We start from the raw sequence: 144179 nt of genomic DNA, 5'->3' as shown, positions 1-144179 counted from the left end.
GTGATAAATTTTCCAATGACTCATTAAGAGAGATGATATCTCTCAAATTTCAATACTCTTCTCTATTCCAACCCACTCACTTTAGAACAATGGGAGAAAATTTGCTGAGATAGTAAGTTCTTTAGATCACAGTTCAATTGTGCTCCATTTGATTTTATCAGGATTCAACTGGTAAATTTAAAAGTTGACCTGTTGGAAATCCAAGGCTAAGGAAATACCTTCTACTTATTCAGACTTTTATTTGCTCCTGGCCCTGATTCTTTGAGGGAAAACACAATACATAACTTCAGAGAAGTTCTAATACACAGCCTACAAATTAAATCTGTTCTATTATTGAACTACACATTACAGGGTACTAATATTTACTATTTTTGGACAATACAATTTCAGAGTATTTGCATGCATTAGGATCAGTTCTTGCTCAAATGTATTTCATCTTGCCTTTTAAATTACCGTACACTTCCCATACAATAGCTTGTTTTCCTCACTGATTCTTTGAGATCACTGAATGTTATGTTACCAGATCATGAGTAAAAGTAAAAAAAGAACATTCCACAGCAATTGTGATTTAGATAATAATGTAAAATGGGCATTTTTGAACTGGCTGCCTGTTATACATCCTGCCTAATATTCCCATCCAAGGCATTGAAGGAGAATCAAATGTCATAGTGGACAGTCAATTCAAGATTGATTTTACACTAGTGATAACGAGGTGTAGAGCTGGATGAACGCAGCAGGCCAAGCAGCATCAGAGGAGTAGGAAGGCTGATGTTTCGGGCCTAGAAGGGTCGAGGCTGGAAACGTCAGCCTTCCTGCTGCTCTGTTGCAGTTTGGCCTGCTGTGTTCATTCAGCTCTACACCTTGTTATCTCAGATTCTCCAGCTTCTGCAGTTCCTACTGTCTTTGATTTTACACAGTTGTATAAATTTAAAATGACCACTACTTTTTAAAAAAATCATTCACAAATAATGAATGTGCAGAAGCAGAGATGGGGAACAGAACTGCACAGGAATAAAAAGACACAGATGAAAGCTTCCTGCAGAAAAATATGAATGGGTGTGCATTATCAGCTGCTTGATGCACTGGGCTGCATGTTAGAGAGCCTACACATAATTTAGGATAGTTTCAAAAATATGTTATGGAGCATGCTGAAAACTAAACAAAGGGCAGTCTCTTAGGGCTATGTTGCAGGACAACTGATCCATCCAAGAATTGGGAGCTCTATTTTTGGTTGCCATTCATTCGGTCAGTCCGAACCCTGTTAAAGAGTGGAACCTGGCACACTAGTCTGGTTGGAAAAAGAAAAGTCACACATTGAGGACTAGTGCAGGATATAGGCATCTGACTACTGCCAGGAAAAAGAACCTCAGGTCTGTAGAATATAATTTCTTCCATTGCACATGAACTATCTAATTAGTCTGTATAGATCATTTTTGAGAATGCATAGTCTTGTTCTGTGGAAGTGTGCGGGCACACCTGAAAGATTCTTGCAAACCTATTGAGGAGCGTCCCCTTGCATTAGTGCCTGCAAAAAGGAAAAGTTCAATGTGTTTGCGATGGCAAAGAGTACATTTGTCACCTGCTTATTGCAGGTTGCATGGTATATTAACTTATATTGCTATCTTACCTAGTGTAGATGTGACGACCTTATGGCAGTGAAATTTAGTGTGGCCGTTACATCTTGAGAACCATTTAATTAATTTGTGACTTGTTTGATGCTGCAACAGATGACATATAAAGCTGTAATACCCTCTGTGTGTGAAGGTTAGAGTCATTGTACATACTGCTCTGTTGAGCAGAGGCGTGATGGCTTGAAGTAATGTCTTATTTGTCATGAAATATGGTTGAGGGACTTGAAACTGAACATCAACAAGCATTACTAAAAATACATGTAAATGAGAGACAGTAAGTTAGGGCATATGTGAATCTCTAGAGACCTCCAATCCCATGTGGTCTGATGTCATTATGTGATACCTCCAAAATCACATGTTCATTTGCTATTCTTAATGGAATGGTATAGTTGATCCTTCACTCCACGTCACCCCTCAGGTCTTTATGCTCATTTACTATTTGTACTATTTACACATTTTTCTACACCTCCCCTCATGCAACCCCACCCATCCATCCACGCACACACATATTCAGTGGTGAAAAACAGGAGGCTTTGATTTCTAAAATAAATTTGTCTCTCCTTTCTTTGGGCAGCTGGTGTGTACCCTTTGCAGATTGGAGGTGGTAGCCTGGTGTTTTCCTTACATATATTTTGCAGCCATGACACACTGCATCAACTACAGTCAAAATTGATGTCTGTGACCTCCTCTTTGTTCAATAAGTTCATGAATGGCTTGTGCTCACTTTCATCTTTAACCAATAAGTCTAGGATGTTGTCAGAACATTTTCTGCACACACAAGAGACTGTGAGCACTTCTTCTTCAAAGGTGTCGTATTGTTCTGTGTCATGGAGAGTTGTTGAAGCATAATAGAGCATCCATCTGATCCCATCATTTTGAATGTGGAATAAGATTACTCCAAAACCTGTGGATGGTACATGTACTGCTGTTATGCATATCTTTAATACAGTCAAATAATTGTTGTTATTTTTCACCAGCATCACACTTGATCTTGCCAACAAATCCCCACTAAACTAATCAAAACTCACAATGCCATGGATAAGTAACCCTAACCCAACCCTACTTTCATGTTCAACTTTTTTCATAATAAAGCATTAGTTTTCCTGTTGAAAACTGATGCAAAGTACCTACTCAGGTACCCTTTCTACTTCTCCAACAATCTCCTTCTGCCTCTCTCTTAACTCTTATATATCTAAAAAAAAGATTTTCCAATCTTCTTTTATTTTAATAGCTAGCATACCCTTATATTCCATCTTCTGCCCACTTATTGCCTTATAATTGTCCTCTGCTGATGTTAATGTATTCCCAATCTTCTAGCTTCCCACTAATCTTCACTGCATTGCATGCTTTTTCTTCTGCTTTTATGTGGTCCTTAACTTTCCTGGTCAGCTGTGATTGCCTCATCCCTCCTTTAACTTGTTTCTTCTTGGTTGGGAAGAATTTCTGTTTTGCCTCCTAAATTACCCCCAGAAACTCCTGCCCATTGCTGCTAGGCTCCCCTTGCAATCAGTTCTGGCCAGATCCTTCCTCATGTCTTTGTAGTTACATTTACTCAGTTGATAAATCTGATTCCAGGTTCTCCCTCTCAAATTGCAGGGTGACTTCTATCATATTATGGTCCCTGTCCCCTGGGGGTTCCTTCACCTTAAGCTCCCCAGTCAAGTTTGCCTCATTAAACATCACCAATTCTGAATTGTTCAAAGCTGCTCCAGACATTTAACTAAGTCCTTTTCTTGAGATCAGCTGCCAACCAGATTTTCCAAGCCCATCTGTGTATTGAAGTCCCCATGATTAGTGCTTTTCTTAGATGCTTTTTCTATCCCTTAATTAATTTTCTTCCCCACATCCTGATTACTTATATGAGTCTTGGAACATAGAACATTGAATAGTACAGCACAGGAATGGGCCGTTCGGCCCACAATGTTATGCCAAACATGACACCAAATGAAATTAATCCCCTCTGCCTGCCCTTGGTCCATATCCCTACATTCCTTGCACATTCATGTGATTATTTAAAAGTTCTTTATTGTATCTGCCTCCACCACCGCCAGCACAACAGCAGTGTTATCCAGACCCCTACCACTGTCTGTGTAAGAACCTGTCCCTCATGTCTCCTTTGAACTTATCCCCTCTCACCTTAAATGCACGCTCCCTAGTTTTAGACATTTCACCTCTGGGAACAAAATTCTGTCTATCAACCCAATCTATGCATCCCTTAATTTTATAGACTTCTTTCAAATCTCCTCTTAGCCTTTGATGCTCGAGAGAAAATGACCCGAGTTTTTCTAGCTTCTCCTTTTGGCTCATAGCCTTCAATCCAGGCAACATCCTGGTAAACCTATTCTGCACCCTCTCCAAAGATCCCACATTCTTTTTGTAATGTGGTGACCAGAATTGAACGCAAACTCTGAGCGTGGCCTAACCAATTTGACACCCTGATTCTTGTACTCAATTCCCCGATTAATAAAAGCAAGCATGCCATACACCTTCTCTACCACCTTATCTACTTGCGTGGCCTCTTTCTGGGAGCTATTGACTTGAACCCTAAGATCGTTCGTACATCAATGCTGTTCAGAGTCCTGCCATTAACTGCATATTTTTCCTTATCATTTCATCTCCCAAAGTGCAGCACCTCACAGTTATCCAGATTAAACTCCATCCGCCATTTCTCTGCACATATCTGCAACTGATCCATATTCCACTGTATCCTTTGACAACCTTCTACACTATCCTCAACTCCATCGACCTTTGTATCTTCTGCAAACCTACTAAACTGGTAAACTACATTTTCATCCAAGTCACTTATAGATATCACCAACAGCAGAGGTCCCAGTACGGATCCCTGTGGAACTCTTCTAGCCACTGACCTCCAGCCTGAAAAACACCCTTCCACCACTACCCTCTGTCTTCTATGGGCAAGCCAATTCTGAATCCATACAGCCAAGTCACCCTGGATTCCATGCATCTTAATCTTCTGGGTGAACCTACCATGAGGGACCTCGTCAATGTCTAACTGAAATTTATGTAATCAACATCCACTGCTCTACCCTCTTCGATCACCTTTGTCCTCTCCTTGTAAAATTCAATCAAGTTAGTAAGACATGACCTGTCCTGCACAAAACCATGCTGACTGTCCCTAATTAGGCCATGCTTTTCCAAATGAATATAAATCCTGTCCCAAAGATTTCCCTCCAGTACCTTCCCAACCACCAATGTGAGACTCACCAGCCTATAGATTCTTGGATTATCCCTATTTCCCAAACTCAGCAAGGAACAAAATTATCTACTTGCCATTCCTCCGGGAACTCTCCAATAGCTCATGAGAATACAAAGATCTTGATCAAGGCCCCAGCAACGTCCTCTGTTGCCTCTCTCATAACCTCGGATAGATAACCATCATGCTCTGAGGACCTATCCACTTTGATGCTTTTCAAGAGATCCAACGCCACTTCTTTCTCAATCTCAAAATGTCCTTGCATATTAGCACACTCCATACAAATTTCACTATCGTCCATATGCTTCAGCTGGATGAATACTGATGTAAAGTACTCATTAGGATTTCACCCACATCCTCTGCCTTCAAACCTAAGTTCCCTCCTCTATCCTTGAGTGATCCTACCTTCTTCCTAGTTATCCCCTTGTTTTTAATTAATCTATAGAAAGCTTAAAGATTCTCTTTAACCCAACTTGCCAAGGTCATTTCATGGCCTCTTCTTGCTCTCCTAATTCCCTGCTTGAGTACTTTCCTGCTTTCCTTATATTTTTCACAGGCTCTGTCTGTTTTTAAATTCCTAAACCTTACATATGCTTCATTTTTCCTTTTGACTAAATTCATAACTTCCCTCGTTATCCAAGGGTCCTTTACCTTGCTATCCTTGTCCTTCCTCCTTACTGGAACATTTCAGTCTTGAACTCTCATCACTAGGTTTTTAAACAATTTCCGTGTGTCAAATGTGGACTTGTCTGATAACAGCTCCTCCCAGTTAACACTCACTTGTTCCTGCTTAATACTGAAATAATTTGATTTCCCCCAATTTAGTACCTTTCTGCAAGGTTCTAACTTATCCTTGTTCATAGCTATTTTAAAACTGAAGGAAATGTGATCACTGTTTCCAAGACGCTCTCCCACTGAAAAATGTGTCACCTGGCCAGGTTCATTCGCCAATATCAAGACCAGTATGGCCCCTCTTCTGGTTGGACTATTCACTTATTATATCAAGAAAATCCTGTACATAACTCTCATCAGGCTTTTTTTAAAATCCTCTTTAGTTCATCAACTCTACCCACATAGATTTGATGCCATCCAACTATTTCATTGCAGCTTTCAACTTATGTTAATTCCTTATTTAAACTCCCACCCCCTTGGCCCATTTGGCCATCCTTTTGATAGGGCATGTATCCTTGGATATTTAGTTCCCAGCCCTGATCTCCTTGCAACTACATCTCTGTGATACGTACCACGTCGTACCTATCAATTCCAATCTATGCTAAAAACTTGTTTAACTTATTTCACAGACAGTGTGCATTAATGTAAAGAACCTTCAGTCCTGCATTCACTGTCCCCTTTCTCAGTTGCCTCCTTATCTGCTGTGCCTGAAGTTAGATTTCTTTCCATACTCTGTGCCCTATTCTTTGTTCTGGAAACTTTAATAACCTCCCTATTTTATCTTCTTCCATTACTTTCCAGCAACTGAACCAACACCTACAACCTCCACCCCAAGCTCAAGTGTTTAGTTTAAAGCCCTAAACACAGCCCTTGACTAAAATCTAACAGGATTCTGATTTTAGCTTGAGTCAGGCAGAGCCCATTCGAGCAGAGACAATTTCTCCTCCAGAATTGATGCCAATGTCGAAATAATTCAAATCCATTTCTCCAAAACCAATCTTTCAGCCATGCGCTTGCCTCCTTAATCTTGTTGATCCTGTGCCAATTAGTTTATGGCTCAGATCCTAATCCCGAGATTATTACCTTTATACTTCTGCTTTCTACTTTAGCCCCTAGCTGCTTACCTTCCTCAGCAGAACCTCTTTCCTCCTTCTACCTATGTCGTTGGTACCTACCTGGACCATGACAACTGGCTCTTCACTTCTACGTCATGCATGTACAACACATCTCCTGGCCTTGCATCTCTATTTCATTTACTTAGTTCTTAATTTGATTTTTAAAGAATTCCTACTCATCTTTCAGTTTGCAGTCTTTAAATATTTTGCCTATTTACCTCCAGACTGAAAGTAATCTATAATAAAAATAGTAGGATTCACTAACCAATAAAATTACAGTTTTCCTGTGATGTCACTTTTTTGTGCTGGTATTCACCCCTCCCCCCCCACCACCACCAAACCAATAATAGTAGGCTTCAATTTACTCTATTTAACATAAAACTTTATTAAACTATGAAACGAAAAAGCACGTCTTCCCCTCTGCATCAAATTCCCATGCTGCGCCCAAATTCCCCAAGCTATGTATTCACTCAGACTGTGTCTGACTCCCAAGTGTGATCTTTCCTTCCTGCTGAGTGCAACTCACTCCTTGATGAATTCCAGCAAAGATATCTTGGGACTGAAATCATGAATCCCCAACAAATACAACCATCTTCTTTTATATTAGGTATGTCTCTGACCATTGAAGAGTTTTTCCCCTGAATCTCACTGGCTCCAGTTTTGCTCAACCTCCTTGTTGTTGCATTTGGTCAAATGCCATTTGATACCATAAGCTGCCACTGTTAACCCACCTCTGGAGTTCAGCTCTTTTGTTCAGACAAAGGCTGTAATGAAGTCCCGAGATGAGCAGCCTCTTGAACAATACACTGAACACCAGATTGCTGGTTATTGTTGAGGAAGTGCTGCTTGATTGCACTTTTAACAATCCCTTCCATCACTTGAGTTGAGTTTCTCTTTCAAGGTCGGAAAATCACTTGAGGGAAACAACAGCATTCAAGCAAAAGCTTATTCTGCGCCTGAGATAATGTTGACAGAGTAGAATGTCGGCAAAATCAAAGAGAGAGTCTAAAAATAGATCTTGGGGATATCCAAAATTTGGGGATATAACTGAAGTCATACAGGGACATACACAGTGTATATTTTGTCGATCAAGAATTTGAGCTGAAACAGATACCAGCCTAGAGGAAATGCATAGGTAAAGTCACTCTGTTCCATTTCCACGCACCTTTTAGCTATTGCAGTCAGCAAGGCCAAAGGCCCTTGAACTGGTTATTTGACAGCATTCCTGACTAGAATATGTGCCTTCTGCAGGAGTTTCTGTACAAAGTGGAAAAGTGCAAAGGAACTTTCCAGTACGTGAATGAAATTTATATTTATTGAAACTTAAAACATTTAGCCTAAATGTTATTGAATAGGAATGTATTATGGTTGACAAACCGTCCTCATCCTTGATCTTTAAGTGTGAAATTTGTACACTACATGGACAAACAAAAATGAAAAATGTGTCTTTGCAGAGATAACTGGGGAGCAAACAACATCAGATACTCATAACTTGCTCAGCAGTTGTGGTATTTCTGTTACTATTGACTGAAAACAGTTGTATGAAAAACTATGTACACAAGCTTAATGTATACTGGTAGTGGATATATATGTAGTCTCACCAAAGAGTTCGGTGATCTTGTAGAGCTGTTATTGAAGCTCTTAAGATTTGGTTGTAGTCTTGTACCTCAATCACATTGGTTTTTGCTATGTCATTATCGCAAAGTCTGACAATTTCACGTTAGAAGTTAATTTATCTGAACCAACAACAAAAGTTTTACAAATGTTCTTGTAAAAGCAAACATTAGCTGAATATAGCATTAAGAGATGTGAATTAAAAGCAAAAGTTTTAAATGAAGGACCACTCAACCTACTCTACTGCATTCACCGTTTACAATGTGGTCACCTCTAAGCTAAGGAGACAAAGCACAGAGTGAACGACTGCTTTGCAGAACACCTACGTTCTGTCAGCAAAAATAAGTCTGATTTCCTGTTGCCTGCCATTTCAACACACGACTGTGTTCCTTGCCCAACATCTCTGCCTCAGGCTTGCTGCAGTGCTCCAACTTGAGGATACAGCAGCAAACAGGATTCAGTATGGAGTTCAACAATTTGAGGACATGAACACCTTTTCCCCATGTCCTTTCCCCAACCCCCACACATCAGGTCTTGTCATCACATGGGCTGCAACCACAAATAACCAATTGTCAGTCACGAGTAGTCCCCATTAGCAGCTATTGTTTCTCCTAGACTGACCTTTGGCAGCCCAACTGTTCTCTCTCTGGATTCCATTTCTCTCCATCGTTTACTCTTCCCCTCTCTCCTCAACCCTCCTTCAGGATATATACTAACTTTTTCTTAGCTACTAAATAAAAACCAGGAACAAAAACAAAAGTTCCTGAAATAGCTCAGCAGGTCTGGCAGCAACTATGAAGAGAAATCAGAGTTAATGTCTCAGGCTGATTGAATAAATAAACAGTTCTAAGAAAACTGGACCTGAAATGTTAAGAGATAATGGGAACTGCAGATGCTGGAGATTCCAAGATAATAAAATGTGAGGCTGGATGAACACAGCAGGCCAAGCAGCATCTCAGGAGCACAAAAGCTGACGTTTCGGGCCTAGACCCTTCATCAGAGAGGGGGATGGGGGGAGGGAACTGGAATAAATAGGGAGAGAGGGGGAGGCGGACCGAAGATGGAGAGTAAAGAAGATAGGTGGAGAGGGTGTAGGTGGGGAGGTAGGGAGGGGATAGGTCAGTCCAGGGAAGACGGACAGGTCAAGGAGGTGGGATGAGGTTAGTAGGTAGCTGGGGGTGCGGCTTGGGGTGGGAGGAAGGGATGGGTGAGAGGAAGAACCGGTTAGGGAGGCAGAGACAGGTTGGACTGGTTTTGGGATGCAGTGGGTGGGGGGGAAGAGCTGGGCTGGTTGTGTGGTGCAGTGGGGGGAGGGGATGCACTGGGCTGGTTTAGGGATGCGGTAGGGGAAGGGGAGATTTTGAAACTGGTGAAGTCCACATTGATACCATATGGCTGCAGGGTTCCCAGGCGGAATATGAGTTGCTGTTCCTGCAACCTTCGGGTGGCATCATTGTGGCAGTGCAGGAGGCCCATGATGGACATGTCATCAAGAGAATGGGAGGGGGAGTGGAAATGGTTTGCGACTGGGAGGTGCAGTTGTTTGTTGCGAACTGAGCGGAGGTGTTCTGCAAAGCGGTCCCCAAGCCTCCGCTTGGTTTCCCCAATGTAGAGGAAGCCGCACCGGGTACAGTGGATGCAGTATACCACATTGGCAGATGTGCAGGTGAACCTCTGCTTAATGTGGAATGTCATCTTGGGGCCTGGGATGGGGGTGAGGGAGGAGGTGTGGGGACAAGTGTAGCATTTCCTGCGGTTGCAGGGGAAGGTGCCGGGTGTGGTGGGGTTGGAGGGCAGTGTGGAGCGAACAAGGGAGTCACGGAGAGAGTGGTCTCTCCGGAAAGCAGACAGGGGAGGGGATGGAAAAATGTCTTGGGTGGTGGGGTCGGATTGTAAATGGCGGAAGTGTCGGAGGATAATGCGTTGTATCCGGAGGTTGGTAGGGTGGTGTGTGAGAACGAGGGGGATCCTCTTGGGGCGGTTGTGGCGGGGGCGGGGTGTGAGGGATGTGTCGCGGGAAATGCGGGAGACGCGGTCAAGGGCGTTCTCAATCACCGTGGGGGGAAAGTTGCGGTCCTTAAAGAACTTGGACATCTGGGAGACGTCCAGTCCCTGTACACCTGCATTCCGCATGGAGATGGCCTCAAGGCCCTCCGCTTCTTCCTGTCCCGCAGGCCCGACCAGGCCCCCTCCACCGACACTCTCATCCGCCTAGCTGAACTCGTCCTCACACTCAACAACTTCTCTTTTGACTCCTCCCACTTCCTACAGACTAAGGGGGTGGCCATGGGCACCCGCATGGGCCCCAGCTATGCCTGCCTCTTTGTAGGTTACGTGGAACAGTCCCTCTTCCGCACCTACACAGGCCCCAAACCCCACCTCTTCCTCCGGTACATTGATGACTGTATCGGCGCTGCCTCTTGCTCCCCAGAGGAGCTCGAACAGTTCATCCACTTCACCAACACCTTCCACCCCAACCTTCAGTTCAGCTGGGCCATCTCCAGCACATCCCTCACCTTCCTGGACCTCTCAGTCTCCATCTCAGGCAACCAGCTTGTAACTGATGTCCATTTCAAGCCCACCGACTCCCACAGCTACCTAGAATACACCTCCTCCCACCCACCCTCCTGCAAAAATTCCATCCCCTATTCCCAATTCCTCCGCCTCCGCCGCATCTGCTCCCACGATAAGACATTCCACTCCCGCACATCCCAGATGTCCAAGTTCTTTAAGGACCGCAACTTTCCCCCCACGGTGATTGAGAACGCCCTTGACTGCGTCTCCCGCATTTCCCGCGACACATCCCTCACACCCCGCCCCCGCCACAACCGCCCCAAGAGGATCCCCCTCGTTCTCTCACACCACCCTACCAACCTCCGGATACAACGCATTATCCTCCGACACTTCCGCCATTTACAATCCGACCCCACCACCCAAGACATTTTTCCATCCCCTCCCCTGTCTGCTTTCCGGAGAGACCACTCTCTCCGTGACTCCCTTGTTCGCTCCACACTGCCCTCCAACCCCACCACACCCGGCACCTTCCCCTGCAACCGCAGGAAATGCTACACTTGTCCCCACACCTCCTCCCTCACCCCCATCCCAGGCCCCAAGATGACATTCCACATTAAGCAGAGGTTCACCTGCACATCTGCCAATGTGGTATACTGCATCCACTGTACCCGGTGCGGCTTCCTCTACATTGGGGAAACCAAGCGGAGGCTTGGGGACCGCTTTGCAGAACACCTCCGCTCAGTTCGCAACAAACAACTGCACCTCCCAGTCGCAAACCATTTCCACTCCCCCTCCCATTCTCTTGATGACATGTCCATCATGGGCCTCCTGCACTGCCACAATGATGCCACCCGAAGGTTGCAGGAACAGCAACTCATATTCCGCTTGGGAACCCTGCAGCCATATGGTATCAATGTGGACTTCACCAGTTTCAAAATCTCCCCTTCCCCTACTGCATCCCTAAACCAGCCCAGTGCATCCCCTCCCCCCACTGCACCACACAACCAGCCCAGCTCTTCCCCCCCACCCACTGCATCCCAAAACCAGTCCAACCTGTCTCTGCCTCCCTAACCGGTTCTTCCTCTCACCCATCCCTTCCTCCCACCCCAAGCCGCACCCCCAGCTACCTACTAACCTCATCCCACCTCCTTGACCTGTCCGTCTTCCCTGGACTGACCTATCCCCTCCCTACCTCCCCACCTACACCCTCTCCACCTATCTTCTTTACTCTCCATCTTCGGTCCGCCTCCCCCTCTCTCCCTATTTATTCCAGTTCCCTCCCCCCATCCCCTTCTCTGATGAAGGGTCTAGGCCCGAAACGTCAGCTTTTGTGCTCCTGAGATGCTGCTTGGCCTGCTGTGTTCATCCAGCCTCACATTTTATTATCCTGAAATGTTAACTCTGATTTCTCTTCACAAATGCTGCCAGGCCTGCTGAGCTTTTCCAGCAACTTCTGTTTTTATTATTTTCCTAGCTACAATCCATTCTAAAGAAGGGTCACTAGGCCCAAAATGTGAACTCTGCTTTCTCTCCACAGGTGTTGCCAAATCTGCTGAGCATTTCAATCAATTTCTCTATTTGTTTCTGAATCTCCACTTGTTAGGTAATTTTCCAGCTTGTCTCTAATAAAATAGAGAGAGAAGGTATTGTACCTTTCATTCCTGTTCATCCATCGAGGGTGATTTTAATCAACAGCAGAAAACATAAGTAAAATGTTGTGGAATCAGGAAATCTGAAAAAAAAATAGTAACGGTAGATGCGGAAACACTTGGTTTTATGCATGGAGACTGAAACAGAGTCAAGATTCAGGGTCAATGACCCGACATTAGAACTGGGAGGAAATTGGAGACTTAGCAGATTATGAGCAAGGCAGAAGAAAAGTGAGTAGGAGGGGCTGTTTCTAAATTAGCTAAACTGAACATGTTTCTCCTCAGTTAAGAAACAGTACTTCTTAACTATGTAATAAGACAGGAAGCACTAAGGGGATTCTGAATCACCTGCAACCAAAAAATAAAGCATGACTTTATGAGCACCGGTATCTATTTTCACAGACATTAATCAAATATTGTATATATTGGAAATCGAAAATCTAACCTTGATTTCTCTGATCTGCTCTGATTACTGCCGCAGGTGACTCAAGCAATAACAATTCTGGGTATCCACAGGCAGTCTCTCGGGATTGATTAGTCAGAAAAGTGTTAGACAGGATGAACCCCACTCAAGAACAAACTTTCTGTGTTGGAAATCAATGAGAATGACAGGTCCTCTAGGCAATGCCACCTGAGCCCAGCTGTACAAGTAAGTGCAGAAAAAGGAGAACAATAATGTTAGAAAATTCAATCGACAGGTGTTTCTGCAGCTACAGATGACTGTAACATAGTGTGTTGCCTGACTAGGGCAGGGATAAGGATATCACACAAAGAATGCAGGGCTTACTGAATGGGGTGGTGATCAGTCAGAAATCGTGGTCCACACTGGAACCAATCATACTTCTCAAATTGTACAGTGCAACCTCATAGTTAGAAGGCGTGATGAATTTGAGAAGTTAGGGAGCTGAATAGCAAGGTAATAAGTAGGATCTCAAAGATTGTACTCTCTGGATTACTCCCAATGCCGCGTGCTTAGTGAATATAGGAGTAGATTAATGGAACAGATTCCGTAAAAAAAAATTAGGAGAGCAAAGAGGGGCCATGAGAAAACACTGGTGGGTAACACTGAGGAAAATTCAACAAAATTTTATTAGTATATTAGGTACAAGAAAATAACCAGGAAAAAAGAGTAGGACCCATTATAGATCAAGGCGGTAATCTGAGTGTGGAACCAAAAGACAGAGGTGTGGTTGCAAATGAATACTTTGCATATTCAGTGTCGGGAAGGAAAATGTAGTTACAGAAATCAGTGAGGGAGACTGTGATATAAAGGAATGAATTATCATTGAGAGAGAGGAGGCATTAGTAGTTTAAGTAGGCTTGAAAGTGAATAAAACCCCAGGCACAGACGAGATATACCCTAGGATTCTGTAGGACGCAGTGAAGGAGATTACAAGCGTTCCAACATTAATTTTCAAATCATCCCTGGCAGCAGGAGGGGTGCCAGAGGACTGCGGGACATTTTTCAAGAAGGATTGTGGGGATAAAACAGGAAATAAGAGGCTAGTGAGTCTAACATCTGTAGTAGAAAGCCACTGGAAAACACTTGAGTGAGAAGATTATCTCCACTTGGAGAGGTAAGGGTTAATCAAGGGTAGTCAGCATGGGGGAGATCAAGGTCTAATGAATATGATTGAATTTTTTGAGGACGTAGCTAGGTGTGTGGATGAGTGTCGTATAGTTGGTGTATTCTATATTGACTTCATTAAGGCTTATTACAAGGTCTGGCATGGCAAACTGGTTAAGAAACTAAGAGCTCATGGAGCCTCGGGCAATTTAACAAAATTGGCTCACAGACAAGAAGCAGAGGATGATGGTTAAAGGGTATTTTCTTGTGACTAGAAGCCCTTTTCAATAACATAACACAGGGTTTGGTGTTAGGTCTCTTGCTGTTTGTTGTGTCTGTTAATGATTTAGACCTGAATATAGGAGATATGATCAGTAAGTTTGCAGATAAAACAAAGGTTGATGGTGTGATAAATAACGAGAAAGAAAGCTTTAGATTACAGGGCAATATAGTTGGGCTGGTCAGGTAGGTTGAACAGTGGCAATGTAGTTTAGTCAGGCAAGGTGCGAAGTAATGCATTTTGGGAGAAATAAAGGAAAGAAACACATGTTGAATGTTTACAAAGTACAAAGGATCAGAGAATCTCATGCATGCCCATAGATCCTTGAAAGAAGAAATGACCATACTGTTGTCAACTTGTAGTCTGACTGATCAGCCTAAATACTGCAGAAATGTGGATAATATGCTCCCTAATAATTAGTCAATGGCCAAGATGTGAAATGTCAACTTTTTTACCCAATAGGTATCCTGCCCTTGAGAGTACTATGATAAGTTAATTTTGTTTCTGCGCGGCTGAATGTTTCATAGGCAGAAGCATGAGCTTACATCAATACCAAAGTTTCAGAGAAAACATGACAAGCACCGAGATATTGTATAAGATCATCTGAAATAGAATTTAATTCAGGAGATTGGGTTCAGTATAAAAAATGATGGCTTGAATGAATGGAAAGACCGAGTAAATCAAAAGATTGTGAAGGTAAGCATATTTATTAAGCATGGTAATCAACAGTGAATTTACATCACTCATGATTATTAGAATTGATTATGAAGTCTCAGGCCTTGAGCAGCCGATGGAAATAAATAAGGTACCTTGTATTTTGAATGCTCAACACATTTTGTTACGAAAATCAGAATGTGTTAGGACAACGGCTGGGTAGTGGTAGCAGGAGGAACTATTCCATACATGATAAACTTTCACATCCGCAAACCATTGCCCAAGGTGGGTACTGAGGCAACATAGATCCCAAAGAGATCTAGAGAATGGGGATGATGAAATAATTGTGGGACTGGCAGGAAAGGCATTTGTGCTCAGGTGTAGATTGAATGTTCAGGATTGTGGCCAAGAACTAAAGTCTATGAACTTGCAGAATGGAGTGAAAGAGTACAAGTTAAGACATCACAAAGCAATGCCAGGTCCAGAAGTATCTTTCACATCAGAAAATTATCACATGTAGAACAAAGAAACTCCAATAGTGTAAAAGGGATATCTTTAGTTCGTAGTCCCATAGAAGTTGAACTCGGAAAAATAACTTTAATAGAGTAGACAGAGAAATAAAGAGCACAATCAGTCATAATCACAAAGATTGAGAGACTTCCAACAAACTTGAAGATTAACTAGTAAGAATTGAAACAAAGAAAGATCAGATAATCGGAAAAAAATTAGTTTATTCAGAGATACTAAGTAAGCATCAATCAGCCACATCACAGAACAGACAGATATTGAAAAATAATGGACTTATAAGGCTACAATAAAACTAGTTGCTCAGGTTTGGGGTATGACTAAGTGTCACAGGTGCTAGACAGAAATTTATTGCTTGAAAAATAATCACATAATTCTTCTCAGCTGTTTTGGCCATATACTCATGGGAGTGTAGGCCAATCAACATAAAAACAATATTTCTGCTGGGTAATACATTACCAAGAGAACTGCTTCTGAAATCATCCAAAGGGGCAGCATATGCAGAAAGAAAACTATGCAAACTTGTCAAAAATGTCTATGACCTAACTGAGACTTTCAGCACATGCTATTTCCCAATCAGAGATAATGGGAACAGCAGATGCTGGAGAATCTGAGGTAACAAAGTGTGGAGCTGGATGAACACAGCAGGCCAAGCAGCATCTTAGGAGATGTTGCTTGGCCTGCTGTGTTTATCCAGCTCCACACGTTGTCATCTCTATTTTCCAATCAGATCTTTTTGTTGAAAATAGGTTGTGTTCAAGAGCAGAACTACAATATTCTTTGGTTTAAAGAAAAATTTTGGTATATGTTTGTGATGCATGTCAATAGTCTCTAATGTGGTTTACTGTACAATTTGAGAAGAATGATACTAAACATTTTAGAATAAAACTAATTTGGGAATCAGGCCTCTGGGTATAGCTATTCAGAAAGTTAAGTCTGAAATGATTTTAAATTGGCAATCTCTTTGGAAAGCATTTCTCTATCCCAGTTAATCATACTCGGCCACCTTAAAAAGTTAGTGCTTTACTTAAAGAAGAAACAAAGCAATGGCAAAGATTGATTGGTCAAAGGAACTGTTTGGGCACCCTGGCCACTTCAGATGCCAATTTCTTCTATGGAGGCCTCCAAAGTTCACCAGAGGAAATGGGAGCAGGTGATCACAGAGACCAAATGCTAGAGTCTGGCCTTGAGAATCTGATGGCAATGTCACATTTGTAATGAAATTACAATGCATGGCCAAGAGGCATCTTCAAATGACATCTCCTGCCATCTACACCACAAATCTCTCCCATTGCTTCATGTACTACATCCTTGTCACTTATTCAAAGCATTCCCTGAGATTTAGGACTCAGATCTATCATTCAGATATTATACTTTCTCTCCAATATACGGTCCAATAATTCAAATGCAGAATCTGCTGATTCCACAAACACCAACTGTTCAGTAATGGCAGGCATAGCGCCCAAACAAAAAGTGATTGTCATTGATTTCTTCCCTCTCTCTTGCTTGTCATAACAGTCCATTATAGTACAGTAGAATCACTGAGGGTCAAGGATGCCCGCACATCTGACCGAATGGGAGAGATTGTTCTCCATACAGCAAGATGGTGGGCACAGCAGATTAGATGGTGTTTGGGCTCCTGGCTTACCCACTCCTTTTTGGATGACCAGTCACATACTTCTTTTTTCTTATTATTTCTTCTTTTTTAATTATTTCTTATTTTCACCTTTTCTATCAAATTCATCCTTTCTTCTTTCGAAGGCTGAGGTACGGCAGTTTCATTCAGACAGCCGCGGGTCCTCGGCAGTTTTGGTTGTACAGCCCTGGGTCCTCGGCAGTTTTAGTTGGACAGCCCTGGGTCCTCGGCAGTTTCGGTTAGACAGCCCTGAGTCCTTGACAGTTTTGGATGTACAGCCCCGGGTCCTCGGCAGTTTTGATTAGACAGCCACGGGTCCTTGGAAGTTTTGGTGGGTCCCTGTCCTCGCCAGTTCTGATGTGCCCCCAGCTGTCAGAGCTTTCAGCAGGTCCGCAGTCGTTCCGGTCCTCACCAGTGGCCAGTTTATAAAACCAAGAGCCTGTGGAATGAACAAAAAATGATATTTGTCTTAACTTTGCCTTTTTAATATGTAATTTATATAATTAAATGGCACTGTTCTTATAACGATTTAAATACATTTTACTCTTTTCTCTATCTATCTATCTATCTATCTATCTATCTTTTTCTTATTTATACATGCAAACATACATTCATACATGCATACTGTGGGGTTTGCTGTGGCAGAACCTTGGCATTTGTCATTTTCAAGAATATTGAAAACAGTGGTATCCCTTCTCATGAGCTTTCTCATCTCCATGCTCACATTCATCCTGCTATATATGTGGAGTAAGATAATATGACCACAAACCTTTGGTCTTCCACCCCACTCTCCTTTCCTCAAAATAATCTTCCACTTTCTGTTCCTTTTTGGCTCTCAGATGCACAGGAACAATTGATTTCCCAGTCGCACGACACTCTGGAGGAAGTGAGATGATTATCATTAAGCTTCGATGAACAGGCCTTGTGAGTTGATCAAACATTCACAGCCACCATCTTCCACGCATACATAACGCATACTCGGAGAATAGTTATGAGCAGGCATCTGAGCATGGTGAGTTATTGGACACGAATGAATTGGACCCAGGCCAGGGGGAATATTCTGTATGCCAGTTCACCAGATGGTGATGGCTCAGACAAACTCTGGTGTCGGGAATTCGAATTAGGCCTTTAATTGGACAACACAAAAGAGAATGCTGATGAGGATGCCCATCATGATTGAACTCCCTGCCATGGTGTTGATGGAGAGGCATTGCAACAATGACACGCCTTGCCTACAAAAATATAAACGTGAAGCAGAACAAGGCTGCTTGGCCACTTGAGATCACTCTGCCATTTGAGAAGTTTATGGCAGATTTGAATGTGGTCTCTCCTGTCCATCCCCATACTCTTTGACTTCCTTTTCAAACAAGGATTCACTAAACTCAGCCTTAAAAATATTCAATGACACTACCTCTACAGTCCTCTGGAAAATAGAATTCCACAAATTAATGGTTCCTTGAAAGAAAAAAAAGTCACCTCATTTTTGTCTTAAGCAGGGAACCCTTTCTTTGTAAACTGTCTTCTCTAGTTCTAGCCTCTTTCATCAGGGCAAACATCCTTTTAGCGTCCACCCTATCAAATCCCCTTAATATCTTATATTGCTATAAAATCATCTCATTCTTCTGAACTCCAATAAATTCGGGTGCAACCTAGTCACCATTTCCCCTCTTCACCCGGAGAATCAGCCAAGTAGAACTTTACTGTGCTGCTTCTAATGCAGTTAAAGCCTTTTTCTAAGGAGTCCCAAAATTGTACAAACCTCTCCAATGTGGTCTCAACAATGCCTTGTATAACCGCAGCAAAGCTTTCTAACTTTTATATTCTTTGCAATAAATGACAACATTCCATTTGACTTCTTGATAACTACCTGCATACCTACATATGAATTTTTGTGATTCATGAACCAGCATACTCGGATCTTTCTGAATGTAGTTTATTTCTCTCTATTTAAATAAAATGTTGCTTTTCAATTCTTCCTGCCAAAATGAACAAGTTCACATTTTCTGACATTATATTCCATCTGCCAATTCTTTTGCCCACTCATGTAACATACCTGTATTCCTCTGCAAACTCTGTGTTTTCTTCAGAATTTAATTTCCTACATGTCTTGGCGTCATCATCTTAGCAACCATTCATTCAGTTCCCTCATTCAAGTCGGTGATTTAAATTGTAAGTCGATGACATCCACTGCTAATAATTTGCAAACCCCAAAATGACCTATTTATCCTTGCTCTCTGTTTCGTGTTTGCTAAGCATCAATGCAAAAGGTAAGGCTGAAGCATTTGCATCCATCTTAAGCCAGGAGTGTTAAGTGGATAATCCATTTCTGCCTCAACTTGAAGTTCTCAACATTAGTGACGCCTGCCTTCACAGCCATTTCACTTCACTCCAATTGATATCAAGGAACATTTAGAGGCACTAGATTGTGCAGGCCCTGGCCACATGCTGGCCCTAGTAGTGAAGACTTGCACTCCAGAGCAAGCCAAGCTATTCCAGTAGATCTGCAACACTGGAGGCTATCCAACAGGGAGGAAAAGTGCCCAGCTATGTCCTGTAAAAACAAAGCAAGTCAAATCAAATCTGATTAATTACACCCTATCAATCTAATCCCCAATCTTCAAGTGATGGAAGATGTTATTCAAAGTGCTATCATGTGACACTTTCAAAGTAATAATTTGCTCACTGATGCTCAATTTGACTTCTGCCAGGGCTACTCAGCTCCTGACTTCATAACGGCCTTGATACATGGATAAAAGAGTTAAATTCAAGAGGTGAGGTCTCTGCGACTGAACTTAACATTATGACAGTATTCAAATGAGCATGACATCAAAGAACTGGAGCTGGAGTCAATAGGAATCAGGGAGGAAATTCTCCACTGATTAGAGTCATACATAATGCAAATGAAGATGTCTGTGGTTGTTGGAGTTCAATCACTTCAGTAAGCATTTCTTAGGGTAGTGTTGTGGGCCCAACCGTTGGCAGCGCATCGATAACCTTTGTCATTTTCTCCATCACTGACAGACAACGGCAGTCATATCTACCCTCTAAAAGATGCAGTGCAGTAACTCACCAAGGTTCCTTCAATAGTAACTTCTAAATCCATGACCTCTACCCACTCGAAAGGCAGGGCAGCGGATGCATGGCAGCACCACCACTTACAAATTGCCAACGAGTCACACAGCATCTTGACTCTGACTATGTTTTCATTCTTGCACTATTGTTCAGTCAAAATTCTAGAATTTCCTTCCTACCATTGCTAGCAATATCCCTACTAGCAGCGCTTCAACAAGGTAGCTGACCACCCTCTTCTCCAAGGTGAAAAGGGCTGGACAATAATTACTGCCTGGCTATCAGCACCCACATTCCACTAACACATTTGTTATATCTCTATCCATGGTGATATGTTCCTCCTACACCATACTCTTGTAATACATGTGGTAACCTTTGATGTGGCACCTTATAAAATGGTTTTTGGAAATCCAAGTACACCACCTTTACAGATTCACATCTTTAATCACATTGCCTATTCCCTCTTCAATTAGCTCCAATAAATTATTAAAACAACATGTCCATTTCACAAAACCTTGTTGACTGCCTCATTGCATTAAGATCTTCTCAGTGTCCTGTCACAACCTCTTCAATAATAGATTCTATCAGTTTCCCCATAACAAATGTTAGTGTAACTTGCCTGAAGTTAACCAACTTTCTGTCTCCCTCCTTTCTTGAACAGAAGAGTTATTTTTGCCATTTTCCAATCTAATGGGACCTTTCCAGAATCTGGGGAAACTGTTGTCATCTTTGTGTGGCAGGTCACCAAATGTTCAGCACTCTACTCTCATTCTTCATCACTTCAGAAGCTCACTGCAATAAGAAGTATGCGTTTTTATGTTGGTTTTTAGCAAGCAAAAAGTTAATGCTGGTACATGAAGAGGTGTTTGTTTTGATTAGGTTAGGTGTAAATAGAGGATATCATAGGATGATTAGGGATAACATATTGAATGTAATTAGGCATTTATGGAGACAAACGGTAAGAAGTTAGGACAATGCAAAACGATTACATGAAAATTAGGACAATTTAACATGACTCAGTCAGTATGTGGAATATACATTTTCGCAATAGGATACAGGAAAAGGACCCATTGAAATTACTCAGCCGTTTGCATATTTTCAATTAGATTGCTGAACTCTAATTGTAGTTATGGTACTGAAGAACAACTTAGACACAATTGCCTTAGACTAAATTAATCGTATTTCAGGATGTAGCTCTTGATTGTATATCGATACAATTGATATTGCATTGATAGAAATGTGAATGGTGTATCAATCATATTTATCATGTTATCAATAGTGTGAGTCAATTACTTTTCCCAAACTTGATAGGAGCAATTCTGCAATCCAGAGTTAGAAGGAGATAATGGAACTCTCCAAAAGGGTCCAGTATATAATTGTGCAGGTTAACAGAAGAAAGAAGAAAGAAGACCAGGCGACGTAAGTTCAAGTCCCACTAGCTCTAGAGGATTGTGTGACAACACCTTTGAACAAGTTAGTTAGAAAATGGTCAGACCAGACCAGAACTACCACCAAATTGTCTTGAAGGTTTCTGGGGAGAGCAAAGCCCTTGTGTGACTTAGAAGCTATGATCTGATTTTGCTCTATAATGCAATAAGCTGCCTAATTTCTTGAAATGAAACTATAAGCTGCCAACTGTTTGTCTTGTTAGGAGGTTGAATAAATGGTCAAGTAATTTCCAGAATGTTAATCTGCAATGCCCCTCGAAACATCAGAGTCATAGAGTCATAGAGATGTACAGCACAGAAACAAACTGTTCAGTCCAACTTGTCCATGCAAACTAGATATCCTAAATAAATCTAGTCCCATCGCCACTATTTGGCTCACATCCCTCTAAATTCTTCCTATTCGTATACCCATCCAGATTCTTTTTAAATGTTGATATTCTACCAGCCTCCACTACTTTGTCTGGTAGTTCATTCAATTCATTCACAACCATCTGTGTGCAAACGTTGCCCCTTAAGTCCCTTTTAAATCTTTGCCCTCTCACCTTAAATCTATGCCCTCTAGTTTTGGGCTCTCCCATCCCAAGGGAAAAAAACCATGTCTATTTACCCGATCCATGTCTGTCATGATTTGATCTCTATAAGGTCACCCCTCAGTTTCTGGCACTCTAAGGAAAATAGTCCCAGCCTATTCAGCCTCTCCCTGTAGCTCAAACCCTCCAACCCTGACAACACCATTGCACCTCTTTTTCTGAACACTTTTAAGTTCCACAACATCCTTCCTATAGCAGGGTGACTAGAATGCACATAGTATTCCAAAAGTGACCTAACCAGTGCCCTGTACAGCCACATGACCTGTCAACTCCTATACTCAATGCACTGACCAATAAAGGCAAGCATACCAAGTGCCTTCTTCACTATCCTATCTGCCTATGACTCCACTTTCAAGGAACTGTGATCCTGCACTCCAAGTTCCGCTTGTTCAGCAACACTTTCCTGGGCCTTACCATTAAAAATATCATTCCACAGCTCTTCAAAAAATTTTGAATAGCAGACATTATTTTTACTTTACTTGTAAACTGCCAAATGAATGATGCTAATTCTGGACCATTCTTACAGTTCTTTGGTTACAGGCAAACTGTTGAAAGGACTTGTGTGATCCAAATTCATAATGTGAGCATTAAGTCTGATGACAACTTTGACTGATGTATTGATAACATGAGTTGGAATGTTTTTGTATTCATGCAATAAGAGTGCAAATGTTTTTCCCCAGCAGGGATGTCACTGAAACTGCACCCGATATCCCAAGGTGATCAGTGTGCTCCTCTTTGTGAGCCTCTGGTTTCTCTAGAGCCATATCCTGTGGCATTACAGATACATGTACAACTTATAAAAATTGGATAATGCAATTCTTGCTGCCATTTCCTGCCATCTTCTTCTGGTAGAAATCCTGGTTAACTCAAATGTCTTAATTTTCTGGGAATGAATGAAGTATCTATTTTAAATTGAAGCCAATACAAGCTGATACATGTAGCCACACAGGTCTTGTTTCAATGCCCAGTATAGATCTTTCCAACATTCAGGAATTTAGGCATTCACAATACAAAGCATATTTGCCCAAAATTTCTAAGCCTGAGCCTTCTTGGACTATTAATGAAGATGGCAAACTTACAAAAATCAATTGCATGCCACCTTCAATCCACTGACACCCCCATGAGTGTCAGAGAACTCAGAAAACTTTCTCTTCTTCATACTGGGAGATCTGTAAAACCAGTTGGACTACCTGTTAGTTGAATAGAATAAAATGCAATTAAAATGTCGAAGAAAAATACCACTATTCTATTTTTCTCACAGTCACTGTGAACACAAACAGCACATCCCATGAGAAGTGACATATGGGAGGTATCTGAATGACTGCAACAACAATATTTATTGATATTTTTCTCTATTTCCTGACCGAGTCAGAGTTAAACAGTGAACACTACACACAAAGAATGTTCTTACCAATATTAATCATTAAATTAAAAAATATCGTAAAGTAGATTTTGTGCAGAACAGAATTTATTCACCACTAACCTTTTGCTGCTTCTATTCATACACAAAAAAGACAATTAATTGGAAGTCGAGTTTTAAACATAAGCTGTGCTTGCTCAACTGGCACTGAGTCAATTCATCCCCTGGCCCCACCAGAGAAAATTGAACATGTTTCATTCAAATTACAGCATGCTTAGGTATGCACTTGGAATTGTAATTCAGTGATGACCAGAGAGCATTGTCATTAGATGCACACAAAACAAGTACCATGATGTAACAATTAGCAATTAACACAAACCTACCTTACAAAAGAGTGTTATTCAAATGATAGGTCTTTTATTCGCTCCTTCGGGAGAAGAAATATCACATCTTTCTTGGGTGCACATAGTCTTACACTGCAGCAAGCTTATTGCTAAAATTTCATTTCCCAGCTCATTCACTGTGATCTTAAGTATGGGCATTACTTTAGCAGTGATGATTGCACACAGTCAGTTAATGTGCTCCACAGCAACAACAAACTCTTAAGAGTAATTATTTTATAGAATTGTAGGGTAAGCTGGTTAACAACTACCAGATGTAACCACCCATATCTGATGTAAACATTGAAATTCATTGGGCACCAGGTCACTGAAACCTTTTTAGCCCTTCAACTAGTGAACAAACAAACAGAAGGGCCTACTGGAAGCTTTGTATAAATCTGCTTTGTTCAAACCTCTATGTGTTAGGTGTGGGTAGGCAATAATATAAGATGGTTGCTTTTGATTTGTGTTTGGATTTTTAGTAAAGAATAGGGTTTCATTTATCACAGGATGAAACACAAACAACAAGAAAGGCAGATGAAAATGTATGTTGATACCCAGACCACAAGTGCAGTGGCAATGGTTCATTAGATTCAAACTATATTTGTTCTACCAATCACTTCTTGAGTGCCATCTAAAGAACAGAAGAAACAAAGTCAACGTGAAAGATGTTTTATTTTAAAATTTATTAAGCATTGTACCTGGATGAGTTCAAACATCGCAGATTTTTCTGCCTGTCAATGAAATGAAATCTTGGCTAAATTTCCTGTGGGGAATCAGATGGCTTTATATTTCACAACATGAAAATTGATTAATTTATAGGTGTAATTCCAGGAATGTATTAACTGTTATTTGTAACTGTGTCATGGGTTTGGTGTCATGAAATACAGTGCTGATGATAGTTAAATGCATTACCATTGATTTAAAACAATTAGAGGTAACTGCAATATCATTACTGCAGAATGGCAATTGTCAGAAAGGTAAAACAAACAAATTATTTTGCACTGTTCAAGTAGAATTTGAAGAGAATTAAAGGCCTAGTAAATACAATACAGCGTCATTGTTTATTTGCAAAATCTTTCATTCTCTGTCTCTGTTTTGAATTGAATTGTTTCGAAATGATGTCATTGGTGGAATAATGAGTTGTGTGCAACAGGTCTGACAATGGTTGTGATAAAGATAAGGAGAAAGGATAAGCAACCAGGCAAGATAATTACAGTGAAAATGGCCTCCACTGTATTAGCTAAAGCTCTTTTATTCATTTTTTTTGTTTGGACATTCAGTGAACTTTGGTATCAAACTGCTAACGTAAAGAGTGAATCACCAGCAGAATCTCTTTGATTGTATTCCTCCCAGTGAGGTCATTTTCTGTCATCTCTGGTCAGCAGCCCGGTAGGAGAGTCAGCACTAACGTTACTTTAACCAAAAAGGTGGAAAAGATGTGACAGTCCATCTGCACAGTGTGTCATATGCTAATTCCCAATCTTTTAAATATCTGTCTTATTTTCACTTCACCTTTTCCAGACTCTCTGCTACCCTATGTACTCATGTAAATGTCAAGCTTCTAAGTTTAAACATTTTGCTAAATAATAAGGAGCTGACTGATGTATGAGTAATATTTTTGAGGGGTTAAAATCCATTCACTTCTAACGTCTTATTATGTAGCACATCAACTCTTTGAACAGTTTACAGATAGGTGACTGTCAAGCTCCTTCAGTGTTGTTAGAGCTGCACCCATCCAGGGAAGTAGGGAGTATTCCATCACACTCCTGACTTGTGCCTTATAGGTGGTGGACAGTCTTTGGGAAATCAGGAAGTGAGTTACTTGTTACTGTGTTTGCTGCCCTTGATCTACTCTTGTTAGACCCCATGTTTAAATGGCAAAACCAGTTGAGTTTCTGGTCAATGGTGGCACCCAGGATGTTGATAGTAGGGAATTCAGTGATGGTAATGCCATTGAATGTCAAGAGGCAATTGTCAGATTGTCTCTTATTGTTGCTGGTCATTGCCTGGTACTTGTCAGAAATGAATGTAATTTGCTATTTTTCAGCATAAGCCTGGACATTGTCTCGTTACGTTTGGACAGGGATTGCTTCCATGTCTGAGGAGTTGCGAACGGTGCTAAACGTTGTATAATCATCAGCGAACATCCCCAATTCTGACCTTAGGATGAAGCAGCTGAAGATGGTTGGCCCCAAGATTCTATCTTGTGGTACCCTGCAGAGATGTCCTGGAGCTGAGATGACTGACGTCCAGCAATCACAGCCATCTTCATTAGTTGGGAAGAGGAAATAAATGGTGAAAAACAAAAGCTGTCATGGTGGGGGAAGAGCTAATGGGTTGGTGAATGAGGATATACTCTTCAACTTTCACCTAAACAGAGGTGAAATTGAGGTCTCAATTGTGCTAAATAAAAAATGAAAGAACTGCAGATGCTGTAAATCAGGAACAAAAACAGAAGTTGCTGGAAAAGCACAGCAGGTCTGGTAGCATCTGTGCAGTAAAATTCAAAGTTAACATTTTGGGTCTGGTGACCCTTCCTCAGAACTGACGATAGCTGGGAAACGTCAGTTTATATGCAGAAAATAGGGAGGGGGTTGGGGTAGGGAGTAAATGATAGGATAGAGCCTAAAGAGAAAGAAGAACAGTTAGACATACAAAGGAGTTGATAATATCCAGCTGGGAGGGTGAATAGTTGTTAATGGGGACTGTTAGTGACTAACAACGGGGGGCGTGTAACAGCAGGGTTTGTGAATACAAGGCCTGGTGTGTGGGGTGTGGGGCTAGGATATGGAAGAGTTCAGGCCCTAAAATTGTTGAACTTTACGATTTGAGTTCAAGAACAATGTTAGTCACTAACAGTCCCCATTAACAACTATTCACCCTCTCAGCCGGATCGTTATCAACTCCTTTGTCTGTCCGACTGTCTTTCTCTCTCTTTAGGCTCTAACCTATTGTTTACTCCATACCCCAACCACCTTACCTATTTTTTGCATATAAACTGATGTTTTCCCAGCCACCATCAGTGCTGTGGAAGGGTCACCGGACCCGAAATGTTAATCCCGATTTTTCTTCACAGGTGCTGCCAGATCTGCGGAGTTTTCCAGCAACTTCAGCTTTTTGTGGCTCAACTGTGCTGCTTGTCCACTTAAGGCAAATGTTGGAAGGTCTGAATCAGTTTTTCAGTTTGGGCCTGGTCAGATCGTAGGCAGTAACGTCAAATGTTCACAGATCAACTCAACTGATAAGTTGGGCCTTGGCTTTGGTGGCAGGGAGATTGTTGGAGTTGATTTTGACAAGGATTGGGTGCAGGGGATGTACTGGCTGTTGGCAAGTCAGATATAGCATGGCACAGAGACACATTTCTGGCTGGTACAAGTGGGTGGAAAATATTCACAGACAGTCTGTTTATTCTGACCTTAAAATTGCCTGTGATGCCCTGAAATTGTACAGACTTTGCTTTCCTTATTTGTAAAAATATTTTACATGAAATGCCCGTGTAAATATTGCAATTTACCAAGTGAGACATGCGTAAGAAGCAATTTAAAATCCACTTGAAAGATTGTATATTATAGTGGGGATTAGACAGTAGGACAGGCAAATTATTACTATTTATTTTTTCCTAATTCCAAAGAACAAAGAACAGTACAACACAGGAACAGGCCCTTTGGCCTACCAAACTTGCGTTGACGCATGATGCTTTCCTAAATTAAAAACCTTTTGCTTTTACGCAGTCTGTATCTCACTGTTCCCTGCGTATTTGTTTATCTGTCAAGATACCTCTGAGATGTTGTTATTGTATCTGTTTCTACCATGTCCTCTGGTAGCACATTCCAAGCATTTACCACATTGTGTAAAAAAATTGCCCTCCAATCTCCTTTCAACTTTTTCCCTTTTACCTTAAACCTATGTCCCTAGTAATTGACAGATTGACCATGGGAAAAAGACTGTTATTGTCTACTCCATGCATGCTTCTCATAATTTTGTAAATGTTTGTCATGCCGACCTTCAGCCTCTGCCATTCGAATGAAGACAATCCAAGTTTGTCCAATCGCTCATCATAGCTATTACCCTCCAAAGTAGGCAACATCCTGATAAACCTTTTCTGTATTGTCCCCAAAGCCTCCACATACTTCTGGCAGTTATTGTCCAAAGCTGTCAACAATATTTCAAATGTGGCCTAACTAAAGTTCCATGCAGCTACAACATAACTCACCAATTTTTGTACTCTATGCCCTAACTAATGAAGGCAAGCATGCCACATGCTTTCTGGACCATCTCATTCACTTGGGTTGCCACTGTCAGGGAACTGTGAATCTGTACGTTAATATTTCTGTAAGTTAATGTTTCCAAGGATTCTGCCATTTTACTGCATACTTTCCTCCTGCATTAGAATTTCCAAAATGCACCATCTCTCATTTGTCTGGTATTAGATTCTATGTGCCATTTCTCCTTCCAAGTCTCTGACCTATTTATATTCTGCAGTATTCTCTGGGAGTCCTCTTACCATCTGTAGTTCCCCCAATCTTTGTGTCATCCACAATTATACTAATCAGACCACCTACATTCTTCTCCAAATCATTTATATATGTTATAAACAAGAGGGGTCCCAGCACTGATCCCTGTCAAACACCACTGGTCATAGATCTCCAGTCAGAAAAGTATCCTTCAACTGCTCCTATCTGTCTTCTATGACCAACTAATTCTGTATCCATTTTGCCAGCTCACCACAGATCCCATGTGATTTCCCTATTGTCATGCTCAATCCTCAGGCAAGAGCCCTAATTTAGTGTGGATATAGATGGGTAACCCCAATTTGTCAAGGTCCTAGATGAGGAGGGATGACTGGCTCACCCTTTTTAATTTACCTGCCCACTTGGTTGACCACATACAAGGGATGCCTTCCCTATGGATGCTTTCTCACAGACAAAAAAAGAGTTTTAAAAAAGCCGATTTAAATAAGCCTCTCTTGAAATAACAGAAGAGTTCATTCATTACTGAATGCAGCACACACACACACTGACACACACATGCACACACACAGACACACACACACACACACACACACACACACACACACACACACACACACACACACACACACACACACACACACACACGGGTTTCCTCAGCTGTGGCCCACGATGCACACAAATTTTTCCACTGACACACACAAACCAGGGTTGGAGCTGCCTTCTGCTCTTTTGTGTTCTTGAAAGGAGAAGAGACAAGTATGTCTTTTGCCTTAACTGCTCTGTTTGTTCCCATTATGTTCACAGTCTGATATAAATTACAGGGGATTACAGTTCAGTTTACAACACATTTCTCCATATTGAACACTTTGAAACCTGCTCTCCACTCACCAGGTGTGACATTTTTTACTCTTTCTCAACGGTGAGGATAATCTACTTGGGCCTTCTAGACAGTAATTGAATTACATTGCTCAGAATTTATTCTTTCATTCATTCTTTTGGCTTTATGCCCTATTTTAAAAACCTTATGATTTTTTTGCAAGTTTAGTATATCCATATATGCTCTGGGCATTATGATCCATTGTCATAATATTAGTATGCCGGCCAGGAATTTTTTTGGATCTCACTGAAGCAGAAATTACACTGAAATTGAACTTGTTCATTAAGAAACTAATTCAGTTTTAAACCCAGCAACATAGATCATGAAAAATAGCCACCATGCCTGGGGAAGCTGCCAGCACATGGATCCAGTGCTGGGAAAAGCTGAGTAAGGTCAGAGTTTTAAACCTTTAATAGTTCTCCTGTGGATCAGCAGAAATAGGAGTGCTCCCTGGTGCACCACCAGAAGAAGATCAAGGACCTTCCTAGTCCCAGCTCTGCCCTCTGACCCAACCTTAATCATGGCCACTTTGTGGCCTCACTTTAGTACCGAGAACCATGCTTTTGAAATTGTGGCGATAGCTTTCTGCTGCCTGAAATCTTGTTCCCATCTGCTTTTCTGCCCATCATTCTCAATGTGTTATTCATCTTGGAGTATGGTGACATAGTAATGAAGGACATCATTAAAATAGGCTGCGCTTGTCACTATAAGCTTACCGTAGTTCCCATGATCCTGCTCCACCAAACTCCCATGTGGCATTCACAGCTAAACATTTCTTAATATACAGCCATGGGATGTGAGTGTTGCTGGCTAGACCAGGACTTATTGTCATTCCTAATTGTAGTTGAGAAGTTGGTAGTGCTTTGCTTTCTTGAAGCACTGCAATCCATGGAGGGTAGGTAAACTCACATGCTGTTAGGGATCAGAAAGTTCCAGGCAAGATTCACTGCTCTATTTTATCAAGTAAAAGAATAAAACTGAAGAATCTTTCCAGTCCCATTTGAGATCTGGGCGAGATCTGTGTTTAACTTTGTCTGGACCAAATCGGATTTGTGACAAATCATTGAGCCTGGGAGAAAGGTGAGTGACAAAATCAATGCTTAGTTCAGCTTAACTTCCATTTGCCAGTTTAAGATTCACCCAGTGCTAAACTTAATCATTTTACAAATATGGACGGGCCTTGCATTGCCAGCATAAGCACCCTCTCCCTAGCAGTTTACAACATTTTCTGCCTGCCTGTTTGTCTCTCTGAGTCTAATATGGTTTCGATTCTGCTTCTGTGATAAGGGAGCTGACTCACAGTTACTGCTCTCCTGGAATTTCAATTAAAGCTGCATCAGTACAGGTTTAAATATCGATAGTGTCTGATCGTGGATTAAGAGCCACTATCGCAAAATAGAGTCATCCCATCTTATCCGAGAAGCAGTGAATTGGGTAATCACTCCTTATGTGAATTCAGCCCCACACTTGATTAGGATGTAGAAGGTCAGATTTTTTAATCTGTCTCCCTGCTGCAGATTCAGCATGTATTCAGTACACTGGAGGCACCTGTCACAACTGGAATATGTTTAGATTTGTAAACAAAGAGAATTGCATGCCTGGGTATGAATGCCTTCTGCAGCCAGCACCCCTCCACCCTGTTTCTGGAAACGTGTGTCGACGGAAGTAAGGTGTAGAACCTTAACTGGAGGCCTATAGGTCAACAACTGTGATCCTGGTTAATGGCATCAAGGATTTCTGGTTGCTGCTGGAGAGCTTTAAATATTTCAAGTCCTGAGGCCCAAAGAATATTCAACCAAGTAAGAAGATATAAGTGCTGTACGTATAAGCCTCAGATCTTTGAGTTGTTCTGGAGCCCATGTAGTCCTCCAGCGTTTGGAGAATACCAGTACAAATTCCACCATTGAGTATGAGATACTCATGTTTCGTGCTCGATGGGTGGCATCAGACAAAATGAGACACAAGGCCAAGGATGCTCCATCCTGGCTTATTGTAATTCTGCAGGATGCCAATCTGCCCATTTCAGAAAGTCCCAGGAAATTTCAGGCAGTATAGCTGATGGAACTGGTCCTGTACACTATTTTGACTTTGATGTGGCAGGAAACAGTGCATTATTCAGGTGCAACAGAAAGAAACACTTATCAAAATGACTCTTCTTTGGCACTTTTTCGCAGTGATTCTCTGAATATGAATTGTTTATATAAAGGGAAAAGTAATTTATACAAATAAAGGGAAAAGTAACAAAGAGGATTAAAAGTGTCAATAGTTTATTTTCATTGTGCATACGTTTAGGTCAAATTTGTTGGAATGTAACAGCAGGTAGTTAGTTAAGGAGAGTCATGTTTGCAAATATAATGATGAATCATTCCGGTAAAATTGGCGCGCAGATACAGACAGCGTTTCTGATCAAAATGTCAAATCCCTGCAGTTTATCCTGTTGGTTGGCTGGCCGCAGTCCTTTTATCAAATGTGTCAGTTCAATAATTCTGTCATTTATATGTTGGTAAGATATGTTTCCATGATGGTTCCCTCATCATTAATTTTATGACCAAACCACTCTATAATATGAATCACACTTACCTCAGACAAAGCATCAGCTTTCTCTAGTAGCTCAACTAAATTACCTACTTACTAATAGATCTCAATTTTCTCCGCAGATGCTGCTAGACCTGTTTAGCATTTGCAGCATTTTCTGTTTTTCTGTTCAGCAAGAAATGCAGAAGGCAAACTGTACATTGATACTGGTGTAAAAGACATTTGCTTCATATGTACAGAACATTGGTGAGGCTGTATTAACTAATGTTAATCCTAACCTCGTATTTGTACAGTCTAGTCCCCTTGTCTGAGGAAAGATTTACTTACCAGAGATGGGATTCACAGAAATTCACCAAACCGATTCCTAAGATGTGGGATGAGGAGAGTTTGAGAAAGATGGGTATATATTGCCTGCAGTTTAGCAGAATGAGAAGCAGTCTCAGAAAGATGTATTACTAAAGGGTATATGGAAAAATTTCTCCTAGCAAGGGTATTTAAATCCAGGGTACACAGCCTCAGAATAAGGAGTGGGCTAGTTAGGGCTGAGATGAGGAGGTATTTCCTCACTCAGAAGGTAATGAATCTTTGAAATTCTCCCCCAGAGAACTGTCAAAGCTCAGTCATTAAGTAAACCCAAGACAGAGAGAGATAGATTTCTAGTTACTAATCACGTTAAGGATTTGAGGATAGTAAGGCAATATGGCACACAGGGAGACAGTCAACTATGATCTAAAATGGTGGGGCAGGATTGTTGAGGGGCTGACTGGCCTACTCCTGCTCCTATGTTGCTATTTCCGTTTTCCAGTATTTGCGGTTTCTCTGCTCATATGTTGGGACACTGATTTCAACCATAACGCTTATTCTCGGTTTTGTAGAAATCAGCTGATTTCGTACCTGCCAGGTACAATGGGTGAAATTTTCCCAGCCATTGCACGCCATCAGAAATGGTAAGCCAGTTGGGGAAAACAGAATGTTGAGATCAGTAAAATTAGATTCTTGACTTGCGAAAACAAAGTTCAATTTTTGGCCAAAGATTTGAACGGCGAGATGATAAGAACAGTGAGTGATTTACTTGCAAGAATTAATATCTCATTAGTCATTTCTCTGCTTTTTGCAATTCACCCACACAACACAGAGAAAATAGACAGTGATAATTCCCGACAAGGAAGTCAAAATGGATACCAGGCAGCTTCGGTTTGCCGTTTGTTTCTTCAGGTCTCTGTCTTGGTCACCGGTTTCCAACACCTCAGGGTGTGCTCATGTGTAGCAATGGCCTGCTTCTACACCTAGATCCATTGAAGTTGGCAATGGACAAATGCAAACCTCACCACACCATCGTGGAACAATTAATGATAATACAATTCACCACTTTATTGCTGCTTTGGAACACACCTTTCATTGCAATGCTGCTGCCAAGACATTTTGCTGCACTCATCTTATGCATTGGAGCAGGGTGCATCTCAGGGCTCTGAGCTTGCTCTCTTGGTGCCTCCACAATTTGCTTGAATGCTCATAGCATCATTGTCTTGCCTTGCTCTTTGAGCTTTGCTAAAACTAAAAGACTCACAACAGTTCTGTTTTGTCTTGCTGTTTAGCACCGACACAAAGCCAGGCAATTTGTCAAGTTTGCCAGTAGGATCCATCCAGGGATGGACAATGTTGATTTACAGCACTGTTGTATATCAATGTCACACCTACAGCATGTGCCAGCAGCTAGCAATGTACGGGACAAACACACTGCATCAACTTAAAAGCCATGTCTCAAAGTGTCCAAGGTGTGGTCTTTGTCAAGTCAAGGATGACTGTCACCAGTCAAATAGTAAGTCACTGACAGTGCCTGATTTCAGCCCAAAGGCTTGTGTATAATCAGTCAGCCATTCTTGAGAGCCATGATCAGTCCTGAAGGTCCAATGCAAACAGTCTGGGCAGTCATGGTAAGTCAGATGAGAAGCTGCAAAGAAATCAGTCAGGGTTCTGCTCACTCATCTATCAGGGATGCTATGCTATGTCATTTGGAGGGGTGGACCATGGTCAGTTCTGAAGGTCTGCTCACTGAAAGGGCTTATCCATGGTCACTGCTGTGATCCATAAGCTAGGGAACTGAACTGGGGACATTGGAAACAGCCTGCTGGGTTGCAGAGGGGACAATAATTGTGAAGAGGGGAGAACTCAGCATATAAAGTTGGGATCCAATGGTGCAGTGGTGGACATTGGTTACTGCAGGCGTGGGTAGGTCATTAATCTTGCTGCCAACTTCGTATGGGCCGGTGTGGGGAATTCCACCATTGGATAATTAGGCTTGTGAACAAGCCACTTCAAGGTAATGATTCATCCCATTCCCTCAACAATCTTGAGGGGATAATGATTTCCGGTGAAGGTCTCACTGCACTGCCAGCTGACACTAGAGACAGTGTTGTGCCTGTACTGCACTGTTGGTCTCTGATTTGCTGCCAGCTCTCAGTGAATTAGATTGATGCTGCTGGTTCTGAGTCCAACTGACACAACACTGATCTCCTGCTGCTTCTCTAATCAAAGGCAGGACCTACATCAGAAACACTAAATCCAACCAAATGGTCAAATTAGTCAGATGAATAGTGCTTTCAATCACTGAGGAAAAGATAATTGATCTCACTGTGAAAAACTCTTCATTTGTGTATTCACGTAAATCAGTTGTTCTTTAGTGGTGACAAAAATTCCATGGTGCTCATCTCAGGAGATCTTCATGTTGTGGTGACTAATAGTTATAATTCAACTGACATCACTAAAGAACACTGAGTCCAAAAGACCTGTGTTCATAATGATAAGGCCAGTCCCTATGTGAGATTCCCCAATCTGTTAGGGTTCTAGCTAGGACACCTCAAACCACTAAGCTCCCACATGAGGAGGGATGAACTGACCCCTCTTAGTTATTCATCTAAGCCCATGGTTGGTTGTGACTAGGTTAATTTATAATAGAATCCCTTTCCTTGTGAATATCTTTCTCTCAAACTTAAATGAATTTATTTTTAAAAAGGAGCTAAACAGCCTGGCTTTCTTGAACTAGCAATTATTAAACATCAAGAGAAATAATAATGCAGTGTACATGCACACACATCAGGAATAAGAGTTGAGTTCAAAAAGATAAAAGTCAAACAAAAGATGCACGAATCAGTCTCTGAATTGTCTGAGAAGATTACAGCTAATGTTGTGTATATCAATGGTAGTATTACTGTTGGTGGTTGAACAGTCAATTGTGAGTTTCTTGGTTTTGTATGTAGATTGAAACACTTTTGTTCTGATTCCATTTTTGCATTGGTGGTACTCAGGAGTGAGAAAGAGTCTTTTCATTTTTTTTTACCAGGAGGGCAGGGACAGTTTAAGTGACTGTTCTCACACTGGTTTTCACAGCACATTAGTCTGCATACTGACCCATATAGACTAGTGCTGCTGTCAGTTCCAACCCCCTTTTTTGTTTATTCCTAGAAGGCCAAATTACATAAATTCTACAAGAAGGGGCTGTCTGCCCCTCAGCTTGTCTTCTGCCCCTCAGAGGGAAGAAGTTCTAGACTGCGGGGCTCCAGAATCCTAACATTAGCAAAATTCCATTATGGGAGCTGCTGGGGCTGTGAAGAGTGCCTGATTAAAGATCCAAATGCATGTCCAGATACAGTTCACGAAGGAATATTGAGTACGGAGGGTTTAACGTCCTTCGGTCATAGTGGTGGTGATGGGTATAGGTGAGGGTTTTGTGGAGCATTGGATTTGAAATTCCATGTAGGGATGTGCTATATTCTAGAGGGAGTCTCAATACACAAAGGTGAACCTCTGAACCTCGTACACCACATTTCCCACAGCTGCCGAAACCATGCTCAGCGGGGGCATTTAATTTTCAACCCCTCGGCTGATGCGATTGGGGCTTTGACTCAATTTTCCTGTTGTTCCCCATAACTCTTGTCTCGGTGAAAAAGCTGTCTGAATATGACTTAAATATATTCAAAGGCCCTGCCTCCATTGTTCTGTGGGAGAGACAATTTCACAGACTAATGATTTGTTGAGAAAGAGGAAAAAAATCCCTCACCTCAATCCTGAATGGAAGGTCCCTAATTTTTAAACTGTGTCATCTAGTTCTATGTTTTCCCACGAAAACATTCTCATACTATCTACTCTGGCAAGTTCCCGCAGAATTCCATGCTTCAATAATATCACCCCTCATTCTTCTAAACTTCAGCGTTTATAGACCCAACCTGATCTACATAATCCCTTCATCTCTGTCTTTAAATTATTCAGAAGTTACTTATATACACGCTTCTTTAATAACATTATCCTTATTAATATTGGTCAAATACCCATAAAAGTACAGATAAGTTTATTAAAAATGCCATGATGGTTTCAAGGACATTGTAAATGTAGAACAATTACAGTCTTCACATACTATTATTCACTGCAATTAAACAAATCTGTCACATAGTTTACAACATTTCAATGCGGCAAGTGTCACATAAATGCAAATAGCACTTATTTTTCCTCTTAATGTTATATTTCTTCAAATAAAAAAAGTCACTTTCTGACAGTTTGTTTTTCATTTAGCTGCACTCACTACATAACAGAACCTGATTCTCTGTGAGTCAAACTGGATTTCAGTTATCATACAAAAACAAACTTTTCTGGTTTGTTTGCATAAAAATCATATTTAGTAAAGCAGCAGGCATGAATTTCAGACTTCCAACCCTCTAAAACTAGCAATAAGGCTTTCATTAACAACCAATCTTCAGCCCACTGGGATCACTCCCAGCTATGCAGTTCAAGGATGCAAACACCTTCTTGTCTTTTGTCTCCAATGTACCTTTCACAAATCTGCAAAGTATACATAACACAGCAACTTACAGATGTATTCCACTTTTTCCATCATACTGGCCCATTAGCTGTAATGCTAGCTTTACGTACCAAATCCACGGCCCAATTCTCTTGCTTTGAACTCTTCATCCATTAGCTGTAGAAAAAAGGTGGCAAATGCAGCAATATGTATATATTTAAACTCACAAGAAAAAAATGTTTTTAAAGAAACTCTTCTTATGTCTCAATAAATCACTGTTCACATGTTCCCATTGAAGGAAAAACCTAAACAGACTTGACAGATAACTTATGCAATTCCTGGGAATTTTCTACAATTTAACAATACTTTTCTTGTGATTGATATACTTGGTATATGTGTGTGAACAGACATTTATCAGTTAAAAATAACATCACATCTTGTCAGGCTGTCAAGTCTAAACTAAACAATTTGCAAAATGATACTAGAGGGATCATGGAGACATTAAATAATGTGCTTCTGCCAGGCCTCTCAGTAACATGCTTTCTTTCAGTTTCAGAATTGCTCAAATAGTCACCTCAAAATCCCCCCTGACTCAGTGGACTCAAAATATTTCATCTATTTTGCTGTACAATGTGACAACATAACAGTGTTGTGAGAACAACAACTAATGGGACCTAGAGCTCAACACATTAGACTTCTTTCGAAGGAATGAGAACAAGTTTATCAAACATACTTCAATGTCAAATCAAACATGAGATATTAGGACATGTGGCTGTAAGCTTAGTGAAAGAGGAATAGTTAGGTCTAGAGGTAACAAAGATAACTAGTATCTCAGTAGATGATAAATTCAGTTAGGGCAGAGTCAGGAAATGTTGTGGTGGTGGAATTGTCTGACTTCATGGTAATGTAGAGCAATGGTCAGTAGCCATCCCAGACTCAGATGCACCACTAAAGTATTTCAATGTCAGCTACTTTCCAGGCAGAAGTATAGAATCTGTGATTAGGAAATGGAGTTTGTGCCATGGACCGAACATAATGATGCTCAGTCTCAGTCACCCCTCACAGTCACGCTGCCCGTTCTCTGACAGCATCTCGATTTAGATAATCAGGTGTTGAGGATATTAAATTAGAGAAACAGGAATTTCCATACTATTAGAATCCAGGGATATAAGATAGTGTGAGAAGATCTCATTGAATGGCCTACTCTTGCTCCTTTTTCTTATGTTCTCATGGTGGAAGATACTCGACAGGAATATCTGCCATATGATCACACACTGTAGCTCAGTGTCAAATGGTTCTGTGGAATATCTTTGATCATAAGAATATAAGAACTAGGAGCAAGAGTGGGCCATTCAGAAAGATATTCTGAGAAATATCTGTCTCTCCAGTCTGAATATGCTGATTATTGAGTTTTTAGGCATAAAGAATTTCAGAGATTGCAAACCCCTTGAGTGAACAACTTTCTCCTCACTTCAGTCGTAAATGGTAAGCCCCTTCTGAAACATGTCTGTACTAATTCTCAGAAAGGAGGGACTCATATTGTCCCAGTCCATTTAATAACCAGAAAACCAATGTGCTGAACTCTCCCCTTGTTTAGTGTCTCCTTTCAGCAGAAACATCTTGTGTTCTTTCAAGACTGTTAAATTTATATCTTTCAATGATATCACCATTCACTCTTCTAAATTCTGTGCAATGTAGGTCAAATCCACTTAATTTCCTCGTAAAAGACAATTAATCAAACCCTTGTTGCACTCCCTCAAAGGGAATTATTTCCTTCATTAGGTAAGGAAGGCAAAAACTGTACATAAAACTGGGTGTGACTTCAAGAGGCAATACAATCACACAGTCATGGAATCATGCAGCATGGAAACAGAACCTTTGGTCCAGCCAGTCCATGCCTCCCTTAATCCCAAACTAAAATAATCCCACCTGCCTGTGCTTAGCCCATATCCCTCCAAACATTTCTTACATATGCACTTATCTAAATATCTTTTAAACATTGCAACTGTACCTGCATTCACCATTTTCTCTGCAAGTTCATTCCACACATGAACCACTCTCTATGCAAAAAAAAATGTCCCTCATGTCTTTTTAAAATCATTTTCCTCTCATCTTAAAAATAAGCCCCCCCCCCAGTCATAGAGTTTTACAGCATGGAAACAGACTCTTCAGTCCAACTTGTCCATGTCGACCAGGTATCCTAAATTAATATAATCCCATGTGCTAGCATTTGGCCCATATCCCTATAAACCCATCCCGTTCATAAACCCATCGAGATGATTTTTAAATGTTCTAATTGTACCAGCCTCCACCACTTCCTCTGGCAGCTCATTCCATACATGTACTATCCTCTGCGTGAAAAAGTTGCTCCATAGGTCCCTTTTAAATCTTTCACCTCTCACCTTAAACCTATACCTTCTAGGTTTGGACTCTCCCATTTTGAGGAGAAAGAAAACCTTGGTTATTCACTCTATCCATGCCCCTCATGATATTATAAACCTTTATAAGGTCACCTCGCAGCCTCTGGCACTCCTGGGAAAATAGCCCCAGCCTATTCAGCCTCTCCATATGGCTCAAACCCTTCAACCGTGGCAACATCCTAGTAAATTTTTTCTGAACCCCTTTAAATTCACAACATCCTTCCTTCAGCATGGAGACCAGAACTGCATGCAGTATTCCAAAGAGGCCTAACCACTGTTCTGTGCAGCTGCAACTTGACCTCTCAACTCCTATACTCAATGCACTGACCAATAAAGGCAAGCGTACCAAACATCTTCTTCATTATCCTCACTGCCTGCGACTCCACTTTCAACAAATAATGAACCTGAGCTCCAAGGTCTGTTTGTCCAGCAACACCCTCCCAGGACCTTACCATTAAGCGTATAAGTCCTGCCCTGATTTGCCTTTCCAAAATGCAGCTCCTCACATTTGTCTAAATTAAACTCAATCAACCATTCCTCAGCCCATTGACTTCTCTGATCAAGGCCCCATTGTACTCTGAGGTAACATTCTTCACTGTCCACATTTGGTGTCAGCTGCGAACATCCTAACCATACCTCCTATGTTCACATCCAAATCATTTAAAAGTGACAAAAAGCAGTGGACCCAGCATCAATCCCTGTGGCACACCACTGGCCACAGGCCTCCAGTCTGAAAAGCCACCCTCCACCAGTCCCCTCTGTCTCCTACCTCTGAGCCAGTTTTGTAGCCAAATGGCTTGTTCTCTCTGTATTCTATGTGATCTAACCTTGCTAGCCAGTCTACCATGAGGAACCTTGTTGAATGCTTCACTGAAGTCCATACAGATCATGTCCACCGCTTTGCCCCCATAAGTCCTCGTCATTATTTCTACAAAAAACTCAAATCAAGTTAGTGAGACACACTATCCCATTCAAAAAGCCATGTTGACTATTGCTAAACAATATTTGCCTTTCCAAATACATGTAAATCTTGTCCCTCTAGATTCACTCCAACAGTTTGCCCACCACGGATGTCAGGCTCACCGGTCTATAGTACTCTGCCTTTACCTTACCACCTTTCTTAAATAGTGGCACCATGTTAGCCAACCTCCAGCCTTCTGCCACCTCACCTGTGGCTATTGATGATACAAATATCTCAGTAAGGGGCCCAGCAATCACTTCCCCTAGCTTCCCACAGAGTTCAAGGGGACACCTGATCAGGAACAGAGGGATCTTGGTGTGCAGATACATAGATCCCTTAAAATGGCCACCCAAGTGGACAGGGTTGTTAAGAAAGCATATGGTGTTTTGGCTTTCATTAACAGGGGGATTGAGTTTAAGAGTCGTGAGATCTTGTTGCAGCTCTATAAAACTTTGGTTAGACCGCACTTGGAATACTGCGTCCAGTTCTGGGCGCCCTATTATAGGAAAGATGTGGATGCTTTGGAGAGGGTTCAGAGGAGGTTTACCAGGATGCTGCCTGGACTGGAGGGCTTATCTTATGAAGAGAGGTTGACTGAGCTCGGTCTCTTTTCATTGGAGAAAAGGAGGAGGAGAGGGGACCTAATTGAGGTATACAAGATAATGAGAGGCATAGATAGAGTCGATAGCCAGAGACTATTTCCCAGGGCAGAAATGGCTAGCACGAGGGGTCATAGTTTTAAGCTGGTTGGTGGAAAGTATCGAGGGGATGTCAGAGGCAGGTTCTTTACGCAGAGAGTTGTGAGAGCATGGAATGCGTTGCCAGCAGCAGTTGTGGAAGCAAGGTCATTGGGGTCATTTAAGAGACTGCTGGACATGTATATGGTCACAGAAATTTGAGGGTGCATACATGAGGATCAATGGTCGGCACAACATTGTGGGCTGAAGGGCCTGTTCTGTGCTGTACTGTTCTATGTTCTATGTTCTATGTTCTAGGTCCCAGGGGGGATTTATCCACTTTTACGCATTTTAAGACATCCAGCACCTCCTCCTCTGTAATGTGGACATTTTTCAAGATCAATGATTTTTTTTCCACATTAAGTGGAAGGCATTTTATCTCAGCTGCAATGATATACAGGACTTTTATTAGATGGTGATTTTCCCTCAACAAATACAAAATATTCTTTTTGATATACAAGGAATCTGAGGACTATACACTTTGCATACAGAGTAAGTAGCTAAGGAAATATGTGGATGGCATGGAGGTGAATGGGTGATTTGAGAGAGCATAAAGAATAGATTGGCCATAGGGTGTCCTCTAAGAGGGCGTGAATGATACAGCAGGCCAAGCAGTATCAGAGGAGCAGGAAAGCTTGATATTTCGGGTTGGGACCCTTCTTCAGAAATGGGGGAGGGGAAGGGGATTCTGAAATAAATAGGGAGAGAGGTGGAGGCGGATAGAAGATGGATGAAGGAGAAGATAGGCTGAGAGGAGACAGACAGGTCAAAGAGGCGGGGTTAGAGCCAGTGAAGGTGAATGTAGGTGGGGAGTTAGGGAGGGGATAGATCAGTCCAGGGAGGACATACAGGCCAAGGGGGCAGGATGAGGTTAGTGGGTAGGAGATGGGGGTTGGGCTTGAGGTGGGAGGAATGGTTAGGGAGGCGGGGACTAGTTGGGCTGGTTTTGGGATATGGTTGGGGGAGGGGAGATTCTGAAGTTTGTGAAATCCACATCGATGACCTTGGGCTGCAGGGTTCCCAAGATGCTGTTCTTTCGGGTGGTGTCATTGTAGCAATGCAGGAGGCCCAGGATGGACATGTCGTCCGAGGAGTGGGGGGAGAGTTGAAATGGTTCATGACTGGGAGGTGTAGTTGTTTGTTGCGAACTTAACATAGGTGTTCTGCAAAGCGGTCCCCAAGTCTCCGCTTGGTTTCCCCAATGTAGATGAGGTCATTATTGGAACCGCAGATACAGTATAACACATTAACAGATGTGCAGATGAACATCTAAGATAACGAAGTATGGAGTTGGATGAACACAGCAGGCCAAGCAGCATTTCAGGAGCACAAAAGCTGACGTTTCAGGCCTAGATCCTTCATCAGATGAACATCTGTTTGATGTGGAAGGTCTTCCTAGGGCCTGGGATGGGAGTGGGGGGCGTAGGTACAGGGGAAAGTGCAGCACTTGCTTCGGTTGCAGGGAAAAGTGTTGGGGGAGGTTGGGGCTGGAGGGAAGTGTGGAGCGGACGAGGGAATCATGAAGAGAGTGGTCCCTTCGGAAAGCAGGTAAGGGTGGGGAGGGGCAAATGTCCTTGGTGGTGGGATTGGATTGCAGATGGCGGAAATGTCGGAGGATGGTGCGTTGAATCTGGAGGTTGGTGGGGTGGTACCTGATGATGAGGGGGATTCTGTTTTGGATATTATTGTGGATAGAGGCTGCCGGGGATGAGTTGTGGGAAATGTGGGAGACACGGTCAAGGGCATTTTCGATCACTGTGGAGGGGAAGTTGCGGCCCTTGAAAAAAGAGGATATCTGGGATGTTTGGGAGTGGAATGCCTCATCTCGGGAGCAGATGCAGTGGAGGTGAAGGAATTGGGAATAGGGGATGGCGGTCCAAAGAGGTCCAGGAAGGAGAGAGAGATGTCAGAGATGGTCCAGGTAAACTTAAGTTTGGGATGGAAGGTGTTAATGAAGTGGATGAACTGTTCGAGCTCCTCGTGGGAACACGTGGCAGCACTGACACATTCATCAATGTAACAGAGGAAGAGATGGGGGAGAGGGTCAGTGTAGCTTTGGAAGAGGGATTGTTCCACATATCCTACAAAGAGGCAGGCATAGCTTGGGCCCATGCAGGTACCCATGGCCCCTCTCTCTCCTTCCTGGACCTCTCTGTCTCCATCTCTGGCATCCACCTGGAAACTGATATCCATTTTAAGCCTACCGACTCCCACAACTACCTAGAATACTCCTCTTGTCACCCACCTTCCTGTAAAAAGGCCATTCCCTATTCCTAATTCCTTTGCCTCCGCCGCATCTGCTCTTGAGATGAGTCATTCCACCCCTGAACATCCCTTTTTTCAAGGACCGCAACTCGCTCTCCACAGTGATCAAAAACCCTCTCAACCATGTCCTCCGCATTTTCCGCAACTCATCCCTCACACCCCCATCCGCAATAACATCCAAAACAGAATCCCCCTCGTCCTCACATACCATCCCACCAACCTCCAATTCCAATGCATCATCCTCCGACATTCCCTTGCAACCCAAGGGAATCAATGTGGACTTCACAACCTTCAAAATCTCCCCTCCCCCGACCACATTCCAAACCCAGCCCGGCTAGCCCCTGCCTCTCTAGCCATTCCTCCCACCTCAAGCCCCACCACCATCTCCTCCCAACTAACCTCATCCCGCCTCCTTGAACTGCCTGTCCTCCCTGGACTGAGCTATCCCCTCCCTAACTCCCCACCTACATTCACATTCACTGGCTCTAACCCCGCCTCTTTGACCTGTCAATCTCTTCTCCACCTATCTTCTCCTTTATCCATTTTCTATCGCCTTCCCCTCTCTCCCTATTTATTTCAAAATCTCCTTCCCCTCCCCCATTTCTGAAGAAGGGTCTCGGCCCAAAACGTCAGCTTTCCTGCTCCTTTGATGCTGCTTGGCCTGCTGTGTTCATCCAGCTTCACACGTGTTATCTCAGATTCTCCGGCATCAGCAGTTCCTACTATTCCTGAATGATTTGAGAGGGGGCCTTTAAACATTCTTGGGAATTGAGATACTGTGCTGGAGAACTTAGATATGCCTCATAACTGGGCCACCTCCACATTCATCTCCTCATACACTCTGGTGCAGCTTGCATACTGCACTGGTGTTAGAAGATAAAAACATAGCATGCCAAGTTACACATAGGACTATTGTGAAGTTTGTGTGCCACACAATTTTACATGTTTCCCAATTCAGGGACAAATTCAGCCCAACATGTCTTAGAAGTGACTTAGAGCAGTTCATATTCAATGCTATGTTAAGAGGTCTAACAACTGTTGTTATGTAGCCATATATTAAACCAACTGAACTGTTCAATTAAGCATGTAACAAATTTCCTAAGTTGTGTACACTAACAAAAAATGCACCTTGACATATGAAATGTGAATATTTTAACAGTTATTTAAATGCAAATTGTCCCTGCTAGTTAAGAACTAATAAGGCAGCATCTGAGCATGTAGTTCAGAACACTTTGACAATACAAGGCTGAGGCAAAACGTCTAGTATTTTTTCTTCTTGTCATCCCATATTTATTGCCATCAAAATCTCAAAATAAAACAAAAATTTCTTAAGCACCTAATTTTGATTTTAAAAAATCTAAATAATTTTTCAACTGAATAAGTCAATGATGATGCTATAGAGGTGACATCCTATATCCAGATCACAGTAAGTGCAGGAGTGAACCAACAAGAAAAGCACATCAGATTTCATTCTCTCTAAGCAAAATGCTTCACCAACATACAGTCTTTTCATTTGACAATGAAGGGCATAATTAGGTAATGCCAGTGACTTTAAGTGTCAAATGTCAATAAATATAATTGTCGAGTACATTTACCACCCTGTCAACAGTAAATTACACCCCACAAATTCTAACAAGTCACATTTGTAGATTTCCGCAGCAGGTATTTGTCAATAGGTGCTTGCTTTACACTTTGTCTTTTTCAAAAACAAATTATTGGGTTATAGGTTTCCCTCCTGCTCCAACAAAAATAAGAGCATATATTTGTAAACCACATTTAACGCAGTAAAGCATCCCAAGGAGCTTCACAGGGACATTATCAAACAAAATAATTGACACCAAGCCACATAAGCAGATATTAGAGAAGCTGACACCATTCCTGATCAAAGAGGTAGGTCTTAAGAAGTCTTAAAGGAGGATAGCACGAAAGAGAGGCTTAGCAAAGAAATTCCATCTCGTAAGGCCTTGGCATCTGAGCATATGCCTGCCAAGTGTAGAATGATGAATAAAGACAGTCTCCATTTAAAATTACTTCTTTTAACATTGTTTCCAATAGTGCCAGTAAGACCAGAAAACCAGAATGTTCATTGGGCACAGCATTGCAAGGTTTGTTACAACACTGTTTACCGCAGAACATCACCAGATTTGATTGCCGCCATTTTGGCATGATCTTTGTCACTCTCAGATTCGAAGCTGTTCCCATTCGCTGATTTGCGGTATCACCTTGTGCCATAGCCCAAGGTCTTCAACACAGACACCCTGCTACTAAGACCCAATGTGCCTGTTGGGGATGCCACCCATGCACAACACAGTTGCTGGCCAACAGCATTCCCTTTTCCACCCCCGTCTTATAAGGCTGCTACTGATCCCAACATACTCCCAGACACAATGAAGGCAACACCCTCCCTGACAATGGACAGCAAGCCATTGCGGAGCTCAGCAGATGCCTATGCTCCCCCGGCCTGTAGGGCACCCAAGGCATCTGACTGTAAGATGGAAACAGCAGGCAGACTACAGACCATCGCCAGCAGAACAGCACAGCACGACAGACAAACTTCATCTGGACCACAAAGATTGGCTTCACCGAGCAGTGGCCCGAAATAGCAGCAGTCAGAAAGAATGGGCACCGCAGCCCCACCAAAAGGAAGCCACCAGGCTGTGGTCACAATGCAGCCAGGAACAAATGTGTAACCCCCAATCTGACAAGCAAAGATCGTCCCCTCTACTACTCCTGGCCCAGACATTAGATGAAATCCCCTGCCAACCACACTTCCTCAGTCAGAAGAGCCTCTGCAGGAGGCTCAAGAAGTAAAATGATTCACTTCTCTTTTATGCAAGTGTACTTTATATTTAATTGATTTTACCTGTATTTTAACTTAGTAGATACAAGTATAACATTTTATTTCTTTTTCTGCATAGAATGTCACAACAGAACCTAACTCCAGTTTTAATACTTATTCCAAGAGGAGCCAAGTCTTTTAAAATCTCAATTTTAAAGAACATAACCCCAATCTTAAGTGGGGAGGCCCTGCATCAGAAAAGTTTAAGGGGCCAAAACTGCAAATGTGTAAATATTTCGAGAGATTTGCAGGGCCAGAGGTGGGTACAGAGTTGAAGGGTTAGGTCATGGGAAAATTTGAAAATTACAATGTAAATTTTTAAGACTGAGTCACTGATCAAGGAAATGGACATCAGCAACTATAATGTTGAAGAGCGAAAGGAATCTAGCCCAAATTAAGACACAAGCAGCTTAGTTTTGAATGACCTCAAACTTACAAAGGGTAGAAAGTGAGAGCTGCAACTGGGAGTGTTCTGGGTAAGTCTGGAGACAAATAGGTGAAGATTTCAACACCAGATGAACTGACATTGAAGTAATGTCGAGTAACATTCCAAATAAAGCAGTAGCCAGGCTTCCTGGAGCTGCAGCATGTGGTCAGAAGCTCATCCTGAGAGCAAACATGACACCAATTGGGCAAAGATAATGAAATGTGAGGCTGGATGAACACAGCAGGCCAAGCAGCATCTCAGGGGCACTAAAGTTGACGTTTCGGGTCTAGACCCTTCATCAGAGAGGAGGATGGGGTGAGGGTTCTGGAATAAATAGGGAGAGAAGGGGAGGCGGACCGAAGATGGAGAGAAAAGAAGATGGGTGGAGAGGAGAGTTTAGGTGGGGAGGTAGGGAGGGGATAGGTCAGTCCAGGGAAGACGGACAGGCCAAGGAGGTGGGATGAGGTTAGTAGGTAGGAGATGGAGGTGCGGCTTGGGGTGGGAGGAAAGGATGGGTGAGAGGAAGAACAGATTAGGGAGGCAGATACAGGTTGGACTGGTTTTGGGATGCAGTGGGTGGAAGGGAAGAGCTGGGCTGGTTGTGTGGTGCAGTGGGGGGAGGGGACGAACTGGGCTGGTTTTGGGATGCGGTGGGGGAAGGGGAGATTTTGAAGCTGGTGAAGTCCACATTGATACCATTAGGCTGCAGGGTTCCCAAGTGGAATATGAGTTGCTGTTCCTGCAACCTTCGGGTGGCATCATTGTGCAGTGCCACAATGATGCCACCCGAAGGTTGCAGGAACAGCAACTCATATTTCGCTTGGGAACCCTGCAGCCCCATGGTATCAATGTGGACGTCACCAGCTTCAAAATCTCCCCTTCCCCCACCGCATCCCAAAACCAGCCCAGTTCATCCCCTCCCCCCACTGCACCACACAACCAGCCCAGCTCTTCCCCTCCACCCACTGCATCCCAAAACCAGTCCAACCTGTCTCTGCCTCCCTAACCTGTTCTTCCTCTCACCCATCACTTCCTCCCACCCCAAGCCGCACCTCCATCTCCTACCTACTAACCTCATCCCACTTCCTTGACCTGTCCGTCTTCCCTGGACTGACCTATCCCCTCCCTACCTCCCCACCTATACTCTCCTCTCCACCCATCTTCTTTTCTCTCCATCTTCGGTCCGCCTCCCCCTCTCTCCCTATTTATTCCAGAACCCTCACCCCATCCCCCTCTCTGATGAAGGGTCTAGGCCCGAAACGTCAGCTTTTGTGCTCCTGAGATGCTCCTGGGTCTGCTGTGTTCATCCAGCCTCACATTTCATTATCTTGGATTCTCCAGCATCTGCAGTTCCCATTATCACTACCAATTGGGCAAATTCTATTTCAGCCAGGGAGAGGGATGGAGTTGGTGACTAAGGATTGGAGTTTGTGGCACCTGCCATGTATCAATTCTATACCCCTCTATTTTGTAAACTTCTATAAGGTCATCTCTCAACCTCCTATGACCCAGTGAAAGATGTCCCAGCCTATCCAGTCTCTCCTTATAACTAAAACCCTCTATTCCTGGCAATATCCTAGTAAATCTCTTCTGAACTCACTCCAGATTAATAATATCCTTCCTTTAACAAGTGACCAGAACTGGACACAGTATTCCAGAAGAGGCCTCGTCAACATCCTGTACAACCTTAATATAACATCAATTCTTTAATTATACATCTAATCATTTTGAGGCAAAGATTAACATATAATTTGTTTTCCATTTTACTTGTTGTTGCTGCGTGTTATTGCTGTGATTTGCATGTGAGGACACCTAGACCCCTTTGAGAACCAGCACATCCCATATCTTTCCACAGTAAAAAACACTCTACTCATTCAAATTTCTCTTTTCTTATACCAAAATCCACACATTTCACCTGTCATTTTCACCCTTTCTGCAATGCCTTCAGTGCTTTCTTCACAACCTTAATTGCCATTATCAGCAAATTTGTATACATTACAATAAAACAATGAGCCGGAGATGTTGGAGATCTGAAACAAAAACAGAAATTACTGCAGAAACTGCACAGGCCTGGCAGCATCTAAGGGAATTTTCTAATGAACTTCTGATGAAGTGTAACTGGACTTGAAATGTTAAATCTGCTTTCTTTCCACACATGCTGCCAGACCTGCTGAATTTCTCTAGCGATTTTTGTTCTGGATACATTATATCTGGTCACCTTATCTTAGTCACTTATACTGATTGTAAATAGCTGTGCTCCAAACACCAATCATGACAGCAGTCCACAAGTTACTGTGGGTACTTAAGAAAATTACTTAAATATTCTTACCCTATATGATAAGCAACCCTCAATCCATTAACACCTTGAACATTTTATGGAATAACCTTTAGTGGGGCACTTTGTCAAATGATCTTAGAAAATTAAAATACATTGTTTCCACTGGTTGTCCTTACTATTCTACGAGTAACATCCCCAAAAAACTCAATAAACATCACATCCCTTACTAAATCTTTGTTCATTCTGCCCAAACGTATAATGATGTAAGTGCCCTTTTTTCAGATTCCTGTAAATAAATTCTGGGAGATGACAACACATTCAAGGACTTTGTAGAGGAAAGGATAAAGTTGCAAAGAAAGACCGCCATGAGAAAATAGGTAGTGATGGTGAATTTGCAATGGCTGGGGAGAGTATCTGAGATATGGAAACTTGAGGAACATCATCAAGTATTGGATATCATTGAACAGGAGCTGGTTCTAGGCTCTGACATTACAATAGCATATGTGGCATATAGATGCACTACAATGACCCACTGGGGCTCCTCTGACAGCATCCTCCAAATCTGTAACCTCCACCACTTAGGAGGCAAGGTCAGCAGATATGTGCAAACCCCAGAATCTGCACATTTTCCTCCAACTGTCGGTAAATACTAACATAGCCAACAGCGAATGAATAAAAATGCTAAACGAAATATTGGCAAGAGTTTTCTTATGTGTTGAAAAATGTTGAAATTTAGAATGTTTAGTACATCAATCCATCCATTAATTACCCAAAAAGAAATCTTAACAGTCCCTCTTCCACATAAAACCTCCTATTTGCTACTTACTGAAAGGATTGGTGAATTATTACAAGTATTTAAAACATACACAGCAATTCATGCAATGACATCATTGTGTCTTGTGGTAGTTTGTCAGGTATCTTTGCATGAATTCTATCATGTGACTCAGCAGCTTCTTGAAAATCCCCAAGCAGCCCAACCACATTCTGTTTCAGTGACAAGCATACCAACTGAAATGCTATACATTCATTGACTGAATAGATCTATAAATATTGTCAGCCGTATTTTTCAATTGCTTGCACGATATTCAGGGGGCTGAAAAGGAAGAGAGGAAATCAGTTCAAGTAATGAAACTCTGGGATCATGTTCTAAATGCACATTTCTGACAGGTCAGTTTGGAAAAATATATGTGCTAAATAGTTATGAAAATCATTTGAAAAAAATTAAATCAGCTCCTGTCGAAAATGCAACACAATTAAAATCAAATACATTAGGGAACATATTGAGAGTCTTTCCTTTTATTACAGTGAGAGGAAGTGCCCATCAAAGTTGTGTACTGACAAATGACATTTGTTACCCTTAATTGTCTAATATGTACTTTATCGTGAGTAATGTTGCTCACGACAGGTACCAACTCAGAAAACATAAGTTATATTGTGCAAAATTTTGAATGAATTTACTCTGTGGAATATTTTAAGAAGATACAGTCCCAAGGGCTTGAAAAGAGTTCTATGAGGTGGATACTGTTGGAAAACAAGATAAAGTTGAGGGCGTGTTTGATAAGCTGAGGCACAATAGGAGCAAACTATTTGAACCTTCAAACCTGTTCTTCAAGGACCGCAACTTTCCCCCCACAGTGGTCGCATTTCCCGCAACACATCCCTCACACCCCGCCCCCGCCACAACCGCCCAAAGAGGATCCCCCTCGTTCTCACAGACCACCCCACCAACCTCCGGATACAACGCATCATCCTCCGACACTTCTGCCATCTACAATCCGACCCCACCACCCAAGACATTTTTCCATCCCCACCCTTGTCTGCTTTCCAGAGAGACCACTCTCTCCGTGACTCCCTTGTTCGCCACACACTGCCCTCCAACCCCACCACACCCGGCACCTTCCCCTGCAACCGCAGGAAATGCTACACTTAACCCCACACCCCCTCCCTCACCCCTATCCCAGGCCCCAAGATGACTTTCCACATTAAGCAGAAGTTCACCTGCACATCTGCCAATGTGGTATACTGCATCCACTGTACCCGGTGTGGCTTCCTCTACATTGGGGAAACCAAGCGGAGGCTTGGGGACCGCTTTGCAGAACACCGCCGCTCGGTTCGCAATAAACAACTGTACCTCCCAGTCGCAAACCATTTCCACTCCCCCTCCCATTCTTTAGATGACATGTCCATCATGGGCCTCCTGCAGTGCCACAATGATGCCACCCGAAGTTTGCAGGAACAACAACTCATATTCCGCTTGGGAACCCTGCAGCCTAATGGTATCAATGTGGACTTCACCAGCTTCAAAATCTCCCCTTCCCCCACCGCATCCCAAAACCAGCCCAGTTCGTCCCCTCCCCCCACTGCACCACACAACCAGCCCAGCTCTTTCCCTCCACCCACTGCATCCCAAAACCAGTCCAACCTGTCTCTGCCTCCCTAACCTGTTCTTCCTCTCACCCATCCCTTCCTCCCACCCGAAGCCGCACCTCCATCTCCTACCTACTAACCTCATCCCACCTCCTTGACCTGTCCGTCTTCCCTGGACTGACCTATCCCCTCCCTACCTCTCCACCTATACTCTCCTCTCCACCTATCTTCTTTTCTCTCCATCTTCGGTCCACCTCCCCCTCTCTCCCTATTTATTCCAGAACCCTCACCCCATCCCCCTCTCTGATGAAGGGTCTAGGCCCGAAACGTCAGCTTTTGTGCTCCTGAGATGCTGCTTGGCCTGCTATGTTCATCCAGCCTCATATTTTGTTATCTTGGATTCTCCAGCATCTGCAGTTCCCATTATCACTTCCATTAAATTAGATCACCATCGAACTGTACTACAACTCCATTTATCCATCATTGATTTATATCTCTGGATTTTGTTAGCAAACAAAAATCAGTCAAGATCGATTTGGAAAATTTGTATTGGCCTCACATCCTTAATTTTTTGGAAAGCCAAGTTTATGCACCTTTTAATTGTCCTTGTAATTTGATTAGTAAACCCTATCCTGATTCTAGTGAATCTATCATGATGGGTGGAATTTTCCCATTTGCAGTCAAAATGTTTTGTTGAGGAGATTCAATGTGGGCATTCTGTCATTCTCAATTGATTAGCCTTCCTGGTGAATCATCTGACCCTCATCTTGAGAAGAAAGCTGTCAATTTGCCATTTTGTCAGCAAGCAGGACATCCCGTATCAATCCCCCACCCGCCCTAATTTTGTGGCGTCCAGTTGTGAAGGGTACAGCATTCCACAAAGATACAGGGTTCAGCTGATATGATTCAGGCATTGAAAGCACTTCCTAAGGAGGCCTATGGTCTGTCACACTGTGACCGTGGCAGAAGAACGGCCAGAGTTGTACTTTTGTTTTGCATCAGTCTGAAGGCTTCGTAAAGGAAACATGAGCCAGATTTGGAGGGGATACCTATTGTCTCCCAGCAGCCATCCCTGCATGACCATAGGACCTCAGTAGGAGGCAGGGGCTTGTGAGTTCTCTGGTGTACAAGAGTCAGGGATGCTCCCAAATTATCAAAAATTTTGCATCAATCATCACATACATTGTTTGCATCCAGGACATCCAGCCCTTTGCTGGCTCCAATTGTCAAAGGTGCAGAATGCCACGTCCTCCATTCTGCCCAATACATAGCACTGACCTGGCCTGCAACTTGTGCTCACCCTGGGTGGTCTAAGTGAGTGGCCTACGGTGGTGGTCAGCTGGAAAAAAATGACCACCATCCTTTCCACCATTTTGTCCACCAATACCTCCATGTTCTTGTCTGTAGATCAGGAAAGTGAGATTTGTTTTTTGTGAGCATGTCCTAAATGTCAAGGTTTGAGTACAATGTTGTGAGGGGCAGTTCTGGGTTTATAGAGTCTGATGTGGTGGGCAACTGGACTTTACGTATGGTGCCAGAGCCATGGGAGCTGGTAATTTCTGGCAGCAGAGAACATTTTCATTTCTCTGACCTTGTAATTACACATAACATATGCCCACGTCCAATTGCACGGTTACTGGGCCGTGGACTAAAAGACTGAGATACAGCAGCCTGGGGAGCATAAATTTCTCTCTCTTGGCAAAACACAAACTGAACATAGGAACATTCAACCCAATACGTCACAAAGGGTCAGAGCAGAAATTTTGACATCTGAAATATCACTTCTTCTCACTTGTATTCTATGCTTCTTGTGATTAAGGACAATATTCCTTGAATCTTTTTCATTTTGTTTTGTTGCTATGCATTAGCTTTTTGTGATTTTACGTAAGGGAATCCCTTTGCTGCTCCCCATTTCCTCGTGTCTTGCCAAGATGCAATCTACCTGTACTATTCAGTAATTTTCTGCACTCATCTATCCAACTCAATGCACCTCCTACACCTTCCAGGAGTAAGCTGAGGGTGGCGAAGCTTGGCTCATCAGACAGTACTGGAAGAAATTGTCCTTCAGCCCCTCAGTATTATGTACCATCTACAAGATTCTGCCTTTCAATGCGTACTAAAGCTATCTCCACCCGAGATGAGAACAATGCTAAACAATGTTTGAGAGCTCATTAATGAGTTCTACCATCACTGGTGCCAGGTCTGGACACCATCCTCCATGCCATGCACTACACTGGAATTAACTTTAAAAGTTAATACTCCACTGAATCTCTACTCTGTTGGGCTGTTATATTTGATTTCTGTAGATATTTGCCGTTTGCTTCTTTCCTGCTTAATGTGGTCAGATGCACATTATTTCCCACAGCTGTTTTGCGCATCACCTTTCTTACAGATATTGACTCCAGGTGATGGAGTTATGCACTGTTACTATGTAGCTTGATTTCCCAGTCCAAGAAGTTATAAATTGCAGCCATGTGACCTCCTTCACTATCTTATTAATAAGAAAAGTACCATTCAAGCACTGTTCAGTTAGTTTTAAGCCAACAGTTCAAATTACAGAAGTGAAGGCTCAATTTGCCATCATCTTCCATCTTCACCACTGTGTACATTAAGAAGTTAGGTGCCTAGCTAGCTGTAATGTTAAATAAAAACAAGCTTCACCACCAATTGGCGGTTTGTTTTCATCAACCTGTTCAGACTTGTTATGACACAGCTCTGAAGCAGGTAGGACTGGAATTCAAGCCTTCAGGCTGAGAGTTAGGGACACTACCAAAAGCATTTCTACCTGTAGGTAAGAAAGCAGCTATGAGTACTAATGGCATATTTGACTGTGTTTGCTTCAGGCCTCTTTCCCTCTTAATTACTGTTACGTATATGTTGGTGAGTTTACGAAACCAATGAAACCCATAGACCCAGTATTAAAGTCAAAAGTGACAGTTTATCTGTAGTTGCTCACTTTTTATGTTGATGATCTGTTGCTCTTTCTTGTGGTTTGGCTGAACACATCCCAGTGAAATGTGGCTGACGGTAGGTCATAGCTGATTTCTGACATGTTGTCAAACCTACACACCTCCATTAACCTTGACTCAGGCATAAACCCACGCATACCTCCTTGTCAAAATTTAGCCTTATTTGTCTGCTGAAGAAATGTTGGAAAATAAATTGAGGTAGTAATCTGCAGCTGACCCCTTCCAGTCCCACATTCCCACTGACTTCTTCTGTCATATGCTTCATGAGGAGCTCTGGGGCCTCCTCATTGTACAATGTTGAAACACTGTCCTCATATCCTCCCTTAAGAGGAAAGTGTTTAGCATGAAGGCCCTCTATTTGTCACCATATAGAATTCAGTCCTGGTGTTAGTGAGCATGATTTCATAACAATAAAATACATTTTGTGCAAGACTTTCACTGTTTACCTTCCTAGATTTGTAATGACGACACTTTCGAGAATGTGTACAATTGTTAAACTGTGCCTGAAAACTTTACCTCACCAGCTCATTCTTTTGGTATCCCTCCTCTATTTGGGACAACAACATTTGTATGGACCAGTCTGACAACTTCAGTGCTTCGTGTTACACTGCATCCACATCTGATGTTGATCTGTGTGACAGATAATCGATGCAGATCATTAATGTTGATTTGAAAGCCCAAACAGTCCTGGAGAACTCAGCCTATCTATTTTCCACTAAAACGCAGGGAGACACAAGGAGGAAGCTTCCTTTTTCTAAAATTACATGAGAATTTAAAAAGAAACTTCAATAAGTGATATGTTTTTAATTGGCTGAGCAAGCATTTATTGCCCATCGCTAACTGCCCTGGGGATGGTGGAAATAAGCTGCCTTTTTGCCTTGCTGCAATGTATTTGGTGGCGATTTAGGATTTTGACCCAGTGAAGAATGTCAATATATTTCTGAGTCTGGATAGTGTGTGAATTGGAGAGGAACTTTCAGGTGGTGATGTTCCCGTGGAGCTGCTGCATTGTCGTAGAGACATAAGTCATTCAGCATGGAAACAGACCACTCAATCCAATCAGTCCTTCTCAATGGTAGTTGTCATGGGTTTGGAAAGTTGTTATTTTTGAGCCTCGGTGGATTAGTGAACCTTAAAAATGACACACACTACTCAGTGCTGGTGATGGGCAGAGTGAATGTTTGTCGATGCGATGCCGATCTAGCAGTCGCTTTGTCCTGGATGGTGTCAAGTTTCTTGAATGTTGTTGGAGACACAATTATCTAGGCCACAATTAAGTACAACATTTATTAATGATGTGATTGAGGAAAGTAAATGCACTGCAGTTAAGTTTGCGGAATACACAAAAACATGTGATAAGTCTAGTTGTGGGAATGACCAAGAGTCTGCAGAGAGATATGGACAGTTTAAACAAGTGGGGACAAGCTTAGCAGATGGGGTATAATGTGGGGAAATGTGTGGCTAAGTACTTTGGCTGGAAGAGTAGAAAATCTGAGTAAGTTTTAATTGTAGAAAGACTGCAGAAAGCTACAGAACAGAGAGATTTAACAGTCCTTTTACCTAAGTCACAGAAAGTAGCATTCCAATTCAGCACGTAACAGGAAAGGCAAATAGACTTGCTCATTCAGCAAACACTAACCCATTCACCTCCTCCTTTGTCACTGTCTGAAGCCCCAAAACCTTCCAGGTGAAGCAGTAGCATTTCACTTGTAATTCTTTCGATCTAGGTTACTGCATTTCTTGCACACAACACAGCTTAATTTACACTGGCGAGACCAAATGCACATTGGGTGACCAATTTGTGGGACACTTCTACTCTGTCCGTGGAACTGACCCTGACCTCTCAGAAACTTGCTATTTCAGTGAACCTTGCTGCTGTCTGTCCTGGATTTGTTAGTATACTTGAAAGAAGCACAATACAAGCTTGAGGAAGAACACCTCATTTTTAACTGCAGCACTTTATAGCCTCAAGCTCTCAATATTGCATTCAATAACCTCAGAAATTGACTGCATTACATCTGTTCTGCATTTTACATGCATTCTCTTCACCCTCCCCCAAACCCATAGCTTTGTCTTGTTTATATCTTGATAACTTTATTCTAGACAGGACCTTTCTCACACCTCACTTTACAGCCACTTTATATATTTTTTCACGTTCTCCACCCACTCATTTAGTCTGTTGCACTGTCAAAAGTGTAATTTTTTTTCAAACACTTCTTAGCCCTGAAGAAGAATTAGACTGGACTCAACATGTTAACTCTATTTCTCTAACCACAGGAGCTGCTAGACCCTGTTGAGTTTGTTCATCATTTTCTGTGTTTGTTTTAGATTTTCACCATCTGCAAATGGAAATAGTTAGTCCATGGCAATGACTAAATTCATCTTAAAAATGATTGTCTTTCAATGTGAATTTCTATTAAACAACTAACAACTACAGCAATTGTACAGTCATAAACAACTTATAGTGATAGCAACGATGTAACACAATGGCACACAAGGAGGAAATTTACAAGATTAGTGCTTAGCTTTACTTGTACACATCTTATGGAAATCATTTCATGCATCGCTTTGGCCTCTGCCCTGATACAATTCGTAACATATTTTTCATGATCTATGAAGACAAACATCTTCAGAATGCATTGATGCTGTAAACAATGTGAGGTAATTGATTTACTGATAAACACATCAAAACAAACAGTACGGAGTGCTTCATGAAAATAATAATGTTTATAATCTGTAAATAATCTTTTTTAAGAAGTTATAAGCACAGCTATCTCAGTGACCTATTGGTTATTGTGCTGTTTAAAACAAAACACAGTAGTTTTATCGAAAACAAGAAAGATACTTGCAGTGATGACCTACAAACGACATTACGCTGGATATCTTCACATCACCTACCAGTCATGACTGGCTTTAGTCAAGTTTACATGAACAAGAGCAATGTAACCTTTTATTATCTTTAACATACTGAAACAGCTCAACATTTTCAAAGCCTGCTCCGATATGGGGAAACTACTTGAGAAGACAGGGCAAGAAAAATGGAGTAGGGTGGCCCTTGACACTATCATTACATCTGGATTCCTGCCATAATGATTTCTTGATTTGTAAACAGAAGGTCGATGTGTAAATGCCAACAAATCGAAAGATTACAAAATCCTCATGAACTGATAGACCACACAGATTGATGGATGGCAAGGATGTTGAAGCCTCCACTATCAATATGATACATTGGCCTCATGATATATGGTGGAGCCAATGACATCTGCCCAGCCTGACTCATGATAGACCAGGGCCCCCACCTCTGCTGTCTAATTGGCTTGACACCACATGATTGTGTGTGGTAGCATTCAGCCTCTCAGTGAGGAGATGATTTGACCATGGCGAGCAGGCAGCAATGTGTGGGCCACTTGGCCATTGCTATGCTCACAGGTTAGGAGGGTTCACCAAATATGAATGCTCTCCTCATCAATCTGTGTGGATGCCAGGAAAAAAAAGAGGCTATCACCAGTTTTGAGCATATAGATTTTCATGAAGCAAATTTGCACACTATTTTGAGTATTAGTTAGAAAAGTGTACATGTGACTCATTGGCTACGAGCTACCAATATCAGCATGTTTGAAACCATGGTCAGTGTTAATGTTATATGTAGACGATTGCTAAACTATTACTGTTAGCCCCAGTTGTTCCTGAACTAGTGACTTGAGAATCAGGGAGAGCAGCCATACATGATGTATAATTCCAGTTCCCTGGGTTTGAGTTTGCTTATCTTTATTTGGTGTTATCACTCTCAAAATATGATTGGTATTCTTCCCACCTCATTAAAACCAGCAACACAGCCAGTTCCATATAAAAAGGCCCACAGAACACCCATTGTTTCAGGTGTCTTTTAGTATGAGTGTTATGCTCCTATGCTGTAAGTATATTCCTGACTGCCACTTGAGACCGATGGAAGTTTCACTGTGCTGGTTGCTACTAGTTAACAGTCGATGAGAGTAAAGAGGCCTCCGCAGGTGAATTATTTGCGAAAATCCTGATAGGTTAGGGTTGCTCTTCCATGGATAATCTGTGTATTTTACCTGCACCACCCTGATCAAACATTCCTATTCCCTTCTGAAATGAAAATATATCTTCTGAAAGGCTGTTGCAATCTTTGGAGTTTTAAAGTACCAGCTGGTGTAATCTTATCATTAATTTGTGATTTATCTTGTCTTCTGCTTTCTTCGAAGTGAGATGTCTCTCAATGTAAACCTTCACCTTGGGCCTGAGTTTTCCCAATAAATAACCTTAAAATCAACAAAAATGTAAGAACAAACTTGGTCTCACAGAAAATATTGCAGCACGAGCCACCAGCTCTCAGAGACGAAGAGAGGCCATTGAATGTCAAGTAAACCTGCAGAAGAACAGAGTAGAATACAATAGGAATTTATTGTCACAGTGAAAAGTGGTTAGGTCACTGGGGAGGCAATGGCCTAGCGGTATTATCTCCTGACTGTTAATCCAAAGGACCAAGAAATAACCCAGATAATCCAGGCTTGATTCCCAACATGGCAGGTCATGGAGACTGCATTCAAATAAAAATCCAGAGTTAGGAGTCTACTTATAACCATAAATTGATTATTGAGAAAAATCCACTGGTTTACTAATGTCCTTTGGGGAAAGAAACTGCTATCTTTACCTGGCCCGGCCTACATGTGAACCTAGGACAACAGCAGTGTGGTTGACTCCTAAATCCCCTGTGACCACGTAGGAATGGGTAATAAGTGCTGCCCTAGCCAGTGATGCCCTCATCTTTTGAATAAATTGAAATAAAATACTCTGATGCTTATATTAGTAACAGAAACCATATACTTAAAACAAAATTATGACCGAGTCTTTGTTGAATTCATGGCTAATGGATTCCAAAGGTCGAGGAAAAGACAGGAATCACATTCTCCACAGCCGCAGAAGATCAACTTTGAAGCTGCCGAATCTCGGGCTGTTGGAATCCTGGGCTGCGCTAATGTGCTGCCGAAAACTCCTTGGAATCTGCCTCAAGGTCTACCTCGTTGCTGAAACTGCCGCCGAAGCAAACCACCACACAGGGCTGTTGGGAATCCTGAACTGCAAGATGTCACAGAAACTAACACAAGGTATCCCGGTCTGTTGGAATGCTGGCTGGGACCCACCATGTTACCGAAGCTGCCAAAACAGAGCACCACTCTGCAGGACCCACCAGAACATGGCTATAATGACCATGAGAAACAGACTACATCACCTTCACCGCTGCTACTGCCTCCGATGACATCCTTCTTCCACTGAAGTCATTAAAAGGTAAGCTGATTTTAATCATAAATAAATGAAAAATATGAAACAAAGGCTGCAGCAGGCCTGGTCTAGTAAAAGCCGAATTAACTTAAATAAAACACTAGTCATAGAATCCCTACAGTGTGCAAGCAGGCCATTCAGCCCACCGAATCCACACCGATCCTCTGACAAGCATCCTGTCCAGACTCTTCCCCCATCCTATCCCTGTAAGCTTGCATTTTCCCATGGCTAATCCGCCTAGATAGCACATTGCTGGGCACTATGGGAAATTAGCATAGCCAATTCACTTAATCTGCACATCTTTGGTCCACAGCACCCAGAGTAAACCCATGCAGCCACAGGGAAAATGTGGAAGTTTCACACGGACAGTTGCAGTGTCCCATGTTCCTGGCTCTGTGAGGCAGTAGTATTAACCACTGAGACTTCATGTCACCCCATACAGTATAGTGAAAGTAGATTATTGTCCAGTGTCATTTAGAGAATAAACGGTTCTGAGAAAGGGGGGATTAATGGAAAAAAATAATCTTTGAACCTTTCATCACAGAACTCCCAAGGCAGATGTAAGGAATTGTGGAACCACAAATGAGACTTATTTACATCAAGTTACATTTTTCGCTATGCCATACCTTAGATTGAATCTTAACAGAAATTCACAAGTTACAGGGAGGCTTTCTCTCCATGAAGTCTAAGTGGATTTTTCATGTTGCCTTAACAAACTGACCTCATGCCCTATTCACCATAGCCCCGTGGTACTTTGCTGGTCATATTCTCCCACTCACCGTGAGTGGAAGTGTTAGCCACTTTGGGATCCTTGGCACTGGTACCATCTTTAAAACCAAAACAGACCGCTGGTGAAGTGCTGGCAGTCCAGATCTGCCCCTGACTGTACATGTAGTGGAAGGGCAACCCTAAATAATTGCTTTCCAAGACATGTAGGTGGCCGGCTGACACTCTATTACACATTTATTTAACTATTGCTATTTAAGGACCAAGCTACAAAACTCACCTGACCTCAAGCCACAGCCCATCTTCAAAGCCTGTCTAAAGTACTGCTGCCTGTTTTCCAATGCCTAGTGCATCCAATTTCCTTTCTTTCCAAAATGAGGCCATCATATACTGGGAATCCTTCCAAAGGTTCGAAACATTCACTCTTATTCAGCAATAGTAAACAAGTATAAAATGAAAACAAGCAAACGTTGCATTGCCTCTGGGCACAGTCAGGAGCAAAGATAACAAGGTGTAGAGCTGGATGAACACAGCAGGCCAAGCGGCATCAGTGGAGCAGGAAAGCTGACGTTTCAGGCCTAGGCCCTTCTTCTGAAGAAGGTCCTAAGACCAAAACATCAGCATTCCTGTTCCTCTGATGTTGCTTGGCCTGCTGTGTTCATCCAGCTCTACACCTTGTGATCTCTGCATTGTGTCAATGCTCAGTTTCAGTCATGAGTTTGGATAATTCAGACATAAGCCATGGTTGCAGATCATAGAATCACAGGTCATGGAATCCCTACAGTGTGGAAACATGCCCTTCGGCCCAACAAGTTCACAGCGACCCTTGGGGCACCCCACTCAGACCCATCCCATCTACACATCCCTGCTGCTACAGGCAATTTAGTATGACCAATTCACCTAGCTTGCACATCTTTGGACTGTGGGGTGAAACCAGAGCACCCAGAGGAAACCCATACATGACACGGAAAGAACATGCAAACTCCACACAGACAGTCACCTGAGGGTGGTGCTGTGAATGTGCAGGGATAACCACTAAGCCACCGCGCCACCCTAAATAGTGGGTCTTATCTCTCAGTGACCATCCAGATAAGGCATCCAACTTTTGAAGCAAAGAAGGAACTTGAGAGCTTTCAAGTACATAAGCACCTGGGCTGCTCTGAAGGTACCTGGCACAGGCTTACAAAATGTGGTACTGATGAACTCAAATGACTTTACCTTGATGGATGGAACCCTTTTCTGTTGATAAAGCTAGGTACATTAGCATATGATATCTCAATGCGATGTGTGTACACCCCATAGCCTCTTGCAGCTACATCTTCAAGACCGACTGCAGCACTGGCCTTGTTACTGCAAAGCAAGATGGAGTGATTTGGCATAACTGTAACAGCCTTGAAGCATTTGTAGTTTGAGGATTCAGAGATCCCAGAGAAGCCCCCTGTGGAAACAGCCAATTGCTTAGAAAATTGATGCAATTGTCACCTTGATGGCCACTGCAATCAAATGTATGCCCATTCCTCCATGTTACAGATGCCATTGATCTATAACAGTGTGGCGGGACATTCTGAGTCTGCAGTGACATTGCAACTTGCTCATCTGGAAGAAATGACTTTGAGGGCATTAGAGTTAGGCCTTCCTGTGCTCAAGCTTCGAGCTTAACCTTTTTATGTACAGGTTATTCAACATCCTCTGGAGATTGATGCTGGTCTTGGGTTTCCTGGCACATCGGTTCTTCTCCATTTCTCTGCACCTTTGTTGCATGCAGTAACAGTGATGAGAACTTCCAACAGAGCTGTGTTGGGAATAAAAGAAGCAGAACTGGTTCTTCATAATTGGAGTGGACAGCATTAGCATCACAAATGGTGCTTTCACACAATTCTCCATACCCTGGGGCATGGGGGAGTTCTTATAAGGTGGGCCATGGAATATCTCTACATGGAACTTTGACATACGGACTTTACACCAAAGAATTCAGCGTAAGTCATGTCACAATAAGACAGGCAGAAACTGTTGGCACTGTATGATTACTGGTGTATTGACCTCCCGCATCACCCATAAAACACATCATTGCATATCATAGCATGTTGGCAAATACTTACCAATGAAGTGAAATCAGATGAGATGAAATCAGTTCTGTGGTGCTGCACAGCCTATGGGATCTTGGATTTTCTTTGTGAATTGTGGCCCGCAGGTTCCACTTTTAAGGTTCTATCTGACCAGGGAGCCTGGGTTCAAGACTCATCTGCTCCAGAGGTGCCTAATTATATCTCTGAAGAGGTTGATATGAAAATAGCTTACTTCTGCTCCACAGAGATGACTATTTTCAATTTTCAATTGCTTGTCACCAGCGTTAACACTCTATATAGACGAACACTGCATGTATTCCATATGCAATATCCCATGATTTCAAATGACTTCAACCTCTGCTGCGTAAGTGCTTGGTTAATGCAATTGTCTTTTGGAGGGCCTCATGTCACCCAAAAGTAGAGAAAAAACAAAAAAAACATGCTTGCTTTGTTTATTCTGCGTGTGGTTGTTGGCATTTTCCATTTCCGTTACACATTTACAAGTCACATTAGGCATGGAAGGCGATGCATGACACATATAGCATAGTGAGTCACAGGATTTTCCAGGGGCTCCTGAACCTCCATGCTGCTTTCTTTCAGGAATTCCCTGTCAAGCCCATCAGCACTGAGCCTCCACATAGTCCTATCCACCACTTTGAATTGTGACTTCATCTCTTATCATTAACCCCTGAGCCATAGTCCTTAGAGCTTAATCTTGGCAAGCATTGTGCTGCACAGTCCTCCACTGAGGCCGGGGTGGTTGTGACTGTCAATGATCGCCATTCTGCAGCATACCATGTCCCTTGTTGTACTATTGTCTTTCCCTCATTATCAGGTTCCCCCTTCACAATTATTATCTCTTCTGCATCCCAGCTGGCTTCCTCTTATCTCCAGCACTCCAATGAAAGGTGCCAGTGTGGTCCAAAGTGAATGGGAATGAAGAATCATCTTTCAAGTGGATCAGAAGTTATACCGGAAGGATCCAGTGAGAACGGCATGTATTAGATGCCAATGCCTGCGTACTAGGAATTTGTGCTATCACTGCCAACGGGGTATGCTTGAGGTTGGTGTTTGGTGTCCTGGATAGAAATCTGAAAGAACAAGCAGTGCACAAGCCATCGAATCAAAAAGATGTACATCATTGAAACAGACCCTTTGGTTTCCCCTACCCTGGGAAAAAGAGCTTGACTATACACTCTATCATTGCCCTTCCTGATTTCATAAACTTCTATAGGTCAGCTCTCAGCTTTCGATGCTCCGCAGATAATAACCTTTACCTATTTAGTCTCTCCCTATAGGTCAAAATCTCCTGCACTGGCAAAATGTTTTCTGAACCCTTTCACGTTTCACGACATCTTTCCGATGGCAGGGAGACTAGAATTGAATAAAGTATTCTAAAAGTGGCCTAACCAATGTCTTGTATAGCCACCAAATAATCCCCCGACTGATCTACTCAACGCACTGGCCATTAAAAGCAAACATACTAAGCGCCTTCTTCCCTATCCTGTCAACCTGTGACTCTGCCTTAATGGTACAATGATCTGCACCCCAAGGTCACTTTGTTTGGCACCATTCCCAAGGACCTTACCATAATGAGTAAATATCCTGCCCTGATTTGCCCCACCAAATTGCAGCACCTCACATTTATCTAAATTAAACTCCATCTGTCACTCCTTGGCCCATTTTCCTATCTGATAAAGATCCTGTTATAGTCTGACCTAACCCTCTTTGCTGCCCACTACACCACCAACTTTGGTGTCATCTGCAAGTTTACCAAACATACCCACTAAATTCAAATCATTTATGTAAATGACAACAAGTAGTGGACCCAGCATAGATACTTGTGGCACACTGAGGGTCATAGGCCTCCAGTCTGAAAAGCAACCTTCCTCCACCACCCACCGTCTCCTACCTTCGAGCCAATTTTGTATCCAAATGGCTAGTTCTCTCTGAATGTCATGTGATCTTACCTTCCTAACCTCCATGAGGAACTTTGTTGCACACTTTACCGATCACATTCAGAGCTGCAGTGAAAGAGTCAGCATATAGGAAAACGTGGAACTAGGGAGGCAGTTCACAAAGTGGGGTGGGGTAGGTGTTTAGGGCTACAAGTTAATATGGCTCTGGGTGGGTAGGGCACCAGGGAAATGGGGAAGCAGGTATGTAGTATTCCCATTATGCAGTTTGTCAGACATCTAGCTTGCTAGACCACCAGTTGGGTAAGATGTTATGACAACAGATCAGAACCCCAAAATATTAATAGACATTGCTCACATTTAATTCCAAAATTTGCTTTTCTTCAATGAAAGGAACTTCTATAGAAAAATAAAAATAAAAACAGAGATGTAAATTAAACTGACTCCCTGTTACATTCCTCTATAAAGCTAAAAGAATGTTGCACATACAAAGAAATAGGGAAACTTCAAAGCAAGCGATAACAAGTGGGATAACTATCCTCCTTCTCAGAAAGCTATCTTTTGCAGACGTATCTGTGTTATTCTCCAGGAATACAGAAAAAAAACTGCATGTAACATTACCCTGCCTATGTTATAGATTGGTGATCTTAGTGCATAGTGAGGGGCACAGCTTTAAGAACAGGCTTCTTCATACACACTTGCACTGCAGCTAAAATAATGGGAAAATCTCTCATTCTGAATATGATCAGCCAGTTCCAAATGAATCAGGACAAAGAAATTTCAATCAATTTACAAAACAAAGAATCTCAAGATTGCCTGCTCAATTGCCAATGTCAATATTATCAGTGTCATTCAATAACAGCCAAAACAGAAATTGGTCCATATATCACTTTAGTTTTCACTTCTTTTTAGACTCACATCTTATTTCTACACTGCATGCATGTCTGTTTGGTTACTATTTATTTTTAAAATTCTTTTTTTCTTAGTATTTTATAAACTCACTCTTTCTGTTAATTCAAGAAAGCCTGGTTTAATTTGGTTCTGGGAGAAAAGTATCCACAAAGAAAGGACTCCTTAATGAATTAACCTTGTGACCAATTGAAGAGATGGATGAATAAGCAAAGCAAACCAATTCAGCCTCCTCACCTTGGAGCTGAACAATTTGGGGTATCCTAGTGCAGGAGCTGCCCAAGGGTTACATTGTAACAAGAGTGCCAGATAAGCAGGGGGCCAGGTGAGCCAGGTGCCATGTAGGTAGGATGGCAGGTGAGCGATGGAGTGTTTAGGATAGTGTTTGCAGTTGTAGTTGTGTCAGTGCCAGTAGTGGCAGAAGTTTAATTGTTGGGGCAAGTGGATGACTAGGACGTTGGGTGTCAGGGCTATGGTAGTGGATGAGAGTGTTATGGATGGAAGGCAAGTGGGCTATTGGCGCCAATGGAGGAGTATTTGTTGGGAGGAATGCTGGTGCTGTGGGTATTGAGTCATGTGAAGTGGTTGACAACCTGACAGCACTCGAAACAGTACTACCAGCAACTATTCAGACTTAGACCAACTTCTCTTATACCCCCCCTCACTCCTCTTCAGTTCCCCAAAGCACCAGTTTAGAGGAATGAATGGTTCATCAGCATGAGTTACTAAGTAATAAGTGTGTGGATATCTCCTGATTCACCAGTTAGGGCCCTGAATTTCCTCCAAACTTGAGGAAGAAACAAGTCATTAAAAACAGCTACAATAAAATGTCAGACCTTTCCCTCAAAAATGAACGTACAAAAATTCACTTGGAGGGTGAAGTTGGGCAGAACTTCCAATCACACCGTTGGTGATCTGGCAGTTGCAAGGAAGTGAGTTTGATGAGAATGCAATCAGCTACTACAATTCCCATTACACCCACTCTCTTTTTTAGCCCTTAATCTAGTAGACCTGCATTAAAGGAGTCACAGAGAGTTCCAAGCTTATTGTAAGTTTAGGTTTTCAGTTCTTGATTTAATAATATGTGGGTTTCTTGTGTGTCTGAAGTTAATAATTAACTTGTAAGCATTTCCGTGGCCAGGCAGATTTGTTTTTAAAAGAGTTTCAGAGGCTTAGCTTTCATCAATCGGTTCTTTACACCACTAATGGACTTTTGGTTACCTTGGGTAGTTTTGTGACACAGCAAGATAAATAATGGAATGTCAATCTTCATAAGCGATTTCTAGAACTTGCTTTTATTAAGCTTTGGAGAAACACCCATACTGAGAGAGAGGTTTTGTCTCTTTATGGACTAAAGCTCTGAAAAGGTTACTTAAAGTTGAATACGTTTACGCTCAGACATGTAATAGCTCCAGCAAGAAGCTGTCGGCAGTTTCAGACTACAAGTTGAAAACACAAGTGACTTAAACCTTTTGAGGCGTTAGAGACAGGGCCTCTTGTGTGACAGCTGTATGAGTGGTGCTTTTAGGTATGATTCAAGGAATGTTTTGGGTTGTATACAACTGCGGTTGGTTTTCTTTTCCATTTATAAAGGACTGTTTGGAGAGGAATAGGATAATACTTGAATTGTATATTTAAAACTCTTTGAATTTGAAATTGCTGCATTTATTCTATTTTAGTTTTATTTCTTTTGCTAATGTCTGTGTGTTTTATTATTAAAACAAAATCTTCAGCATTGCATGCTTATACTTTAGTGAAAGGTCACTTAGCTATAAACCAAAACAAAATGATATATGATCTCACAAGCCAGGTTTTAGGCTGAGATCTGCCTTATAGTAATAACATCAGCTGGGGCCATAACACTGTATAGTTTTGCCTGTTTTCTCCTTTACAGTTAAATGCATGTCACTGAATATGACATTGTATTCAGTTAAGTGACAAAGACAAAATGCTTGTAATGCCATCAGAATAAAGTAAATACTTGTGGCTGTAGACCACTCACGTTGACCCAGCACAATGATCAATATAGTGATCATATCATTATACCTTAATGCTACTTTGATACATTGTATATAAACATGAGATAAATCTAATTTTTTTTAATACCTTAATTATTGCAATTTTAAAAACATTGCTAATGTTTACATTTTTTTAATGTACATTGAGAAACCCAGGTCCAGGGCAAAACCAGAGCGAAGTCATTTGGCTCTGATCCTCATATTACATAGGCTAAAAGACCAGATAGAATAAATAAAATATTCACAAATGTTCAATTTAAAATGGAAATTATTTGCATAATGTTTTCACATTAGTTGGAAAAAAATCTTCGCTGGCACTGAACGATGTGAGCACTGACAAAGAAGTTGGGAAAATCATGAGAGATTGGCAAAAAAGAGATTCACAATATTGAGAACAGAAATTCTCCTTTTCCAATTCAGTTTTGAACAGCATAATGAGGTTCTCATCTGTAAGACCATTTGCATGTGTAAGCATTTTATAATATATTTTAAATTAATCTCCCCTTACTAATACACAGCTTCACTGGATACAAGTAAGCCATCTTCCACTCACTGGATACAAGCAAGACAATGACAATTCCCAACATGAAAATCAGAGCAATTGCCTGAAAGTGGATTCACAAGTAGACAGGATAATGAAGAACGTGTTTGGTATGCTTACCTCTGTGATCAATGCATTATCAGAGTTGGGAGGTCATGTTGCGGCAGTACAACATATTGGTTAGGCCACTTCTGGAATACTGTGTGCAATTCTGGTCTCCCTGCTACAGGAAGGCTGTTGTGAAACTTGAAAGTGGTCAAAAAAGATTTTCAAGGATGTTGCCAGGGTTGAAGGGTTTGAGATACAGGGAGAGACTGAATATACTGGGGCTAATTTCTCCTGAGGGTCAGAGGCTGAGAGGTGACCTTACAGAGGTTTATAAAATCATGAGGAGTATATATTCAGTCAACAGCCAAGGTCTTCTCCCTGTGGTGGGAGAGTCCAAAGCTAGAGGGTGTAGGTTTAAGGTGAGAGGGGCAAGATTTCAAAGGAACCAAAGAGGCAACTTTTTCACGCAGAGGGTAGTGCTTGTAGGGAATGAGCTGCCAGAGGAAATGGTGAAGGGTGGTACAATCCCAACATTTGAAAGGCATCTGGATGGGTACATGAATACGATGGGTTTAGAGGGTTATGGGCAAAATGCTGGCAAATGGGACTAGATTAATTTAGGATATCTGGTCGGTATGGACAAGTTGGACTAAAGAGTCTGCGTCTGTGCTGTAAAACTCTATGACTCTAGATATTTGCTGAGTGGCAATCCAACTGTGATTTCCACATCATGGAACATTTAGGTCACTGTTTAAATGGAGAGAGGCTTCAGAATAGCAGGGTACTATTGGATTTTCCTCGTATTTTTCCTCAAAGCAGTTAGCATGCATGTACAACTAATGAATATGATAGGTGCACCATTGGTCTTTATGGACCTTGAGTCTAAATGTTGGAATGTTTTGTCATAATTATATAGGGTATTGTGAGTCCAGATTTAAAGAACAACACACAATTTAGAGCTTCTTATTTAAGAATGAAGTTCCTACCATTCATAATGGTACAGAAAAATGTATTTTTTAATATTTGGTTAATTCCTGACATGAAGTGTTGTTTTATAAAGAAAGATTAATCAGTTTTTCCCTGTACTCATTGACATTTAGAAGAATGAGAAGTGGATCATATCGAAATATATAAAACCCTTAAAGCACTCGTCAGGTTCAATGTTTTGAGGATGTTGCCCCTCATGTAGAAGACTGAAGTGAGGGTGTACAGTCTCAGAGTAGGGGCGCTCCAACTGAAGATGAAGTTGTGGAAAAATTCAGCCCTCAGAGGGTTGTTAATGTTTAGAGTTCTTTAACCCAGACATCCATTGACTTTGCACACTGAATAGGTTTGTGGCTGAGTCAGGCTTATTTTTAATCAATCAGAAATCAAATATTATATGTAACAGGCAGGAAAGTGGAACTGAGGGCACAATTTGATCATCTTAGTGAATGTGGTGCAGGTATAAGAGGCCAAATGGTCACTAGTCTTTGTTCTTATGTGTGCTCTGAGCAAGTGGCTGGGAATCACAATAAATATCCTAGCCTGAGACTTGTGCCATTAAAATCCCAGGCCATATATATATAATATATATAAATTTCAGTGAAATTTGAGATATGATTAGATTAGATTCCCTACAGTGTGGAAACAGGGCCTTCGGCCCTACAAGTCCACACTGCCCTTTGGAGCATTCCACCCAGACCCTGTAACACACACACACCCTGTACACTACGGGCAATTTAGCATGGCCAATGCACCTAGCCTGCACATCTTTGGACCGTGGGAGGAAACCGGAGTACCCGGAGGAAACCCAGGCAGACACGGGGAGAACGTGCACACTCCACACAGATAGTTACCCAAGGCTGGCATCGAACCCGAGTCCCTGGCGCTGTGAGGCTGCTGTGCTAACCACTGAGCCACCGAGCCGCCCCTATCTGGGAGCAATCTTAAAGCCAGTGGCCGAGACGAGAAATACAAATTGAATCCTAAGGAAATTGTCATCCCACTGGATCAAACATCAACATGCAGCTAGTATTGGGTTAAACTGGAGCAGTGGAATTTCCACAGGCATTGGAGTGAAGCATTGTTTTTGCAGCAGCCAGAGTGGATGGGGGAATAACCGGAAAGTTTCTTTAGGCTGTCTATGGAGCTGGAATGTGCGTGAAACATGCACTCAAATTTCCATCTTATATCTTTATGAACACTTTCTGAAATTCACGTTTTGATGCAATTGAGAGCAATCGATTTCATTGGTATCAAACTGTTGAGTTTTTTTTATCTTGAACATAATTAATTTTAATTCATTAATTGCTGCCTATTAAGAGACTTGATTTTGACAAGTTCCAATCATAAACCCTAAAGATTGCTGATTTATCCAAACAGAAAGTTTGGCTGAGAGCCTTATCACTTCATTGTGGCAGAACAGCTGAGTTTCACAGCTGAGTGAAATGCCAAGAGATTGTTCAGTCAATTTGTAAGGTTTGGTTCATTTTTGACTGAAAGATTTTCCATTGTTCATTCTTAGGGTCTATGTAAATTACAGTGAAAATCACCCATCTTTCTGCAAGCAGTAAGTTGTGATTGAAGTTTAATGGAAAATGTGAGACAGGTCAGAATTTTAGAGCTATTTAAGGATCTTGGTTAGTGTGGGTTGTTGATGATTTTCTGAGAAACAGACTGATTGGAATGATTAGTAATTAGCATGCGCTAGCCTCTACCTAACAAAATATCGAACATCATTACCTTGAGCTGAAGATAGAAAAAAGGATATGAGTGCAGCTTCAGACTCAGTCCGTTACTTTGACCCAGATTTTCCAAAGGGAATATACTTGTTGCAGCGATGTAGTCAGGTGCTGTGCTTAGGGACCATATGAAGGACCTGACACAGCTGACTTCACAGGAATTGCGTGGGATGTTGAAACTTCTGATGGGCAAATACCCAGCTTCTCGAACTCTCTGAAAAAGTCCCCACATTCAGTTAAAGTTGGAGTCTTTGGATGACCAAGTACCCAAGATCCTTTAGAACTTGGTTTCACCCTTGATCCCCATACACTTGGGATCAGCCATGATCTTAATGAATGGCAGAGCAGGCTAAGGGGCTGACTGCTTACTCCTGCTTCGATTTTATATGCTCTTTTGGTTTTGACTCACCTACTTTAGTAATGACTAAAACTTGCTCCAACGCCTGGCAAGCTATAAAACTGAACGCCTTTGATTCAGTACAGAGCACCCGGCATCAACCAACTGCCCCAACAACTAACCTCTCCTGAAACCCCATCTCAGACCCCCCCACAAACACCTAACAGTGTACACCTCCTCCCACACACTGGATCTGAATCTTGACTCCCCACAGATCCCTCAGAACCAACACCAAGTTCACCTTAATAACTACGCCAAAAACAAAATTGGCAACATTTAGTCTGATCTGGGCTGTAAATTATTTTGAAGCAAATCAGATGGTTTGAAACCATCTTCAAAACAAACAGGATAATAAAAGGGAAATAAAAAGTTTGAGACAGACGGAGTAGAGGGGATAACAATATGTAATGTCACAAATTGCAAACGTAGCATTGTGGGAAATATGTAACGCTGCTAAGTCTCCCGAGGCACCAAAAATCATTGCTTTATGATTGTTAAAATAACTAATTGCCATTTTTGTTAGCTCCCTGTTCAATTGCAGAAATGGTTGGATAATAGAGTTGTTATTTGTTCTGTCATGTAAAAATCAATGGAATAAATTGCTTGCAAAACCACAATGGCTACTTAAGTTTTCTTCAACTTTCAGCTGATATTAACATTTCCCATGGAGTGTGAAGTTAATTTCACTTTAAAATTCTGTGTTTGGGACCCCTTGTTTGGAATTATTTATAAATGTTATCTAGTAACTTAATTCCATGAGTGTTGTGTAGGTGTGGAATATTTCAAAGATTATGCCTTAGAATTTAAGTAAACTCAGATCGATTCTATTGCAAAATGCAAGTAGAATGCATTGTCCAGATCTCAAGATTAATGAAGTCAATAGTTTGCCTCATTCTTGGCTCAAACCATTAATTTTAAGGGAGAGAGAGAGAGCACCGGAAACTAGGCAGGAAGTTTAAAGTAGATGCTCAAGTGTAGTGAATTTGGACTATTACCAGTTTCATGTGCTTGTGACTGTAGGAATAGGATGGTGGAGCAGATGAATATGTGGCTGAGGAGCTGATGCAGGGGGCAAGGATTCACATCTTTGGACCCTTGAGATCTCTTCAGGTAGAAATGACCTGTATAAGAGAGATGGGTTCCACCTAAATTGGGAAACAACCAATATCCTTGTGTGAAATTTGCTAGGGTTGCTGTGGAGGCTTTAAACTATAGCAAAGGGTGGTGTGGTGGGAGCCAAAACAATAGTGATTAAAAAGAAAAGGTTGAGGCTATTACAGTAGATAAGGGGAGCAAGTCAAATAGTCAAGGCAGGCAAGCGTTTGACAGAAGACAAGGTGGACTGATAAAATAAACTGCATTTACTATAATGCAATAGGCCTGACAGGTAAGACAGATGAACTTATGACATGGTTGGGAACATGGGATATCACAGCTCATGGATGTTGTTTCCTCATTTTGGTGTCATCTGCAAACTTACTGACCATACCTCCTATATTCGCATCCAAATCATTGATAGATATAATGAAAAGCAATGGACCCAGAACTGATCATATTGGCATGCTTCTAGTCACAGGCCTTCAGTCCGAAAAACATCCCTCCACCACTGCCCTTTATCTCATAATTACAAACCATTTTTTTTAACTGAATGGCTAGCTCTCCTATGCACTCCATGTGATCTAACTTTACTAATCTGTCTACTATGCTGAACCTTATTGAACATTTTGCTGAAGTCTACATAGACAACATCTACCGTTCTGACTTCATCAACCTTCTGTGTCATCATTTCAAAAAACCCAAACAAGTTAGTGAAGTTGTGTAGTGTACAATGAAGAATATTATCTCAAATTACAAAGGGACCTTGATCAGATGGGCTAATGGGCAAATGGAGTTTAATTTAGATAAATGAGAGGTATTGCATTTTGATAAGATAAATCAGGGTAAGACTTATACATTAAATGTTAAGTGAGTGTTGCCAAACAAAAAGACCTAGGGGTGCAGTTGCATAGTTCCTTGAAAGTGGAGTTGTGGTAGACATGGTGGTAGAGAAGGCATTTGGTATGTTTGCCTTTATTAGTCATTACATTGTGTATAGGCATTGGGGTGTTATGTTGTGGCTGTACGGGACATTGGTGAGACCACTTTTGGAATACTGTGTACAATTCTAGTCACCCAACTGTAGAAAGGATATTGTTGAACTTGAGTGGGTGCAGAAAAGATTTACAAACATGTTGCCAGGGCTGGAGGATTTGAGTTATAGGGAGAGGCTGAATAGGCTGAAACTTTTTTTTTCCTGGATTGTCAGAGATTGTGGTGTGACCTTGTAGAGGTTTATAAAATCATGATTGGCATGGATAGGTTGAATAGTCAACATCTCTTTTCTAAGGTGGGGGATCCTAGAACTAGAGAACATATGATTATGGTGAGAGGGGAAGCATTTAAAAAGGACCTGAGGGGAAACTCTTTAAAACAGAAGGTGGTGCGTGTATGGAACGAACTACCAGAGGAGGTGGTGGAGGCTGATACAATTACAATATTTAAAAGGAAGCTGGGAACACCAGAAGTGTTTAACTGGGAACAGCATTCCCATTCTTTCCAGCTGCACAATTAAGTGAGTTTTTTCTACAAAGCTATTGTTTTGGTGATAGTTGTCCCTTTAAGACCCTTGGACATGCCAAATAAATAGGCAAGAGTCATAATACAGAAACTAAAACAGAAATTTCTGGAAAAGCTCAGCAATTCTGGCAGCATCTGTAGAGCGAAATCAGAGTTAACTTTTCAGATCGTGTGACCCTCAAAATGCCCAGACAGAATATAGGCCTGACTCCAGGAGATTGCTCTTCAATCTTTCCCAGTTTCCATGTTTGAATCCCATGACATGTTTAGTCTTAATTTTAGCATTTCCAATGGGTCAAATGCTGGTCTTTGGCAGTTACTCAGTATGTCACTACTTATCTGATTCACTAAGCTGCTGAATGTTCGCCCTGCTAAAGTTGATCATGCTGAACTTGGTTACCAGCCAAAATCAGGCATAACATTAGAGATAATGGGAACTGCAGATGCTGGAGAATTCCAAGATAATAAAATGTGAGGCTGGATGAACACAGCAGGCCAAGCAGCATCTCAGGAGCACAAAAGCTGACGTTTCGGGCCTAGACCCTTCATCAGAGAGGGGGATGGGGAGAGGGAACTGGAATAAATAGGGAGAGAGGGGGAGGCGGACCGAAGATGGAGAGTAAAGAAGATAGGTGGAGAGAGTATAGGTGGGGAGGTAGGGAGGGGATAGGTCAGTCCAGGGAAGACGGACAAGTCAAGGAGGTGGGATGAGGTTAGTAGGTAGATGGGGGTGCGGCTTGGGGTGGGAGGAAGGGATGGGTGAGAGGAAGAACCGGTTCGGGAGGCAGAGACAGGTTGGACTGGTTTTGGGATGCAGTGGGTGGGGGGGAAGAGCTGGGCTGGTTGTGTGGTGCAGTGGGGGAGGGGATGAACTGGGCTGGTTTAGGGATGCAGTAGGGGAAGGGGAGATTTTGAAACTGGTGAAGTCCACATTGATACCATTAGGATGCAGGGTTCCCAGGCGGAATATGAGTTGCTGTTCCTGCAACCTTCGGGTGACATCATTGTGGCAGTGCAGGAGGCCCATGATGGACATGTCATCTAGAGAATGGGAGGGGGAGTGGAAATGGTTTGCGACTGGGAGGTGCAGTTGTTTGTTGCGAACTGAGTGGAGGTGTTCTGCAAAGCGGTCTCCAAGCCTCCGCTTGGTTTCCCCAATGTAGAGGAAGTCGCACCGGGTACAGTGGATGCAGTGTCCCCTTCCCCTACTGCATCCCTAAACCAGCCCAGTTCGTCCCCTCCCCCCACTGCACCACACAACCAGCCCAGCTCTTCCCCCCACACCCACTGCATCCCAAAATCAGTCCAACCTGTCTCTGCCTCCCTAACCGGTTCTTCCTCTCACCCATCCCTTCCTCCCACCTCAAGCCGCACCTCCATCTCCTAACTACTAACCTCATCCCACCTCCTTGACCTGTCCGTCTTCCCTGGACTGACCTATCCCCTCCCTACCTCCCCACCTATACTCTCTCCACCTATCTTCTTTTCTCTCCATCTTCGGTCCGCCTCCCCCTCTCTCCCTATTTATTCCAGTTCCCTCTCCCCATCCCCCCTCTGATGAAGGGTCTAGGCCCGAAACGTCAGCTTTTGTGCTCCTGAGCTGCTGCTTGGCCTGCTGTGTTCATCCAGGCATAACATTGTCCACTTTAAGGGCTCTTGCATTTTAACCATATAAGGGCAATATTTTCTTCTAAAATACCTCACAATGTTTAATTGTCAAACATAATGATCAGAGCTTATTGTTGGTATGCTAGGCCAAGATAAACACAACATATAATCTTTCCGTCAGGTGGCTTTATTTATATCCATACTGTGGAGTGTTCATAAAAATTGGGTACCTCTTTGCTTTCATTGCTCACTTGAGAACTTAAACACTTAGAGTAAGTGTTGATGTATATTTGCCAATTTAGATTTGACTGTATGGCTTGAACTTCCACAAGTTGTGCTGCATTATCAGCCTTGACGTGATTTTCTGTGGTTTTGATATATTATTGGAACACAGGACTCACCTTGCACAGACCAATGTAACAGTATTGTAGCTATGTTTGCTCCCACATGAAGTTGACCCACACAGTAAATATTCAGACCTAGGATCACCAATTTGGGCATATTTATCTTCTGACACATCATCACAATGGAAACTGTGACTGACATCCCATCTGTTGGAACCTGACTTAGATGTAAATCCTAGCACAATGACAGCTGTGAGAATATGATAGTCAAACAGATGAGGTATTAATGCTCCAACAAATGGTATATCCATTGCAGATGATGAAGGATCAGTATGCAGATAGACCATCTCAAAGTATCTCAAGCTGATCTTCTAACTCCTCAAGGTCAACATTAACAATATTACAACCTCCTATAAAATGTCAACATTGACAGTCACAGGAGCCAGAACAACTGCACCATCACATGGGACAATTGTTTTCTGCAGCTCACTAGCAGATGGTCATGGAATTGCTCCACAGTAGATCACAGCTTCCTAAATCCATATTATATGCACGGATGTTGAATCCACACTAATGTATCTGCTGCATCAGTTGATATAGGGAACATTGAAATATGAAGGATTTCATAGAGCATTTCTGATAAGTTACATCCTGGTCCATATATGCACCTGTAGAAAGGTGAACAAGTGGGTTCTAACACCAACGCACTTTTAGCCCAAGTCTACCCTTCCTCATTTTCTAGCTTTATTGCTGCCATCTACAGGTCTTACTTCATTTCTGGCATATATAGATGATTTCAATTTGGGCAATGGAAGTAATATTTGCACATTTGCTTAATATATTCAGAGAAAATAGTTATCAAATATCGAGGAAAACTGTAACAATCTTCAGGAGAACATAGGCTGGAAAATGAGGAGGCAAATGACAGACATAATTTAATATAATGAAGTTTAAGGCAATACCATAAGTCATTTGGACATGTGGAAAATTGATACTTCTGTTAATAGTGAGAGCTTTTTGCATTGCATTCTTCAGAACAATTCACAAGAATTCACGGGGAAAACCAACATTTAGAGTGAGAGGAGGTGGGTGCTGATCGATAGGCAAATGGACTCTGATTGGTAGAGGCGCTGTCATGGAAAATGCACCCATTAGTGTTGATTGACAGTTAACTGACAAGTTTTGTTTGATTTTTACACTAGGAATTTGACTGATATGTCAGGGCGCATTCCTGAGAATTGCACCAGTGAATGGCTATCATCTATTTTGTTGAGTTGAAACAGGTGCGGTGCATGTACATGTTCTTTCTATCTTTGAAGAACAGGGCCCTCTGTATTAATACATCTAACTGCAAGTACACATATCGCTATACTGTAAACCTGACTGACAATCCTAAATTAGCATAAGTGTAATTCTTTGCAAGCCCAGGATTGTCCAGCAGACATACTTGTTTGCAGAATTACCCTTAACACGTGACGTTGTGTGTGCGTTTTACAAGCATGGCTTGGCTAATTACAATCAGTACCTTGTTTGCTGTGAACAGCCAAAGGGATAGACTTTATGACATGGCCTGTCAGTATTTATGACATGTGGCCTACATATCTGGCATGCACCCACACTGAAGTTTACTTCCCACATTGTACATTTTTGAGATATACAGAATATCTTTTTGACTTGATAACATCATCCTGTGAGTGGTAGATAGTACTACAACATAACAGAGCAAATCAAGGAGTTAAATCCCTTTTTCCACCCCTACTTTGTATATTTTATGGTGTCCCATATTTTTTTCCTCTTCCTTCCTTGAATAAAGATATAAATTTGCCATTGTCAAATCTGCTGGGGCCCTTCCAAAATCTCAGTAATTTTGAGAGGTTATAACTGATGTCTCTTTTATCTCTACAGCCACTTCTTTTAAGGCCCTAAGATGCAGATCATCAGGTATGGGGAGTTGCCAAAATCTGTGCTGCTTTCCAACCATTTAACTTGTCAGTATATACATATTCCTGTCTCCTTCAAGTATGTATCTGGCTTCCCTTTAAATGAATCTGTATATTTCACCTCAAATATTGTTGTGCTTGCAAGTCTCATTAATCCTATAGCCCTTTGGCTAAAAAAGTTCGTCCTAAATTCTCTTTTTAGTTCTTGGTGAAGATCCACTATTGCCAAGCTCCAGTTTTGCTTATTTTCACAACTGAAAGCACTGCCTTTGTGTCTATTCCAGCAAAAGCTTTCAGAATTTTAAATACTTCAGTTGGATTACTCTCTCAGCTTTATTTTCCACAAAGAGACCCAGTCTCTAGCCCTTGCTCATAGATGCAAGCTCATAATTCTGGCACCATCTTTGTAAATCTTGTTTTGCACTTCTCCCAGTACCTCCATACCCCTTCCCTAATATAGTATCAGGACTTTTACAAAGTGGTCCAAATGTTAAGTCCATATGATGGAACAAATACCTCCTTTAATGTTGCAAGCTTCCATGGTTCAACGTGTCTAGCTTCTCAAAATCCTTTTGACTTGTTTTAGGTACCTCAAAAACTAATATCTTACGATAATTTTTCAAATTCCCAAAGTGGGATAATTGAGCTTGCAGATTCTGAAGTGCTACCAGATACTTAATTGATACTATCTTAGTAATTTGTGCTTCTCTTGGGAGCAGGAGGAGACGGGGGGGATCCTAATCATGCAGGAGGCTAAAACACAACTTTCTAACAGTGGATGGAATTACGATAATAAGTTGTTTGAACTTTTATAGTAGGTTGAACCTCGCAATACTTTGCATCTGTGTGCCCAAGCATGTACATTTAAAGGTAATCTTGCTGGAATTAAGTGCAGTTTCCCATATAAGCTCTACATAATTGAGAAATAGGTGCTTTTAGATTCACAACTGCATATAATTGGCAAGAAGATGCATTTGCTGGAGTTGGAGTAGGTAGCTGGAGGTTTTATCACTTTGGGGAACATTGATCCCTGGCAGACCATGTTGTGATCAGGTGGCAACAGGCAAAAGGCATCAGGAAAAGACTTTGAAACAGGCAGGAAAGGTGAGGGAGCAGGGATCTGCATAGTGTAGGGAGGAGAAAGATCCAGTGTCATGGTTGTGGTGATCATGTTGCGGGATGGCGAAGGAATTTCTGGGTAAGGAGGCTGGATTGTGATCTGAAAGTGCAGGATCAGTGCTTTCAATGATGGGTTACTTGGGGTTGCACAGTGAGTACTAGGAAGTGGGGGACACAGAAGATGCAGCAGAATGTGAGTTCATGGATCATAGTGTGGTATTAGATTATGTTATATGTGGAATGGTGTATTGGAATCATACAGTATAGGTGGCAAGGATAACGGGAAGGGTCAGGCTCATGATAGATATAGGGACAACAACAGGTGTCGTTTCAAGGGATAATGAAGTGTGAAGCTGGATGAACGCAGCAGGCCAAGAAGCATCTTAAGAGCACAAAAGCTGACATTTCGGGCCTAGACCCCTCATCAGATCTTTTGGATGAAGTCCCTAGGCCCGAAATGTCAGTTTTTGTGCTCCTAAGATGCTGCTTGGCCTGCTGTGTTCACCCAGCTTTACAATTTGTTATCTCGGATTCTCCAGCATCTGCAGTTCCCATTATCTCAGGTGTAGGCATAAGGTGTAGAGAGTCATGTGACAGGTGATGTTTATAGAATAAGGGGTATGGGAGCTTTAATAGTAGCAGAGTGGAGAAGAATGGTTAAATTGAGTGAGTTAAGGGTGATATGTGGAACGTAGTGGACTCTGAGGAAGGGCATACAGTGGTAAAATGATATTCAAAAGTGGCAAGCAAATAGTTTGTGAAAATGCAGCAACTCCAGGAGTGTGATTTTTTGAAGTGGGAGGAGGTTTGTTTTGGTTGGGTGGCTATTGGCCAGCATAATTGGCTGGTGAAAGATTTTGTATGTGTAGGTATGGTGGAGAGCAGTCATGTGGTGTAATAACATTATTAGTTATTTTTGGTGGGAAACAGCGTAGTCTAACCTTGTTACCTTTCATGTGAATATCTCTGTAATAAAGCTGTTGCCGTTTAATGCCTTGGCCTCCTGGTCCTTTTTGGAACTCAACAAATGGGAAATCCTGATGACCATGAGTGAAGCAAATGGGAATATGTTCAGATGTTTTCCCATCTTTATGATCAGCCTCTGAACACAGTAGTATTACAGCCTGATCCACAGATCTGAGTAAACCAACATCTAACAGGATTGGGTGAAAGAGGAGATAATGTGTTGAATGCCAGTCCCAGAATGCCCCTAAGCTGAAGTGTTAAGTTCTTCCTTTGCTGCCTCTAGTGGGCTACAAAGTGACTGGATGATTCTGCCTGATGCTGGGCAGAGCAGGCAGCATATTATTGACAGAATGAATGTGGATAACAACTGCAATCATATTGAAAACAAAATTCCTTTTGGGATGGCACTGAAACCCTACACTGCCCATCACCCACAAATGTCTATGATCTCCATATACACAATTCCTCACGTCAAGTGAGATGGTACAGTTTGGTGGTGATTTTAGTCAAGTGTGCTTTCAAAATAGACAGAAGTTACTTTTAGTACTTAAATTCTAGAAAATCTTGACTCGAGAAAATCATTTTGTTGGAAGATACAATTCATCCACGAGAATTTCTGCAAAGCTATTGAAAATAAAAGTGGTCATGTCAAAATTTAGAGGTTGCATGAACTTTGGACTGAATTTATTTCAGGCACCCTCTATATTGATAGTGTAATTTGGATAGAAACACTGTTCATAAATAAATGTTCTGTCCAACTTACACCAAATTTATAGCAGAAGATGGAAAGATGAGCACAGCAAAATGACCCTTCATTACCATATCTGCAAGATTCATAGCCAACTCATTGTCCTGACCTTTCTTGTTGGAGGTGGCTGATGTCCCCTTCCTTAGAAATGGGGGTATTAATGACAAATGCACAGCCTACAACAATATGTAGGCTGCAATCAGCTATTTGAGCATTATCTAGGATTGAAGTTTGGTCTTTCTCGAGATGTATACTACTCCTTTTAGTGCATTTACTGGCTAAATGCCAAATGCTATGTATAGTGAATGAATAAATTGTTTGGTTCTGTTTTTGTAATACTATGGCAATAATTGTTAGAGTACATATTAGGGAGTATATTGAGGCATGCACAGTTGTACTGTAGCACATTTCTTTGTGTCTTTCTGAGCATTTGCCAACCTCTGGCTCCAATTTAATGAATGTCTGTCTTCACAACAGTTATCTCCAGCTGTGCCCTACTGCTATGCCACTTAACATATATAACGGTTTTCTCTTACTGTCCATGCCACTGAAGCTTATAGACACTCACATCTGCCAAAAGCAGCTATAAAAAGGCTGTTGACATGTGTGATCAAACTGTACAGACCAGTATACTATGCCCTCATCGTTTATTGCAAGAGATGAAGAATTAATAGTTGACATCAGTTTGTGCTAAGGACTCAAGTTACCAGATACTCCCATTGCAGCACAGCTATTAGCCTACAACTTCAAGAAATAAAGTTATAAGGCAAGTGAAGTGCTTAGTCAGAGGCCTGTAAAAAGAAATTGTTCGATGCATTAGTTTGTTGCATTCTTGAATCATTAAAACTTGCTTTTTAACTGACTCCAAATATGTTTTCAGTCATATGTTGAAAGTATTTTATATATGAGCCGTTGCAGACAAGTATAAAATGGCCAAAGAAGGTAATGTCACATGGAAACTCTCCAAAAAGGATGTGGATTGCCTTTGATGTGTGGTTTGTCAGCAGCAAAGACCTTATTTAGTGACTTAACGTTACCTTGAGTTATCGTTGAGTTTAACCCCTGAGCTATTTAAGTATTTTAATTAATTCCTGCGGTATTCTTTTTCCTTTCATTATTTTAAAAGTTCAGGAGAAGAAATATATATATAAGTATGATCCTGACTCCATTCATGATAATTCTAATACAAATTCTTTACTCTGTTCAAAATGTTTGGTTAATTAAATATAAAGAGAACATGATTAGTTAGAAACTTTTCATATGCTAATCTTATTCTAGCAGCAAAGCCTTGAATCTGGAAATTACTGAAAAAGATGCTTTATGAATTTTTAATCTGCCGGTCCAAACTTGTCTCACTCAATTTTAGTAAACATGTCAACCCATTAATTTTAAACGGGCTAATACTTGTAAAATAGTACAAATAGAAATATATATGACATAATGAAGTATTCTCATTATTCCTTGCATAGGTTTCCGGACAATCATGGCTATATAAATGTGTCTGATCCAAACCGGCCTTTACTTAAAGTTCGTACATCAGTTATACCACCTGGAAAAGGGCAGTTAGTCCCAGTTTGTGGATATATCTTTCTGCTTTTATACACCCTCACAGAATCCATTTCATGCTCTGCTCCTTCACCACAAAGTTAAATGCAACATTCTACTTCACACAATTGTTCAGTCAGGATCAAGGTCACATCACCAAGGACCAATGTTCTTAATGTGCAAAAGATGCTGCCTGCATTCCTGCCCTTTGACGGCAAGGCAACATTGGGCCAATTATGGCTTCAAAGCATCAAAGTTAAATTGCAGTTGATGGGGATCAAAGAAAAAAAAACATGTGCACTGGTTGGAGTCATATCTAGAACAAGAAAGTTGTTTGTGAATGTTGGAGGCTGATCACCTTAGCCTTAGGACATTACTGCAGCAGTCCAAGTGTAATGTCCTGGGCTCAGCGATAATGGGAACTGCAGATGCTGGAGAATCCAAGATAACAAAGTGTGGAGCTGGATGAACACAGCAGGCCAAGTGCTCCTAAGATGCTGCTTGGCCTGCTGTGTTCATCCAGCTCCACACTTTATTGTCCTGGGCTTATCTATTTTAGCTGCTTTATCAATAATCTTCACCCTTAATTAGTGTAGAAACAGAGACAGTGTCTGATGATTTCGTACTGTAATGCTTGATTCCATTCACATACCCTCAGATAATGAAGCACTTCTTGCCCGCATGTATCAAAATCTTGTCAGCGTTCAGGTTTGAGCTCAAAGGTAGCAAATAACATCTGCATCACACATGTATCAGACAATAACCATCTCCAATAAGGGAGCATCTAACCACCTTCCCTCAACAATAACTAGCATCATTACTATCCAATCTTCCATTATCCACATCTTGGAGTCATCATTGACTAGAAGTCAACCTGGAACAGGTGAGACACTTTGATATTCTGCAGCAAAAATTTATCACCTAACTCTGTAATGTTTTCCCATCATCTACGAGCCCTGTGCCTGATGGAATACTGTCCCTTTTCTTGGGTGATTTTCTTTTCTGTTTCTCTTTCTTGTGTTCTACCACTCAGCAACTTTGCCATGCATTTCAGCAATTTGTCGAGATTTCGTGGAAGAATCTCCCAAGCCTGCAACCTTTACCACCTAGAAAGAAAAGGCTGCATCATCTGCAAATTCTGCCTGGGTCACACTCCAAATGTCTTGGAAACATTTGCCTTTCTTTTGTTACACTAGGTCAAAATTTGAGCATTCTTTCTGTTTGCACTGTTATAGGAAGGACATTATAAAACTGGAGAGACTTCAGAAGAGATTTACCAGGATGTGGCCAAGAATGGAGTATGTGAATTAAAAGAAGCGGGGCTGGATAGAGTAGGACTTTCTTCACTGGAGAGTAGGAGGTTAAGGGGTGGCCTTGTAGATGTTTGTAAAATCATGCAGGGTACAGATAAGGTGAATGGCAGGTGTGTTTTCTGAGAGGATTTCAAGATGAGAGTGTATATTTTAAGGGAGAAGAAAGTTTAAAAAAAGATACGAGGAGCAATTTTTTGCACTGAGAGTAGCTCATGTTTGGAATGAACTTCCAAGGGGAAGTAATGATGTGGGTACAGTTACAATGTTTAAAAGATATTTGGATAAGTAGATAAATAAGAAATGTTGAGAGGGATATAAGCCAAATGCAGGCACTTGGGACTAGTTTAGTTTGGGATTATGGTTGGCATGGACTGGTTGGACTGAAGGGCTTAGACCATAAGACCATAAGACATAGTAGTGGAAGTAAGGTCATTCGGCCCATCAAATCCACTCCGCCATTTCAATCATGGCCGATGGGCATTTCAACTCCACTTCCCTGCACTCTCCCCGTAGCCCTTGATTCCTTCTGAGATCAAGAATTTGTCGATCTCTGCCTTGAAGGATCTAACATCCCGTGCTTGTTTCCATGCTCTATGACTCTATGGCTCTATAACCCTGTGAGAGTTAGTCAACCACTAGAACCACAGTAGTCTAAGAAGGTGATCCATTGCCAATATTCTCAACAGCAATAATGGATGGGCAATAAATGTCCTTGCCAATGTGCTCATTTCTCATGAATAAGCAAAGGTATTTAAGGAATATGACATTTCCTAAATGGATACAATGAATAATCAAATAATTTTCCCCAGGGTAGGGCTGTCCACAACTAGAGGCTTAAGGTTTAAGGTGAGTGTGGAAAGATTTAAAGGGGACCTAAGGGGCAACTTTTTCATGCAGAGGGCGGTGCATGTGTTGAATGAGCTGCCAGAGGAAATGGTGGAGGCTGCTACAATTATAACATTTAAAAGACGCCTGGAAGGGCATGTGAGCAGAATGGGTTTTGAGGGATGCAGGCCAAATGCTGGCAAATGGGGCTAGATTAATTTGGGATATCTGGTCAATGTGGACAAGTTGGACTGAAGGGTCTGTTTCCTGGCTATACATTTCTATGACTCTATTAGAGCTGAGAGTAGGAAAAAAATGGATAGGTTGTGCTGAAAGCAACACATCTCATGACAAAACCAGGATGTGGGGGTGGGTAAAAAAACATGGAAGGATGGAATCAAACTCTTAAATTATTGAATTTAATGTTGAGTCCTGGAGGCTGTAGGATGCCCAAGCAGAAAATGAGATGCTGTTCTTGAAGCTTGCACTCAGGCTCACTGGAGCACTGCAGCAGGCCTGAGGCAGAAATATTGGTAAGGGAACACAGTGGTGTGTTAAAAGTGGTGTGCAAATGGAAACGCAGGGTCATTTTTATAGACACAATGTAAGTGCTCTGCAAAGTGGCCACCCAGTCTGCGTTTTGTCTCCCCAGTGCAGAAGACAACACATTGTGAGCAGTGAATACAGTAGAGTGGGTTGAGTGAAGTGCAAATAAATTTTTGCTTCACCTGGAAAGCGGGTCAGGGTCCTTGGATAGTGAGGAGGGAAGATGTAAAATGGCAGGAGTTGCTCCTTGTGTGATTGCATGGGAAGGTGCTGGGGTGATGTGGAGAGGTGTTGGGAGTGAACCAAAGTATCCTGGAGGAATGGTCCTTACAGAATGCTGACAAGGGGGAATGGTAAAATGTGTCTGATTGGAGCATCCTGCTGGAAGTGACAGGCATGGCGGCTTACAATCTTTTGGATGCAGAGGCTGCTGGGTGGTAAATGAGGATAAGGGGTCACTAGTACAGCCATGGGACGGAAGCGAAGGGGCGAGAGCAGAAGCGCAGGCTATGTTAGACACATCTATGGGCCCACAGTAACCTCGACTATACATCCTCACACATTGCTTCCTGCTTCCATTCTTCTTCCAGTTTCTCCGTCTCCATCACATCTGTTCTGATGAAGCCAACTTTTGCACGGTGCTCTCTGAAATGTCCAACTTCATTCTCAAGTGAGGATTCCCTGCTACCATAGTCAGCAAGGCCCTTAGCCATGTCTGGCTCATCTCCAGCACTTCTGTCCTTACCTCTTCTCTTCCTTCCTACAACAATGATAGGCTTCCTTTTGTCCTCACTTACCACCCCACTAGTCTCCTTATCCAAAGGATCGTAAGTCACCATTACCATCACCTCCAGCAGGATACCACCGCTAGACACGCATTGTTCTTCCCCACTTGTCAGCATTCCACAGGGACTGTACCCTCTGGGCTACTGGTCCACCACTCCTCCATTCCCAACACCATCCCATAGCCCCACAGCACCTTGCTGTGCAAGCACACAAGGTATAACATCTGCCCATTTGCTTCCTTCCTCCTCACCATCCAAGGGCCCAGGCATAGCTTCCAGGCAAAGCAGCGATTTACCTGCACTTCACTCTACTCCATTGTATTTGCTTTTCATAATGTGATCTACTCTGCACTGGGAAGACAAAACACCGATTGAATGACCACTTAGCAGAGCACCTAAGAACTGACAATAAAAATGACCCTGACCCTGTTGCCTGCTACTTCGAACACACCACTCTGTACCCTGGCCAACATTTCTGTAGCTGTGTTCCAGTAGTTTGAAGAAAAACATCTCACTTTACACCTAGGGACCCTGCAGCCTCTGGACCTCAACATCGAGTTAAATAATTTTAGAGTGTGATTCCATCCTACTGTTTTTAACTCACCCTCACACCCCTGGTCCTGTCATGATATGTATTGTTTTTAGCACAGACTACTCATTCTGTTCAACTCTAAGCTCTTATTATCACTTATTCAGCTTTACTTAAGACCTGGCCTGTTGTCAATAATCTCTTGTCCGCCTTTGCCTTTCATACCTCTCTCTGGGTACTGTCTCCACCTATTGGATCACCTTTCTCTCCACAACCACACCCTCCCAAATCCTCAACCTCCCAACACTGCCTTTAGCATCAATACCATGTTTTCCTATCTGCTGTCAGTTCTACTGAAGAGTTACTGGACTCAAAATGTCAGCTCTGCTTTCTCCCCACACACGCTGCCAGGCCCGCTGAATTTTGTCAGTAATTTCTGCTTTTGTTCCAAAAGAGCCACCTTGTGGAATCCCAGTCCTTCCAGAACTCACAGTCATAACTGACCAGCCTCTGACTTTAAGGCTAAAGGGCATGCTTTCTCATCCTACTACTTGCCTGAATTAGTGCAGCTTAAATAACACTCAAGAAGCTTAACAGCATCAGAACACATCTGCCCACTTGATTGGCACCATATGCTCAAAATAGTCACTCCCCCCACCACCGATGCTCAGTAGCGCAGTGTATGCCATGTACAAGATGCACTGCAGAAATTTACCAAAGATTCTTATATAGCACCTTCCAAACCCACAATCTCTGCCACTTAAGACACCACCTGCCAGTTCCGCCCAAGCCACATACCATCCTGACTTAGAAATATAACACCATTCCTTTACTGACACAGCAAGGTGGTTCAGTGATTAGCATTGCGGCCTCACAGCGCCAGGAACCTCAATTCAATTCCAGCCTTGGGCAGCTGTCTGTGTGGAGTTGAACAGCCTCTCCTTGTCTGTGTGGGGTTTCCGCCAGGTGCTCTGATTTTCTCTCACAATCCGAAGATGCACAGGCCTGGTGGATTGGTCATGCTAAATTCTCCATAGTGCTCATGGATATGTAGCTAAGTGGATTAGCCATTAGAAAATCAGGGTTATGGGGATAGGCCAGGGTATGGGATTGGTCTGGGTAGGAAGCTCTTCGGAGGATTAGTGTGGACTTGATGGGGTGAATGGCCTGCTTCCACATCATAGTGATTCTATGAACATATTGGAACAGCATCCCTATTAGCATTGTGGGTGTATCTACATTTAACAGACTGCAGTGATTTATGGAGGCAGCTTACTTTCTCCTGGGTAATGAGGGATGAACAATAACCAGCAACATCCACATGCGCTGAATAAATCAGAATAAAGTTCAAGGTTGACCAATTAGAAAGTACAATTAGCCAAAAGATGATTCTTTATTAAATAATATCTGAACTGAATTTTATTCCAGTTCAAAAAAGAAGAGTAAAGCACTGTTCATGTCAGCATTGTGTGGTCAGTAAATTCTCTGAAACGATTATTGCTAAGTTTAATCATGGAATTTTCAATGTTCCGAATTTGCATATTTTAAATTACCAGATCTCTCTAATAATTACAGAATCATAGAATTTATCTGTGCTGACCAACAAACACCAGACAACACTAATCACTTTCAAATTGTCCGTTTCTTTCATTCTTACCTGGACAGGAGGCAACAATTTGAGTTCTGACATTTTTCTGTTGCTCGATCTGCAGATCTGCAGATACTACAGCCACCACATAAACTAGTTCCTGCTTGTCTGACTGATGGGAGTTACTGAAAGCTACTTCCTGCTGAATTCATATGATTGGCGTAATTCCAACAGAGCTGATATGATTGTACACTGAAATAACTTCAAGTAGATTTTGGAAATAAATCTTCCCCAAGTAGTTTGATTAGGTCTAATTTGCATTCCCAACATGTAACATTTCGGTATGAATGCCACCAAAATCCTTCTTTAGATAATATAGATATGAATCTTGTAAGGTAATTGTCATGATATGCCAAAAATTGTACCTGAATGGAAATTCAGGAGCAATAAGTTTACAGAATTGTTTCGTCATTTGTTTGTTTTGGGAATTCAGACACTTGATCAAATTCTTTGTAACTGAAATGACCAAAACTTTGAGTGGGTTGGACAATTTTGTAAAGCTACTGTGGAAGTGCATTGCATTCTCTAAGGTGGCCAGACAGAAAATTCTGAAATATAGCAAATCGCTCCAAAGCAATCAATTTAAAAATGCTAGTCAGCTTTATTTCATCCACAGCCTTTCAACTCTAATCTTCAACCACATCCTGTCTGATTGGAAAATAATATTCAATAAGTTCTAGCATTGTCTAAGGCTTGTGTCTATAAAACAATAATCTTGCTGTGAGCCAGTTAGTTATTTCTGCCAGAATGCAAGGGGAGCAAGTCATACTTAAACAAATGTTCCTGTAAATGACAATTGCCATTAATAGTGTCTGCTAACTAAAAAATTGCTTAAACATCTCTATCTAGGAGATGTATTGCCTCATACAGTACAATAGATTATTGCACCATACAATGCCTTGAGACTGGGAGAAGATCCATAGTTCCAGCTGTCCTTTTCTTTAGAGGCAGGATAACGTTTTGCATAATGCTGCAAATACATCTGATAAAATTGTACGACCTCATCTGTGAGCTGGCAATTGTGCGGTGGTGCTATCAGCAATACTTTGTTTTAAAGTTCTGTTGAAAATAATTGTGAGCAAAACACAAAAGTACTCTGATTTCTGATGGACTGTTGCAGTCTTACAAGCCCTTCATGCTACAGGTGAAGGGATCTCACTGTAGACTGTATGTGTATCTCAATCTTTCTCAAGGGTTTGCACAGTTAATTCATCTTCTGGTTAGCACAGGAAGTTCTGACAGTAAGTTATGTGGGGGTACTATTTGTTAGAAAATAATAACTGTAATATTTAGGTAGCTAATTAAAATTTAACTTGTAATCTAACAGCCAAAAGATGGTTAGTCACGTCACTTGATGATGTTTTGTGTTCCACCTAAGAGATGTGTTTAATCATGGATACTGAAAGCCTTCCTGATCATCACATCTGCAGGAAGTCCCAATGGTCTCTTGTACAGATGGCAGCTGATAATCTGAATCTCACTGCCAAGTAAGGCTGAGCAGATGTTGCCAGTCCAAACGATGCAATGGTCTTTCCTTTCAGGGTTTAAATTGTTCTTGACGTGTTGATAAAACCTCCCAATCCACCCTTCCAGTTCCATCCTCCCTTCTCCGTGATCTTTCAGTGGCCCAGCATAGTGGTATCTCGGCATGGTGTGGTCTCAGTGTGGACCTCGGGTCTCCAGGTGATCCCTCAAAGCACCACTGTGGCCAAGCACTTAAGAAAGACAGTAACTCTGGATGTGAGTTTGCTCGCTGAGCTGGAAGGTTCGTTTTCAGACGTTTCGTCACCATACTAGGTAACATCATCAGTGAGCCTCCGACGAAGCGGTGTTATGTCCCGCTTTCTATTTATCTGGTTAGGTTTCCTTGGGTTGATGATGTCATTTCCTGCATTGGAGATGTCATTTCCTGTTCTTTTTCTCGGGGGATGGTAGATTGGCTCCAAATCAATGTGCTTGTTGATGGAGTTTCGGTTGGAATGCCATGCTTCTAGGAATTCTCATGTGTGTCTCTGTTTGGCTTGTCCTAGGATGGATGTGTTGTCCCAATCAAAGAGGTGTCCTTCCTCATCTGTATGTAAGGATACGAGTGATAGTGGGTCATGTCGTTTTGTGGCTAGTTGATGTTCATGTATCCTGGTGGCTAGCTTTCTGCCTGTTTGTCCAATGTAGTGTTTGTCACAGTTCTTGCAAGGTATTTTGTAGATGACATTCGTTTTCTTTGTTGTCTGTATTGGGTCTTTTAAGGTCATTAGCTGCTGTTTTAGTGTGTTGGTGGGATTGTGGGCTACGCTGATGCCAAGAGGTCCGAGTAGTCTGGCAGTCATTTTGGAAATGCCTTTGATCTAGGGGAGAGTGGTTATGGTTTCTGAGCCCGTTTTGTCTGTTTGTTTGGGTTTGTTGCTGAGAAATCGGTGGACTGTGTTCATAGGGTACCCATTCTTTTTGAATATGCTGTATAGGTGATTTTCCTCGGCTCTGCGTAGTTCCTTTGTGCTGCAGTGTGTGGTGGCTCGTTGGAATAATGTCCTAATGCAGCTTTGTTTGTGGGTGTTGGGCTGGTTGCTCCTGTAGTTCAGTATTTGGCCCGTATGTTTTGTTTTCCTGTAGATGCTGGTTTGAAGTTCCCCATTGACTGTTTGCTCTACTGTGACATCTAGGAATGGCAGTTTGTTGTTGTTTTCCTCCTCTTTTGTGAATGTTATGCCAGTAAGGGGATTATTGATGGTCTTGAAGGTTTCCTCTAATTTGTTTTGTTTATTGATGACAAAAGTGTCATCCACATAGCGGACCCAAAGTTTGGGTTGGATGATTGGCAGAGCTGTTTGTTCGAGTCTCTGCATTACTGCCTCTGCTAAGAGCCCTGATATTGGAGATCCCATGGGTGTACCGTTGGTTTGTCTGTAGGTTTTGTTATTGAAAGTGAAGTGGGTGGTAAGGCATAGGTCCACTAGCTTGATGATGTTGTCCTTGCTGATGAGGTTGGTGGCGTCTGGTGTGTGTGTCTTTGGTTCTTCTAATAGTGTAGTCAGTGTTTCTTTGGCCAGGTTGATGTTGATGGATGTGAACAGGGCTGTTACGTCAAAGGAGACCATTATTTCATCCTCTTCTGTCTTGGTGTCTTTGATGGTGTTCAGGAATTCTTGGGTGGAGCAAATGGAGTGGTGGGATCTCCGATATCAGGGTTCTTAGCAGAGGCAGTAATGCAGAGGCTCAAACAAACAGCTCTGCCAATCATCCAACCCAAACTTTGGGTCCGCTATGTGGATGACACCTTTGTCATCACTAAACAAAACAAATTGGAGGTAACCTTCAAGACCATCAATAATACCCTTTACTGGCATAACATTCACAAAAGAGGAGGAAAACAACAATAAACTGCCATTCCTAGATGTCACAGTAGAGTGAACAGCCAATAGGGAACTTCAAACCAGCGTCTACAGGAAAACAACACATACGGACCAAATACTGAACTACAGGAGCAACCATCCCAACACCCACAAACAAAGCTGCATTAGAACATTATTCCAACGAGCCACCACACACCGCAGCACAAAGGAACTACGCAGAGCAGAGGAAAATCACCTATACAGCGTATTCAAAAAGAATGGATACCCTATGAACACAGTCCGCCAATTCCTCAGCAATAAACCCAAACAAACAGACAAAACGGGCTCAGAAACCATAACCACTCTCCCCTACATCAAAGACATTTCCGAAATGACTGCCAGACTACTCGGACCTCTTGGCATCAGGGTAGCCCACAAACTCACCAACACACTAAAACAGCAGCTAATGAAATTAAAAGACCCGATACAGACAACAAAGAAAACGAACGTCATCTACAAAATACCTTGCAAGAACTGTGACAACCACTAAATTGGACAAACAGGCAGAAAGCTAGCCACCAGGATACATGAACATCAACTAGCCACAAAACAACATGACCCACTATCACTCGTAACCTTACATACAGATGAGGAAGGACACCACTTTGAATGGGACAACACATCCATCCTAGGACAAGCCAAACAGAGACACGCATGAGAATTCCTAGAAGCATGGCATTCCAACCGGAACTCCATCAACAAACACATTGATTTGGAGCCAATCTACCATCCCCTGAGAAAAAGAACAGGAAATGACATCATCAACCCAAGGAAACCTAACCAGATAAATAGAAAGCGGGACATAACACCAGTGCTTCGTCGGAGGCTCACTGATGATGTTACCTAGTATGGTGACGAAACGTCTGAAAACGAACCTTCCAGCACGGCGAGCAAACTCACATCCAGAACCTCAACCTGAGCTACAAATCTTCTCAAAGCTCGCTAAAGACAGTAACTTTTAACTTTGTTCTTTCTTTCCAACCTTATTCTTAAGATTCTGTACCTAGGTAGTTGCACTCAGATGGTACCTTGTGTGGTGATATTATACACTTTTCACTACAATCCTCTCATTTTTTACTTGAGTACATGTGAAATTAAAGTCTAAATCTAAATAAATAAAAAAGTGTATCAGTGATAATGGGAACTGCGGATGCTGAAGAATTCAAGATAACAAGGTGTAGAGCTGGATGAACACAGCAGGCCAAGCAGCATCTCAGGAGCAGAAAAGCTGACGTTACGGGCCTAGACCCTTCATCAGAGAGCAGGGTCTAAGGCCCGAAACGTCAGCTTTTGTGCTCCTCAGATGCTGCTTGGCCTGCTGTGTTCATCCAGCTTCACATTTTATTATCTTAAATAAAAAAGTGTACCCAGCTTCAGCTGCTCAATGAACAAATGGACTGGTTTGAGTAGCAGTTGGGAACACTAAGGTGTCCACAAATGTTGGAGAGCATCATAGATAGAAGTTATCGAAACATGGTCACATCCAAGGCACAGAAAAATAGATGGGTGACGGCTAGATGGGTCAAGTGGTCAGTGCAGGAGTCACCTTTGTTGTCCCTCTGGCAAACAAGTTTTCCATTTTTGATGCTGGTAAGTGGGATGGTCCATCAGGTGACAGCAACAGCCAGAGGAGAGGCACTTCAGGTGGTTCTGCGATACGGAGGGTAGAGAAAAAGCATAGTTGACAAATATTAATTGGAGATTTAGTAGTCAGGGGCACAGATAAGTGTTTCTGTGGCTGCAAGAGAGACTGCAGGATGTCACGCTGCCTTCCTGGTGCCATGGTTATCATGTCTCTGACATCCATGACTATGGCATCAGGGCATCCTGAAAGGAGAGGGTAAACAGGCGGAAGTCATTATTCATATTGACGCAAACAACATAGGTAGGAAGAGTGGGTAGGTACTGCAACAAAACTTCAGGGGGTTAGGTCGAAAACTAAAAAGCAGAACCTCAAGGATAGTAATCTCTGAGGCCAGGATCAGACACAGAGTACAACTGAACACATGGCTAAAGAGCTGATGTTGACAGAAGAGCTTCAGATATGTGGGTTATTGGGATGCCTTCCAAAGAAGATGGGAGTGCTACAAGAAGCATGGTTGCACCTAAACTGGAGGGGCACCAATATCCTGTCAGAGATCATGGTGGTTGTGAGGTGGTGGGTGGCAGCAAGCGCAGAAGGTCATTAAATATCGAGACTGTGGAAGAGCTTGAGACTAAGGCAGATATAGCTAAGAGGAAGAAAAGTTGCTGAGTTCAGCAGAAGTTGAAGCTTGGACTGTATTTGCTTCAATGCAAAAGTATAGCAGGTAAGACAGATGAATTTAGAACCTGGATGAATGACAGCAATTGTGATGCTGTTGTTATCACAGAAATATGGCTAAAAGAGAAACAGGATTAGCAGCTTAATGTTCTGGGATATTAATATTTTAGATAAGACAGAAGAGGAAGCAAAAGAGGTGGTGGAACTGCTTTATTGATTAGGGAGCATATTATGGCTGTGTTGAGGGAGGACGTCCTGAAGGGTTCTTGCAGTGAGGCATTATGGGTAGAGCTCAGGGATAGGAAGGGTGCAATCACAATGCTGGGATTGTACTACGGACCTCCCAGCTGCTAGTGGGACAGAGAGGTAGAGATACGTAGTCAGATGCTGGAAAGATGTGAAAATAATAGGGTCATTGAGGTGGGTGATTTTAATTTCCCCCATATTGACTCCCCTTAGTGCTGGGGGTTTGGATGGGGAGCAGCTTATTAGCTGTGTCCAAGAGAGTTTTTTGGAACAATACCTGGGCAGTCCAATGAGGAAGGTAGCCAAATTGAACCTGGTACTTGGAAAAGAGCTTGACCAGGTAATCAAATTATCAGTGAGGGAGCTGTGGTTTCCCCCCACAGTCCAAAGATGTGCATGTTAGGTGGATTGACCATGCAAAATTGCCCATTGCATCCAGGAACATGCAGACTAAATAGATTAGCCATGGGAAATATAGGATTACAGGTATATGGTGGGTCTAGGTGGGATGCTGTTGGAGGGTCGGTGTGGACTTAGTGGGCTGAAAGGCCTGCTTCCATACATTAGAGATTCTCTGAATCTATGAATTTCCATTGAACCTCCTAGCTTGCAGTGAATACAATCCTAGTTTCTGTGATCTCTCATTATTTAGTACATGGAACCTCTGTAACATTTCAATAAGTCTGCTCTGCACTCCTTCCAAGGTAGTACTTCCTTTTAAATATGTACACATGCATCATGGAAGTTCATCCTGGAGGAACCTTTCCCTATTTTTGAATCAGGGACAGGTGAGCATGCCTGGAGGTAGATCTGCCACACCTGAGACCAGGAGGTTTGAAGGCCTGCCGCCTTTCTCTGGGATATTGATCCAGTTCTATTCATAGTTGTTAAGCCCTACAGACCCCACTCTTTAAACAGGCATCAAAATAATTCACTAGTTTTGGGTGTGCTTTGTAAGATTTGCTCGAAGTCTATTTTTTTTTTAATTTTGGGATCCACGTTTTCATCTTGAGGGATCCTTCCTCATTCTCACTATCTTCGTTATTAGGTGATGCAGCGTTGTAATTATATTGCCTTATGTATTTGTTTTTTTTTACAGTTTATCTTCGTAGATGCATCAGATTCCAAAGATTGCATCCATTTATCGTTAACTTTATCGGAAGCCCTAAGTAAGAATTTTTTTCACAAATAAATCTCCCAGTTTATTTATCCTTTTACATATTCACCAAATATAAATAAGTAAGTACATTTCTTCTGGAAGAGTGATGAAGTATTAAAGCTGACCATCCAGTAATTATTATTTCTGCAACAAGGAAAATATATAATTTGCTACAACTCTTTGTAAGATTAAATGCTGGTTACTATCTGTCATCTAGGTAAGTAATTTGCAGATTACATATTCTGTGCTTCTTATCATAAAAAAAAGGCGCCAGCCACTCTTATTGCACCCCGCCCCAACTTTTACAGCATACTGTCTTGAGTGTCCTCTCCTCTCAGCTTGTTGAATAATTGGTTACAATCTCCAACAAGATTGGCCAGTGCTGGATAAAGTTACATGATGTGCGATACACAACTTCCTAAACATTAATGTATCAATAGATACAAGATTGATGTTCTACTCCCTACATGCACTTCAAGTAACACTCAAGCTCTACTCCCCATCACTCCAGAACTATCCTCAGCTGAAGTTCGGAATGTCTTAACACTCACCTCTGTCACCCCTCAACCAGCCCTCCACCTCTCCCTGAACACCCCACTGCTTCATTGCCCTGCAGCTGAGTGACATGGCAGCCTCATGATCAGCAGAGGAACTCTGCCAAATTATTTAATTGCCTGCTCTTTCCCTCCCTTACTTATTGTTCCTCTGGTCACGGCTTCTGGCTTTGATTGGTTGAGCTAGAATAGTATCAGAAACAAAACCTGTGTTTGGAGGAGCAGCTCCTCACTACTGGCCTGATTTTTCTCAAATTGGTTGTCCCTGTGTTTGGGTCTTTTCAAAGGTGAATTCATCCACAATTTCCATCTATTTTGAGCATTTCTGTCAACTCAGAGTGATTTAAAAGTGAACAAAAAGCAGTGATATTTGAAAATGAGCACACTGGTCCTACTGGACGTCCATTTTGAGATATACAAGATGTGCCAAACCAATGTACAATATTTGCCACTCTTACTGGCTTTTCCTTTGGGACTTGCCCTTAATACTCCACCTTAATATACCATCTTCCTCTCTGTCCTCTTAATGCCCCTGTCAATTCTCGCATGCCTTCTGTGTCTTCCATGCCCACTAGCTCACTACCCACTTGGCATAGAATCATGAGCAATATAATGGCAAATATTTTAAATGGTTATAATATTTAAATGAAAAATAAGAGATTCAGTAGACCCTTTGAAAAAGCATTCCTTACAACCTCACAAAACTTAATCAAACATGGCCAGTGAAAGGTCCCTTGAAGGAACACATAATCCTGTCCAAGTAACACACAGGGATTGAAAACACAATTCAAAGAAATATCAGAGATAGTATGAACTGCCGATGCTGGAGAATCTGCGATAACACAGTGTGAAGCTGGATGAACACAGCAGGCCAAGCAGCGTTAGAGGAGCAGGAAAGCTTGACGTTTTGGGTCAGGACCCTTCAGAAGTGTCCCGGTCTGAAACGTCAAGCTTTCCTGCTCCTCTGATGCTGCTTGGCCTGCTGTGTTCATCCAGCTTAACACCATGTTATCTCAAAGAAATATCAGACTATTACAGATTAATAAAGCTGTTTATTATACAAGACTAGCTGTTCCCTATGTTACTGCCTATACAAACATCTTTCATCCTCTTCCCTCCATCACACACACCAACTCTCTCTCACACACACACACACACACACACACACACACACACACACACACACACACACACACACACACACACATATACACAAAATCACATACGCAGTCTATCTTGGAGCTCAGCCAGACATTCATCATACAACCAGCTGGAGAAGTAAGTGAATGACCAGTTTGGTGACTCTTCAGTTTTATTCCAAATCTGAAATCTGAACATGTCAATGAACTTTGAGCTAATGAAATGCTCAAAGTCCTCAATTAACTTATTTAACTCACTTTCTCATTACTGTTAGGTACGGAAGACGATGTTATTCATTAGAAAAGACACTGTTATGCTGGTGAAAATGTTCATATTGCTGGTCAATTTAATGGTCATCTTTTTAGGATAGAACTCTATAACAATCATTGCATTGAAAACATAATAAAATCTTCATGCACAATTAAACTGTGAAAAGTAAAGCTAACATGATCTTTTGAACTTACCCATCTAAAAGTTCCTGTTTCTTCACTTCTTCCACTAATTTTCATAAATTATTGAGCTTATCTCCCACAGATTTTAGTTACCTACCTGCCCCACCAAAAATACTGTTATCAGGGAAATTTGGATTTGCAGCAGCATTTAAATGGTGACTGCTCAGCCACTTTAGGGTGAATTTCAGGATATAGCCCTTCACAGTTATACATTCCACTTCTGGGAAAGGTGGTCATGGGTGGTAATTGGTAGACAAGTTAAAAGTTGCAGTCACACACGCCCACATGCTCAGAGTCAGGAGGAAAAGTTTAAGCCCCTTCTGCTGTTGGCACTAATAAAGTCTAGTGTTTGAGTTTGTCAAATGCTTCTGTCATGTTTGGATGAATTGGAATGTAGGATTTGCCAGTAAAATGCTTACAGATATTTCACATGGTCACTGAAAATGTGAGAGAGTGAAGATATTTTGGTAGTTTTACACATCCACACACAATGCACACATCCATTCATCTAAAAGCATGTGCATGTTTTGGTCAGAGAGATTTCTTTGTACGTCTCAACTGTTCTTATCAGAATTTATTATAATTTAACAGCTTTGGAAAACATGTAACAGGTTCAGTTTATTGGCTAAGAGTGACTTCAGACTTTTGAGTTTAGGTCAAAGAATTTGTATTTAAAAATAAATGCAGAAAACTTCAAGGGAAATTTACACAGTCAATTAACACATAAAGACTTATTTATTTTTATCTTGAATGATCTAAGGACTTATTTAGTTATGAAAGTAAAGTAGCTCCTGCCATGTAATAACAGCTTATTTAAATACATTGAAATGGGCGACTAAATTAATAAAAAAATGATATGGGATGGGGGAAGGCTTTTGCGAATGAAATATTTAAAAACATTTTTGCTGGATGACCATGTTCTTACTCACTGGACTCATGGCCAGCTGTGAGAAACCATGTTATTTTCACTCAGTTACCACAGTACCTGAACTTTCGGATATCGTGCTGATTTGGTGACATTAAAATAATGGATCTGGGACTCTGAGTACTGTGGCATACTGTTTTCAGTGTTAATTAATTAATCATTATGCAGAGTTGAAAATTACTTAATGTTCATTAAAGTAGCTTTATTTATCTTTAAAATACACACTATTGTTCTGCTTCAGATAGCCCCGCAAAATGTATATTTTATCTTCTAGATTTTAAAATTATTTTCAAATGATCAAGGCTGGAAAATGCCAGTTAACCTGGAGAAAATCACTTTCTTGAGCTATTTTTTGGTTGAGTGTTGAATATGTTAACATTCATAATATGGTAGAGTTCTGTCTGCAGTTTGAAAGAAGGAAGGCAAAATCGGATGTAATGGTATTACAGTTAAATAAAGGAAATTACAGGGGCATGAGAGAGGAATTGAGGAAAATCGACTTGATGCAGAACTTAGCCAGGACGACAGTAGAGCAACAATGGCAGGAGTTTCTGTGTGTAATTGAGGACACAGTACAGAGGTTCATCCTCAGTACAGAGGGGTGGGATTAGACAGCCATGGCTGACAAAGGAAGTCAGGAAATATATCAAAGAAAAAGAGACAGCCTATAAAGTGGCCAAGAGCACTGGGAAATCAGAAGATTGGGAAGGCTACAAAAACAAACAGAGGATAACAAAGAGCGAAATAAGGTAGGAGAGGATCAAATATGAAGGTAGGCTAGCTAGTAATATTAGAAATGATAGTAAAAGCTTCTTCCAAAACATAAGAAACAAACAAGAGGCAAAAGTAGACATTGGGCCGCTCCAAATTGATGCTGGAAGCTAGTGATGGGAGATAAGGAAATAGCTGAAGAACTTAATAAGTACTTTGCGTCAGTCTTCACAGTTGAAGACATGAGTAATATGGCAACAATGAAGGAGAGTCAGGGGGCAGAGTTGATTATGGTAGGCATTACAAAAGAGAAAGTGCTAGAAAAGCTAAAAGGTCTAAAAATTGATAAATCTCCTGGCACCGATGGGCTACATCCTAGAGTTCTGAGGGAGATGGCTGAGGAAATAGTGGAGGCTTTGGTTGTGATCTTTCAAAAGTCACTGGAGTCAGGGAAAGTCCCAGGTGATTGGAAAATTTCTGTTGTAACGCCCTTGTTTAAGAAAGGATCAAGGCAAAAGGTGGAAAATTATAGGCCAATTAGCCTAACCTCAGTTGTTGGTAAAAATTCTAGAATCCATTGTTAAGGGTGAGATTTCTAAATTCTTGGAAGTGTAGGGTCGGGTTAGAACAAGTCAGCATGGATTTAGTAAGGGGAATTTGTGCCTGGCAAACCTGTTAGAATTCTTTGAAGAGGTAACAAGTATGTTAGACCAGGGAAATCCAGTGGATGTTATCTATCTAGACTTCCAAAAGGCCTTTGATAAGGTGCCTCACGGGAGGCTGCTGAATAAGGTGAGGGCCCATGGTGTTTGAAGTGAGCTACTTGCTTGGATTGAGGATTGGCTGTCTGATAGAAGGCAGAGAGTTGGGATAAAAGGCTCTTTTTTGGAATGGCAACCGATGACAAGTGGTGTCCTGCAGGGTTCAGTGTTGGGGCCGCAGCTGTTCACTTTATATATTAATGATCTGGGTGAAGGAACTGGGGGCATTCTGGTGAGGTTGGCCGATAATACGATAATAGGTGGACAGGCAGGTAGTACTGAGGAGGTGAGGAGGCTGCAGAAAGATTTAGACAGTTTAGGGGAGATGTCCAGGAAATGGCTGATGAAATTCAATGTGAGCAAATGCGAGGTTTTGCACTTTGGCAAAAAGAATACAGGCATGGACTATTTTCTAAATGGTGAGAAAATTCATAAAGCAGAATACAAAAGGATCTGGGAATGTAGATCCCGGATTCTCTAAAGATTAACTTGCAGGTCGAGTCCGTGATTAAGAAAGTGAATGTAATGTTGTCATTTATCTCAAGAGGATTGGAATATAAAAGCAGTGATATGCTTCTGAGACTTTATAAAGCCCTAGTTAGGCCCCATTTAGAATACAGTGTCCAATTTTGGGCCCCACACATCAGGAAGGACATACTAGCCCTGGAGCATGTCCAGCGGAGATTCACGCGGATGATCCCTGGAATGGTAGGTTTAACGTACAATGAATGGCTTAGGATCCTGGGATTGTATTCATTGGAATTTAGAAGGTTGAGGGGAGACCTAATAGTAACTTATAAGATAAAGTATGGCTTAGAAAGGGTGGACGCTGGGAAGTTGTTTCCGTTAGGTGGGGAGACTAGGACCCATGTGCACAGCCTTAGAATTAGAGGGGGAGAATTTAAAACAGAAATGAGGAGACATTTCTTCAGCCAGAGAGTGGTGGGCCTGTGGAATTCATTGCCACTGAGTGCAGTGGAGGCCGGGACATTAAATGCCTTCAAGGCAGCGATCGATAAATTCTTGATCTCAGAAGGAACCAAGGGCTACGGGGAGAGTGCAGGGAAGTGGAGTTGAAATGCCCATCAGCCATGATTTAAACAGCGGAGTGGACCCGATGGGCTGAAAGGCCTTACTTCCACTCCTATGTTTTATGGTCTTATGGTCTTATGTCAATATTTCTTTCAACAAACTTGAAGTCATGATTTTCAGCTTTTGTGAGCTCTTAAGGGCCCTGGTCTTGACACTATCAACTTCTCCAATGGTCCTGAAGGCTAATTCCAACTGGGAGGTCTGCAAAATATTTCCCAGCCTATGCTTATCTTTTATGTTACTATCTGGATTATCAGCAAGACCACATTCTTTCACTTCCAGAACATTGCACTCATGTGCCTCGATACTCCTGAGATCATAATTCACTTTTAGTCAGTTTGAGGTTGGTTCCTCCACTGCAGCTCTTCCTGCCCCTACTATTCCTATTTTACGCAAATTCTAGATAATACAAAATTCTGGAATGTAACTCTGTTCCTGCCTGAGGACTTACCCATCCAACATCCCTAATCTTGCTAAATTTTGCTGGAACTTTGTGCCTGCATGAATAAACTGTGAGAACATTACGTTTACATTAAATATCTCCATTAAAATTGTTCACGGTCTCATCGGCAAAATCTAGACTGCTATCAACATGGAGGAAGCAGGTTCGATTGAAGGTTGTGAGAGGGAGTTGTGTTGTTAGTTAAAAAGGAAGAATTTCAGGCAGCATCAGATGAGCAGGAAAGTGAATGTTTCAAGGCAGGACCCTGCATCAGGATTACAGGGAGAAGGTGGTGTAATTGCATGAGGTGAACTGCTTAGCCAGAGAGCTGGTGCAGGTGTGATGGTTCAGATGGTCTCCTTCCATGCTGGGTTCTGTAAACATTGTGAATCACCTCACTCCTCATTCCTGAGTGAGCAAATGTAACTGTACCTCCCTTGCCATGCTCCTGTAGCATTAACGCTAGATTATCATCTGCTTCCAATTTCCACAACAGCAGGGAAATCTATGAGTCTGTAGAAATTTCTTCAATATAACTCTCTGATGGTGTCCTCAGTGCCCTTAAAAGCTTTTAAAAAGTCCTTCAAGTTAGTGGTTCCAGCAAACTAGCCTTCATTGTGACATTTGCTCCTGCTCGCACTCGTCTTTTTCACCTCCTTTAAGTGTTGGGGTATTTTGTTTTCATGTAAGTTCCATTTTATTTCTTTTTATAATTGATTTTTCCCTTGAAATATTCTTGCTTAAATAGTGTAAATTAAATTTAAGTATGTTTATGGGCTCAATTTGGTGAGGAGTATATCATTTAAAAGCATTTTTCTTACACTGTTGACATGAAGTCCAATTGCTTCATGCAGATCTCAATAACTGCTGGTATAGTAAAAAAAAACTTGTAATCCAGTTTCTAGTCTGAATTCAAACAAAACAATCAATGAACTAAAGATGTCTCCCTTATACCTTTAGTTTCCTTGAGCTATAATTCAAGTTAACCACAAATGACAAGATAATAAAATGTGAGACTGGATGAACACAGCAGGCCAAGCAGCATCTCAGGAGCACAAAAGCTGACGTTTCGGGCCTAGACCCTTCATCAGAGAGGGGGATGGGGAGAGGGAACTGGAATAAATAGGGAGAGAGGGGGAGGCGGACCGAAGATGGAGAGTAAAGAAGATAGGTGGAGAGAGTATAGGTGGGGAGGTAGGGAGGGGATAGGTCAGTCCAGGGAAGACGGACAGGTCAAGGAGGTGGGATGAGGTTAGTAGGTAGATGGGGGTGCGGCTCGGGGTGGAAGGGATGGGTGAGAGGAAGAACCGGTTAGGGAGGCAGAGACAGGTTGGACTGGTTTTGGGATGCAGTGGGTGGGGGGGAAGAGCTGGGCTGGTTGTGTGGTGCAGTGGGGAGAGGGGACGAACTGGGCTGGTTTAGGGATGCAGTAGGGGAAGGGGAGATTTTGAAACTGGTGACGTCCACATTGATACCATTAGATTGCAGGGTTCCCAGGCGGAATATGAGTTGCTGTTCCTGCAACCTTCGGGTGGCATCATTGTGGCAGTGCAGGAGGCCCATGATGGACATGTCATCTAGAGAATGGGAGGGGGAGTGGAAATGGTTTGCGACTGGGAGGTGCAGTTGTTTGTTGCGAACTGAGCGGAGGTGTTCTGCAAAGCAGTCTCCAAGCCTCCGCTTGGTTTCCCCAATGTAGAGGAAGCCGCACCGGGTACAGTGGATGCAGTGTCCCCTTCCCCTACTGCATCCCTAAACCAGCCCAGTTCGTCCCCTCCCCTCACTGCACCACACAACCAGCCCAGCTCTTCCCCCCCACCCACTGCATCCCAAAACCAGTCCAACCTGTCTCTGCCTCCCTAACCGGTTCTTCCTCTCACCCATCCCTTCCTCCCACCCCAAGCCGCACCTCCATCTCCTAACTACTAACCTCATCCCACCTCCTTGACCTGTCCGTCTTCCCTGGACTGACCTATCCCCTCCCTACCTCCCCACCTATACTCTCTCCACCTATCTTCTTTGCTCTCCATCTTCGGTCCGCCTCCCCCTCTCTCCCTATTTATTCCAGTTCCCTCTCCCCATCCCCCTCTCTGATAAAGGGTCTAGGCCCGAAACGTCAGCTTTTGTGCTCCTGAGATGCTGCTTGGCCTGCTGTGTTCATCCAGCCTCACATTTTATTATCTTGGAATTCTCCAGCATCTGCAGTTCCCATTATCTCTGATAACCACAAATGACTACAACTTCTTAAAGGTTCACAATTGTAAGATTTAAATATCTACATCCACACTTATGATTATTGTATTAACAACAAAAAAGATGAAATACTACGTCAAGAGTTTCTCCAGCACAAAGGAGCCATGTGAACTTCTCGGGACTAAGCATTCAGTCTTGAAGTCAGTTAACTTAAATAATTGCATGGCATTCCCAGTAACTATTCGATGGAAGCACAACAAGGTCTGGGGAATTGGTGACTTCATGCCAGAAATTCTTGAAATGTTGTTGACCACCATTTAAAGTTATGCTTGCAGCTTCTTTGAAATAAATTGTCTGGGTGCCTTAAAGCCCCATTCATAATTTGGATGTCCAAGTGCAGGAGCTCTTGAAATGTAAAACAGCAGCACTTAGATGCAAGGTCCACACAGTGTGAAAGAATAACACTTACAGTTCATTATATGCCTTTTCCCTGACTGATATAATCTTTCATGGCATTTTTACACATCATGCTAAAGATTCTTTGGGGCTACCTCAACATATTTACAGTGCTCATGGGATGGTTACCATGACATCTTTGGCCTCAAAATATTCTCCCAAATGTTTAACTATGACCAATCACATGTACTGATTGTTACTCTCCGGAAGTTCCTAAATCTCCATAGTTATGTGCTTTTACATACTGTTAGAGTGATAAATTTGATTCCAATTTTGCCACCAACAGCTTGACTACAGCAATTAAACTTTAATTTCACAAAAGGCAGTTACAATTTATGTGGATAATTGTGACTGAATAGGCTGTAAAATAGTTCTTTCATTGTGATACTAATTTTCTTTCCAGAGAACTGAGAACAAAAAATTTTGGAAATCACAGTGAGTCAGGCAGCATCAATGGAGAGAGAGCAAGCTGATATTTTGAGTTTAAATGACTCTTCATCAGACCTGGCATGAAATGTAGAGGGGGCAGCATTTATGTAATAGTGGGAGGATGGAGTGTTGGGGGGAGAAAGGATGCTGATAGCACAGATTAAGCGATCCTTAAGTGATCCTTTCTAAAGGCTTACTCAGTACACATACAGCTATTTCAGACTGCTTTCAGAAAATAAGATCAAAAATGGGGAGGTGGGTGTTTTATCATTCATTCCAGGCCTGACTGTCTGCATGCGTGTTACACCTACTCAAAACAGATATGCGAATTACACATTTCACACTATAGCGAGGAAGGAATTACATAACTGTGGAGCTACTTTTATAGGTGTTACCCAGGTTATGTTTACTGACGTGTCAGTGATGGCATTTTTCCACTCACTCATGGAAAATGTACGTATCTGTGGTGTATCTTTATTACAGAAATGAAACCATTTCCTTTTACTTCTGCTGCGAAAACTTAGAGACAATATGTATTTGTGTTCATGATGTCCATGCTGAACTTTTTGAGATACTCATTCTTTCAAGAAGCTGGTGGTTTACTGGTCAAAATCATCAATATCCTCCCACATGCATGTCTGAGAGCTAGTTATTTCAGAAATGAAATCAAAACAAAATTCTTCTATTTTCTTCCTAATTTTTTTGCAAAAAATCATTTCAGGGAAATGCCCCTTCTATCTATTCAGACATTTGTTTGCAATGTGTCATGTAGTTTGGTTATTTATTTTAGTTTTGCTCAAACTTTTATCCAAGAGATTTGATGGCATACATCTGCATCATATATACTTTTATGTATTTCCTTCTGTGGCAATTTATATTTGATTTGCAATACTGTACTAAAATCAGGCAATTACCTTTAAACTCAACAGTTGTGTCTGATTCAAGTTACAAAGTTCCTGTTTATTCTCCTGCTCTTTTCTCTCTATGTTATATTATCCTGGTTAATTTCCTACAGGGATATAGTCATACCATGATCTTTATGCTGACAGGAGATGAAATTAGTCAGCTCTAGGAAATTGTCTAATTTGTAATTAGACATGAATTTCTGGAATTCTCTCCCCAATGGCTTTGAGTGTCTACCTACAGCACATGAACAGCAGTGGTTCAAGAAGGCAGCTTACTACCGCCTTCTCAGTGACCCCCACATCCCACAAGTGACTAAAAAATGCAGGTGAACAAATTGAGACCCAGGTCTGGATTGGATAGCTGAAGGTCTTAAAGATCCATCGGAGATGAGGGATCAGAATACACCAGGGAGAAGACAGAGAAGCTGAAAATTCCCACGATCAGGAAATTAATATTGGATGATTGGGCTGGTCAAAAGAATATGAAGTATTTAGAAGTGGAGCATATTGAATTGCTTGTAGGGTGACCCAGTAATGGGAATCAATGGCACAGTATATACTACAGGGTTTCATCACAGTGTGAGCCTGGTAAAAAGTGATCTAACAGTTAGATAATCATGAATCTTTCTCCCTCTTGCCTTGATTTTTATCAAAAATACATCTCTGGAGGTGGGTTGAAGGAACTGTGGAGTAAAGCACAGAAATTTGATCAACCAGATACTGTGAGCACACTTGATGATCACATATACCAAATTGGGAGCTGGAATACAATGTCTGGAATAAGTTTCCAATCTTAACCAGTGTTTATTCTAAAGGATTTTTCCAGCTCTGCTCTGCCCAATCCAATGAACAGTCGTGCCTGTTTAGCAAAAACATAAGGGCTTTATGGAATGAGCAGTTTCCAATAAAATGAGTAAAACCTGAAACCAAAGGCCACCAGCATCTAGTTAACTTAATGTCAAAAACGGTGGAATGTGAAACTTGACTTAATTTCGGTAGATTCCATTCTTATCCCAAAAGTATTTTTCATGGGACTGGAGGCATGAAGTGAACTGAATTAAAAGGGATATTGTAATAGACCAGAATCTCATTACCTTCCCAACTTTAATTAAATGAACTTCCAGGTGGAGAAGCAGCCCATCCCATCAAAAACTGGGCCCTTGAACAATTAGTGAATGATCACTATAACTCTAGGCAATTTTATTTTAAGAAAGAATCTGCCTACCTGATTGATTAGCCAGTGTGGGTGGTCTGTCAAACCTCAAACTGGTCTAATCTGTGCACAATTGATTTTTAAGGCTTTGGGCAAGAGATGGCTACAGACAGTGATACCCCAGCCCACTCTTCTAAATCTAATCTCCATATCTTTATCCATAACATCCAACTCCCAATCCCTACTCAAACATCTTTCATTCTGGGAAGCTAATCTTGGCAGCATGGGCACTGATAAGCTCTGGACATACCAGCCTCTGCTTTCCCAGCAGCTCTGGGGTATGTGGAACTTTCTGATCCAGGTTCTAAATCTGGTCCGACTGAAAAGAACTAAAATTTAGTTTGGATGAAAATTCATCAGAGCTAATCAGTTGTCTTGATGGCGGAAGATTTGGCAGTTTTTCTTATTTAGCAGGCCCTGGGCTTCTCTCCCAGAATCCCACCTTCGCCTGCTTTCAAAATAAGTTAAAGGTGGGAAGATACTGGTCAGATTATTAGAAAGTGGCTTTATTCCAACATAGGCTAATGTGAAGATTAGGGCATTTGCTTGAAAGTCTGTTCAATGCTAAATTTTCAAATTAGCTTGAAGAGGAAATGAGCATCAGCTGGCTGTTAGAAGAAATATATATTTGTCTGTGGAGAGTGGAATTAGAATGTCAGTCATTCAGAATGACCAGAAATGAGTCAGCTCATATCTATGACATGTTTAGTTTCAGTAAAACAGCATTGAAAAACATTCCAAGGCACCTTCCCATCAAAGTGCAGGAGACACAAAAAATACATTTTCACCTCTTGCCTTCTCTCATCCAACACACAGGCAACTAAATCTTTTCAGGAACTGAGTGATATTGTTAACTGTGAGTCCATTGGGAAAATATAACAAGATTAGGAGAACATGATTAGTGATGTTGAGGAAACACCGTCTGATTTTCCAACCAAGACTTGAATGGTGAGAACAGAGATCTCTCTAGTGAGTGGCTTATTTGCATACATTTACATCTCTTTGGTAATTATATCACCACCATTATATGCAATTCTCTATTCTCCCATGTGGCAGAGAGAAGCTAAATGTTGACAATTCCTGATATAAAAGTGGCAACTCTGGCAAGTCAGCTTGCTCTTTGGTCCTCCAGCCTCTGTCTTGAATTATGCCAGCTTCTGTATTGAGACTAACACCCTGGAGGGATGGGTGGCCATTCTCTCCTAATGGCTGTCAAGGTGACAGCAGGGCAAACTTTTTCTGCAACTTGATTTTTTGCAACTTTTCTGAAAACTTTCTGCGACTTTGGGCGGCACGGTGGCTCAGTGGTTAGCACTGCTTCCTCACAGCACTAGGCACCTGGGTTCAATTCTAGCCTTGGGTGACTGTCTGTGTGAAGTTTGCACATTCTCCCCGTGTAATCTTGGGTTTGCTCCAGGTTCCTCCCACAGCCCAAAGATGTGCAGGGTAGGTGGATTGGCCATGCTAAATTACCCATAGCATTCAGGGAGGTGCAGATTAGGTGGGTTATGGGGGGATGGGTCTGGGTGAGATGTTCTGAGGTTCGGTTATGGACTTGTTGGGCTGAAGGGCCTGTTTCCACAGTGTAGAGATTCACATTGGTGCTTCCAAAGATACACACGGGACTGGTGTGCAATCTCTCAACTTACCAATTTATCAAGGCTGCTGCCAAAGGAATTTATGCTACATCACACCATTTCATCCCATTTCCCTGTGACAAGCTCAACCTGACAATAGGTTTGGCCAATATAGCTGCCTCGCCCCCAGCTACAGTGCACTATGGACTGTACATATACCATGTTGATTTATCATATGTTATATATCATATTATAATGTGATTGGTATTTTCAAAAGGTTCCATTCCATCAATTTATAGGTCATTTACGATCATTGATAACACATCTTAGATGTTTACAGCAAGTAAAATATGAAGCTTATATCCTGAGAAATCTCCTGTCCCTGCTTATGAGAATAGTGCTACAGAGATGTGGTGTGTATAAAATGCACAAAACTTGTCAGATAACTCAGCAGAGCTCATGTAAAGAAACTTTAGGAAAGTGATACTCCCTGCGATTGTCACAGCCAATTTTGGATAAAAGTTATCCCAGTCTTTGCAAATCATGCTATTTTATCTACTTAAAAAGGAGACCCTTTTTTTAAGTAGATAAAATGCAGAAGATAATTTTACATTTTGAATGTGTCTACTAATAAAGAGTTGGTAAGAATGATACAGGAGTTCCTGAAAGCCAAATAGTAGCCTTCAGAAAATCTTAAGAAGGGCCCTCAAAATATCATATATTGACCTTGAGCCAGACTTTTAAAAGGATGCGAGTACTTTAATAAAATTGGCTTTTTACAAATAATTTTTGTTACTCTTTCTTACAGCAGCAAGAAGAACCACTGTGTGAGATCAAAAGTTTTGAAAATCTGCCCATTAATCTGCCTGGGAAAAGCTACTGCCCAATAAAATACAGGGCGAAACAATGTGACTTCGACTGCCAGTACGATGCCTACAATACAGGCTGGTCACAGGTACATTTGTAGCAGGTGGCATTGCTCTGTGACTGTGTCATTGCTTGTTCAGAGGGTAATAGAGGCAGTTATCTCCAGCTAGTACCAGCTATGTATATGAATGTCGAGGGCAAGTAGGTTTGGATTGTCTGCTGATTTCTCAGCCAAATTTTCTTTTCACTTATGCAAGTTATCATGAAATATTACAAATTGGTATATTTCAAAGATTATTCCCATTCTTAGTTTTACAGTGATTTGGCATTTGGCATCGGACTCCACCTTCATGTTGGCTTCTTGCTCATCAAGCTACAATGGAAAATATCTTTTGTCACAGCCTCTTTTTGTGCCTTCTGTGTTCCTCCTGCTCAACCCTTTTCAATTATTTTGACACCTGTTAACCTTTTGCTGGTTTGCTATGGCATATTAGATTGTTATCAATTTCTTATTCATGGAGCCATGCATTTTACATTTGCCTAATTGATGGAAAAATTCAGGAATATGATCCACATGAAAGATTAGCATGTTTAAAAAATAAGGAAAATAATCAGATAAATATGTAAATACCCTTTAAATCAGTTCAAATAGTTAGGAAAAGCTTACCATGTAAAAACATTCTAAGTTATAGAAAAGTGATTTTGATGTAAATCAGACTGGGAATGACAAATCAAAGTGAATCGGATGAATTACCTGATGCCTCCAGCCAATTGTGATTTTAAAATGCCTGATTTCCTATAAGACTTATGATTATCTTGCTTAAGTCATGCTTAAGTCTTGCTTAAGGGTTCTGTTACATTAACAGTTTCCAATGTTTCAATATTTGCTTCCTGGCTGCTTTTGTCAGAATGCCACCCAATGGCATAATAATGATGCCAAGCCAATAAAATTGGCTGAACCTTCCATTGCTGCACTTACACAAGTTGATATTTGTTAAGCTGCATCCCTATCATTGCTTATAGTTTTTAAATTTCTGTCAAATCGTCTGGATAATCCTGGCTATTGTGCAACAATGCTGCGCCAACAATTGGTCTTCGTGGGGTGGGGTAGGGCATTAGCTCCACATTGGGTCCATGTCATGGAGTCTGGGTTGGGCCCACAAGAAGCAGGTAAGTGGCCAATAGCTTCATTGTCGCTGAGACGGCAACGTTGGTCTTACGTTTAGGCACATGATGATGCCAGTCAGCTGTACTCAGAACTGTACAGAAAAGTGTGTAAACTTGTTAGCTTCTGTTCCTCATGCTGTGATGAAAGGTGCTCATTGTACACCAAACTTTTTATTAACCTATGGAACTAGGAATGTGCCGATATATCAAATATTCAGGTTAATAAAGAGACCACATATTCAATGTCAGGCTTTACTTATAGCATAATTATTTAAATAAAAATGTAACTTTGTAGTAAATAAAGGTCACCAGCAGAAATCTTTCTCACTTGCTCCCTTAACCAATGACTCAGACGTCGCAGTAGATTGAATACAGTAACCATCCGCTGGTTCATCAAGATGCCAATAAAAGCAAAGTTTGTTGTATATTGTATTATGGGATTCAGATTTCAAAATAGAAGCAGATGGATTTGGATCTGAGAAGTCTGTGAAGCATTTGTTTTTTGTAAAGGTCAGAAAGTAATTCATAAATGAAAACAGAATTGCTGGTAAAGCTCAGCAGGTCTGGCAGCACCTGTGAAGAAAAATCAGAGTTGGCGTTGGGGTCTGGTGACCCTTCCTCAGAACTGAGTGATTCAGAACATTGATCGAATCCATTAATTTCAATGTGAATGCCGTCAAGTGCCTGGTAGGACCTCTGACACCACAGGTTGACCATGTTGCTAACGCCCAAGTATTCAGGTACGTTTTCTGCATGGGGTTCAGCTAATTCCTGATCTCCAGCAGTATCAGTGAAACATTGGACATTTCTTTCTTCACATACTGTAGATGCATTTTAGTGATGTGTTCACCATATTGTGTCTCCGACTCTGCTCCAACTACAGTACCCATCACTATCACAGTCTTTGTTGATAGCGGGTGCATGTGAACACCTTGCTTTGAGGATTCACAGACTTCATCTTCAGAGATGCGGCTCATGCTGGACAACTCTGAGCTCTCTTGTGCTGTCCATTTATATGTTTGCAAAAGCAGAGAGAGAATTATTTGGTGAAGATTCACATAACCTTATGTAAGTATTGTGTGGGAGTAGCTGTACATCTGAGAAGAGAAGACTATGTTCCCCATTGACTTCACCCATGCTGATCTCTTCATTGGTGCAGAGTGAAAGCGCAGAAAGTGGCTGGCCCGGATGCAGTCCACGCATTCAGATCTTGCATGGACCAGCCGATGGGAGTATTTGTAGATATCATTAACCTTTCCTTACTCGGATCTGGGGTTCCCACTTGCTTAAGCAAGACCACCATCATCCTGGTACCAAAGAAAAATCAGGCAGCGTGTCTTAATGACTGCTGCCCGGTCGGTCTGATTTCCATCAATGTGAAGTGTTTCAAGAGGTTAGTAATGGAAAGCATCAGCTCCAGCCTCCCAGGTTTTCTCGATCTTCTACAATTCACCTGTCGCTCTAGGCCCACTACAGGCACCATCTTTCTGGCCCTTCTCTGGAATCAGTAAAGCTGGTGACAACACCACCTCCTCAATAATCCTTAACACTAGTGCCCCACAATGCTGCATACTCAGCCACTTACTATTCTCCTTATATACTCATGACTGTATGACCAAATTCTGCGTTAACTCCATGTACAAATTCGATGATGACACCACTGTAGTGGATTGGATCTTAAACAACAAAGAGATGGAGCACAGGAAAGAGATTGAGGGCATTTTGGCATGGTGTAAAGACAACAATCTCTTCCTCAATATTAGCAGAACAAAGGAGCTGATCATCAACTTTAGGAAGCAGAGCGGAGGACATGCCTTTATCTGTGTCAATGGTGCTGAGGTGGAGATGATTGATATCTTCAAGTACCTAGGAGTAAGTATCACCAACAATCTAGCCTGGTTCATCCATATTGACTCTACAATCAAGAATGCATACCAACACCTCTTCTTCCTCAGAAAACTAAAGAAATTCAGCATGTCCACAATTACTCCAATTTTTATAGATGCACCATCGACACCATCTGATCCGAATGCATCACAGCTTGGTGTGGCAACAGCTCAGGCCAAGACCACAACGAGTTTTGGAGAGTTGTGATCGCAGCCCAGACCATCACGAAAAGCAGGCTTCCTTCCATTGACTACATCTATACTTCCTGCTGCTTCAGGAAAGCGTCCAATATAATCAAAGGCCCCTCCCACCCTGGTTATACACTTCCATCCTCTTCTATCCGGCAGAAAATACAAAATTTTGAAAACACGCACTGACACATTCAAGAACATCTTCTACTTTGCTGTTGTCAGACATTTTATGAACCTGTCTCATTCTCGAGTTGATTTTTCTCTGAACCTTCTCTGTCGCTGTAATGTTACATTCTGCATTCTGTTCTATTACACTGTTGTCTTCATGTAAGGTATGATTTGCCTGGATAGAAAGCAACATGATGCTTTTCAACATATCTGAGTACACGTGACAATAATCAAATTAAACACTGGTTTTGGTCATCACTCACTAAGTGGGTCACATTTTCCTCTAATGTGTTGAGGGTCCAGAGATAAGGGAGGCCTTGCCTGTCTAGAGTCTCTTGTGCCAACTTGTCCTGTAATGAGAGAAAGAGAAGGCTTGAGTATGATGGGAATGCCTGCACGAGCACTTGATAAATTTGCAAAGCCCAGGTGGTGATTTTTCTGAGTCAAGGAATAGGAAGTAAAAGTGCCCAAGAAGAGTTAAGAGATATGCAACATTAGGTGAGTGTGAACCCTTCAGAGTACGTCATGTATCTGATGGTAATTTTGGCAGACCTATGTAATCTGGCTGCAGGCAGAGGTTGTCTAAATGATGGCACTGTCAGTATGAGATTGCAGTGAGAACATGGTGACACTTATCCTTATGTAGCATGAGAGATCATTCATCCACTTTCTCACTGAGTCCCGCTTCTTCTATTCTTATTTCAAGCACTGGCCCACCTGTGCGAACAGCTACTAATGGGAGGCCTTCTTTCATTTATAGGCCTCCAAATGATAATGGCAATGTTGGCGGTGGTGTTAAGCAGGAAATTAGAGATGCAGTAATCATGGGTGCTCTTGGATTTTAAGAAAGCTTTTGATAAGACGTTGTTGTTCAAAATCAAAGGATATAGATTGTTGGTATTGCAATAGAATAGACTAAGAATTCATTGAAAGAAAGAATCAAAGAGTAGGAATAAATGGGCTGTTTTTGGAGTAGAAAACCATGACAATTGGGATAACATAAGGATCAGCTATTCACAACATATATCAACAATTTGGATGTAGGAATAGAATGTAATACTGTATTGAAAAATTTGCTGACAATACAAAACTAAGTGAGAGTACGAGTGCTGAGGAATACATAAAGAGGCTTCAGAGTGCATTAGGCAACTTGAATGAATGGGCAAGTACATGGCAGATACCATGTAATGTTGATACATGTGAAGTGGTGTACTTTGGTAGAAAAAGAAGAGTGGCAGAATACTGTTGAAATGGTGGTAGATTGGGAAAGCTTGATGTACAAAGGGGCCTGGGTGTCCTTGTGTATTGGTCACAAAAAGCAGGCACCACACTGTTGAGAACACAAATTGTGTGCTGTACCTAATTGGAAAGCGATTTAAGAGCTGGAGTAAGGAAGCCTTGCTACAGCACTACAGGGCCTTGGTGAGTCCACATCTGGTATATTATGTGCAGTTTAGGGCTGACAAAGGGTGTGCAGCAAAGATTCGCCAGACTGCTTCCTGGATAAATGGCCTGTTGTATGAGGAGAGACAAGCTGACTGGGCCAGCATTCATGTGAGGTTAGAAAATTGAGAAGGGATTTCACTGAAATACATAAAATTTTGACTGAACAGCCTACATCCAGGGTAAAGTTGTCAATGGTAGAGGTTGTTGCAGACCAGACCCAACCCCCTAAAAAATGCTAAGAAGATAACCTTTTCTGATTTTAAAGGTTAAGTGTTCCAGATGAAATTCAATTTATCAAATTACTTGACTTTAAGCAAAACATACTTCATTTTTACACTACAGTTAAAATACAGACCAAATAAAAAAGAAAAGAATTGGATTATCTGTAACTATTGAAATGCCTGACAAAATAATATTTATATTAATTGCTACCAAACAACTGGGCCAATATAGTAACATTCCATAAACACACCCTTGGCAAAGGAAAATTGAGTAAAATAGATTGTCTCTTGTGCAATTCTAGCATCAGGAAGAGAACCCAGCTTTTATATGTGACAGAGAAGAATAAGAGTTTCCACATCCAGCTTCAAGTTCCCAGCAACTGTTGAAAGCTAAAACTAAAAATCCTGGTTCTATGGGAGCCTGACTCTAACCACTCATGCTGCTTCTATTGTTCCAACTTAAAAAAAATACTAAGGCCTTACACACTGTTTATTGGTTTTGAGCAGACCACTTATCACCTCTGTCTTAACCTCTCATCATTGAGAAAAAACAGGATAAAATGCGTCTCTTGAAGCCATGGTATTGTCACAAGGGCCATGATAAGGGCTCACAGTCTCAAAAGGTGACACAGGTTATTTTAGACTGACATGAGGAGAAATTTCTTCCCTCAAACGGTGATGAATCTGTGGAACTCTGTATCACAGAGAGCTATGCAGGTGAATTCATTAAATATATTTAAGAAAGAAATAAATAGATTCTACAAGTAAAATTGTCGAGGGGTGAGGGAAGAGAGTGGTGTTGAAGTGAAGGATCAACTTTGATCATGTTGAATGTTGGAGTGGGCTTGATGGTCCAAATGGCCAACTCCTGCTTTTATGTTCCTATAGCTGAAGGATCAATGATCTGAGGGAGGTCTTCTACTAGCCCGGCTTCTCACCGAAACTCCTCCCTCACTCCTCCATTGCTCACAAACTACACCAAAACTCTGTATGAAAGTAAACTACTCCTGGACAAAGTCCATCATGAGTCATGGATACATTTTGAATGTTAGGATAGGCCCAACTCACTTTTCACACCCACAACATGAAAATCCAGTCAACAACCACAGTTTAAAACATGTTTTCTCCATGTAATATCAGAATCCCTTCTCCCTGATTTGCTAGTCTTCCAGTGTCCTTTTAAGAAGGTCCCCTGCACTCAACTCTTTCAGCATTGTGGAAAGGTCTCCTCATTCAACGGTTCCCTTTGGTCATTCTGTGGTCTCCAACTTCTCACAATCCCCTTGTTCTCAAACGTGTATTTCATTCTCACAAGCTCTTTGTTTGGTAATGAATTCAATAGCAGACCTGTTTTTCTGCTTGGCATAGCAGAACCTGCAGAAATATCTTGCCAACAGCCTGACTGGGTGAGGTGAGCACTTCTCCAACAGGGTAGAGAATGTGAAGGGAATTCAACATGGACACACCCTCTCAGAAAGTGCAAATTGTAAGTACACCTGAAAAAGTAGCCATTTTGCAGGGGCTCCCGCTTCCACAGGCCAGCCTGTGGCAGAAACAACTCTGGGTCGGTATTAAAAATATGCATGTTTCATTGCCCCCAACATTCATCCAGAAGGCTGCTTCTAGGGGCATTCTGAGCTTCACACACATCATAGCACATCTGCTGCCAGTAAGGTCACAACAGCACTTCTAATCTGTTCCCTGTTGGCCAGGTTATCTGCTTTCCCTGCTCAGAATTGGCAACTTGAACTGATGTGCTGACCTCAAAAATGCTCCCACAACCAACCACCAGTCACCTATGGTCCAGCTGGTAAGACTCACCCCTTCATGGCTGAAGACACTTTTACAATCACTGGTAATGCTTTCTGCACAGCAGGTCTACTAAGAAGTGGTATATTTGTTGATCACCTGATTTGTGAAATGGCAACAGACCTCCAACGTGTACAGTTTTCCAGGCTTAATTCGTAAGATACCTGAGCACTGAAACCCCTGATGAATATATACTCTGCTGAGAGTCCTTCTCCATCTGGGGAGATGTTAGCCTAGTGGTATTACTGCTAGACTATTAATCCAGAGGCCAACATAATGTTCTGGAACCTCAGTTTGAATCCCACCATGACAGATAGTGAAGTTTGAATTCAATAGAAACCTGCCTAATGATGGCTTTGAAACCATTGCCAATTGTCACAAAAACCTTATCCAGTTCAGTAATGTACTTTATGGAAGGAACCTGCTGCCCTTGCCTGGTCAGGCCTACATTTGACAGCAATGTGGTTGACTCTTAACTGCCCTCTGGGCAATTAGGGATGGGCAATATATACTGGCCTAGCCAGTGATACCCACAGCCCACAAACAAATAAAAAATAAACTCTGCCTTTATCTTCAGTTTGTCCATCTCTATTTCATTTCAGTTCATTCTCCCTGCCAGACGAACTGGCCAGAAACTATATCACTAACGGAGGAAATGGTCTGAGCAAAATTCTTGACGTAAGAAGCAAGCCCTTGACCATGGGCCCACCACTCATTTTGGGCCTCATCCACCTTAAATGTCAACACATTAAGGGAAATACTCTGTTTTAATTTGCTGATTAGCTTGCTTTCATTGCTTTGGGTGGTGGAGTACACTTTGTCACTGCGCTTATGATTCATTGTATAAAGCACAAAAGTGTGATCAACAACAAACCTAAACACTTTGTTATATCCAGTATTGGATAGTAACATTATTGTGGAAAGGACGCTATTATGTAGCTGCACTTATTGATTTGTAAATCCTCTTGAGTGCATTTGTTATAACACAGAATAACTATTTCGTAATTTGGTATCACCCTATCATGGCATGCAGTGCATAACGGTGAGATAGCTGTCATTCTTGAAGCTTACCTCAGCAACTTTAACCTAATTTTTAATGATCTGTGCTGTTTCTGCACTTTGCTTTTCATTTATTTTCTGTCTTCAGCAATCAGCACCAATCATTGAGATTTATTTAACTCATTAGATAGTGTTTCCTATTTACTGATCTAACACTCAATCTCACTCTGTCCCATCATTTTGTTATTGCAAACTACTTGCTGCTGTATGCTGCTTTAAAATTTTATGCAACAATCCTTTTACGTGAACATTTTACATGATATTTTCACATCAGCAAACCAACACAAGTCCTTTATTTGTGATGGATCTCATGCATTTTGGTGCAGCTGTTGACATGTTTGTCCATCAATGTACAAATTCCTATCTAAACCACAAATTTCCATATACTGTTTCATAGTTTCCTGACCTTTATTGACTTTCCATGGAGCTGTATACCATTTCACACATCCCTGCTGTGCACGGTTATGGACTAATTCATAATTCATTCAACCTTTTTATAATGTAAGGCACTGCTTATGACAAACGGCATGTGTGCTTTTTTAAAAATAAAAACATAAGAAAGAAGTAGAAGAGTTGGCTATTTGATCCACTAAACCTGTGCCACTTGTGAGTAACATCATGGTCGATCTTCAACCTCAACTGCAGCTTCTCAAGCTATTCTCAAATCCCTTCTTCTCCAAAATCTATTGATCTGTGTTGAATATGTTCAATGACGTCGTATCCACAGTTCTCAAGGGTAGGGAATTACAAAGATTCATTAGTTTTTGAATGTATTGATTTCTCCTCATCTCAGTCTTTAATGGTCAACTCCATTTTCTGATTTGTAGCTAGACATCCCCAATTAGGGGATGTATCTTTCCAATATTTACTCTGGCAGGTTTCTTAGGAATTATTTATGTTTCAACTGATTAACTTTCATTCTTCTAAATTCTAGGGAATTTAAGCTAGTATTTATAATAAATGCAGTATTTACTATATTCATTTACTTCATAACTAAAATTGCAATACATTGAACAGTGTACATTTTTAAAACTTAACATTACAATTGAAGTTTTTATTTTAAGAACATATTGTTACTGATCTGTGCCTCATCAAAAGTGGCATGTATTGCTATGTAAATAAACTCTCCCCATCTTTCTTCTGCTTTTCCCATGCCATCAATCTTCAGAGCTTGCTCATGTCATCCCAACTGACTGCTAAGAAATGATTGGGTTTAGCCAAATGTGACCTTGTTTCTGTCTTCCTTTCTCTATGGAAATCACCAAGATCTGTTCAGTATCTGCAAATTCTTGCAGATTTCTTACATATGAAATCAGAGATAAGACTCAGATTCTTAATGCACTGTTGTATTTGTGACACCTACTAAGATTAAACGTGTTTTTTCAACTATAGGGTCCTGCTCCCTTTCCCCTTATTTGGAAAAAAATCATATTATTAAATGATTTTGAGTTTCTTGAATATGGCTCAAAATTGATATGGGTTATACCAATTTGAGAACAGAGCATTAACATTTCTGATTAGATGAAAAAGAGGAATGCAAACTGCTTATAAACGGCCATCATTCATTGACTTACCTATAATCAAATTAAAAAGAAAACTAAACTAAGGTCCGTTGTATTTATATTTTAACGTAATTTGATCGTACAGTCTTGAATGTTGCTGACAAAAAAAGTTTGTCCAAGTCTTTAGTCTTGCACTCATCAGCACATTTTGCAAGCAATACAAAGTAAACAGAAGATCATGTGTATGCCCTTTGAGAGGAATGATGTGATTGATTGGCAAGTAGTTTCTGATTGGTAGAAGCTTTGCCATGGAGAAAGCACCAGTTAACTGCCAATATTTACTTAATTTTTAAAAAAATACGGGATGACTCTGATTAATCAAGGCATTATGCTAAGACCTGAACCAGTGAATATTTGTCACCTGTTTCGTTGCACTGAACCAAGTGATTTGTGTGTACATATTCTTTCTGTTTGTAAAGAACAGGGCCATATGTATTAATATATGCATATGCAATATATGTACACATTCCAATACATGTTTTTGCACCATTCTGCATGCCCAATTAACTATCTTAAATTAGCTGTCAGCATAATTCTTCATATCTCAGAATTTTGTAGCAAATGTTGTCCAATTGTAGAATCCCTTCTAATGCAGCACAATGGGCCATGAGCTCAGTAAGCTTACGATGACTCAGTATGGTCAGTGGCTTGCTTCCTGTCAACAGCTGAATGGATATGTTGTTTGATGTTATCTGCCTGTCCTTGGGACTTATGGCCTGCTTGTCTAGCATATCATACTGGCACTGAAATCCATATACCACATTACTCACTTCTGTTATAGGCAAAACATATTTTTGGCTTGAGGGCAGCAGCTGCTCGTGGCAACATCAGTTGTGTTGCTACTGCATAGCAGCAGTGTGAGACACTTAGCCTTTCCTTTACTTTGATATTTCTTATGAATTGTATTGATAAGTACAAAACACAAAGCATGGACAAAATAAGAATTTCTTCAGCATTTTGTACTTATTTTTCCTTAACAGTTTTTAACATATTTAGAAAGCATTAGGGATAAGTGAGCATGACCTGAGCCTTTCAATAATGCATTTTATGTTCAAATACGTACATATTTTACTTTTTTCTTTAACCAGTTTTCGGTTAATATACATTTTGGAAATAATTCTCATTGATTCCACTCGCATACGTATTGTTGTATTTGTAATGAATTTTTTGTCTGTAAGTCATTAACTTAGACCTTTTTTTAACTTACAGCACATCTTTAAGAATCTTAATTTCAATATGTCTATAACTTTTAATCAATGCATTGTCTAATTTTCAATGAAAAGAGTTTGAGGACTCAGTGAATTAATTTGAATTGAACCAATTTTCTTACGTTGGTCATCTTTTTCAAGCCCTTGAAAGTTATTTAAAGGTTTCATTGGTGTGGATATTCCATTCACACTGTTATTTTTTACTCAAGTCCTTTATGTGAACATTTGACAATCACTTCAACGAAAATGCTTACTATCCATTTTGATCATATCACTGTACTCAGATGATGAGCACTCCAGAGAAGGCCACAGCAGCAAATGGTAGCAGGAAGTCTTCTGCTGGTGTGTTTTGCAGCAGGGGTTATCTTTCCTCAATTTTACTGGGGCAAGGTAGGGAGACTTCAAGCTGCCTGCCCACCTCTGTCCCATTGAGAACAATTACCCATGCTTAAGCTCAATTATTGACCATTTTAAGATTGCTGCCCATCTGACAACATTTTTTTGCAATCCCCTTCCACCTCCAGTCTCTTCTCCTGTCCACAATTCCAGACCCCTACACATACTGGCCCTATGATCTCTGGTACACAGACTGGTGGGACTGCATGCAGTCCTAGCACTAGCCACCACTGCCAGTTGTGTTGCTGGGAACTTGACCCACAGCTCTGAAAAATAGGACTGATGGATAGAATCCCTGCAGAGGTAAATAGCTCGAACAACAGCCGACGTGGATAGGAATTAGTTGTCTTCCATTGTGCCATCTGAAAAATCTCACCCAATAAAATTGGTTGCGCCAGACCCTGAATTGAAGCCAATTAAACTCCTTCCCTTCTACACCACCTAATCAATGCAAAATATCACAATACATTCTTTATTCGTTTGAATTGCTGATAACTGATAGCAATTCAAACTGTCATCTTAGATCTCCATTTCCTCCAGCTCTGTTGCTAATATTTCAGCAGAACTGGTTGCGTTAAAATTGTGCAAGTACATTATCAAGATAATTTAAAATGCTGCTGCTACAGATTACAGGCAACAGTATTGATTTAGATGGGGTTCAAATTATATTTTAGAGATTACTGCTAAAAGGTTCAAATTGGTATTCTGTCAAATTTGAAAGATTCTTTTGTATGGACAGCTTCACCCAGTCAAATGAATTGTCACCAAAATTGATTTTGCTTCAAACATCCCTCTAATTTAACTTTTAGGATTTGAGGGAATAGTAGTCTTCAACGGAATGAGGCTGAGTCAGATCTGTTTCTGGCCTGAAACTTAAAAATAAACATGAATAATTTACTTTAAAAATTTGGACAGTTATTTGTGTGTGTAGAACAAATGTTGTTTTATTGTGTGACAGAAATTAATTGAAGCCTTTGGCCTGTGGTTGTAAAGTTTAACTCATTTTCCAGATTTTCTTCAGTGCAATTAATTGGCCTCCACATTTTCTTTGGTCTCCCGAATTGGCACTCAGCACTTACACTGAGAATTGGCAGAGAGGGGCACAATAGGATTGGGGTAATAATTAATGAGGCAGCTTTGATGAGATATGGTGAAAGGATTGGCCTTGCAGTCAGAAATGCTTCATAAAACTTGACGAAACTGACACAGCCAAAAAATACATAAGATGCAGCCCTTAGCTTTACTGAGAGAGGTTCACTTTCAGGAGTAGTGTTTTGTAAATATTTTCTGCTTGCTTTCAGAAACTCAAAATCCACTACATGAGCCCTGTTCATTGCTTTGGTGCTATTAGGACAAAAAAATCATGTTTCTCTCTGAGCTGTGGCACAGCTGATAGCAATCACATCTAAGCATGGTTTGAAGTATTTTTATTTCATTTTGTACATTTCATTATAGCTGGCAGGAGAATGTTTGCATCAGAATAGGAATCTTTGTACTCTCTATCATTGTTGAAAGGGTTTATGTCATTCATAAAGGTCTTTGGGTAGAATTCATAGGAGTCTGAGATGACAAGGAAATGTGTGGTAGAATTGAGCAATAAATGCACAATGCACACTGTTTATGCTTTTCACAACCTGAGTTCCATCCCAATTATCTGACCAGGATTCAAATCCTGTGACAGATGGTGTTATTTAAACATGCATTTTTCTTGAATTAAAAATTCAGCATTTTGGTGACCATGTAACCATTGTTGATTACATTAATGGAATTTGCAATTCTAACCTAGGTTTGACCTTCATGTGACTCCAAACCCACAACGTGGTTGATTCGTAATTTCCCCCTGAAACAGCCTAACAATCCATGCAGATACATCAAATTGTTAAGAAGTCTAAAGGAAGGAATGAAACAAAATGAAATCATAATCAAATTATGCATCAGAAACAACAACAACAAACAGAATACTGTGGACACTGAAAATTTCTCTGTACAAAATCTGAGGGCTTGTGCCAAAATTGGGATAGCTGTCTTGTAGAATTATCAAGCAACGTAAGGTATCAAGACCTTACAGACAATTTCCAGCCAACACGATCACCATCCTTGAGTGTGACACGTCCAACCAAAAGGATCGAGCCAACAGATGTGGTGGCATTATGGTATGCAATTGAGGAAGCATTGCCCTGAGAGTCCTCAACGTTGACTCTACACCCAAAGAAGTCTCATTGGAAACAAACCAAACATGGGCAAGAAAACCTCCTGCTGTTTGCCACTCACCACCCCATCCATATACACCGTTAAGACCTCACTCCTTAGCGTTGTCTGACCCTTACACAATAACCTCGGCTGATAAGTCAGCACTCCTTCATATTGTATGAAACTGGAGAAAATCAAGAAGTCAGAGTTGGGGCACTGATTACTACTGAGGCTGGATGACATGAAGTTAATGGATGGCAGAGAAATGCAAAACCTAATGGAAAAGTTCATCATACATTAACAGTCTACATAATGTTATCATACTGTAGTACAGGAATGGAAAGGAAAGATTTAAGAAACAAATTGCCTAAGTCACTGCTAAAGTGTGGAATCATTTCTGAGTTACTAGAGCCTAGCTGCTTGAGTCACCTCTGTTTGAGCCCATCAGGCATTTGAGAGGTCTGCAACAGACCCTGACCAGAATTAAGGACCCTGGAGGTGGAAGGTTTGATGGCAGATAACATCCAACTTAACAGAGGTTATCTGCTTTTCCATATTTGACAGCAAGAATTGACTGCAGCTGGGGTCATAGATCAGGTAGATTCCAAGACATAGTTGAGTGATGATGGGTAGACGGTTGCCAAGTGTGGATCATGAGGAGGGAAGGAAAGGGGTTACCAAGCTAGGACAAGAGGATGATTATTAGCAGTACCCACATCATTAAAATGACAGTCAAAATCCAATAATGTAATTGATGTACAAATTTAAACAAAGTTCTAGTTGTGTTTGGGTGGATGGTTAATTGACTCAACATAAGACAATAAGTACAGAAGAAATAGTAACAGTCATAGGCAGTTCAGCTGCTGAAACCTGCTCTGCCATTCAATAAGATAATGACTGATGAAACATTCCTCATCCACTTTCCTGTCCTTACCCCACAACCATTGATTCCAGAAGGGTGAGTAAAACCAACAGCTAGCGGGGCCTTGAGGTGATTATATAGCAAATAAGTAACTCTGCATTTTAACCACTACCCCAGATATTAAGTTAAAATCACACTTATTGTCACAGTTTCACAAAGTATAGCTTATTAAAGGAGCAATTGGACATGGATGAAAAATGAAGAGGGGCCTATTATGAGTGTTGGTTTATAGGGAAAGAGAACAATGTTTAAGTCCATCATAAAAATAACATAAACTCACGAGAAACTTCTGCATGAAGCTGCACACAGCCAGGAAAGAGAGATCACATCTGGAGTGAGACACGGCTCAAGCAAATAATTTATGTTGTATCGGAGATAATGGGAACTGCAGATGCTGGAGAATCTGAGATAACAAAATGTGGAGCTGGATGAACACAGCAGGCCAAGCAGCATCTTAGGAGCACAAAAGCTGATGTTTCGGGCCTAGACCCTACATCAGATGAAGGGTGTAGGCCCAAAACATCAGCTTTTGTGCTCGTAAGTTGCAGCTTGGCCTGCTGTGTTCATCCAGTTCTACACTTTGTTATCTCAAGTAAATATATAGTTCAGCGAATTTGGAGGCCACGTGGGAATTTGGCTCAGAGAGGAAGAAGTGTTTTCTACCAGCTTTATTTGTCCATAGTTCATAAGACCTAGCACTAAAGAAAGAATCACATCACAGGGAAGTCATAAGTTCATTTCTTTACTAATTTGACGATAATTGGTTCTTTCAGATTGAAGGTAAATGGAAGAAAAATTACAAGCTATAAGGCCAGGAGGGAACCTTAAAAATCAAATTTGCTGGCATCTCTCAAAGGCCATATGCACGGCGATGTGAATTGCATGGGCCCTGTATCCATGTGGAAATGCTAATTAGCTATTTTCAAGACCCTAAAATGTGTACGTGAGCCTCATTTGATTCATCGTTTATTCCAAAGAAGATTCTTTCCTGAAATCACATAATGCACATATAAATTCCAGACTTTTGTACACATTGGGCCAGCAATGCTGGAGCAGTGATTCGTGTGCTATGCTCAGTCAGTTGGCCATTTTCTTGAATCAACTACTTCAAAAATGCGTTCTCCTCAACATGTGAGCAGGTAATGAGGGATGTTTCAGTGATCAGAGGACTGTGGTAGATTAGTGCTCATTGTAACACGAAGAACTCAGCTCTGGAAAGATGTTAAATTTGAGAGTAAATGAAAGTAACTTGTTGTTTGGAAGCAATTTTTGGAAACAAATTAATTTTTGAAAAAGCTTTATAAGTTTTTTTTCAATAAGATGATGCCCACTTAAATTCCACTGAAAAATACCTGGTCTGAGATTAAAATAGAGTAAATAGCTGGATTTAAAAAAAACCGTTCTCTAAATGATATTTCACAGTTCCTGGTTTGTGCCCCATGATATTGTAAGTGTGTTAATGGTGGATTAGTGATAATTCATATGAGCAACCCCAGTTTTATCTCTAAACAAGTTTCCAACATGTGTTTTGTGTGTTAATAATTCTTCCGATTGCTTCATACGGGTGTGCCAGAAGTGAATGGAGTAAAAATAGACTCCATAGCTGATGTTTTCTACGTTCTAGGAAGCCGTCTAAACTCCTATGATGGTAAGTTGTCATACCACTTCAGCGAAAAACAGAGATGGCAGCAATCAGGAACAAAGATCGCATTGCTCATATAATCAGAAAGTAAGTTGTTGTTCTATGGAACTGATACCTAAGCAGTCACCCATTTTTGAGTCAGCAGTATCTCATGGCTAAGTCGGTTCCCTGTCTCCTTCCATAAAGACTTTCATAGACAGCAAACCTTGTCCTCCCTGAAAAAGACTTTAGTTGGCACCAAATCTGCAGCTGAATTGCTCCAATTAAATCAGAAATGTGTACATCCTGCGCAGGGCACCAGAAATGCTTCCACTTAGCTATGTGTCTGTACATCTGGGCACAGGTGGCACTGTTCCTGGCAATGTGCCCTCATTGATGCCATCTGTGCCCACACAAGTGGCCAGCTTGTTATTGGCACATATTACTTTATACATGCACTCCTGTGGAAAGTGCACAGAATGCTATAGTTGTAAAGAGCTGTGCACACACACAGGCATACATATCAGCCAGTGCACATTTTACACTAGTGCCACCATTTTGGAGCTCCAGACTACAATCTACAGCTTCTGTTTAGCATGTACTGCAAGAACATGCATTTAATGAAGGGTCCCTATGCTACCTAATGGAGCTGTTTACTGCTTGTAGGTTAGTTGCTGAATTATTTACTGTGGCTGTTGCTGAATTTTGACATATTAGGAACATAGAATCATTGAAAGTGGAAGCTAGAAACATTTTAAGGCTGAGTTGATTGACCCCTAACCACAATAATCTTCCAGGTATGTTCGGTGTGACTCCAGTCAGTGAGAGGATTTTTTTCCTGATTCCCAACAAGTTCAAATTTACTTGAGCTGCTGATGTCACATTTGATGAAATGCTGCAATGATGTCAAGAGCAGTCACTCTAAGCTCACAATCTGCAATTCAGCTTGTTTTTTCCATGTTAAGACCAAAATCCATTGAAGTCTGAAGCTGAGAGGTTATGAATGAACCTCAAGCTGACCATTGGTGATGAATAAGTATCACATGATAGCTTTTTAGATGATAACTTCCATCATTTTTTTGATGGCTGGTGTAAATTAATGAGGTGGTAGTTGTCCGAGTTGAGTTTGATGGTTCACTTTGTAAACGGAACATACCTGGGTAATATTTGACCTTGTTAAATGAACAGTTCAGCTAGGGCGTGGCTAATTCTGAATCACAAGCCTTCATATTAAAGTTGGGATGTTATCAGGATCTATGGCTTTTGATGCGTACAGTGCTCTCAGTTATTCTTTGCTGTAATTTAGAATGAATTAAATTGACTTAAGACTGCCATCATGCATGGAGTATCCTCTTGTCGTTAGTGGTTTCATTGTCTGCCACGATTCATGATTGGGTTTGGCGGGATACAGAGCTTTCATTTGGTCTATCTTTTCTCAGATAAGAAAAGGTCTCTCCACAGCATGATGCTTTCACAGTTTAGCAATAAGCATATTCCTGTTGTTGTAGCCTCAGTTGGTTGATGTCTCGTTTTTAGATTTACATGATCCAGCTACTGACATGGTTTTCGGTACTCCTTATCAACCAGGGTTAATCACTGATGCACAGGAGTGATATGCTGAGAGATGAGTTTACAGATCGTGTTGGAATCAATTCTGCTATTGCTGCTAGGCCACTGGGATTCATGGATGCCTGATTTTAAGCTACATGATCTGAATCTATCCCACTTAAAACACAGGTAGTGTTGCGCAACAAATGGAGAGTGCCCCTATTGAGTATTTGACTTTTCTTCAGAAGGACTGTGCAACCGTCAGTGTGAGCTGTATTGTTGTGGACGCATCTAACCGTAATATATAGAGCAGAACCTCACTCTGATGTTGAAACTCTTGCCTGCTTGCAGGATGGTCAGCAAGAGACCTGTGTTGCCACATTTATCAGATAGCACACTGGACTACATGACAATAGAAAGTAGTGAGGCCATCATTTTTTCCTGGAATCAAGATAACAGCAGCTAAAGTTGTGCCTAGCACATGTTGCCATGCAGACAGAGGCTGGCAGCTGTCAGCGATCAGTAGCACCACTGAGGAGGCTACATCTGTTGCTGGGAGAATACCCCTCAAAATCCCAGGATTACAAAGGCCACAGGTATGTGGTGGGTTCAGTCGGCGTTTGTGGGATGGTGGTTGGGGGACGAAAAGCGTGGGATTGGAGGGAAAGGTTCTTAGCAAGTGCCCTCTTTCTGGAGCCGAGTTCCTTGATTAGTCAGTGACTGCTTTTGTCCAAGGGCTTTCTGCCTTGAGGCGACAAGGCCAGTTTGAAAGCTGCAAGGGGACAGACCCACTTGTGGCTGTGTTCATCCCAGCAATGGCAGGATAGAGGCTATTAGGATGCCCATATTTAGCCACTGCTGATGGATGGGCATTTCGACTGTGGGTCTTACTATTCAGCACCAAATTCTTATGGAAGAGTAAAGGTTGCCACCCCACCTAGTCGCCTTTTAGGCAGCAAATACACCAACAATGACAGCAGAAGATTTCACAAGTAGAACAATACGTTTGAGATCAATTCAGTTCCTCTCTTGTTTTGGGTGTATCATCATTTGTTGTAGGGCCAGCCTGGCATCCTTCAGGATGTGATCTGCCTGGTGAGCAGTGGTATGAGTGAGTCACTCTCGATTACCATCTACAAAGTGCACTGAATGTGCCACCAAAGCTTCTTTGACAGCACCTTCAAGTCATAGAATCCCTGTGGAATCAAGCCATTCAGCCCATTGAGTCCACTCTGACCCTCCAAAGAACAGCCCAGCCAGATGTCCCCAATTGCACCCCCCCTCACCTTATCACTGTAACCCTGCATTTCCCACAGCTAATCCACCTAACCTGCACATCTTTGGACTGTGAGAGGAAACCAGACAACCTGGAGGGCACCCAAAAGCCACAGGGAGAACGTGTAAACTCCACACCGACAATCGCCCAAGAATGGACTTGAATCCAGGTCCCTGGTGCTGTGAGGTAGCAGTGGTAACCTCTCAGCCACCATGCCACCCTAACTTCTGCCTTTTTCTGCCGAGAAGGGCAAGGGAAACCGATGCATGGATACCACAACCAGTAAGTTCCCCTTCGATTCAGACACCACCCTGACTTTGGAACTGCATCTCTGTTCCTTCACTGCTTCTGGGTAAAAATCCTGAAACACTCCCTCTAATAGCACTGTGAATGTACCGGCATCATGTATTGCAGCAATTCAAGCAGGTACCTCACATCTTACCTTTCCTGGCCTATTAGGGAATGGTAATAAATTCGAGCGCAGCGAGTGACACACACATTGTGATGAATAAAAAAGAACTAAAAGTGCTAATGATAATTTACTTACACGTCTCTCAATCTAGTGTACTGTATTCACTACTCATAGTGCAATCTTCTCCACATTGCAGACACCAATTACAGACTAAATGACTAGTTTGTGAAACACCTCCACACAGACGGGAAGCGTTATATTGACCTTTCAGTTGCCTGAAATTTCAATAAACCACTTTACTCTCATATTCACATATCTGTGCTCGGCCTAGACAACACAGTGTGGAGGTAGAGGAACACAGCTGGCCAGGCAGCATCAGACGAGCAGGGAAATTGAAGTTTCAGGTTGGAACCCTTTCCTTTCTGAAAAGTCAGCTTTCTTGCTCCTCTGATGCTGCCTGGCCTGCTGTGTTCTTCCAGCTCCAAACTATGTTATCTCTTACTCCAGCATAGGCAGCTCTTACTACCTCTGTTCTAGGCCCTCTGCTTATTTATCTAGTGCAGCCCCAATGCAAGATGCAGGAACGTCCCTCATTTTACTATTATTCATTTAACAGATTCTAGGGTCAATATTTAGGACGTTCGTACCATGAACTCATCTATATTTTGATATTTTCCTTCCCTTCAGTGTCTGGGTTTTGTTTTCATGTTTTGCTTTCAGTAAGAACAGATCCTTAACAATTACATAAAATGCTGGAGAAACTCTGCAGGTCTGGCAGAATCTGTGGAGAGAGAAACAAAGTTAATGTTTTGAGTCTAGTTTGGGTTTTCTGCAGAACTGGAGCTGATCACAGCTGATCTTTATTTTGCTATTAACAGGTAGTTTAACCAATGTTTTGTATTTTTTTTACAGACATTACCACTTCCTTTGTCTTTTGTTCAATGTTATCTTTGATCTCTAATCTTTCTTGCCCTTTCACATTTCCCTGACATTCAGTTTTGTTCCACTTACCCCTTTCCCTTTTTCAACACGATAAAACTCATCATGTTTCCACCACTTGCTTATTCTTGATTCAGAAGACATTTTCAGCCTTTGTGGCCCTCAATGTTCCTTTCAGGTGGTGTTCAGTACAGACGAGTATGGATTCATCTTCCTAGGAAGCACAGTCAACAATAATAGAACAAAGAACAAGAACAAAGAAAATTACAATCCAGGGACAGGCCCTTTGGCCCTCCAAATCTGCACCGACATACTGCCCGTCACAACTAAAACCCTCTACTCTTCTGGGGACCATATCCCTCTATTTCCACCTTATTCGTATATTTCTCAAGAGGACCTTTAAAATTCACTAAAGTGTCTGCTTCCATTACCTCCCCAGGCAGCGAGTTCCAGGCACCCATCACCCTCTGTGTAAAAAACTTGCTTTGTACATCACCTTTAAACCTTTGCCCCTCACACCTTAAACGCATGGCTCCTGGAAACTGACTCTTCCACCCTGGGAATAAAGCTTCTGACTGTCCAGTCTGACCATGCCCTTCATAATCTTGTAGACCTCTATCAAGTTGCCCCTCAACCTCTGTCATTACAGTGAGAACAACCCATGTTTCTCCAACCTCTCCTCATATCTAATGCCCACCACACAGGCTATATCCTGGTAAACCTTTTCTGTACCTTCTCCAAAGCCACCAGAAGGATAAAATGCAAAAGAATTCTCAGAGTCACCCTTTCTGGCTGAATATCACTGTGCCACCATTTCTACAGGTTTGTGCTGCTGTAGTTTGAAAGATGCTGTCTAAGGTATGATTTGGTGAGTCATGCAGTTGCTTGACTAGCTTGTAGACAGCTCCTCCAAATTTGGCACAAATCCTGGGATATTAACGAGGAGGATCTGTAGAGTTGACTGGGATGCATGTGCCTCTGTCACATCTGGTTTTACTCCGAATAGTGCTTTTCCATAAGACTGAATAATTTGCTCAGCCATTTTGGAGAGCAGTAAAGATACAAGAACCTTGCCGTTGCCATGGCATCACATAAAGACCAGTCCCGTTAAGGAGGAGAGATTTCCTTCCATTAAACTCATCAGTGAAGCAGATGTATATTTACAACAATGACATTACTGACACTGGATTTTATTTCAGGATTGACATTATAGATTAATAGAATTTAAATTCCCCAGTTACTGTGGTGGAATTTGATCTTGTCTTCAGACCATTAGCCGAGATCTTACATTCAATGTTTAAAAAAAAAGTACAATAGCACACCCTAATTTGTTTCCATTGTAACTGTTAAATATTTCACTGAGATACTCTGTTAAAGATGTAGTCTCTCTTTTCTAAGATTATCCTCATCAATACTAAAAGTAAGTGGAGGCAGTCACCATTCCTCCTCCTGTCTTCAGGCACAGTCCCCTTGACTAAGTTTCCCCTTTTCCTTCAAACTCTGTGGGTCACTGAAGCACTGTGGCTATTTCTAGTCATTGCTCAAAGCATGACAGGGAAATGCAAACAACGTTTTTGTGCAGTATCCTTCAGAAAACTTTTCTATTAATTTCAGTCAGTTTTCTCACACGATTATGAGGTTTTCCAGTAAGCTCTGGCTGATTTCAAAAAAACGAAGGAATGCTCTGCAACTTAAGATATAACACATACAATGAATTTGAAGTGGATGGTTATTGTGCAAGTACTAGCTGAGAAGCAGGGAGCGATGAATTACTTACTACCAATATCAGGAGACCTTTTTAAAAATTAGTACAAACAGACATGATTACCTGTGACATCCTTTTGTTATCTCTTTAAGGGTGCATTCATTGATAATACTTTGGTTGTTGTATAAACATTGAGTCTGGAGATATCTTGTTGAGTGCCACACTATGAAGGACTAATAATAAACTGTAACATTAAAGCCAAACCTTTATCCATGTTATGGAGTTTTCTGATTGCTTTGATTCAGAAAAAAACTAATAAGTTTACTGATACATCAGTATTCATCATATAATAGTATGGAACTTGAGAATTGCTGAAAATGTGTCTAATATTAGATATGATTCTGCAGATGGAGAACATTTGCTGGATAATTCAGAGCATGTGAAGAATTATGGAGGCAACCAATTTAGAATTGTCAGTCAGGTTTGTGGTTTGATTCACTGGTGTGTTCTGAAAGCTATATATATTAACACACAGTGCCCGGTTCTTTGCAGAGAGAAAAAAAACATGTACACATGTTGCACCTACTTCCACTCAACAAGACTGGTGATAACTATTCATTGTTTCATTTCTCAGGGTAATGTCCTGACCAATTAGACTCAATTTTCCTTGTTTAACATTTAAACATAGCCTGGCTGTTAACTGTCAATTAGCATTTATGAAGGCATTCTGAACTGAAACAATTGTGCTAATCAGAGTCCATTTGCCAACCAATTAGCACTCTCAATTTATATAAATATTGGTTTTCCCATTTTGATTTTGTATTCTTGTGAAATTTCCAGATGAGTGCGAGACAAAAAAAAATTTAATAAAATGTGTCTTTCCTCAGCGATTCTCAGATTGTTAAGCATGTAGTTTCAAGATATATATATCATGGCATGGTATGGCAATGCAGAGGATGAATGTTACAGAATTTTGAAAGGCCAATGAGTCTCCTTAACTTTCTGTGCACCTAGAAAATTTATACAAGGAGCTAAATCTGTATGCTGTATGCTGACAGGAGGGAGAGAGCTAGAATGAAAATAAACTGTTATCAAGTGCTAAGTTAAGTGCATCAACCCTTCATATTTATCTTTCAATTTTTTTATTTGTTGGAGGTCTGATACCAATACAAATGCTTCTGTCCAATGTTCTTAGGAAAGTTTCAAAAAGTGATCATTTAGCCCTTGTTCAAAAAACTTATTGTATATCTTTAACGGAGAATTCAGTAGAACATATGTTAATTGGAGACAAAAGTTATTTTGAAAACTTGGGCAATGAAGGCTGTGGGAAGTCATAAAAACTAGTTTCAGTGGTCCTTTCATTTTCAACCTTTTCTTTCCACTTCCTCAGCAATGTTGGAAGCCAAGAACAGAATGGAAATGTAAATTTGATTATTTTTGTTGCCACATGCACTTAACAAGAGTGGAGGCGGATTCATGTCAAATTGACCAGCCAGCCACATTATGATGGTACAGATGGACTGTGGACACCGATGCCCCTCAAAATGCTAAAACTACCATTCAATAAGGATTCATTTATGTCCATGCTATGAACAGGAATAAGGTACATTCATGCAAAGTGTTGTGTTGTGCTACACAAACAATATTTGTGGTACTGTTTACCTGAGGTTCAAACCCATGCTTGGCATTGTTCTAATGATTGACTTGTCCAATTCTACTTGAGGCAAGGCTTCTGGGTTTTCACAGTGTCATTTGTTGCCAGAAGACATTCTTGATGAACCACTGGGATCAAAGCAATAACTTTAACAGACATGGTAAATCAAATTCTAAGATAATATTGCTGTTCATTGACAATTAGCCTGGTTTGATTGTTGAATGAGGAAGGATTTGTTTCCCAAACATGATGAATATTCTTCTCACTTGTCCCCATGTAAACCTGAAAAACAAAGCATTAGATATTTAATTCTGGAGAAAAAAAATCATTATATTTAGCTTCCCACCACAGATGCTGATAGACCTGCTGAGTTCTTTCAGCACTTTCTGTTATTTCTGATTCATAAAGGTGATCTGAATTGGACAAGCAGTTGATGCTTTCCAATCCAATCTGTAGGTGGTAATGCTGGAGCAGTAATTTTCCACATATCACAAATCCTTATATTGCACTCCAGTCACTGTGCAATTATGGTTTAAATAAGCCAGGTGTCCCCATAAGGGAGAGTGCATAGGGTTATATTGACAAGGAAACTACTGAGAAATTATGGTCATCTGATTTAGTCCTAATAATGATTTTAATTCTGTGTAATATTCCTTGTTCAACCAATTTCATCAAAAACATATTTACTGATCTTTTATCAGTATATTTGTAGCATTTTACTGAGGGTCATTTAGCTGGCATATTTGCTTATGTGACAATAGTCATGGACTTTAAAACATAATTCTTTGATTGTCAACCACTTTGAGATGAAAGAGTCAATAAAATGCAGATCATTTTCTGTTGATACCTTGAGGTTATCTTATTACGTCTGGGTTATTACTCTGACAAAGCTAGTGTCCAGAATAACTTCCATTTGCCTGAATGTAAACACCAAATCTCATTACTTAAGTGTTGTGCAATATGTGAGAGGGACATGAAGAAGATTTTCTAAGCCTACTTCAACCAACAAAATACATTGCTCAAAAAACAATGATTTGGATTATATGAATACATTTCAACTGACAATGGCTTCTTCTGGTAGCCCCTCAAAATGAAGAGGATATTTATCACTGAGTGCCGTCCATGTGAAGGGTGTGGATGCTGAGTCTTTTCACATAGAAGCTATTCTAATCCATCTATCATGTGGTTGACCAATAAGTTCTATCACCATTGTAATTGAAGGATCAGCAGCTTAACAATCAATCTGTTTGGCTAAATCATGGCCATACCTTCCTTGGCTTTCAAGACCTGCAGTGGGACTTGAAACCAGGGCTTCTGATTTAGGGGCAGGGGTACTACCCATTAGACCACAAGGCCTCCTCAACTGCCATTAATCCACCTATATGAAAACCACTTTGTTGCAAATCTCTGTCCGCGTTTCATGTGAGGGTGAGCTAATTATTTCACAGAGCGACAGACATCTTGTCAAAACTGTGTTTAGTCAATATATGGCATGGAGAAGCATTGCAACTTTTATAAGTTACTAGAAAACGGAGACTACATAACTTTAGTGTTGAGCTTAAGTTTTGTTTTGCCACACATTCCTCAGCACTGAAAATGCAATATTTATGAATCCAGTTGGATTTATGAACTTCCCTGTAAATCATGATATATTTTATCTGAAATGATTTAAGTACTTTCCTGTTGGACTTTTTAAAAATTTGTTCAAAAAAAATCCCCAAAGCGATAATGTTTAGCTTGTGATCAGGATATCCTGAAGAACATTGCTGTACAGCCTGGTTTTTATCAGTCAACAGCTCATTCAAATTTTAAAAGTCAAAACCATATTCAGAGCTGAAGTGACGTGAATTACAATTGCCTTTCATTTTTCATACAGGATGGCTGCTTTTCTCTGCAGGCGAGATGACACACTCTTGTGATACATGTACACCAGTTCCTGCAGTTTCCATCTGTGGCTTACCTCTGATTTAATACACGTTCTCATTTGACTCAACATGAAAGAAAGAGCAAACCACTAACTAATGCATGGATATCACAATAAGCCCCCAAAGTTCATTTTGACTCTGGCTTACAAATACTGTGCCAGATGTGGTATGTGATATGTGGTCTCATTAACATGGCTTCCTCTTACAGCAGTTTTCCATTGCGCAGTCTTAAAAACATTAACACTTTATTCTGAGGTCAGACACGCTTCACCTAAACCCACTGAAGTGAAGAACTTGTAATTTATACACCGAGTGACGTTTTCAACTCTTAAGATCAATTACAAAGAACAATAAACATCTCTTTAATTTTGCTTCTCTTTTTGTGTTGTATTTGCATTTTGAGTCATTTACAATGGGTTCAGTGTGAACTGGGGGTGGGGATATTTTGAAGGCGGAGGAGGAAGTTTTCACTTTCTTCTCATGTTATTTGTTTTATACTTTTCGAAAGAAAATCTTGTGATTGGTGGTGAGCGGGCGGAAGATTTATTGACATACAAAATCTTTTATTCTTTCTTGTATGGAAATGCACATCATTTTTCTGATTTATTCCTGGAATGTTGGTAACACTGACAGGACTACACTTACTGTTTGTCTCTGGTCAACCTAATGTGGTGGCATCATCATGTCTTGGGCAGGTAATCTATCCTGTCCCATGACACTTGGTCAGGTTGGGTAGTTTTGTGCACAGGGTATAGCACAAAAATCTTCCACAAGCCAGATAATGCCTAAGTGCCATACCTGTGATGGAACAGTTTGGCTAGGGAGCAGCTTGTCTTCTTTTTCAGAGGTCTTCAGCATTACAGACGGGATGTTATCAGTATCCAGTGTCCTCACATCCTTTCTAGCTGAAACATGCAATGCTCAATCAACCACTTGGTTGGTACATGCAAGTATTTCAAGTCGGGCAGCATCTTTGGAGAGAAATAGAGGTAACATTTCAAGTTTTTTGGTCTTTCATCAGAACTGATGAATGCTCATCAACTTGCAATGTTAACTCCACCTCTGTCACAGACACCACCAGAACTGTTGGGTTTTCCAGCAGGTATCATTTGTATTTTGGAGTTCCCACATCTTCGGTATTTTGCTTTTTTAAATGTTTCAACCTTTTCTTTTCCTCTCAGATATTGGGTTCCACAGTGCTTGAGGATGGACACCTCTTCTTGTTTGTTGCCAGTTTGTGGACCACCATTCTCAACTGGGCATGGTAGATCTACAGAGATTTTCTCTGATACTGACACCGCTTAGTGATAGCGACATGCTGCCGGTTTTGGTGTTTAGCATGAAGCTAGCCCTGTTTAGCTTTTTACTAATTTCATATCCTATTGTAATGCATGTCTGGTTCCGTTCCCGTCAACATTTTTTTTAACATTTTACGTGTAACCAGTATTTGTATTGTGTCTGGATGGTGACGTAAAGATGAGGAATATGTTGGTCTCCAAAGTTATGGGTTGTGGGGATATACAGTTCCAAAGCTGAAGATGGCCCGCATCAGTTTCTGGATACAGTGTTGGCGCATAGTAACCACTTAATATGGTCGACATAAAGCACAAAACCATAATAGTAGTGCTGGAGAGATGCGATGATCTTCATATCAACAGTCACTTCTATCAATGTTATTGTGGAATGTTGCGCCTTTTTACTTCCTCATAATACATCTTCTCTTCCTTACTCTAGCAGCTGTATATTGAGGGCTCAGAATATTTGGACAGTGGTGAAACCTTGCTTGATCCCCATTTATGAAAAAAACTATATCCTTGTACATTTTCACAGCTTCTTCTGGAAGATGTGGAGATACCGGGGCTGGACAAAGTCAGAAATCACATGACACCAGGTTACAGTTACTTCACCTGACGAAGGAGCAATGCTTCGAAAGCTTGTGATTTTAAATAAACCCGTTCGACTATAACCTGGTGTTGTGCAACTTCTGACTAATTCCAAAAGAGATTCGTACTGATATGTCAGCTGAGGGGAATTTACAGGAGGTATTCAGCTGAAGAATTCCTCCAATTTGTTTGATTTTGAGCCATGAGTTTTCTGAATGTCTATTACTTTGTCCCCTCCACCCTTGGATTTCTGCATGAACTTAGTCATTCTGAAAGCTCTGAAACCTTGGAGTGATCTAACTTCACCTCTCTGGTTAAGTTTCCCAATATACTTATTAGCCCAAGACCCCACACTGGCTACCCTTCTGTTCCCAGGAAGCACCAGATCCTGTTGTCTAAGGCTTTAACCTCCTTCCCTGATCAGGAGGCAATGCTACTTAGCTAGAAATGGCATCGCCCTTCTATACCAGTAAGGTGATTTGGATCCGAGTACAATTTTAACACACAAACTATGATTTCTTTACCGTGGATGGATTTATTTCAGTTACATTATTCACAAAAAGCTATCAAAGCATTCAGAAAATGATTTACACAAAGGCTTCAACTGTAATATAAAACAAAATCATACAATGGAATTCAATAAAATGTTTAGGTGTAGGTTACTGGTATCAGTGACCAGATCTTTGATAACAACAATATTAACATAATAGACACAATAATTGAAGTAACTGTCAAGTATTGAACGAAGAAATCTTAGAGGGTTGTGAGAGTTTAGAATTTTCTTTCTCAAAAGGCAGTCAATGCAGAATATTTAAATATGTTTAAGGCAAAGGTAGATGGATTCTTGCTTACCAAGGAGATGAAAGATTATCAGGGTTATGTAGGAATGTAGACTTCAGGTTAAAATTAGATCTGCCATGATCTTATCAAATGATGGAGTCAGCTGGAAGGGTTGAGTAGCCTACCCTTGTTCCTGGTTCCTATGATCATAATCGTTTTAGGCTTAATGAGGGTTAGCTATCAAATAACGCTCAGAATTTGCCAAGGCTGTCAGACAGAGCTTGTCTTCTGGCACCAGGAGATGGATTGATCAAACAGTCATATGGAAATATATCAGTACAGAATATTGTAACATATTCTCCCTCAAGACTAGACCTTCCATGTGGCCATTGCTCAGCATTGCTAGAGATCACTGATCCAAATGCTATCCTTATGCTGCTAGACCGCAGTCTGTTCAAGACAGAAGGGATGGTTGAGCCCAGAACATTGATGGCTCCTACATGCATACCCCTGAGAAATGCTGTGTTGGTTTCTCAGAGCTCTACAAGAATGTCAGTGTCAAATAAGAGAACTCACACAAGTTGAGAGTGAATTCCACCAGAATATCCAAAGTCAATACCATTTCCATCTTACACCTTTTAGAAAGGCGGGAACATCAAAGCATTGGCCTCCAGAGAAAATAAACTGTTTTCTAGGATGCTCATTTTACGTTTTGTTATGAAAGAACTTGATGTAAAATCTATTTAAGTTGGGTCTCCCTGCATTTGCTGGTCAGCTTGTTTTTATAAAAAGTGTTTTTCAGGCATTAGTGTTCAGCAGTATCCTGGGAGGCAACAGGCTTGAAACTGTTTCTCTTGTTTCGCTATCAAATTATTGAAATAGATTGAAAACAAATTTCTTTTTGATAGCCATTTGACCCGACATCAGTACCCCAAAGCTAGAGGACGTTAGTAACCACTAAAAGGAGCAGAACCCCCACCACGTCCCCAGATGCAATCATCCAGGAGATATAACATCCTGCATCTATAACTGACCAGTCACTAATAGTAGGCTGCCCCCTAGAGGGTGATGCCTTTGCTCATGGCTGCTTAAACCTTCATTCTCAGAAGTTCTGAAGGAGAACTGGCAAGTGAGAGGCATTCCGTCTACTATCCCCTGACCTGGCTGACACCCGGGTTTGACCTAATGGGTACACCCATTCCCCCACCCTGGGCCAGTCCCTGTTAGCTCAGCGGTATAGTTGCTCGGGGATCTCTGCCAGCTTATTCAATCACACGCCTGTTCAAAGTCTCCAAATATTCTGGACCTGCTTCTTGTCTAATCTCAAAATCTGCCTGGGCAAAGAAGTGGCAGATGGAATTCAACACAGCAAAGTGTGAAGTGATTGATTTTGGAAAGTTGAATTTGAATGCAGAATACAGGGTTAATGGCAAGATTCTTGGCAGTGTGGAGGAACAGAGGGATCTTGGGGTCCATGTCCATCCTTCAAAGTTGCTACCTAATTGATAAGGTTGTTAAGAAGGCATAAGGTGTGTTGGCTTTCACTGGCAGGGGAATTGAGTTTAAGAGCCGTGGGTTTATGCTGCAGTTCTATAAAACCCTGGTTAGACCACACTTGGAATATTGTGTTCAGTTCTAGTTTCCTCATTATAGGAAAGATGTGGAAGCTTTAGAGAGGCTGCAGAGGAGATTTAGCAGGATGCTGCCTGGGCTGGAATGCAGGTCTTATGAGGAGAGGTTGAGGGAGCTAAGGCTATTCTCTCTGGAGCGAAGAAAGATGAGAAGTGACTTGATAGAGACGTACAAGATGATGAGAGGAATAGATAGAGTGGATAGCCAAAGACTTTTTCCCAGTGCGGAAATGACTATTACAAGGGGGCATAATTTTAAGGTAGATGGAGAAAGGTATAGGGGAGATATCAAGGTAGGTTCTTTACACAGAGAGTGGTGGATGCGTGGAATGCACTGCCGGCAGTGGTAGTGAAGTCAGATATATTAGGGACATTCAAGCGACTCTTTGATAGGCACGTGGATGATAGTAAAATGTAGGGCATGCACGCTAGTTTGATCTTAGAGTAGGATAACAGGTTGGCACAACATTGTGGGCTAAAGGGCCTGTACTGTGCTGTACTGTTCTATGATCTATGTCTTGGGGAAGGCAGCAAGAGTGGGAGTGAGGGACCTTGTGACGGGAGTAACTGGAGAAACAGCATTAGAAACAGAGGGTTGAATTTTACCACTTGTCAGCAAAGCGTCTTTCTAATCTACTTTCATAGAGAGATTTTCTCTGCAATGCTTAGATGGTATTTTCATGTAATCATCCGAAACTCACCTCATTAAATAGGCACCATGTCACTTAAGGCACCCAGCCCTTGCCTAAATCTTCCACTGTGTAGGCAGAAGACAGGAATCCTGGTACTGTCATCATATTTAAAAGGCCATTGTGCACCCAGTCAATGCTAGCAATCCTGAGCTGACCTGCACAGTTTGAGACATTATCCCCAGACATATCAGATGAAGGAATTTGGCACCCAGCTTTGTGGCCAGGGTCTTGGAGACCCTAGAGGATGTGGTGGTGCACAGGAGGGCTGTCCTCTCCCCACAGGATTGGGCAGAGGAGGTCACAACACCAGACCCTAATATTCTTCTCCAAGGCTGCTACTCAGGTCAATGTGGTCTCAGTTGACTGGCAAAATACCCAGCAATTCCACAAGACAATCAATGACCTTCCCTGTTTTGTCAGACTGATTGCCGCCCCCTTCTCTTTGCTAACTCATACTCACTGTATCAGCGCTCTTGCACCCACCTCCTGCTGATGTTCATGTTCTATCACTTTCACTATTGCACACAAAATCTTCCCCAATCGTTGTCTCCCACTCCAAACTCCCACCTTTCTAACCCTGTCTGGCCTCTGAACTGCTTACTCACTCATTCAAGATGTCTTAGCACTTTTCCCCCACCTGCACCAGATAATAAAAGCTATCTTACTCATGCTTATTTCATTCAATCTCTCCTTTACCCTCATTACAGGAGAAAGTAGACTGCAGAAAGGGCTGAAAGAGCCACAATGGACAGTGGGGCTTCGTGACATTCAGCTCTTCAGCCCTAACAAGACAGTACCCGGGCTCTCGAGGACCAGGACAGGTCCTGTAGAGACGCTGAAATATCTATGTTCCAGCCAGCAAGTAAGAAGCGCTGTCCATTGATGTGCTACTCTCCATTGGCCCTGACTGTGAATGTATTTTTAATAAAGAAAAACCTTTAACATTGATTGCTATACATGCTCTCTTTTGTCTCCTGCAAGTGCCAGTGGGATTTCCATTAGTGGCCACAAAACTCTTGCTCCTCCACCTCTGAGGAGGAGAGTAGTCATTCCTCAGAGGAAGCACCAGCAAGGCTGCACCCTGCACCTACAATAGCTCAGAGACTGACAAACTCCAACAGCATGTTATTCTTCTCAGAGTAGGCTGCGAGCCTCGTCACTGCAGCTGGTCAAGGAAGAAATGCCGCAGGTCGCTGGCACTTGGAGAATAGCAGGAGGCTGGGCACTTGCTCTTCCCCAGGCTGGTGAGAACCCCCCCAAGATGTTGGCAATTTGTGATTTCAGAGGTGTAGACAAACAGATGAGTTTCAGCTTCGATGTTTGGGTGTTGATGAGATATTGCCCTTTGAAAAGCTATGACATTCACATACATGTGGTTGTGGCTATTTTCCACTTCAGCATTACTTACAGCACAATAGAAGGCATTCAGTGGTGACTTTGAGGCTTAGCCTCTAACATTGGTAAAAAAAGATTTTTTTCTTGGAAAGTGCGTTTCAAGACAGGTTAAAATAAGAGGCAGGCTTTAACTTATCGGATGTGAGAAGTATAAGAGACAAGGTAGATGAACCTAAAAGTTTTGGTTAGTACTTGGAACTATGACATAATTGGGATTACTGAGACTAGGCAGAAAGTGGGACAGGACTGGCAGCTGAATGTCCCAGGATTTAGATGTTTCAGGTGTGATAAAAAGAAAAGGAAGAGGAGTTGCATTGCTGTACTGAGGGAGGATACATCAGAGGACTCACGTGGTGAGGCAGTACGGGTAGAACTCAGGAATAGGAAGAGTGAAATCACAATGCTGGAGGTATACAATGGGGTCTCCAAACAGCCTGTGAGAAATAGAGGAGAGAATATGTAGACTTTTTAGAAAGATATAAAAACTGCAGGGTTGTTGTGATGGGTGATTTTAACTTCCTCCATATTAACTGGGATTCACTATGTGCTAGAGGCTTGGATGGGGCAGAATTTTTAAGGATCATTCGGGAGGGATTCTTGACACAATACATAAACAGTTCACACAGGGAAAGGGTTATATATTGGATCTGGTTTTGGGAAATGAACCCAGCCAAGTGAGTGAAGTTTCAGTGGGGGAAAGCATTTTGGGAGTAGTGACCATGAGTATTAAGATGTCCAAGGATAGGGATAACAGCAGTCCTTGGGTGTAGGTGTTAAATTGGGAGAAGGTGAGCTACAACAATAATAAACAGGAACTGGAGAATTTTGATTGGAGGTGAATGTTTGAGGATAATAAGGGACATAAGGGAGTATTTCAAATGGCAGTTGATAAAAGTTCAGGAGCCACAAATTTCTGCGAGAATGAAGGATAGGTATAGCAAGTTACATGAACCTTGGATGACCAGGGATGTTATAACCTTGGTCAGAAAGTAATAGGAAGTACATAAAAGGTCTAGGACAATGGGAACTGATGAAGACCTTTGAGTATATAAGGAAAATAGGAAAGAACTTAAGCAAGGAATTAGAAGGGCTAAAAGCAGTAATGAAAAGTCATTAGCAAACAGGATTAAAGAGGAGCAAAAGTTTTTATACATATTGTTATGGAGGGAGAATAGCTGAACCCCTCTGATAATAAAACTAAAATGCTAGCCCCAATCTGTTATGATGGGGTTAGGGATTCCCCTCTAATAATTACCCTTGAAACATCCAGAAAAGAGTGGTTGAAAAGAATCCCTAATCTTTACAAGTAAGAAGAAACAATTCATTTATTTAACCCAGCAATAGACATATTTACAAAATTAGTAACAAACCAGTAGACCTCCCCTCCATTAGACCACCAACTACTCCCTAACTGGAATTCTGTTTAAATAAAGACAAGTCCCCTAATATAAACCCAATTAATAAGAAGCAATAAATAATAGCTTAATCTCTCCAAGTTCACACAGACTGTCTTCTGGAATATTCTGTCATCTCCAATCTCTTCACAAATGCCTTTCTCCTGCTAATTCTGCATTTAAGGAATGCTTTATCTCTGTAATTACTTCAATGATGACTTAGAGCTGAAATACATTAATACCTTTGATTAATTAGATGGGCTTTCTCTGAGAGCTAAATGGTGCTAATTCTGGCAGGTGGCAGTTGGCTCTCCCAATTTTCCAAATGCCCTCGTCTTATATAGCCATAATGACATAATCACATTCTTATAATATGATTGGTTTCAGGTTGTCAACGCCATCACATTTAAATTCAGTTGGCTTTCTGTATCTAGGTGCTTTGTTTAAATTAATTGGCCGATTGCAAATGTGTTACCTTGGAAAAATATGCTGCTTGACTGTTCTCTACAAAATCTTTCTACTCAGGCTCTCTCTGAGCACTTGCATTTACAAACTTCCAAACACAGACAACCTCTTCCAAGCTCTTAAAGGGGCCATGGCACTCTTTTTCCCCATGATTATTTTTACCAACAAATTCTAACTTCTTGCCTTCCAATTCATGAATACTCTACACAACTTTGTAACAATATATAAAAAGTAAGAAAGGACTGGCCCACTGAAGGACAAAGGAGGGAATCTATTTGTGGAGCCAGAAAAGGTAGGTGAGTCCTAAATGAATACTTTGTGTGTCAGTATTCACCAAAGAGAAGGAATTGGTGGAGAATGATCTCAGGGAAGAGAGTGTTGAGTTTTGAAGCCAAGTTGCTATTGAAAAGGAAGACAGGTTGTGCATGTTAGAAAGCATTAAGGCAGATAAGTCTCTGGGTCCTGATGGGATCTGTCCCAGAATATTGAGGGTGGCAAGAATATTGAGGGTGAGCATGTCCTAGGATCCTGGTGTTGTCCCAATTGAGTTTGTGGTTCTCCTTATCCATGTGAATGAAGATGAGTGACTATTGATCGTGTCTTTTTGTTGCAATTGGGACAACACCAGGATCCTAGGACAGGTCAAACAGAGACAAGCACAGGAATTCTTAGAGGCCCAGTTCTCCACCAAGAAGGCCATCAACAAATACGTAGAACTAGACCCTATATATACACCACTGTGAAGGAAAACCCAAAATAAGGTAATCGCATCAAATGGGCCCCAGAGTTTAAATGTCAGGCGGCAAAACACAACAGCGCTTCATCAGAGTCTGCACTGCTGATGTTGCCCAGCAGGATAATGAAACGTCTGCAAACTTACAAACCAGCTCCGCTAGGCAACCAACTCTGTGTTCAATAGCAGCCATTTTAAATTCAGCCATGTCCCTTTATTAAAACAAACTGTGACATTTTTATTTTCTGCAGTTCTGAATGTAGTCTGAAATAAGAAAAAACTGCTCCAAAATGTAAGGATTGTTGAGGATTGTTGCACTTTTTTTTAGCAAGTAATCTGGTACATGTTTATGTACTGTCAATACTGCTGTTGGATCAAGCAGTAGGAGTAAGGGTCTATGGGCTAGGAATGAGTTATCTGCCTTCCAATAACTATTTCATTGGTTCCCATGCAGGCTGGACAACCTGGGGCTGTGCACAAAATGGTGAGAAACCATGAGACCTCTGCAAGCTTGAGAGCTGACTCTACTCTGTATGGTAGAAATGAGTTAATCCTCAAGAAAACCCAATTATGTTTCCTTCAGCAATTGGTGCAAACGATAACAGAGACCTTTATAAAACATACTAGCCATGTTGTGTCTCCTGCAAACAAGTGAAAGAAAACTGAGAACCAGCATTCTTAACAACATAAAAATCATCTCTGCAGATTCTGTAAATAAGGAGCACTGAGCTGCCTTCTTATTTTTTGTCTCCACCCATGACAGAAGTGTTTTGTTGCCCTCTACGTATGTGTCTGTCTGAATGTATGTGAATAGGCGGAGTTCATAAAGAGGAATTAGAATTTTAAGTACTAGCATTATAATCCGATGGGTCATCTTTGTTTAATTGTAATTAGAGGCAATTTATTTATAACAATCAGGAATATGTATTACATACAGAAACTTAGTCCATGCTTTCTGTCAACCTGGGTCTAATGCTTAGCTAGGTTGGGGATTTCTGGGTACTTCTCAAAATCTATAAAATGGGTGGCCACTCTAGAAGTAGCAGGGCTTGATTTTCAGTATTCTACTCCAGTGAGGGATAATGCATATTAAAAATTAAATGACAAAACACAGTTCTGAGAAGAAACAATTTATTCCTAGAGGGCACAACATGTACTTAATTGGTTGTGTTTTGCAAAACAATAACATCTTGAAAAGTGCTAGATAAATATAAGGTGTTATTTCTTTTTAAACATATTGCACTTCTTACGTATCAATAATAGCATAATATAGAGAGTCCAGGTGAAAGATTTTATCTGCTCCTGAGTTGATGGAGGAAAATAGGAACCAGCAGCAGGAATAGAGCATTTGGCCCCTTGAACCTGCTCTATCATTCAACTGGATCATGGCTGATCTTCTACCTCTGCAGTGGGGAGGGCCAAAGGATGAAAATCTGGATAAATGAAACAGTAACATATTGTAGGATACTTGCAGCTCCTGTTTTGTGCATTGGTGACAGCAAGGAGATATTGCTACAAATATGAGCTGCTAACACAGCATGTCTATCCACAGTTTCACACCTTGCAGGTAGGTATAAACGTTCCTCAGGCATTCTTTGAAATGATTTAGTTCCTATAATGCTCCAGACATAGACAGCCTCTCTGGTAAGGTGTCACTCCTGTGGGTCACTAGTCCTCACCAAAATTATCCACTTGTTACCTGTGGGTAATAGCTTCAAAATAGTTTCTAGGAGAGAGGCACACTAGAATTGAAGATAGTGAGGCATATCTAAGGAAGCCTAGTCCAGCCCAGTTCTTCCCCTCTCCCCACTGCATCCCAAAACCAGCCCAACCTGTCTCCGCTTCCCTAACCCATTCTTCCTCTCATCCATCCCTTCCTCCCACCTCAAGCCGCACCTCCATTTCCTACCTACCACCTCATTCCGCCTCCTTGACCTGTCCGTCTTCCCTGGACTGACCTATCCCCTCCCTATATCCTCACCTATACTCTCCTCTCCACCTATCTTCTTTTCTCTCCATCTTTGGTCCGCATCCCCCTCTCTCCCCATTTATTCCAGTTCCCTCTCCCCATCTCCTCTCTGATGAA

The sequence above is a fragment of the Stegostoma tigrinum genome, chromosome 9 (assembly GCF_030684315.1).
Source record: "Stegostoma tigrinum isolate sSteTig4 chromosome 9, sSteTig4.hap1, whole genome shotgun sequence".
Classification (NCBI taxonomy): domain Eukaryota; kingdom Metazoa; phylum Chordata; class Chondrichthyes; order Orectolobiformes; family Stegostomatidae; genus Stegostoma; species Stegostoma tigrinum.
The sequence above is the reverse complement of the archived record's forward strand: the minus strand, read 5'-3'. Positions refer to the sequence as shown.